General features: G+C 37.6%; 5 protein-coding genes and 1 pseudogene across 12 annotated transcripts in view; 4 read left to right on the plus strand and 2 right to left on the minus strand.

Moving 5' to 3' along the window:
• The window catches only part of LOC100891639 (WD repeat-containing protein 18), an 80,012-nt gene extending 78,616 nt beyond the window's left edge, over window positions 1-1,396 (plus strand). The window contains exon 10 of the mRNA XM_030995791.1: window positions 1,256-1,396. Coding sequence (XP_030851651.1) covers window positions 1,256-1,396 — 141 coding nt within the window. The remainder of the gene's footprint in view (window positions 1-1,255) is intronic.
• Window positions 1,397-13,986: 12,590 nt separating this feature from the next.
• Window positions 13,987-16,189, plus strand: LOC105440140 (serine/threonine-protein kinase BCK1/SLK1/SSP31-like). The gene is made up of 3 exons (XM_030996832.1): window positions 13,987-14,188; window positions 14,697-14,986; window positions 15,183-16,189. Exons 2-3 carry the CDS (start codon window positions 14,931-14,933, stop codon window positions 16,165-16,167), a joined length of 1,041 nt encoding a protein of 346 aa, XP_030852692.1. The 5' UTR covers window positions 13,987-14,188; window positions 14,697-14,930; the 3' UTR covers window positions 16,168-16,189.
• Window positions 16,190-35,651: 19,462 nt separating this feature from the next.
• LOC589235 (sodium/glucose cotransporter 4) lies at window positions 35,652-52,398 on the plus strand. The gene is made up of 13 exons (XM_030995792.1): window positions 35,652-35,755; window positions 36,206-36,265; window positions 37,281-37,385; window positions 38,916-39,102; window positions 44,800-45,017; window positions 45,776-45,911; window positions 47,254-47,361; window positions 48,326-48,476; window positions 49,038-49,206; window positions 50,246-50,461; window positions 50,878-50,992; window positions 51,462-51,658; window positions 52,375-52,398. Exons 1-13 carry the CDS (start codon window positions 35,669-35,671, stop codon window positions 52,396-52,398), a joined length of 1,773 nt encoding a protein of 590 aa, XP_030851652.1. The 5' UTR covers window positions 35,652-35,668.
• Window positions 52,399-55,082: 2,684 nt separating this feature from the next.
• Window positions 55,083-56,739, minus strand: LOC589220 (annotated as a pseudogene).
• An 8,203-nt stretch (window positions 56,740-64,942) lies between these two features.
• Window positions 64,943-120,269, minus strand: LOC589201 (tyrosine-protein kinase SYK). Of its 8 annotated transcripts, XM_030995967.1 has the most exons (22): window positions 120,155-120,269; window positions 104,227-104,521; window positions 96,291-96,844; window positions 92,996-93,159; window positions 91,947-92,085; window positions 88,308-88,410; window positions 87,073-87,123; window positions 86,299-86,328; window positions 85,109-85,138; window positions 83,932-83,961; window positions 82,192-82,218; window positions 76,839-76,859; window positions 76,245-76,312; window positions 75,547-75,739; window positions 73,251-73,406; window positions 71,401-71,510; window positions 70,875-70,941; window positions 69,288-69,369; window positions 68,644-68,833; window positions 67,209-67,349; window positions 66,448-66,560; window positions 64,943-65,854 (listed from the first exon to the last, which is right to left on the minus strand). In XM_030995967.1, exons 3-22 carry the CDS (start codon window positions 96,831-96,833, stop codon window positions 65,752-65,754), a joined length of 2,361 nt encoding a protein of 786 aa, XP_030851827.1. In that variant the 5' UTR covers window positions 96,834-96,844; window positions 104,227-104,521; window positions 120,155-120,269; the 3' UTR covers window positions 64,943-65,751. The 8 variants fall into 8 exon arrangements, with proteins under 8 accessions (XP_030851827.1, XP_030851825.1, XP_030851826.1 ...); XM_030995965.1 differs by lacking the exons at window positions 104,227-104,521; window positions 120,155-120,269 and adding an exon at window positions 102,702-103,039; XM_030995966.1 differs by lacking the exons at window positions 104,227-104,521; window positions 120,155-120,269 and adding an exon at window positions 102,702-103,035 and having other exon boundaries at window positions 75,580-75,739.
• A 3,748-nt stretch (window positions 120,270-124,017) lies between these two features.
• On the plus strand, window positions 124,018-130,254 carry LOC115928861 (COBW domain-containing protein 1-like). The gene is made up of 7 exons (XM_030996865.1): window positions 124,018-124,140; window positions 125,903-126,033; window positions 127,457-127,543; window positions 128,270-128,366; window positions 128,936-129,027; window positions 129,662-129,721; window positions 130,162-130,254. Exons 2-7 carry the CDS (start codon window positions 125,916-125,918, stop codon window positions 130,248-130,250), a joined length of 543 nt encoding a protein of 180 aa, XP_030852725.1. The 5' UTR covers window positions 124,018-124,140; window positions 125,903-125,915; the 3' UTR covers window positions 130,251-130,254.
• The last annotated feature ends 13,925 nt before the right edge of the window (window positions 130,255-144,179 follow it).

Below are 144,179 nucleotides of genomic sequence, written 5' to 3' on the forward strand. Positions count from 1 at the left end.
GTAGGTCAAAGGTCAAGGGTCATAGAGGTCAACTCATGAAATTCCATACATTGAGATTGTTATCATGATATCTCAAGAACCACTGGAGATGTAAAAACTTCAAACTTAAGGATAGTATGTATAACCATAGGAAGACGATCTGATTAGATTTTGGAGCACGTAGGTCAAAGGTCAAGGGTCACAGAGGTCAACTCATGAAATTCCATACATTGAGATTGTTATCATAATATCTCAAGAACCACTGGAGATTTAAACTTCAAACTTAATGATAGTGTGTATCACCATAGGAAGACAATCTGATCAGATTTTGGAGCACGTAGGTCAAAGGTCAAGGGTCACAGAGGTCAACTTATGAAATTCCATACATTGAGATCGTTATCGCGATATCTCAAGAACCACTGGAGAATTTTCACTTCAAACTTAATGATAGTATGTATCACCATATCATAATATCTCAAGAACCACTGGAGATTTAAACTTCAAACTTAATGATAGTGTGTATCACTATAGGAAGACAATCTGATCAGATTTTGGAGCACGTAGGTCAAAGGTCAAGGGTCACAGAGGTCAACTTATGAAATTCCATACATTGAGATCGTTATCGCGATATCTCAAGAACCCCTGGAGAATTTTCACTTCAAACTTAATGATAGTTTGGATCACCATATCATAATATCTCAAGAACCACTGGAGATTTAAACTTCAAACTTAATGATAGTGTGTATCACCATAGGAAGACAATCTGATTAGATTTTGGAGCACGTAGGTCAAAGGTCAAGGGTCACAGAGGTCAACTAATGAAATTCCATACATTGAGATTGTTATCATGATATCTCAAGAACCACTGGAGATTTAAACTCCAAACTTGTTTAAATTGCTCTATGGCGGAGGCATCATTTTTGACTGCGCGCAGTCAAAATTCCATCTAGTTTATAGATAAATTTGAGTTCTGGTCAAGCAATTGCATTGTGATAGAAACTGTGGAATCGATCAGAAAAGTTGATCACGTAGCATATAAGTATTGGTGTGTACTGCAAGGTTTTGGAGTCTCTACAAAGATTTTAAAATCTCCCCAGAACTCAACGTTCTCTTTATAAAGGGAGGATGTGTATTGTGAAGAAGAATTTTACTGCAACTTGTTTGGAGATGTTTCAATATGTTGATTGAGAGATTGGATGATAAAGTATTCTATTGAAAATATTACAGTATGTCTTTTGCATCTTCTTACCGCCTTCTTTTTATTTACCCCTCCTAGATATTTCAATTCCAGAAGCAGCCGAGATCAGATGAGGACGAAGTCACAAGGTTACGACGGGTCAACGCCCAGCTTTATCATTTATGTGCAAACTCCCTTCTAGACCGGACAGAGTCGGCCAGCTCCGGGAATGAATATTAGTACATTCAAATTGGCAATGCCAACAAAAAAGAAGAGCTCATCTCTGTCAGTCCACTAGCTTCTAGGGTATGTAGAAGCAGCCTGCTCTGGCGATGAACATTAGCACAATCAAATTGGCAATGCCAACTCATCGGTGCTCACCTCACTACCATCTATGTGCACATTGCTAGATTGGAACTGGCCAGCCGTGTCAATGAACATCAGCAAATTGGCATTGCCTATGGATTAATAATCGGCTTTACCACCGATGTGAGAACTCTCTTCTAGATCAGTTGTGGTGTCTAAGAAAATGCTGATGTGCTACTTGATAGGAGGGAGTGGATTGAGCATATTGTGAGGTTGTAAACCTGCAAGGAATCTTATTGATAAGGAGAAGGAATTAACCAAGAAGATCAAATCATTTATGAACCATATATGAACAGCTCTGTATTATGCAGAACACATGCTGAAAGTGACATTGAGGAATAAAAAACAAATACATGTAGTTCAATGAGGCAAATCAGCCAAGGTACTGAAATAGATGTATTTCAATTAAAATGTGTCTAAACTACTCAATAATGTATTCTTTGACCAAAAAAATAGTATCGTTATTGTTCAAAGGCCCCCCCCCCCCCTTGATCTTGGCTGTATAACGGCCCATTGCTGCAAAAATTTATGCAAATAAGGTAATAAAATTCACATTTTTACCCATAAATCATATATTCTTCAAATTTAAACATTAGTTTTCACTACATAATCTTTAGAACATTTGGGATAATAATGCAACAACAAAAAACCGGAAGAGCCAGGTTATTCCTTATGTTATCTATTGATTTGATAATTTCTTATGTATTTCTTTGTTTTTTTTTATTTATGTTGTTTTATTTTAATTCCAACTATAATTCAACTATTTTGAACCCATAAATAAACACCTAAACTATAAACAAGACCAAATAACCAATGTTTTATCTCTTTTTTGGAAAAATGAGATTTCCATGTTTTGTACACAAATCATGAAAATGAGCGATTTTTGCGCTGACATGCAAAGACAAAAGGGTCATGTGACTCTGTAACGGTAGGTCCGATTTTCAAAATATTTATTTCTAAAGATGCGCAAGACTCGAAAGAAAAAATTCATAAAATTTCAGTGCAAGATTCTTTGGCGTTAACCCTTACTGTACTGGGGGGGGGGCCTGGGAGGCCCCCCCCCTCGACATTTTCGGAGATCGCGCCGCAACCGCTCGGAATTTTGAATTGTCATTTCATGAATTTTTCCCCTCAAGTCTTACGCACATTTTGATACCATTTTCGTCAAAATCAGATGTACCTGTAAGGTGTTACATGACAATTAGTATGCGCATGTCATCAAAAAAGTGCTATAATTGCATATATTCATGTACAAGCAGAAATGTGAAGATATGAATTGATATCAAATTGCTTTTATATGTTTCTTAAAGTAACTTTATGTATTTCAGAACAAAAGAATACATCAGAAATAAAACAATAGATATAATAAGAAATAAAAAACAATAAAATACATAAGAAAATAAATAGTTGAAAATCGCATCAAATTTGCATAAATTATCATTATTAATTACATCAAATAACTATTTTGTGTTAGAAAAGAAGTTTCATATGAATAATGGGTTTCAATTAACATTAAAAAAGTGGAGTCTGACAATTTTTGTAATGATTCTAGTTCCCTATATATATTTCCAGATTTGATATTCATGAATGCGTATTCATAATTTATGCAAATTAACCTATGCATTTTCAAAAATCATAAAAATAATGAAACCTCATGAATTTGAGGTGAAGGAAACATTTATTCAATACATTTTCAAGATTCTTTACAAGTCTACGGACAAATATGTAGAGTTTTCTGTAATATGCATAAAATTTGCATTTTGCATAATTAATTAGGCTATTATGACAAAAATTTGCATATTAGGAAAAAACTAATTATACCATCTTGTTCCTTACGTAAATATCTACAAACATGCAAATTTTCGCGTTCATCGGACATTCGACGGCCAAGATCATGGGGGGGGGGGCCTCCCAGGCCCCCCCCCCCCCCCAGTCAGAGAGTGCTCGAAATAGCCCAGTACAGTAAGGGTTAAACAATTATCACGAAAAATGTAGAGGGGGGACTTCTAAAGCCCCCCCCCCCCCCCCCCCCCCCCCCCCCGCCAGGGGTAGATAGGGTTTAAACTATTGAGGTGTATTGGTCTCTTGTGTATGCATGTAGCTTAACTCAAAATAACGAAAATATAGTAAAGGAGTAATTCTTAATTAGTGAAATATATATTGGCTGTTTAACATCCTTAGAATTCAGTTAGAATGAGAGCTTCAGGCACCATCAATTATTAAGAATATTGGATTATCCTGCATATTCATTTTTATGTAACATTTGATAGAAGGTTACATAAAATGGCTACCGGTACCTCAAATTAGTCACTTGTAATTCTCAACTGACCATAATCCGTCATTCATTTGAAAGCAGTCAAAATCTTTGTTATAGTGCCTTATCTCTGAACATACATGGATGTTAACATTACCTGACATTCCCCCAAAAAAGACTTTAAATTATTTTGATAGTGAAGCACAGTGCCTTTATAATTTATTACCCATTCCTCCCTATGTATGTGTAGAATTGGATACCTTAAAGATAAACTTGAGTTCTGGTAAAAAAAAGAAAATTAATTCTCACAGAATCAAATGAAACTTACACTGAATGTTCAATATTACAAATAAATGACATGTGCCAAACAATTTTGGAAGAGAATGTATACTGGCTGAGTAATGAGCATAGAAAGACAAGGAAATCAAGGTAGTACTAGCCCCGACACCATGTGTGTTGTCCCATATATAGCTTTCTGTGTACAGTGCTTGTTACTTTACCAAGACTCGGTCCAATTTATTATGATTTTGATGACTCCAGAACTTTGCAGTGCACACCACTACTTATATGCTACATGATCAACTGTTTCTGATCCTTTCCACACCTTTTCTTTCACAATGCAATCGCATTACCAGTACTAAAGTTTATCTTTAAATATGATTCTGCTTGTCTGGCAAAATTTTTTAGAAATCTATGCTGAATAATGAACATTTATGATCAGTGACATCCCCCCCCCCCTTCCCCGTCTATTAAATATGACAAACGTCAACTTTTACTTTACTTTTCGTGTAATAAATAATTAAAAGAATACTTTTGTAATGTGGTGTTATTATTTTAATGGCTGTTTATTGGATATATACATGTGTGTGATAGGTTTTAGAATTATTTTGGAGGAAAAGGCATGGAGAGAAAAGAGATACAGAGACAGAGAGAGGGGGTTGAACTTAATATATAATAATGAGGAGAATCAAGAAATTAATGGAAAGAGGAAAAAGAGGAAATTACCGAGCATGGGAGAGGGAGGACAAGTAGGGAGAAAGAGATAAGGAAGATGAAAAGAGTAAGGGAACTAAGCGAGTCGGAGAGAGAGAGAACAAGAGATGGAGAGGGAAAGAGTGAGACAACTAGAGCGGAAGAGAGATAGAGAACTGGAGATGGGAAGAGTAGAAGAGAGAAAGTTGTGTCTAAAACCGTTGAACGTTGACATGTTGTGCTAAACTGCACATACATGAATATAGTTATCACTAATTAATCCATCATGTTCGCAAATCCCGAATGGTGACAACTGCTTAAGGATGATTTCTTGAAAGTCTGTAGAATTGTGTGTAGGTCTATATGGATATATGTATATAGCGAGAAATGAAAAGGAACAGCGAATAAGATTAATGAGAAGTATGAATAAGAAAACTGGTGTCCGTGTATCTCTTCACTCACATCAGTCTTGTTGGCATAGTCGGCAGCGAGTAAGTCTCATAATCTGTAAATCTGAAGGTCGTTAGTTCGGGCCTGACACAGGGCAGGTTGCTGGAAATATACCTTTTTGCCTTCACTTCGTATTTCATGTTAAAAAGTATATTTTCCATAATTTTAACATTCGGCTAACTTCATGTATGGCCGCTGTCGTGCTGGTTTCAGTTTTGAAATTCAAATCCGTCTCCTTCCTGCCTCTTTCCCTTTCTCCCAGCTCCTCGCAAAGCTTGCCTGTTGCATATTCATGATTTAGGGGGACACATGCGCATAACGCGTCATGCTTTGTACATGCCCAAAGCGCATTAGGCGTAGGGTGAACAAACTTAGATATGAATTAAACCACAAATTCTTTAGCCTGATTGGTCAAAAGTTTGTAAACACAAGGGTCCGTGCGCACGAACGTATTGTGACCATTATGACGTAACTCTGTACGCCCTCATCTTCTGGGAGAGAGGACTTTCCCCAGTAACACACTGTTTGTTATTCTTCACATTGTTATTGTGTTCAAGCTTTACAGCCGCATAATATATCGTGTTTATCAATATCTTTTTTGATGATCAAATTCAGGTAAGAACATTTTTTTGGTCACAATCTCGATTTAAAACATCAACATACTTTGAGTGTTTGAATGCTAGATCACTATGATGTTTAATCAAAACTCAAAACAGATGAAATTACTAATACAATCAAAAGCACAAATGTCTGAAAGTATTGAAGTCATCTCACGTACCTTTGCTTGTTCATGTACTCATCCACTGAAATTGACATTAGATGTATATTCGATACGGTTAGGCCATCAAAATATTATTCTTTTGTTACAGAATGTCTGATATATCACCGAATCGTCGTTTATTCGAATCTTTGCTGAAGAAAGACAACACCCCTATCTTCAGTCCAGATATCATCAAGGATGCAAACATCGGAGCTCGGGTGAGGAATATATCCTTAGAATTCTTCTTGAATAATTATGATGTTGAGTTTGATGATGATGATCATGATGATCATGATGATCATGATGACCATCATCATAACATTATGGCACCAAGAATTCCGCTTAAACTATGATTTCATCTGTTTTTATATCATTTCTCTTGTTTAGTTACATTGCCTCTCTTAATATCGAATAATAAAAAGCGGTAGTAGAAGTATATAGTATTATTATTATTATTAGTAGTAGTAGTAGTAGTAGTAGTAGTAGTAGTAGTAGTACATGTAGTAGTGGTGGTGGTGGTAGTGGTGACGGTGGTGCTGGTGGTGGTAGTAGTAGTAGTAGTAGTAGTAAATAGTAGTAGTATTATTATTAGTAGTAGTAGTGGCAGTAGTGGTATTAGTAGTAATATTAGTAGTAGTAGTAGAAGAAGAAGTAGTAGTAATTTAAGTAGTAGTAGTAGAATTTATTGGTTTGTAACTTTTCAAGGATACGTTTTCATATCCATGAATGTGAAACTGAAACAATTGTTCTCGTACAAAAGAGAGAGAGAGAGAGAGAGAGAGAGAGAGAGAAGGGGAACGGGGGTGGGGGCTTGGAAGAGCCCTGATTTTCCTTAAAACATGCCTATCAATATAAGCTTACCAAAAAAGATGTTTCCTAGTCAATGATTTTCAATATACCGTCACTAAAAAAGACACAATTTCATTACACTTTTTCTGTCGTTTTCTGATCCTTGGTTTAGGAATTGCCTGATTTCATAGTGCGTGCACAATCCACTATCAAGAGGCCAGCCGCGCCCCCTATGATAATCTTTCGTATGAATGGAATGACGTTATGGAACTGCTCTAAGAATGTAAAGGTAAGTAAGCAGTTTGTGATTTGGCGTAATAATGTTTGATTCAGAGCCCTAACTACATGTACTTCAGATGCATGAGTATAGAAAGGGCAACATTTTCTGCACACAATGCATTCATTTTTATCGCATGGGCATATTGAGTTTCATGCAAGGAATTTTAAAAAGGAGAATAAGTTTTAAAAGTTTCCTTGCTCAAAGACGATGGCGCTGTTTGATGCTGACGCCTACAACGATTTGTTCCATAATTTTTATCACGTTTTACTACTTTAGCAGTCTAAATAGTTTCAGAAGTCACATTTCATGTTCTTGATTTTTCAATGGACATAATGACGTAAGTTTTTGCTGAGAACTTTGATTAAACTGACAAGTATTTTTAACTTATCGCTATGAGGTTTGTGTGCCTGTTTGTAACTGCTACTTTGTGCGGTGTGGTGAATAACTTTGTCGGGCTAGCAATGGGGAGTCCAGCCACTGAGTACCCTACCCAAATGCAGCCAGAAATCGATTCGGCAGCAGAAGGGTTAACTGCCGTCAAGAGGATATCTTATTCACGGACAGAGCTATTGTCATTACGCAGCCCACCGTTCAAACTATCTGATGAGACCCATTTAACAATACAAGACTGTGGAATTTCGAAGAAAAGAAGAGGCCGGAGAGCTGGTAGGCACATTAAGAGAAAGATTCCGGTTAGAATTATACCACATCGATCAACAGTTCAATGGACTGAGCGCAATCAAAGAACATGTGCAAATGTAAAAATTGAGCTCAACCACCAGAAAGTCACCTTGCCTTCAGTGTACATGACTAATACACAGTCACTAAACAACAAATTTGATGAGTTTACAACTGTTGTTACAGAAGGTGATTTTGACATCATCTCGGTGAGCGAGACTTGGTTCACTGATGAAATACCTAATCAAGTGTATAACATTCCCGGTTACTCTATGTTTTCTAAGAATCGGACTGGAAGGCGTGGAGGGGGCGTGGCACTGTACGTCAGAGATGAAATGCACCCAACACCAATGAGTCTCATTACGGTACCATCACATCATGAGATTGTATGGGTTCAATTGCGCCCTCACCGACTGCCGCGCTCAGTGTCCTCCATCTTCGTAGCAACGCTATACAGTCCCCCCAACAACCCTGACAGTGACTCGCTGATCCAGCACATATCACAGGCCATTGATGATATTCTTGCTAAATTCCAACAAGCAGGAATCATTATTCTTGGTGATGTAAATCGCCTAAATCTAAGTCAACTAACCAACGGACATGGTTTAAAACAAGTGGTTGACAAAGCCACACGAAAAGACGCAATCCTTGATAAGATACTTACTAACATGCAAAGCCTCTATTCCTCTATTGAATTGATGTCTCCAGTGGGCCGCAGTGATCATAGAGGGGTTAAGTGGCTGCCTAAAGTCTATCTGGTGAAACATGCTAACCGTACCACATCAAGAACCATTCAACCGATGAAGGAATCTGGCATAAGACGGTTCGGGAATTGGATTGTTCTTCACGATTGGTCTAGTGTCACAAATGCAGATGATGTCAGTACCAAGTGTGACAACTTCTACAATGACCTCAATTCTGCCATTGAGTTATTCTTCCCATCAAGAGAAGTAAAGGTCCACTGCAAGGACAAACCTTGGATCACACCAGTGGTAAAAGAACTGATCAAGCGCAGACAGGCTGCTTTCAGTAGCTGCAGTCCCGAGTGGTCCAGTTTGAAGAACAAAGTCATAAGAGAAATCAAGAAAGCAAAAGTAGATTACTACAAGAATCGGATCCAAAGACTGAAAAACCAGAACCCAAGTGCATGGTTTAAATTTGTTAAAATTGCGACTAGTAACTCATCACCACTCAATGTTATCAGGGTTCCTGGAGTGGAAATAACTGATAGCCAAGCCATTGCTAATGCAATCAATCATCACTTTACTGACATCTCAGCAAACGTTCCCCCATTGGACTTACGACAACTACCAGCGTATCAGCCCATAAACCCTTCAAGTGTCATGGAGATTCATCCATGGAAAGTGTACTGCGAGCTGAAAAAGACACCAGTTGGTAAAAGCTGTGGACCAGATGGAGTGTCCGCAAAGCTGATTCGTGAGTTCGCAGCAGAGTTGAGTTCACCCATATGTGACATCATAAACACTTCATATCAGGAAGGTAAAGTCCCGTCACAGTGGAAAAGATCTATTGTCGTTCCGGTCCCAAAGAAATCTCCTCCCACAATAGATCAACTGAGACCAATCTCCCTGACTGACCACTTTGCAAAATTGGCTGAACTCTTCATCTATCACCAACTACTAGCAGATATCGAACCTAACATTGACCCTCAACAGTATGGAAGTCGGAGAGGAAACTCCACTGCTCATTATCTCGTCAATCTTCTACATTTCCTCCACACCAATGCTGATCGGCTCCAAACTGTTTCCACCATTGTTGTAACTGATTTCTCAAAAGCTTTCGACTTAGTCAATCACAATATCGCAATAAATAAACTCTTCACAATGGGTGCTCGACCATCCCTGCTGTCATGGATCAGTAGCTTTCTTCATGGACGAGAACAGATGACAAGATACAACGGAGTACTTTCATCTTCCCTTACTCCAGTTGGAGGTGTACCCCAGGGTACTCGCCTTGGGCCAGCAATTTTCCTAGCGTTGATTAATGACGCATTGACAGACGCAGCAGGTATATCCAGATGGAAATACGTCGATGACATAACCTTCGCAGAAAGCCGCAGACGAGGGTCATGCAACATGATGCCCTCCACCTTAACGCTGTTCCATCAATGGTGTTTGGATAACGGTCTTCGCATCAACTCGTCAAAGTGCAAATCGATGAGAGTGTCCTTCTCACGGACCGAACTTCCACCTTTGCATCTTGAGCTAGATGATACAACTCTGCAGGAAGTGAAAGAGCTCAAGCTTTTGGGTGTCATACTGCAGCATAACCTACGTTGGGACAGCCACGTTCGTGATATCACAGGAAGGGCATCGCGAAAATTCTACATTATTCGGGCCCTAAAGCGTTATCGCGCCCCTGTGGAAGATCTCCTCATAATTTACACGTGCTACATTCGACCTGTGCTTGAGTACTGTGTTCCAGTTTGGAATTCATCCATTACATCTGAACAGGCCAATGATATCGAGAGAGTCCAGAGGAGAGCCCTCCGTATCATTTTTCATGATCGATACCGCAGCTATGAACATGCCCTCCAGATTTCAGGTCTGCAATCCCTCTCTGACAGAAGGGAACATCTGTGCCTAAGGTTCGCAGAATCGCTCTACAAGCACTTTCGCGACTGGCTTCCAGAGATGCAGAGCACGAATCGACGATTGAGACACAGTGATAGATTGAGAGACTTTAAATGCCGAACAGAAAGACTAAGACACAGCACTCTTCCTTACTTGGTAAGGACTCTGAACGAACATTTTTTCTGATGCCAATTATTTTGTATGCCTGATATTCACTTTGTTGTAATATAAAATGTAATACACTCCTTGTGGGGAGTATTTGCCAGTAATTGTGCAATAGGTATTTAATCATTGAATTTTTATATCAATATTTTCAATTATTTCATATCTAATTGTGATTTAAAATGTATATTAATAGCATTGAATTTTAAAGAACGAGTAATACTGGAATATTAATGAATTAACACCGAACACCTAGTACTTAGCCAATAGGTATTTAATCATTGAATTTTTAAATCAATTTTTTCAATTATTTCATATTCAATTGTGATTTAAAATGTATAGTAATAGCATTGAATTTTAAAGAACGAGTAATACTTGAATATTAATGAATTCACACCGAACACCTATTATTTAGCCAGTGCAATATGTTTATTTTAATTTTTTTTATTATCAACAAATTTCAATATTCTTCGCGAATTTGCAATGTAATTCACTTTATTTCTTAATCCATCATGAAATCCAATTTCAAGATTTCCAATATGTTTTACCAATGACAAAAAATCAACCCTTCGGCATGCCATATTCGTAATAGTAATGGTTTTAATGATTAATTTCAATAGTATATTTTTAGGATGTTTCAGTTAAGAATTTCATGCTTATTAATTGAAATTAATGATAGTTGCCATAATAATTGTCATTTGATCACTTTTATTTGTATTTCAATGTTGATTGCCTAGACAGTTTTAATATATTATTGTATAATTGCTTTTATCATGTATATACATTGTAAACTTTTGTAACCATTGCAATTCAGTCTTTGGACTGCGAGAATGGATAATTATCAATAAAAATCCTTCAATCAGTAAGGTGAGAGGTTAGAAAATCGTTGTACATGTATTTCGATGATTAATTTTTCTCTACTTTTCAACTAAGTTCCTGACCATGTATTTGTTTTTCAGAGACGTTTCCATTTCATTACAACAATGTAGCATTACTAGAAAGATATTTGTTGTTGCCAACTCTACGAACAATTTGTTATGAGTAAAATTGCTGTATTTTTTTTTTTAATTGTTAATTCACTTTCATTTAATTTTCTGGACCCCAAGGAAGAACAGTTTTGTAATATTAACAAAGTTGAGTGGGCTATTCAGCCATTTACTATATTCTTGAATTCATATGTACTTTTCTATTTTGTTTGTATTTATTTTTATTTTGTGATTTTGAAAATAAATACCAAACCATACGCAACCACGCCATGTCACATTCTCAAGAAACATAAATCGGGACAAATCGAAATTTCACATACTAAAAATAAAGTACAACAATTGTGAAGTATATGAATAATCTAGTTGTAAACTGTATCGCCAACTTATGTTTTCGTTTATTCTAACAGTTTGAACCAATGAATTCGCACCACGAGGAATTTGTTTCATCTCTGACTCCATTTTGGAGTAGGCCTACATATTTATATTTTTATTGCTGTCTGAATAATTCGCTTTCAACCTCTCATCCTATCATAAGTGCATGTCCCGAACTTAGGAAAAATAACCAATAAAGCTTTAAGAAGGCATTAAATGATTTTGTCACATTTTGGACACGTATTAAGAACAATTTTAGTCCGTTGACCGTACAATTTAAGTTTATTAATTCACCTGTTCATTTATCGTAGGCTAATGTCTAGTTAAATTTCCCTTTCAAAGTTCTGGTAGAAAATAAATGAACAAATCAGTATCTCAAAGAAACCCTTTCATCTTAATATAATCGCCTATTTATATCAGATTTCCGAGGTCGCATCTGATTTGGGATTAAGTGATGCCCTATCTGAAACGGATACCTATGACGTCACTACTGCTGACCTGGATCGCGTCATTTCGATACCGATGCAGATTCCTAGGGTGTGGCACTTTGAGCCTGGTCAACTCACCACCCAAATCACGCAGCACAAACTCGACCTCGTGACTAAGAGAATCCGGGTAAGGCTTTAAAAAAAAAATACTTTGAAAAGTGCTTTAGTGTTGATAGAGGGATGGCAAGTGAAGAAGGGCTCTCTTAAACAGTGGCTTAGATATAATCATGTGGGAAGGGAAAATGACTAAAGGAATGGAGAGAAAGGATAGAAAGGGATATATAATAGTAGACAGATAGATGTATAGATAGAAAGAGAGAGAGAGAGAAAGATAGAGGAAAGATAGGGAGATCGGGATCGATTGCGATCGAGAGAGAGAAAGAGAGAGAGAGAGAGAGAAGAGAGAGAATTAAACGTTGCTTGTAAAGCATTAACCACCCAGCAAAAGTCTAGTCTGTGATCTACATTATCATAAGTTAACTTATACGGGTAGGCTACATCTACATAGGCCTGTATTTAAAAAATGGAAGTTAAGGAGGGGAGGGGGGGGGGGGTCACACCGACCCGTTCCACCTTTTAAGACCATGTAACTAGCACACCTAACAGACACAGATTCAAATATTGCCCGCTAAGACACATGGAAAACTGGAGAAAAAGAGTTATTGTTCTGTTGCTGTGTTTTGCTTGTCAGATATTTTTGTGTAATACATCCATGATCTGCACCTAATCGTGGATAATATTGTTGTTTTTGTGTCAACAAAGTTTTGAAAGAGTTCCCCCCCCCCCCTTCTCCCCACTCTCACAAAAACCTGGATCCGCTCTTGATAATTATATGTACCACTCCTGTGTACTTACCACAGGATTTAAATGACACACTTGGCTTGCAACCCTACGCTTGCGCCTCATCCATCCTGGTTATGATGGTGGACAAGCTCTCCAGGGCACAGCGCAGTGCAGTATGCCTTTACACCATCCTCGAGGCAGAGAGACGACAGGCCGAGGAAACCCAGGATGCATTGCAGGTAATGAATATTCATAACTATAAAACAAAATCGCACATCGATTGATTATGAGTCACAATAGGAATCACTTTCCTTTGGAGTTGGACTCACTCCAGCATTTCGTGAAATCCACCTCAAAGTAGTGTGTCGATAACTCTTTTGAGTGTGGATTTCTCTGTTTTGTTTTCTTCTAAAAGAGCACAGTTATATATTTTAGTTAGATTTTACTACCAATAATTGTGATTATATGATTAGCCCACACACGTTAACATCATTTAACCAAAAGGTGGGGAAAGCGAATTTAATTTAAAGTTTATACTAGAGCTTGAAATGTAGAAAGGGCATAAATTCTCTAACTATCGATGATTATGATTTTGTAGAAGCGAATCGAAGAGCTGGAAACTGGCCTGGAAGAAGAGCGACGGCAGGCTCAGTCTTCCAAGGATGCACAACAGGTAATTGATATTTGTTTAGCAATCGATTCTATATAATTTTAAATGCTTTTGCAATTATCTAGGAACACAAATGTTTTGTTCGTTTGTTTTTAAATTATTTATGTGTGGCTAGAATAAGAAAGTGTTGTTTGTTTGATTGTTTTCAGATTCCTAATCTGTGCCTCGTTATAGATAATAACTGTAAAATGAATAAAATCAGCTGACACAATAATTGTAACATTGATAATAAATACTGGGATAAGAAGATTGATCATCAACATTTAAATGGGGTAATATATTTTGGAATGTTCGGAGTATAATGTTGTTCAACTGCTCATCGTTATCCCACGGTTTCCGCTATGAACTTCTAGAAACACATTGATGAGCTGGAAAGCCGCTTGGAAGATGAGAAGCGTGCAAGCAGGCAAGCACAGGATGAACTTCTGGTAGGTTCTACTCCAATCCCTAAATATTTTACTTTTACGACATGTCAGAGATAGCAATTTTTCAAAGATGATGCATGGATAATCATACTGCTCCATAGGGTTTGAAGCTATAGTTGGTGCATGGAAACAAAAGGGTCCGGAAATACATTAGTTATTCATAACAACATAACAAATATTTAAAAAATGACAACAATAACAACAACATACTCTTTAAAAAACAAGTCAAATATCTTTACCATCTTTCGTATATCAAGTAAATCAGTGGATGACAAATCCTCCTGCTTTTCGATATAATACAGATTTTCAGGTGACAAGTGTTTCCAAAGATCATGTACTTTCTTGATATTTGACAAACTCCACGTATACTTTGTTCATACACACTTTCTGTTAATATTACGCAACCATGTTTTGCTATTGTGCTGCAAAGTCTTCATAATTTTATTACCTAACATAAAGCAGCTTGAGTATTAATTGTTCTTTATCTTGCATTATTTTTTGTTTTTTGTAGAGCCATCTTTCCAAAGACGTGCAGACATCAGGGACTCAAACGGAAAGTGAGATATCGGTCCCATCCTCAGCCAGCTCTGAGGAAATCTTCTATGACGCACTCTCCACCATCGATGACGACCAAGCACCAGATGTCTCTGAGGAGATCTTCTATGATGCCCTTACCACCATTGATGACAACCAATCAGGAGCTAGAACTAAGGAGATCTTCTATGACGCCCTCTCGACAAGCCCGATGAAGATTCCCCCAGTGTTCATTGACGCTGTTGGTGCACTAGAGTTTGATGAAGTGTAAGTACTAATGGTAAACAATTGAAATTTCCTGAATATGTTCAGCAGTGCGTTTTACCTGATCGAACCTCTCAGACCATTAGCCATTCTTTCTGATAGAGTTATAAGCCTACATGTAGATTATTTTGTATTGGAGTGTTTAATATCAAATTTCGGTTTAATGTATGATTTTACTCATAACTTTGTCTTTGTGTAGGAAACGATTTGTGCCCTGGTCATCTTTGAGGCTAGACAGGTTTTTGGACAAGGTTATCGAAATGTCAAACAGTGACCTCGATGCAGCAAAGGCTACTCCAAAGTCCAAAGGCAAGGCTAAAGCTGGCACCATCGTGACACGCATGCGTGACCTTGTTCCATTTCGTGAGCCGAATGGTTCAATCGAACTTGGAAGTGGAACTGCCGGGACCGTCTATCTTTTCCGCCACGCCAAGACCAATGAGCCAGTGGCCCTCAAGGTCATCGCTCTTCCTCCTTGGAGCGATGACGACAGTAAGAAATCTGCAATCGAGAAGCTCCAGAATGAAATGAAAATCCTCCAGAGGTTGGGATGCATGGAGTGGTTCCCGGAGTTCTATGGATGCTGCAAGGTTCGTAAGGACGTGGTCGGCATTGCTATGGAGTTCTGCGGGGATGTAGAAAAAGGCGAGAGCTATTCAATCTTGAATTGCATAGATGGCAAGGGCCCCAAGCTGGACAAAGACGCCTGGATGAATGTCATGTTGGATTTAGCAGATGGACTCACAGTGATGCACAAGAAGGGCTTCTTGTGCAATGATCTCAAGGAGGATAATGTGCTCCTGGTGAAGTCTGGAGAAGAGTGGCGAGCTAAGATCATTGATTTCGGATGGTCCAGCGATATGAACATGCTCTTCCCAGCCTGGATGCCCTTCACAGCCAGGCAAAAGCATGACTACAAGTATAGTCAGGCATACAACTACATTGCTCCTGAGTGTGCTCTCAAAGGAAAGGGTTTCTCCGAAAGCAGTGACATTTATTCCTTGGGAAGACTTGCAGCCTTCGTTGGCCAGGAGATTCCCGGTCTGAAAGAACTTGGGGACTATGGTTTCAACATCTACTCCTGCGCCCGAGGGAAGAGGCCATCACTTCAGGAGTTCAGCCAGGAGATTAGCTATCTGAGATCTCGTTCCAATGAGAGTGATTCAGACGAAGACCTTGTATGAACGACCAGTGGAAAGACGCCCGTGGAGGAAAGGGCTGAGACCTATCTTGAGAGTAACATTATAGCCCACTGTTCGACACCGCTGTACAGAGAGAAAACCAACCCTTTCCCACAGTTTACATCACTTACAGGTGAATGATTTTTACAAAATATTCCTGAACTTCAAGCATTGAAAAGATTTGATGAATAATAGTCCAAAACATTTCGTGTAATGTATTACTTTGATCAATACCGTCATTCTTCTGTCACGTTGCAACAATAAAATATGTTCTAGACTTTGGCAAATTTTGAAAACGTATTGATTGGGAATAATGCGTTTCAAATCGGTGATATTGTCTTTAATCTGATATGTTTCTCTCAGAAGCACCCAGATGAGCTGGAATAGCAGGCGACCGCATTCATTTCCAGCGTGTGGTCTGACAGGGCAGTACTAAGCATTGCATAAAGAGTAAGTCTACTTCTTCAGAAGACTCGCCGAGATTCCTAGCAAGGAGATAGCCGGTCTGAAGGATCTTAGGGATCAAGGCTTCTGTATACTGTATCTATATGAGCCACCCAGTGAAGAGGACATCCCTTCAGAAGTTAAGGGAGGAGATCATTCACCTCAGCTATGGTACAAATGAGAATGATTTTGGCAAACATTTTGTTTGAATGATTCAAATCTTAGGAATCCATTGATGGTATAAACCCTGAAGCAATGCACAACCAAATAGGATTTCGTTCCCTATGTGTATTATTCTAGCATACATTATTTTGCTTAATTGTGTATGGTTTGGTGATGTATGATTTATTTCGATTTGCAATGTGGTAAAGCTTTCAGTTTTCACTAACTTGTTTTGATCTCATCACATTTTATATACCCATTGCTGTTTCGTTTTGAATTTTGAAATTCTTTGTTTGTATAAAAACTTGAATGATCTTTATGTCCCCCTTTCTATGTAATAATTTGAAATTGATATTTCAAAATAATATTTCGTTTAAACTATTCTTTTTTATGTAGTTTATGATTGCTTGAAAGAAGAGGTGGAAAACCTTTGCCCTTTGAACTTCGACATCTACATTGTAGATGAAGCTAGAGGTCATCAAGGAGCACACTGGGTGCCAGCTATGGGCATTGGCAGTACAGCGCGGTACCTGAACCTACCTTAACAGTGGAGTAGCTTGACAGCACTCCACAAACCAAGAGACGGCAAGCTCATTCATCACAATATGCATTCAAGGTGACTAATACTTTTGTAAAAGTATTAAAATGATGCTTTAATATTTATAATGCTTTAAATCGGTTATGAAAAAGTTTAGGTGATATATATTGATGTCCGTCATATTCCCTAGGTCATCTATCACATGAAGCAAAAAAATCATCACCAAGTTGCATTACATAATTAAAGCAAACCTCGGATGTTTACTATTACCTAATGTCACATGTGTTATGCAATAATTATGTCCTTATTCATCATTTACAGAAATGACGTGAAAGGTATTTTTTCGGGGGGGGGGAGGCTTGCAGAAATCAAGAGACTGCGTATCTTCAAAGTGGGCTTGAGAGGTCGGCCCTTCTCCGTAAGTGACTAAAGTCTACTTCTTCAGAAGACTCGCGGCATTTCTTAGCAAGGAGATGGCCCGTCTGGAATATTATAAGGAATCCCAGGGGCTCGATGCCCGCGGATATTGAAGACATAAAGACCGGAAGACAACCAACTCAGCCTAGCACTATGCACTATTTAAAGGTGAATAATAATTTTTGCAGAATATTTATGTTTGACAAGCGCTAAATTGGCGTGAGGCCTGATGCCACTTGACACTTGTTATCTGTGTTGTCCTTTTACATACATGTACATGTACACTACATGTACAGACATATTTCACAGTAATATAATTTATGATGACATTACCTGATTAAATAATGTACATGCATACAAATTGGAAATGAAGTGTTGGGTATAATCACCACCTATCTGTTATCTGTTTTTTTCCTTCTTCATCAGAAACACAATGATGAGCTAGGGATTGCATCTCCATATACCAAACATGAAAGAATCATTTTCAGCAAGGAAACATCACTTATCTGTTACTGATGGCAGTTATTCAGAAGATTATAGATTATGGATTGTAGATGCTTAGAGCTGTCATCAAGGTCCAATGCCTGCTAATGTGACAGACAGGAGTAATCTATAATTAATATTGGCTGCAAACTACCATGACAGCATGTCTGGAAGTATACACCGGAAAGCAGAGATAACAACGCCGCTCTTCTGAGTATAACAGGTGATTTCATAATACAGTAATGCAGTTTCTTGCATAATACTCGAAAAGGCATTGGAGTGTTTTCATATCTTTTTCACTGCTTGAGGTCATGATTTAAAAAAAAGCTTTGGTAATAAAAAAAAATAATACAAGCATTTTCAATGTTCAAATTTTCCTATTACAACAATGGAGCAACGCAAAAGGAAATAGAACAATGAAATTGTCAGAAATTCTGTGAAAAAACAGTCTTGTCTAATTCTTATCAATGTTCTTTATATTCACAGAGGAACATTCTAATGAAGGGTCCAAAAGGCAGTTTGCAAGGTAGAAGACGTGTAGGGAGTAGGCAGGAGAAAGCCACATAAACATCTCTTCAGAGTGTGCATGCTACGAATGAAGATTGATGATTAATTCTTCTGCATCTCCAATGGCAACCAAGGGAAGAGACCATTAATTACTGCAGAAACTCAACTAGAAAATCACTTAAACCAAATATGGTATTGATTAGAGTGATTTCAATGAAGATTCCTTTTGAAGGACCCCGGTATAGGTGTCGAGAAGAATCATCAAGGGCCAGTGTCCGCTGAAGGGACAACCAATTTAAACTAAGACATGAAAAAGAGGCAGCATATATTTGCGCAGTCTTCCACGTATGCACAACAGGTGATTTTTTATGTTTCTCGGAGAGTTTTTGATGGACGCTTTGTAGAATTTATGCCATATTTTTGTCAGAAACCTAATGATATATTTTGGAGAGTTTTGGCTGGTAACAATTATTCTTCACCTATTCCAAATTAATACAAAAACAACGACATTAAAGAAAGGTTGCCAATCGCAGTAATTTGAAAGTTTATCATCAGAAATATTACCGATTATCTTCTTCCTCTTTTGTACTGACTCTAACAAGATGCCGGCCGAAAAAGGAACGCCAATCAACTCTTGAACATACATGTACATTGTAAACTTCTTTGTTTTTAATTCTCGCAGAGAGCGACAAAACACATGCCACAGTATGGCGCAGAGCAATATTAAAATAATTATTGTTTTAAAATGTTTATTGTAACTGCTTTGTTTAATGTACTTTCACTTAAGTTTTAGATAATTTGTTTACCGAGTGTCATGAGCACCATACCTTCCGGATACCGGCGCTACATAAATAGTCATTATTATTATTATTATAAATAATGATATGTTGGCATCAAGGATAACAATCTTGTCTAATTTTTATTCATGTTCTTTGTTTTTCACTTAGAAACACACTGATGTTCAGGTTCAAGTTCAAGTTTAAGTTTAAGTTTTATACTGAAAGAAAGCTGTTTGTAAGATAAATGCAGACGACGAGTGTCCGCCGATGGGACAGACAGGAGTTATCTATATTGGCTGCAAACGACCATAACAGCCTGTCTGGAAGTGGTTTACCCACCGGGAACCAGAGATAATAAAGTCACTCTTCTGAGCATATCAGGTGATTATTTTTCTTGCGAAATTCCCGAAAAGGCTTCATACTTTTGTCACTGTCTGAGATCAGTGATTAAAAAAGCATTTGTACTCTTATAACAAAAACACATTTACACTGTCGTATTGTCACTATTTACCTATCCCTACCCCCCCCCCACCCCCAGATAAAAATAGAAAGAAGATAAAACCAAAAACAACAGCAATCAAACAGTAGAGCAAGGCGTTACGTAATTTAACACTGCAAATGAAGTGATTTTGGTAAATTAATATTCTTTGCTTTTGTTTCCATAATAATTTTTTTATCTATTTTCTCGTAGAAACGAAACGATGCAGAGGTTGTTTGGAAGACAAGAGCGTGTGTAGCGGTATAGAAAAGAGAAATGTGCATCTTCCTGAGGACCAGGGATTAACAGCTACTGCATCTACAACCCAGTGCCTTCACCTCAGAAGTCCAGGAGATTACTTACCTGAGATACGGGACAAACGAGAGAGGCGTCGACGAAAAAGTCCGGGAAATCACTAAATAATATATGGGACTAACGGGAATGGTTGTTTGACAAAGAAATCAAGGAGATCACTGCCTGAGATATGGGACTAACGAGAGTGGTGTCAACAAAGAAGTCTGGGAGATCGCTACCTGAGCTATGGGACCAACGACAGTGTGGTGTCGACAAAGAAGTCTAGGAGATCACTACCTGAGATAGGAGACCAACGAGAGAGGTGTCGACGAATAAGTCCAGAAAATTACTACCTGGAATATGGGACTAACGAGAGTGGTGTCGACGAAGAAGTCCAAGAGATCACTAACTGAGACATGAGACCAACGAGAGTGGTGTCGACAAAGAATTGCAGGAGATCACTTACCAGAGAGGTGGGACAAACGAGAGAGATTTTTTGACAAAGAATTTCAGAAGATCACTAACTGAGATGTAGGTCAAACGAGAGTGGTGTCGACAAAGAAGTCCAGGAGATCGCTAACTGAGATATGGGGCTAACGAGAGTCGAGTCGACGAATAAGTCTAGGAGATCACTTACCATAGATGTGGGACAAACGAAAGTGGTGTCGACAAAGAAGTCCAGGATATCACTTAATTTGGATATCGGACCAACGGGAGTGGTGTCGACGAAGAAGTCCAGAAGATCATAAACTGACATAGGAGACCAACGAGAGTGATGTCGGCAACAAAATCCATGAGATCACAACCTGAGATATGGGACTAACGAGAGTGGTTGTTTGACAAAGAATTCCAGAAGATCACTAACTGAGATGTAGGTCAAACGAGAGTGGTGCCGACGAAGAAATCCAGGTGATCAATTACCTGAGATATGGGACAAACGAGAGTGGGGGTGTCGGTAAAGATGTTGCAACAGTACAGGTTCGACAGATGCCCTCCTTCCAATGGCACTGACAAGTGAGAATCTACTTTGAAAGCAGTAGGCATAATATACTGCTTGAAGGTGGGTCAACGACATAGAGACAACAACAAATGTTCAGCCTTTCCAGTGTGGTGAGCAGGTATTTTCTTTTTTCTATTTTGCGGCTTTCATTAATATTTTCACATTAATTTGTTCACAATGCTTGGAGTATAATTATTTGTATACAAAATATTTGGGCATGAGTTTATGACAACATTATTAAGCGTTTGTATTTACTCTAAACCATCCCCATTTCAGTTCTTTAGACTTACAGTATTAACCAGAACAAATCGTTAGCAAACTGAATGATCTTTTCTAATCTGCCCTGTTCTTCCCTCACTTAGAAACACACGATGAGCTAGGGTGTCAGAATCCAAAAGACGTGTGGAAAGCAGACAGTAGACAATAATTATACACGTTTCTCAGGAATATGCTGGAAGAAGGCAATGTGTTTTAGGAGAGCAGTGACACCAAATCCTAGCTAGGGAAAATAGGTGGTAGCCGATACGAGTTCTGAATTCTTGAAAGGCGTGTTTGAAAGGCGTGTTTAGTAAGCAGACAGCAGATGACTATGTGCAACCATCTCTGTATACACAGTGTGCTTTTAGTAGAGCAGCCCTTCTGGGGTCGGAGGGAGACGGCAGGTCGAAAAGAACACAGGGACGATGGCTTCTAAATCTACAAGTGCCACAAAGGAGAAAGGGGCGCGCTATCATGAAGTTCAGCGACTGAGAGCTGACAGGGAAATTCTGCTATTCCTACTGAAACCAGCTTTAAGATTGGAGCCGCTTGAAAATGCTCAACAGAAAGTGAGACAAACCTTCCAACAGTGGCACTAAAGGTAATTAATTATTTCAATAAAAAACTATCAATCCTTGGAAAAATATGTACAGTCAAGTAATAAAGCAAGAGAGACATAATTATAAGCCGTTTGAAAGGATGCAATAATGTGACATGTTGTGGCAATTTCTCATATTTTTGATAATGCTTTCCAAATTATATATAATCAAGAATAATAATATAAACAGGTATACCCGTAGGTAGTACAGATGATGTAATATCGAAAATAGGATGTTTGGTACCTGACTCGTAATCTTACACGTTTTGTATCATTACATACAGAAGCACAATTGATACGGAAGGATCCATGGAGATGAAAGGCAGAAGCAGACAGAAAATTACTATGTGCAATCATGTACTTAGAGTGTGATTTGGGAGAGCGGCCTTTGCTGGGCAGGAGGGAGATAGCAGGTGTATAAAACAGAACCTATGGAGTCCGGGTTCTAAATCCTAGTACATGTGCCAAACACATGACACATGGGAGAGGCCATCACTTTAGAAGTTCAGCAAAGAGATCACTTATCTGAGACAGGGGAAATCGGTCTACTACACTTACATGTGCTACTGAAACCGACATTAATTAAGAATGGAAGTACCGGAAAACGATCGAAATACCGAGAGAAAAGTCTTCCCAATGGCACTAAAGATGATCGTCATCAGGTCTGTACAATAAATCCTTTGCAGAATAGTATAGCCATTGACAACAACGAGTCGCCACTCTTCCCTCCAAGAACTGAATATAGGCCTAGCACGGGTTACAGGAGGAGGAAACAAGCTAACGTCAACGGAATCGGCCAACAACCTATTTAAGTGGACAAGGGGTCGAATGAAGTCTTGGTTCTTGGTTGAGGAATCCCTTAGGCAGCTCACTCGGGAAGCTATAATGGGATGAGGCGAGGGGATGAGGCGAGTAACTGAGGCGAGTAGGTGAGACGAGTAACTGCAATGAGTGCCATGAAGTACAGAAATGGCGTGTGGACAGTGCAAGTAAAAACCATGCTTGTAAATGTCAGAGCCTACAAGAGGATGCAGCATTCTAATGAAGGGTATTTGAGCAGCCTCCTTGAAGGAGGTTATTCCTTTTGAATTGACTGCTGAGCCTGAGCCTGGTAGATGGTTCCAGATCCTTATCGTTCTTGGATAGTAGGACAACTTGAAGGAGTCAATTAGTTGCATCAGGAATTACATACTTCAGGTTGTGGTCGTGTCTACCGAAGTACATGTATGTAGTAGGGATGACAGTAGTTGGTTTGGGAATGGAAACAAGACGGAGATGAAACTAACATGTATACAAGACGCTTTGGCAATATTATAGCTGCAACATGCATCCCAAGAAACTTAACGCGTTATGATTGGATGTACATGATGGGACCCCTCTACTACCAATCAAGAGTATCCATTTCGGTTACAAAGAAAATCAAGAAGCACATATCCGGTAATCTATTCTAGTTGACAGACTAAATGATTTCGAATACCAACGTCTTAGAGAACAATAAAGAAGAGCCACAAGATCCCTTCCAACTGACTGCTCGAAATTCTTGAGAATAGCAAAGAGCATCTTTGCAAACTTGCAAAGCCAGAAAAATTTAAATAAAACAAGATGATAATACTCTAACTGAGCTGTACGTGTGATGATTATTCCATATATTTTAATTTATATTGCAAAAGGGAAATTGAGAGGGGAGATGGCGAGAGGAAGAGAGAGAGAGAGGGGGAGGGGTTGGAGTTGTGATGATCAAGGCCAAGAATATTAGCCGATGTAGCAGACGGCTTTAGGTCCTCTCCGAGAGACCTGGTAATGTAGGCCTATAACTAGAAATAATCAGTCTTCCCCAGAGAAATTTTAAAAGTTCTGCATTGCACTTCGTATCTTTAATTGTGTAGTGAATAGTAGTGGTCATTTTACCTGACTGCTACGAAAGCATAAATGCTTGTTAGTAGGCAACCAGAGGACCGACGGTTTTAGGTTGGCTTTCTAAAAAAAGATTTTTTTTTTTTTCTTACTGTTTTTTTAAAGAAAAAAAATATTGAAGCATTCAAAATTGAGAAATATTAGCCCAAGAGGGAGAAGAAAAAAAGTTTAAAAAAAAAAAGATTTCCGACTGACCGACTCGTGTTTTGGCACCTAGGGACAAATGGGGGTCTACAACGTCTTTTTTTAGGCCTTACATGGTATGTAGGCCGTATAGGGCATTGAGATCGTCATCTAATTCGGTTAGATATTCCTTTCAAAATTACAATTTCACTACGTTAAAGTTTCAAATCTTATGATCTCGCTCGTATGAAGGGGTGACCAAAGTTCGCGGACATTTTAGAACATATTTCAAAATGAGATATTCGATCTATGATTTCTCATATTCTACACAAATTTGTTTATTTCAAATATTACCAAATGGACGGCAAAGTTTTTTTTACTACAGATTGGTTCAACTAAAAAATTTATCGTCGAAGGATTTCGGAGATATCGCGATCTAAAAATTCGATGTCCGATCGTGCGTGCGCGCTGCATCTAAAAAGGTCATAAAACAACGACACCTAACTTCACGCACAAAGGTTTACAGTTGATTTATCAAAAAATGTGATCCATCAAAAAAAAGGGTAATATCATAATTTGCAAGGCAAGATATCATACAATCAGTTGGTACCACTTTATAGGTAGAATTTTGAGGAAATCTGCTCTCAAATTGAAGATTTTCAGACCCTTAATATCGGTAAGTTGATAATTTTTCGGAACGGACGCAAAAGAATGCAAAATTGCCGACTTTTGTCAATATTTTCACAATTTCGTACCCAATTTCAAAGAAAATTTAATCTCATGGTAATTTTATGTTCCATTGGTGATACAGTATCACATTTTCGAAATCTTACTGATTTTTTGAGATAGCGAATTTAGGTCATGCGCGAACTTAGGTCACACTACCATACAGGAATGGGAATCATCCCGGTATGCTCATAATGAGCCGCTGAAAGAGATTATTATTTCAAGATTCAAAGTTCAACTGCATGTGATTGATTTCAAATACTGTAACGATCCTCCCTCCGCGGCCGTGATCTAATAAGAGGCCTGGCGTGAACATTTGTATCTTAAACTTACTTGATAACTTGGATTCCTAAAGTTGCCCTCTTCTGTAATAGACTTGATTATAATCCTTTATTCCGTAATGCTGGGAGGTATTCTGAACCCTGTGTTATCTCTAATATTGTTGTATCTTTGAAGATAAGATAAAGTTGGTATTCTGAAAATTGCTCGGCGCATACTAACTTTGGGGCGTAATTGAGCGCTTATTACGCGCCATCATAAAATGAGTATAGTGTATGCGCTATGGCATATCGATCACGAAGACAGACAGTCACACGTTCACTTGTAGTGGTTAAGAAACGTTACAGAGAGCATCACAATCGTCATATCCTAGCCTGTCATTTCATATTAAGTTTTCTTCTGTGATGTCTTCAGGGAAACACAATCTTCTTGTAAGTTCTAACTGGTCTATTGGCACGAAGTTGGTGCTGGGCCGCCATTATATCACCACGAAAAATACAACAACGCCCTACCTATTGTAATATTGCTGTAAAAATAAAGGATATAACAATTTTCAGAATACCAACTATCTTGTCATAATTATCTTCCATGCGCATAATTATGCAAATGGGGATTATGCGCCATTTTATTAATAATACGCACAATATAATCACATGCGTACAAAAGTTCTAGCGCAGATGAAGAGATGACAGAAAAGATACAATAAAAGTTGAGACAAAAGTCACAACAATTTTCAGTATACCAACTATCTGAACAGCAAAGATACAACATTGTTGAATACAACAATTTTCATAATACCGTCCCAGGGGAGTGGAGTGTCGATCTTATATGTAGCTAAAGCGCACACGAGCGCTTGACATTTATATTCTTTATTGAGTGCTTGAAAATGTTAAACTTAATTATTTCTGACTATATCTAATGAAATCGAATGGAATTTTGTGTATACAATGTAATTTTTTGATATTTAGTGTGATTGATATCCCGATCTGAGTGTTGTATATACTTAATTGTAAAAGAGGAGATTTACTTTAATGTTTTGCTCGGAACACTATTTGTTTAGCCGGGGATCTCTGCGGATGAGCGCACGGAATGCACACGGATCCAGCGTAAGCTGCTTTTGATCAATGTTAGATTCTGAAATATATGACTCTGCAAAAGACATACTCTTTTTTGAATGTGATGGTTTACTTTGGTAGATAATTAATAAATCTATCACGGACTAGCACAGTCTTATTTTCAGGTCTATTCATTCGGGGCTGAAGGCGGGGGGGGGGCACATTACCGTCACAAAGGGGTAAGCAAAAAGGACCGTCCTAAGTGACAAGAGAAGAAGTATACTGCGAGTATTTTGGAGGACCAACCACCAAGAACCAAGGAGGAAGAGAGAGAGAGAGAGGGGGAGAGAGAATGAGAGAAGGTGGGAGAGAGAGAGAGAGAGAATGAGGAAGAGAGAGAGAGAGAGAGAGTTATTGGTAAATTGAAAAGATTCAGCATATGGCGTTTGGCGTCTTCAGGCAATCACATATAACATAGGCATTTAAAAAAAATCATTCACGGAAAATTTAAAATTCATGAAGTTATCACAATAAACATTACATAATTAGAATTTCCAATTGAACATTCATTACAGATAAACATTATAAAAACATAATACGGTAAAACTTAAAATTTGTAAAAAGAATATTACATCATTATGACCATATGTGTACAGCCGTATTGTGATCGTTCTTATATCAAATTGCCAGTTGACAAGAGAAAAAAAACGAGAACAAAAACAAATAGAGTAGGACTTCCAGCAAAAACTTAAATTTTGTTGGCGACTCGAGAAGCGTTTGGAATGAAGAGAATCTGCGAATCACTTCTCTGGGGTAGTTAATGGGGAATTGTCTTGTCTTTTCTGGTATAGGTTGTTCCATCTTGAAGCTCCAAAGTACAGAAAAGAATTGTTATAAACTATGGTGCGGCATTTTGGGAGTCCCTGGTCTAAGGATCATCTTGTTTGAGCTTCGAGACCATTTAATAATTGCAGAGTCAAGAGGGACTATCCTTTTCGACGGAATAGTTGGAGCAAGATATTGAACGAGATTGAACATTGTACAACTAGCCGTTTTCAAAAAGAGAGTATCCAATGTCTGCCAAGCTAATAGTTCAAGAAACAGCGTCTCATGGAGTTCCCTATGGTGATTTTTTTAAATTAAATGGGGCATGACATATTCCCAGTATACCTGTGTTAATTGCTCTTTAGAAGGCCCCAAAAACTGTTTTCAGTCTCCTTTTATTTGACCTCCTACGCAACATTAAAGATTTTGTGCGTATGACTTCGAACATTAATCTAAATTAAGTGTCATTATAATAACCCCTAAAAATCTATAATCATTCACACATTCTATGAGCTTCCCTATATTGTATTTAATCTTTGTTGTGAACCAAGAAGCATTACCTAAGTTTATTTATGTTTATAATCAATTTATCACGTACCTGTTTTCGAGACACATAATTCACTGTTTAGATCATCAACACAGATTGTTTTATTTATCTGCAACATCAGTTACATTTAAACAACAGTAATCTATGGACCCTGAATTTCATCTGTCTCTTCGTCTCTCTATCTCTCTCTCTCTCTCTCTCTCTCTCTCTCTCTCTCTCTTCCTCTCTTTGCACGTATCAGAGAACTGTCAATAGATATAAACAAGGTTCTGAAAACGGCAAATCTCCTTTCTTATTGTCAGAGAATTTTCTGACCTTTTTTTATTCGACTAGATTTCCGAAATCGTATTACTGTGAAAAGTAACCATCAGGAGAAACTAGTTTCCTCCCTTTCGAATGATTATGGCTCCCCAAAACCCGTCTCCTTTCTTCTCCCCCCCCCCCAAAAAAAAATAAATAAATAAATAAAACATCTTTAAAATAACAAAACCAGCGAGCAATCAAACAAATTAACAAACAAAAATAACATAACACAACTCAAAAAAAGAAAGATTGAAAGAACCTTTTTTTTTTTTTGTAGCAGTAAATGCCACACAGTACTACGCTTGAGACTCCGCCTCTTAAAAATGATCAATTTCTGGATAAACCATTGGCATAGCAACTCTAGGTCAAACATTAACCTTATTATAGTGACAAAAAGGGGGGTTTGCGCCGGGTACGTTAGACCACATTTACACGACCAGGGGGGCGTTTCATGAACTCTTTTTGACAGAGATACAAAGTGGCGTGGCGTGAGAAAACAGTCGTCTTTTTGCCATAGATCATTCTGCTTGCGCGATAACACGAAACTTTCACTGGGGAAATTTGAAAAATGTGAACATAAATTTCCGGCTGCTGAGTAGTTCATGGCAAGTTTCGCGAGGTAACCGTATTAAAAAAAAAACATCACTTGGCTTTTGATCAGACGTGGGATCTAGAGTGGTGAATTATCCTAAAAGATTTTTGAGAATAGTTGTTTAAAAAAGTTCCGACATCTTCGTCTTGGTTGAAAGTAAAAAAAAAAGTATACGGAGCTGCCGAAAAAGATGGGAAATCTCGTTGCAAATGGAAAGATAGAAATCTGGGATATAATCATCATCGTCGTCAACTTTCTTGGCGTATTTGCTTGCGGAATATGGGTGAGACATACTCTATTCCTTAATATATATCTGTACAAACTGTCCTAGGAATGTCATTCATTTGTTTGTGTTTGCTTGCTTTGTTATATAGTTTTGGCAGAACATAACTTCGTGAATTAAAAACTTAGTGTGTGATATGAGAATTTTGCTAGTCGGGCAAAATGACTGTTTAACCAACCGGAGGAGAATCTCGGTGGTATTTTCAAGGTTTACTCAAATTCAATTCAATTTTACTTTACTTTGTAATAAAAATTTAAAAATGACCAAGAATGTCAACTTAAAGCCACACTGTACTACTTGTAGCTACATGTACTTGCTCCCTCTATATAGAAAACAATGGCTAATCGGTGACCATTGGTCCCCCATGATCCTCTTTTTCTTATGTTATTTGAGAGCTGAGTTGATGAGATAACCTCCTGTGCAGTGATCTTGCAGGGTGCTCTAATTCCTTCTATAAACTAGTACAGATAAGCTTTAAAACAAGAGCATATTCACAATACCTTAAGAAATATTACAATTAAAGTACAGAGACAAAATTATGTGGAGGTGTAGTGGTATAGTGGTTCATTACGTTTGACTCTCAATCCAAGGATTGAGGGTTCGAATCCAAGCCCGGCACTCACGTCATTAGGCAAGACATCAATCCACTTTTGCCATTCTCTGCCCAGGTGTTAAATTAGTGCGCGACAGGATTTATTCCTTGAAATGCACTGTGCGCTGGTATTGTAGGATATTGGATTTATACGCATTTTTTCTTATGCAAATGACTTTGTAAAATTTGCATAAAACTGCCGCTAAAAATACGGTGAACGAAGAGTAGTTCCTCGATTTAAAAGTTTGTTTTGTTATTTTGAGGCAGAATTGTTATATTGTGAGTCTATGTAAAAAAAAAGGGACAAGATTGCATATAATGTGTGATAATTTTTACTTTATTCAGAAGGTGTTTGTGGAAGAATAGCAACGAAGAGTAAGGATATTTTGTTTATTATATTGTGATAGGTCCTTTTATGTGGGCGCAGGAATCTGCCTGACATAGCAGTTACGTAGGAGGCATTGCATCTTGTCATGGTTTGAGGATGTTGTGCGTGTGTCGGGCCGTGTGTTTAGCTTGCAACGCCCTTGTTTCATTTTACACCTTTGGAAGAAAAGTTGTCTAACCGAAATATGTGTTGCCTGTTGGGAGCCGGAAGCTGTTCCGGCCTGTAGCTTTAGAGACCTTGGGAAGGAATTATAGGTTTTCTATTACTGCTGATGATCAAAAAATAAATGGGCTCATCACCCACCCTTCACAATCAAGCTGCTTGCATGGTCGAGTTCTGTGTGGCATTAATCCGTATTACGACAGTATAATTATAAAGCCATTGCAGGGTAATAATTTATAGCCAAACTACTTTGGAAGCGCATACATTGATATATCTATAGGTATAGCAAGCATAATGAACAAGGCACCAATAATTGCATATAGTAAGCATTATATACCTCACTTAAGAAATCCAGCCATCTGATTGGTCGAAATTGGAGTCGTGATTTTAGCCATACCCTTAAAGAAACGAAAAATGCCAAAAACCGTTTATATAAAAACAGCCAGGCCTCTCAAAGCAGTCGATATCTCTACACTATTTTTTTTGGTCCAGTTTTTGAGGGGAAAAAAAAAGGGGGGGGGGGGGGAGGGTAAAGCACATATTTTTTAAATAATTATTTTGTTATTACACTTAAACAATTTGAAGGAGGGGGGTTAACGGCACACGGTGGGAAAGAGAACATACACTGTCGCTCATAAAGGTGGAATATTTTAGTTTTACCCTAATTTATGGAATTATTTTTAAAATAATTTAAAAATATTAGATCTAGATAATAGTATACATTCTCAGATTGTATTGAATAATAATTTGCCAATGTGTGTTTTGCGGGACTGCTAAAGCATGTGTATGCTACTATGCTTATCAACTAGGGGACCTATGCCCTTAAGTCATAAATGACAGTAATGAGGATTAATGCTTCACAAAAGGGCACAACTATAGCAAATCGACACGGTTTTGATCCTGGTGCCTCACAGTTACGAGGCCATTGTTTTGTCACTGAACCATGACTGTACGCAGCGGGGGCTAGGGTAGGGGGCAGTTTCGATTAATTAAAAAAAAAACAGAAAATGCAATAAATTTTCAATAATTTATTGCATTTTACCCCGGTCCCCAACATAAAAAAATCCTCTGGACGGCCATGCATTATGGCTCAAGGCATGGGCACACAGGATATTTTTTTATGTACAGTCATATGGTTCAGTGACAAAGCAATGGCCTCGTAACTGTGAGGCCCCAGGATCAAAACCGTATCGATGTGCTATATTAGTGCCCTTTTGTGGGGCATTAATCCTCATTACTGTAAGAGGGGGGTAAGAGGAAATTTTTGTTTTATTTTTTGGTCACGAAATTTTTAAATTTGACATTTCGCTCCGTTGGGGGGGGGGGCGGTAAGGTCACCTTCTTAGGTCAGCTATTGGCTTTTTTTTTAATACAAAAAATTATATTTTTTGGGGGGGCCGGGGGGGGGGGCACGTTTCTGTTTTTCAGTACATTTTGGGCGAATTTAAGGCTGATTTTAACATCTTTTTTTAGGCCGGAGGGACACGTGCCCCCTGTGCCCCACTCCCCTGGATCCGCCACTGACACTTAGCCCCCCCCCCCCCCCTTGCGTACGCGCCTGATGAGTAGTAGTTGTTGTAGTCGTAGTAGTAGTAGTAGTAGTCAGGCGCGGATCCACGGGCCGATTCTACCTGCCCGGCCCCCCCCCCCCTAGCCTCCCAAACCGGTAAAAAAATAGGATAGTAACGTAGATTTTACCTTAAAAAAAACTATAAAAAACGCCCCCCCCCCCCCTGACCTGCCAGTGACACAAATGCGGCATCAAAATATTTGTGCTTCTCTGACCGTAATTAAATGCCTATAACCTCTGATTTTCAGGGGGCTCCGCCCCCTGAACCCTCACACCAATTTACGCTCGCTACCCTCTACCTGATCGTAAATACTTTTGCCCCCCACTTTCATAAACGTTCCGCGGGGCCTGTGTATATAATATATACGTATACAACACTGATCTTTATGATGTCTTTAACGTGACATATCTTCTTCTCCCCTTGCAAACGAGAAAGAAAACAAGGTCATTAAAAGGGATTAAGCGACAAATAATGATTGTGATTCAAATTGATGCGAATATTTGTTTGAATAAGCACTGCTATTCACCAGAACCTTCTTTGCAAAAACAACTTTTACAAATCTCAGCCATGCATACTGAGTTGAGACGTTCCATTGAATTTAAAGTACTCATTAAAGAATACACTTCTCCTAATCTGAAAGTGATCTTACAACACAGTGGCAGAATTGCATTGCTGATATTTGTCAAAAGTCGTTTTTTACAAAGAAGATTCTGGTGAAAAGCATTGCTTATTCAAAAAAAATCCTTGCATCAATTTGAATCATAATGATCATTTTGTCGCATGACCCTTTTATTAAATAACCTCATTTTCTTTTTTGTTTGCAGGGGGAGAAGAAGCTATTGTCACGTTAAGAAATTATAAAGATCAGTTGTATTATGCGTATATACATTATGACAACAGAACAAACAAAATGTTGATTATCAGAATGTCATTTTGGAATACCTCTATACAAATGCCCGATGTTACTGTGCCGACACCACATTGTCTATAGCCCTTATCAGTATTAGTATGAGCCAATATCTAGTTATTTTTTATTCAGTTCAGTATAATGCTTTTCCTCAAAAACAGTTTCGCTATTTTTTTAGTGTCGAGACGCTAAAAAATGGTTTCAAATGTACCTTTCACAAACCCCGAACCATTGCATAATGATGGTGGTTCTCTCTCTCTCTCTCTCTCTCTCTATTTATTTTAATCATGCATTATCAACTACATGTAAAGCAGCAACAAAAAACTTAGGGTTATCTGGGATAGGTGAAAGTGAGAGTTAAAAAGAAAGTAATGCTAAAACGACGCTTCACCTCCCCCCCCCCCCGATTGTTTTTTTTAAATAGTGGTCCTCCTCTCCAGCACCCCCCCCCCGCTTTAATATTCACCGGCCGGTTGAGTCGGCGCAAAAATGTTCCCAAAACACTGGACCCCCCAAAACAAATATATGTGTTCTTATCCACCCCACCCCCCCTCCCCCCGCTCATTCGCCGTTCGCCGGCTGGCTGATTCGCCGCTAAATATTTTCTCAAGATTTGGGCCCCCCTCTTGCCGCGGGCTGGATCCGCCCCTGGTAGTAGTAGTAGTAGTAGTAGAAGTAATATAAATGGTAGTAGCGGTAGCGGTAGTGTTCTTATTTGTATTCTTAATATTTATATTATCATTATTATCATTGTTATTAATACGCAATATACGTTTACAAGATAGAAGATCGATGGTAAAACTTGTTTTGGACAGTCGTGCTTGTGTAAACTAATTGTGAGGACCACTGACGTGACTCCTCTGGAGAGTGAAAATGTAGTAAAAAAAGAGCGAAAGTTCATTCTCTTTCTTAGAAAGCACTCGAAATTCAATCAATATTTAAACATAAACAACTGATGACTGACGTGAAAAAAGAAGAGTGAGAATTCACTTTTTACTCTTTAGAGAGTACTACTACATGAATTAGAATCGATAACTAGGCTTATCAACTCCATGGAGGTCTTTTCAATTTCTCTTTTTTTAAACAATTTTCACTTTTATTATTTGATTGGTTTTAGATTTAATAATATGTCCCCTTTGTTGATCCATTATAATTGCAAGTTTAGTGTAAGAACATGCTGTTTTCCTTGTCATTGGTTGTAGTATGGTTTTTAGGGAAATAACTATTTCGGGTCTTCGGCCACTCTCAGTCTATAAAGCAAATCAAGAAAGATTAAAAGGAAAACTTGCACGATATTGTTCCATAGCAAGGACTAGAATGAAAGGGATTAATTAGAATAACACATGTATATCCAATAAATAGACCACAGCCAAAAAAGAGAGAATGAATATGACTTTATTGTACCAATAAATCGGTGACAGGTGTGAATAAGTGCGTAAGCATACATGTACTTTACTAGATTGATCTTTCTAATTTTGAGGCTCTTGAACTCATCACTGTGCATGTTGGGGTTGGCTTGCAATCGTTCTTCTTTATCTATCTATTTATTTGTTTATTTTATTATCAACTTATTAGATTTTGAATTTTGCGAGCAAGCAAAGCAAAAATATTCCTCTGAATTTACGATGTAATTTTGCCATCAACATAAGAGATACAAAAATATAAGTAGTTCATATCGCTGACCGAATCGGGGGGGGGGGGGGGTGGATGCCTCTGTTATTGGTTATTCAAAACAAATTCGGATACCCCACCGCATCAGTATGTTACTTTCATGTTTATCTTTCTTTTCCCTTTAGGCATCATTCGGACGCGGGAAAGACAGCACAAGCGGCTACTTTCTGGCTGGCCGCCAGATGCCATGGTACCTGGTAAATCGATAAAATTACATAGTATGTTGGTAAAAGAAAGATGTTAAGATAATAATACTTAAATGCCCTTGCACCATACTGCCGGAATATGGGACGACGTCTGCCCGAATATTGGTATTTTCAAGATTCTGGAAAGAGTAGGGGGGGGGGTGCGCTTCAGTTCAGTACCCAGCTTCCCTTTCCCTCCTATTACACTAACAGCAGTGGCGGATCCTGGCCAAAAAAAGGGGGGAAAAGGGGGGAGATTTTTTTTTTTTTTTGCTCATCTGACCATGATTCAATGCCTTAAAACCCCTGAGCTTTCAGGGGGCTCCGCCCCCTGGATTTTACCTAGGGCCCAAAGTCAGGCACCTGGATGCTCATCTGACGGTAATTTAATGCCTATACCCATGAGCTTCCGGGGGCTCTGCCTTCTGGATTTCACCTAGGTCCCAAAGTCAGGCACCTGGATGCTCATCTGACGGTAATTTAATGCCTAAAACCCCTGAGCTCCTGCGGGCTCCGTCCCCTGGACCCCACACTAATTAGTGACCTACCAGTGCCACAAATAATGTATCAAAATATGCTAATCTGACAGTAATTAAATGCCTAAAACCCCTTGACTTTCGGTGGCTCTGCCCCTGGACCCCACCAAGTGCCCTAAGGCGGACGGCTGGATGCTAATATGACGGTAATTTATTGCTTAAAACCCCTGAGCTTCTTGGGTCTCGGCCACCTGGACCTCACGCCAATTAGTGTCCTGCCAGTATCACAAATAAGGTATAAATATATGTTCATCTGACCGTAATTATATGCCTAAAACCCCTAAGTTTCCCGGGCTCCGCCCTCTCGACCCCACCAGGGGCCCTAAGACGGCCCCTGCATGCTTGTCTGACCGTTATAAAAATGCCTAAAACCCCTGAGCTACTGGGGTTCTGCCCCTAGACCCCACGCAAATTAGTGACCTGCCAGTGTCACAAATAAGGTATCAAAATATGCTCATCTGACTGTAATTTAATGTATAAGACCGCTGAGCTTCTGGGGGCTCCGCCCCTTGGACCCCACATCAATTTGTGTCCTGCCAGTGTCACAAATTAATAAGGTATCAAAATATGCTCATCTGACAGTAATTAAATGCCTTTACGCCGAGAAACGTTCAGCGGGGTCTGCATGTAAGAGTGGGGTGATGGGGATTTTCTTTGTCTACCCCCCCCCCCCCCAACGTTTTTGCCACTGCCGGTGTCACCATTACGTACCAATATTTGGCTCGCACAATTTCAAATTTTGGCCCCCTAATGAATCCTGGATCCGCGCCTGGCTACCAGTAAATAATGCATATACAATATTGATCAATGAAGTGTATCTTTCAGTCAACCATTTTGTTTCAACCACACCGCGTTTCTTTCTTGACCAGGTTGGACTTTCGTTATGGATGACGAATATTGGTAGCAGATCTTTTATTGGCCTTGCAGGGTCTGCCTCTGTAGGTGGATATGGCGTTGCAATATATGAATTTCAGGTATTTATGATGTCTTACTAAATTTGATCCCCGCATTAATGCACGTTTTTTCAGTTTTCTATGCCAATTGAAAGTTGATTAAGACATTGTTTTCTTGTGTAGCTTTGAAACTACTGCCTGTATTATGGTATAGATAGTATTGCAGCTGGCAACCATACGATGACTAGGTATGCCTTGGGCTGTGTTAACGGAGATAATGAAGAAAAAAAATGATTATACAGAAAGAAAGAAAGAATATCATAAACGCAATGGACTAAGGGGCAGAGAGAGAGAGAGAGAGAGAAGGAGAGATAGAGAGGGAGAGAGAGAGACAGAGAGAGAGAGATAGAAAGAGAGAGAGAGAGAGAGAGAAAAAAAAAGCTGTAGATATGTAGCTGAGCTAATAAAAAGTACGTCCATGCAGAAAGGCAGAATAATAAACTGTTTTTTTTTTTTTTTTTTGTTCGACAGGCTCTCAACTGCTTACTTCTGTTGGGTTTCTTTTTCATCCCGGTCTACTTTGCCTCCGGAGTAAGTTTGTCATATTCTCTGATAACGTGTATGATAATAATCGTTTGAATAAAGTAATTGTATTGATGTTTTAATATTTTCAGGGCCTATATTTACCTTTATATTCCACATATACGAAGAATCTTGTTCGAAGATTGGTCAAAAGTAAATCACGTGATAAAAGATAGTTTGCCCATAATTGCTGGGAGAAGCAAAATGTTCGTTACACTGTGTAGATAGGCTATTATATACACAGTGCAACTCACTTTCACTGAAGATAGAAGTCCTATCTACACAGTGCAACGCACTTATACGCTGCGTATTGCTCTGGTTTCAGGCGATGGCAAACTATCCCTTCCTCGGCGATCTGAATGTATACGCTACATCTTTCCTCAGCTTCGCTTTGGAAAGATAGCGTCATCCAGATCGCCTCGGAAGTGATAGTTTGTCCCATCACCTTCACAAACGGTAGTTATTTGCTTACTATACTGTATATCACGAGATAGTCACGAGAGAGTATCATACTATCTATCATCTCTACCATGCCGTTATTCAATCGGGAACTACTCGTATTTTAAAACACAACTGAATACACATAAATGAATAAGAAGATATACAAGTCATTTACATTTTTTATAATCTTCACACGTCTTCTTCCCTAATATATAAAGGCGAAGTTTACCCTGAATTAAAGTTGATACTATCAAAAGCAGAAAAATTAGACAAACAAATTAGTGAAAGTTTGGGCAATATCCGATTAAAAATAGGAAAGTTATTACTTTTTAAATAGTTATCAGTTAAACGTCATTTGGCAATGCTGTGACGTATTTTGCAAGCTCCTCTCCAATTTGCTCTATACAGAAAATATCATAAATTCTCATTTTCTTAGTTGATGACGGAATGGATTTACATTTAGGTAAATGTATATGATTGAGAATTTTTTTATGGGAAAATGTAAGTTTTTGACGTTAATTTCGTACAGAGAGCAGTGTTGTTTTTCGTCTAGACGTTAAATAAAGTTGTTCATGTTTTTCAGGTTTCGACGGTCCCTGAATATCTCAAGTTGCGATTCGGCAGCAATCGTCTTCAAATCTCCATCGCAGTCATTAACCTCATAACAGCTGCAGTCATCATGCTGGCGGTAATAATAAATTGTTATAAATGTGCTGACAGATATTATATATTGATATCTCTCTAGATCTAAAGAGGTTCCAAACTTTAGAATCATATTCATATCCTTTTAACGAAATCCAATCTATGTTCATTTGTTTAAACTATACTTTTGCGAATGGTAGTAAAGAACAGTCCAACCCTTATAATGAGTAAAAATAAAGAGAAATAGAATGGCGAAAGTTTGAAATACATTGAATTAATAATAAGGAAGCTATGAGTGTTTGAAACATAATCACTCTTTCCTTGCGGCAATTTTTCAGTGGATTGTGACGTATGCACGGTCAACTCTCCCGTTGGAACAAAATAATGGGAAAGTTGTGCGGCACTACAATTATTACCGATTCAGCCCATCTGAAGTTTCTAAAATTTATAGTGATTACAATTTCCAAAACTATCAAAACTTTCTTATTTTCTGCTTTCTGTTAGCATTGACTAAGGTCCATGCTTTTAATAAGGGTACTTTGGTTTTTAGGTTGGATTTTCCTGTAATTATCTTTTTAAAACATCTGTTATTATAAAAAGCCGTATGTCAAAGCTTTCTCATGCGAGGAATATTTGTTAAGAAAGATAGAGACGGGTGACACATCAACTTGGGGAGGGGGGGGGGGGTAGTGTCGACGATTCATTCGAGGGAGCATAGCTACCGACGGGTCGGGGTGGGAGAGGCGGAAGGCTATTCTCTCTACCTGATTACGTAAGCATGTCCCCCCCCCAGTGGCGGATCCAGGGGGGGGTTGGGGGGGTTGCAACCCCCCCCCCCTTGGGCGGCCCCAAAAAAAAAAAAAAAAAAAAAAAAGGGAAAAAAAAGAAAAAAAGAAAGAAAAAAAGAAAGAAAAAAGAACGCACGCTGGAGAGAAACCCTTTCAAGTGCAAATATTGTGAGAAGATATTCAACTCATCTGGTAACTTAACCAAACACATGATAACTCTGGATATAACTATGTATTAAACTGTTACTTGATTTAAAAAGACGTTATCATGCACTGCTTTTTATGGTCTCCATTGTGTTAATAGATGCCAGGAAAACATCACTTACGGGGTTCAAATAAACACCCCAAAAAAAATCGGCTCGCCGCTTCGCGGCTCGTGGACGATGCTCCGCATCGTCATTATTTTGGTCAACCCCCCCCTTAGCAAAAAGCTAGATCCGCCCCTGCCCCCCCCCCCACTCCGTGAACGGAAAGATACCATGCGTGTTCCCAAACTCTCCGGCTCGTAACAAAGAAAAAGGTCTACCCGTAATCACTTTACACACCGGACTTTTGCTGAAGGGGGGGGGGGGGGTGCTAAAAAAAGGCTCGTATAACAAAAGAAAAAGGTCGACCCGTATTGACTTTACACACCGGACTTTTGCTGAAAGGGGGGGGGGGGTCGCTGGGAACACGCATATGTGTACCCTAAATAACACTGAGTGGGGGGGGGGTGGGAGCATGTCATGGAAGACTGTGAAAGAGTTACAGCACCGTCTCCGTCAATCGTTTTGCTACCCACTCTGCAGAGCGAGATGTACGCCTCCTCCCTGGTCATCCAGCAGTCCTTAGGATGGGACCTCTACACATCGATCATCGTTCTCCTGCTCATGACAGCCGTCTATACGGTAGCAGGAGGACTCAAGGCCGTCATCTACACCGACGCCATCCAGGCCGTCATCATGATGATCGGCGCCTCCGTGCTGATGTTTATTGGTGAGAAGGAGGGAAAGTATAACGTTAAGAAGCACTTCGAAGTGCCAACAACACATCTGGTACAAGTGGGGGATCCAGTATCCAATACGGGGGGAGGGGGGGGGGGAATAAACCATGTCCACTACGATCCCCCGAAATTTAACTCCCCCCCCCCCCCAGAAATATAATTTCGGTGATCCTGCTAGTTTTCAAAAACTCATGAGGGAGGGAGAGGGGGAACTACGTTAATGCCTCTATAACTATAATATTTTCTCCCGTAGACACCGGGAATACCGCTGGTGTTTTAAAACTTTTCGGGAGGGGATAAGGGGGAGAAGGGGGAGCGTCCCCCCCCCCCCTGAAATCTTAACCACAGGAGATTCTTTCCAGGGTATTTCCAGGATAGGATTGGATGGGCCTTTCTACAGAAGGCACATGCATGTGGTCCTGTGCCCGCTGGCATAGATAACTTATAGATGAAATTTATCTTAACATAAGTTCTCCGGCTGTCTTGTCGAATAACACGCAATCGGGCAGTGTCATTCCCAAGTTAAAAAAATAATCGTCATTACTTTTTTGTTTTCATAGGTTTTTATTCGTTTCTCTCAAAGAAAATTGTACATTTATAACATAATACATTGGATACAAAATAACAAAATAATTTAACATAGTTCTTTATAAATTTACCAATGATCTTTTACATTTACATACAAAAGTTACACCTCTTCATTTTCCTTTGGAGACAAAAAAAAAAAAAATTATATATATAAAAAAGGGAAAAAGCTACAAAACACCTACTACCCCCCCACCCCACACAACATTTAAACACATAACATGTACAACAGTATACAAAACACACGCTAACAAAGAACGAGCAAAAAAAAAAAAAAAAAAAAAAAAAAAAAGAGAAGAGAGGGAGGGTCAGGAAGTTGTGTATTGAGAAAAAAAAAAAAAAAAAATGAAAACATTTATTCTAAACTTTCCAAAGCTTCCCATTTCCTTAAATGAACTGAAAGTGTGTCTCTTTCCATTGAAAGTTTTTTCTCTTCATTTCTATTTTCCAACAATCTATATTCTATTTCTTTTGCTTTTGGAGGGTTTCCCTTCTCTCTACTGTGGAAAATCATATATTTAATCAAAATTAAAATGTGGTTCAATAATTGCTCTGTTTTAAATGTAGTGTCATCTATTCCTATATGAATTTCTTTCCAGGATAATTTCTTCAAAATTGGTAAATTAAGTCTATCTCCACATTTCCCCCAGACTTCCTTTATTATATTACATTCAAAGAATATATGTTGATAAGTTTCTTCAAAATTTTTGCAAAATGAGCACAAACCATTTTCATGGAACCTGAATCTATGTAAATGATGATTTGTATATAAAATATTATGCAATAATTTGAACTGAAATTCTCGCAGTTTACTACTTAAGGTACACATCCTTGGTTGAACATATATCTTTTCTACTTCTTTTCTTGGAATATTGTAAAGTGTCATTAAATTGCCGCCTGCCGAGTTTGTTTCTACATTCTTTTTAATTTGACTCTTATATACCATTTTTGCAGTTAAATCTTCAAATGAAAACACTTTCTTTGAAAAAATAAATTCTAAACTAAAGCCAGTGTGAATTGCTTTTCTTAAAGGTTGAACATTCTGTTTCCATTCATAAGGGGCTACTTTATAAATTTGTTTTACTTTATCAATTTCCACTCTGCTCAAACCTAACATTATAAAATGAGCTTCAGGTTTCAATTCTCCATTTTCTTCACAAATGTGATGAATTCGATATATATTTTTCAAAAACAAAGTTTCCTCAAATAAGGTTTGACCTTCTAGTTGAATAAAATTATTATTATACAATATTTCATTCCCTTTGTATCTCTCTTCTGTTTTAACATATTCTTTCATATCTATCCATGCTTTCAGAAGATTCTGATAAAAGGAAGGTAACATAAGTTTCACTGTATCTCTCCAATAATTGCAATAAAATATTAAATTACCTCCTATCGGTCTCATTAAATATTTAAAGTATTGTTTCCATTTGATATCATGAGTTCCTGTTACAAGCCTTTTTATCCACATTATTCTTTGTGCTTTTACAAACAACCTAAAATTCATCATTTTGAGCCCACCCTGCTGATAGTCTAACATCATTGTACTTCTTTTAATTTTATCTTTACCTCTCCACAAAAAATCAAAACATATTACTTCCATTTCTTTGTATACCCACTCTGGAACTGGCATTAGTGATGTTACATATGTCAATTTAGAGTATCCATATACTTTCATCAATTGAATTTTACCCATTAAAGTTAGGTCACGCTGTTTCCACCACGTCAGTAGTTTTTTAATTTTGCTCAATATTTCCTTATAATTCATTTTTTCCTTGATATCTACATGAACTGAAAAATAAACACCTAATATTTTAACAGCATCTACAAGTTTCCCAAACGGAAATGTGTTATTAGACACCTGTGGGCCCAGGGGCAGAATATATGTCTTATCCTTGTTTAACTTTAATCCTGATATTTTATAAAAACCTTCTAAAACGTGTTCTATTTCCTTAACTGAACTCATAGCTTTGATGAAGAGTGTTATATCATCAGCATATAATACTTGCTTTATTTCTGTATTTCCAAAACAAATTCCTTTTACCAATTGATTGTTTCTAATCGTATGAGCTAAAATTTCAAGGCATAAAATGAACAGGTATGGAGATAATGGGTCTCCTTGTCTAATTCCTCTTTCAACTTTAAAATAACCTGTTGATGCGTTTCCATTCATAACACAACTTTCAGTATTAGTATAAAGTATATTCACCCATTTACAAAACAATGGTCCAAAACCAAATGAATTTAAGACTTTGTATAGAAAACAATGAGAAACAGAGTCGAATGCCTTTTCAAAATCTAAGGCCATCAAAAAAGCATTTTCCTTATAAAAAGAAGTATGAAAAATCATGTCATCTATTATTCTTATGGCTTCTCCAATGTTTCTATTCTTAACATATCCAAGTTGATCAGAAGATACAATATCAGGTAAAATTTCTTGCAATCTCTTTGAAAGTATCTTTGTTAAAATTTTATAATCCACATTTAAAAGAGAAATCGGTCTGTAATTCTTAATAAAGTCTGAATCTTTATCTTTTTTATGTATCAAGGTAATAACTGCTTGTCTCTGAGAGGCCGATAGTTCTCCATGATTAAAGGCTTCATTAAAAGATGCAAGGATTAGATCTCCAATTACCGGCCAAAATTTAAGATAAAACTCTACACTTAAGCCATCATTTCCTGGTGATTTATTTAATTTCATATTTTTTAATATTTCTATACATTCCCTTTCTACTATCTTTTCTTCACCTAAACCCCTTAAGGTCTCGTTCAATTTTGGCATGTTACTAGGGAAAAATTCTAAACCTCCATCTAGTACAACTTCTATTTTTTTATACAACTGACTGTAAAACTGTTTTATTCCCTCGACAATTTCTTTTTCCTTAGTAACAATCTTTCCGTTTACGTTTAATTTCTGTATTACACTTTTCTTTCTATTTGCTTCCATGAGCTGTTTAAAAAATGCTGTATTCTTCTCTCCACATTCATACCAAGAGGCCCTTGATCGTATTTTTAAACCTTCATTAATATAGTCATAAAATACTCTTAGTTGTTGTTTCTTAATTTTCAGTTGTTCAAGGATATCTTTATAATGTACATTATTGATTGATAGTAGATTCTCTTCCAAGTCTTCAATTTCTTTTTCTAGCTTTTCTATTTTTTCCTTCCTTTCCCTTGCCCTTTCCTTTGAAAATTTAGTTGTAAACCTGCGTATTTCCATTTTGATATAGTCCCATAATACTCTCTTGTCTTTTATCTCAGATAACATTTTGTTCTTTAAAGTCTGTATTTCTTCCTTCATCTTTAAAACATAGTCTCTATCATTTACCAAGCTATTATTGAACTTCCAATAACCCCTTTTACCCTGAATTTGTCTAGACGTTCTATCATGCAGAACCAAATTAACAGCTGAATGGTCGGGTGCTAAGGAGGGAATAATGTCACATTTGGATGTTATCTGTTCTAAATTCTCTGATATAATGAAATAATCCAAACGGCTTTGCATAAATGGATTCCCTTGTCTATAAGTATATTGTTTTTTATCTTTATTTTTATTTCTCCATACATCTCTTAATTTAAATTCATCCATGAATTCTTCTAATTTGCTACTGAATTTTGATTGCTTCTTTGTAACTTGTCCAAAATAATCTAAGTTCTTGTCTCTAATAACATTAAAATCACCTCCAAGAACTACTGGGTTCCCTTCTGAATTGTTTCTATACAACAACTCCCTTAAATCCATTAAACATTTTATTTGCTCCCCTTCGTTATTTCCAGTAGGAAAATAAACATTTCCTAGCAACATCTTCTGACCTTGTATATTACATCTAATCAATAAATATCTTCCATTTATGTCTGCACAAGTGTCGCTAATTTCAATGTCTAACTTACTATTTATTAATACCAAAACTCCTCTACTGTGGCTTGTACCATGACTAAAGATACAATTCCCGCCCCACTCCAATTGCCATTTCTTTTCGATATCAGGTGTACTGTATGTTTCTTGTAAGTATATTATATCTATAGACTTTGTCCTAAACCAATTAAACATTTTTTCTCGTTTGCTTCTATCTCTAATTCCCCTCACGTTTAGTGTAAGATAGTTACATGAAAACAAGTTCCCTCTATTATCCATCTTTTTTTTGTTGAAATAAACCCTTATCTATATATGAGCTGGGACCCTCTATAAATTCCGACCTTGCAGATAAAGGGATCATCTCTTGGCAAATTAATATTTTTAATGAAACAACTTCACGACCCTCTTCCCTACCAGAAAGGAAACTAAGAAAGAAAAAGAATATGTATAAATACATGAGACTACTACAAATATTCGAGAACCCATATTTGAAAAAAAGAAAAAAAAGAAAAGGAAATAAAAGGAAAAGAACACAAGAAAACATAAGATGACAACATGAAACAGACAAATAACAGAGTTCGCGTGGCGAATCATACATAATGATTAACCAGACTGCCTTTGCAAACGTTGCATGGCAGTCCCCTCCCCCCTCTCCCCTCTCCCCTAATTTAACTTTCCTACTTATTTGTCATACAGCCTGCAATTGAAAATTATGCACTGTCTGACCTTTGTTTCTACATTTCCTTGTAAAAAAAAAAATAAATAAATAAAACTAATATCTTCCTACAAATCTACTCCATCATGGTCTTTTTCCATGTAAAGGTTAATCAAAAAAAAAAAAAAAAAAAAAAAAAAAAAAAAAAAAAGGATAAACCACCCTGTGTTATCTCCATCTCAATTCAAAACTTTTCTATCCTGCCTTCATTGTATAACACTTACAATTCAAAGACTATGCCATATCTCCCCTTCTTTCTACCTTCAACAGTTCTCAAAACAAATACCTTACTACAGATCGACTGCATTGTAACTCATTAACATTTGGATTAAGGTAGTGTTCTGAAACTCCTGCTAGTAAAATTGCATTGAGAAACTACTTCTCTTTTAACATTTGCAGCAACACAGCAACAACAACAAAATAAATAAATAAATAAATAAAAAAATAAAAAAAATAATAAAAAAAAAAAAAAAAACATTACGGTCATACCGATTGTAAAAACAAATATATAATCTTCATCCTTCCATGCGACAGCTCTGTCCAAAATTGATTGGTCGATGGATGTACTTCGAGAGGGCTACATGGCGGCGATCCCCAATACCACCGGATCCATCTTCGCTAATACGAGCTGTGGGGTACCCACGGAAAAGGTCTGGCATATCTTCCGCCCTGCTGACGATCCTGGTCTACCTTGGCCTGGGTCCGTCTTCGGGGCCCTGGTCCTGGGGTGCTACTTCTGGTGTACCAACCAGGTTAGAAATATCCCTTCATTTCTATCGCCTGAAATCATTGATGTTAGCCTCTAGTCTCGGTATATTGATCGGAGTGACCCAACAAGAGTTAATGAGTTTCATTTCAATAGACCACTATCATTTTGGTTATGAGTGTCATCAAATTTAATGCAAAAATCTTTGTTAAGTGCCTCGTTACAGATAATTCATTCATCTGTTACGAATAATTATATTTCAATAATCAGAATGTGAATTCCAAACCTTAATTGTTGGTAGGTCAGACAAACATTATGGCTTGTCCTACCTAACAAAATAATGTATTTAATTGCATTCTGACTATTAATTGAATACAATAAATATTATTCGTAAGATGTGAATGAAATAATTTGTAACGAGGCACTTAACAAAGACTTCCACGTTAAATTTGATTACATTTACATGGCCTGGGGGGTGTTTCACGAAGAACCTAAGTCGAACTAAATTCTAAGTTGGACTTAAACATTATGGAGAGCCATTTGTAGCCTTAAAATAGAATATATTCAAAAGCGAAAATTGAAGTATTTTAGACTTTTTACAAATTCCACATGAAGAACATGAAATCTCCATGATAATAGAAAATATGAACGATTTGAATCATCATGTAATGCCTTATATATTTTTTATTTTTTTTAAATAAAAAAATTATAGATGCTAACGGCTTTCCATAAATGTTAAGTCCAACTTAGAGATAAGTTCAACTTTGGATCTTTGTGAAACACCCCTCTGTTGTTTTTACAAAGGTGATCGTTCAGCGTACCCTAGCTGCGAGGAACGTCACCCACAGCAAGGGTGCTTGTATCATGACAGGCTACTTCAAGATCCTACCCATGTTCCTCATGATCATCCCGGGTATGATCAGTAGAACATTGTGGCCTGGTAAGTCTATTCCAAGATCTTGAAGATCACAGTTTCTACCTTTCTCAACTAGTCATCCATCCATTCATTCATTCGTCTATTCATTCGTTTATTAATTGATTGATTGAGTTCATGATTGATTGATTAATTGAGTGAGTAAGTGAGTGAGTGAGTAATTGAGTGAGTGAGTGATGATTGATTGATGGGTTGATTGATTGATTGATTGAGTAATTGATTGATTGATTGATTGGTTGATTGGTTGATTGAGCGATGATTGATTGATTGATTTATTGGTTGATTGGTTGATTAGTTGATTGGTTGATTGAGCGACGATTGATTGATTGAGTAATTGATTGATTGATTGGTTGATTGAGCGACGATTGATTGATTGAGTAATTGATTGATTGATTGGTTGATTGGTTGATTGATTGATTGATTCGTTGATTGATTCATTTATTTATTTATGAAATTATTTATTTGTTCATTCATTCATTCATTCATTCATTCATTCATTCATTCGTTCTTTATGGAATACATTACTCGTGGGTAAGTTGTTGTCCGTAATACTGAATATAAATCCTTTTTCATTAAGACCCCTAACCTCTACATAACAACATCAGCAACAACAACTATGAAGGGGTGACCAAAGTTCGCGGAGATTTTGAAAATATTATGACATGTGATATTCGATCTATGATTTCTCATATTCTACATAATTGTTTAAATTTTAATTATTACCAAATGGACGGCAAAGTTTTTTTTACCACAAATTTGTTCAACTAGAAAATTTATCGTCAAAGGATCCCGGAGATATCGCGATCTAAAAATTCAATTTCGGATCTGCGTGCGCGCTGCAACAACAAAAAAGTCATAAAAACAACGAGACCTTACTTCGTGCACGGGGGTTTACAGCTGATTTATCAAAAAAATGCGATCCATTAAAAATAAGGTAATATCATAATTTGCAAGGCAGTAATATCATACAATCAGTTGGTATCACTTTTTACTTACAATTTTGAGGATATCTTCTCTCAAAATGAAGATTTCCAGACCCTTATCGGTAAGTTGATGATTTTTCGAAACAGACGCAAATAACTGCAAAATTTGCCGATCTTTTGTCAATATTTTCACAATTTCGCACCCAATTCTAAAGAAAATTTCGTTTGTGGGTAGTTTTATGATCCTCTTTCCATTGGTGATATCAGATTTTCGAAATCTTACCCATTTTTTGAGAAAGCGAGCTTTGGTCACACCACCATACATCAAAGGTGATCCTAATAAACACAAACATAAAAGAACCCAAACCAGATTACTACAGTATTGTGTTTGGTGTTTTTTTTCTTGGCGCTCTTATTTTTTTCAGACGAAATAGCTTGTGTAGATCCAGAAATCTGCCAAGAAGTGTGTGGTAACCCGGCAGGATGCTCCGATATCGCCTATCCGAGACTCGTCGTCGAACTCATGCCAACCGGTAAATCCTAAACGTCGACGTGTACCATAAACAGTGACGTATCCGGAAAAGTGATAACCGGGTGGGAGGGGGCTGCGAAAATGTTTCGAGATTGGAGAGGGGATGGTTAGAAAAGGAATTCAACATGACATAAACCTATTGCACTATGTATTGAACATTTTACTGGGCCTTCAAGATAATAAGGGAGGGGTATATATAGACAATATATTATATGCCAGCTCCGTCTGAGAATGAATAAGACATTGATAATAGAAGACGATTAGCGCCCGGGGATAAATTTAAGCATAAACACTAATTCGATCCCGGGGGTCTCAGTCAAATATAAATACTGTAAGCATGCGTGACCAAGAAAACGCGTCTAAAGGGGTGGGTTTTTTTTTTGGGGGGGGGAGGAGAGATTGGAAGCGGTCCGCGCGGTGCCGCATTAAAGATTGGAAGCGGTCCGCGCGGTGCCGCATTAAGGGGTTAAAAATGTCCATTTTGGGGCATTATCAGGAAAAAGGGTACTTTTTTAAAATGGTTCAAACTTTTTTAGGTGTACACTTTTTTGAAATACCCGTTTAGCGTGTGAATTCGGGAAAACACCACACGAAATCCTCATTTATGGTGTATTTTCGCTTCAGAAGAAATCCTCGTTTAGAGGGTGTCTGGAAACCCTGTGGTCACGCATGCTTACAGTATTTCTACATGACTGAGACCCCCAGGAATTAGATATTCTACTGTTGGGCTCTATACTATGACAATGGTCGTGTCAGGTTATTTTAGCAGGGGACGACGGACACTACAATTATACGTAAGGAACAAAAATGATACGATATCGATGGGTGAGCTTCAAATTGTTATGGTACAATAATTTGTGACAGAGACCTACATGAAAAACAATGATTTAGCAGAATATTTCAATGTCACAGCGTTCGAACGAAGTCCTGTGGCTTTCGCCTAACATCTCATTTCTATCGTTCAGGTCTAAGAGGGTTGATGCTGGCGACCATGTTGGCTGCCATGATAAGTTCACTGACCTCGATCTTCAATGCGTCCAGTTCCATGTTCGTCCTTGATATCTGGTCCAAGTTCAGACCGGCTTCGACGGAGCTTGAACTCGTCATCGTAGGAAAGTAAGTTGATACATTTTAAAACGCAGGTTTTATGATCCTTCTCTCAGAATCCGGTCTTTTTCTCTCCCTTCTTTTCTCTGTCAGTTCATCTATTCACCATCTTTCTGTGTAGGATTTGCCTATTTCGTCCTCATCTCCCTCTCTCTCTCTCTGTCCCTCCCTCCCTTTCTCTTTATTTCTCTCTCTCTCTCTTTCTCTCTCTCCCTCTTTATTTTTTTTCTCTCTCTCTCTCTCTCTCTTTTTTTTTTTTTTAATTTTTTTATCTCTCTCTCTCTCTTTCGCTCTCTTTCTCTTGTCTTCCACCAGCGGTTGAAGGTTATGTTTCGTGTAACTGAAAATTAAATCAATGAATTCTCATTTTACTGATCAATTAGACCAATGGCAACTCGTTTTGGGTTTAATAGTTCAAGGGCGTCGGACCTTCTGACTAAAGTTGACAACCTACTATATATTTTAACAGATTTCCAACTTGACCGACCTCTCTCTTAGATAATATAGGTCACTCTAAATCCCGACTCACGAATACTAATAACCAGATGCAGTTATTATCTTCACCATAAGGCTGGCAACAGTTGTGATGGTGATCGTAGGTGTCTTGTGGATACCTATCCTTCAGGCCTATGGTACCGGCGAGCTCTTCACCTACATACAGGCCGTCAACGCCTACCTTGCACCAGCCGTCCTCGCGGTCTTCACTGCAGCTGTCTTGTGGAAACGGGTCAATGAAACGGTATGAAATTTGATCAGGGTATCGCTTGGGATGTTCTAAATATCTACGGGGAAATCTCAAAGTGAAGATTGTATATATTTACCTTTTCCCACCTGTTTGATGGCAAAAAATAAGAAAAACCTTTCAATTCTTTGAATTTCGATGCGGCACCATGCGTTAACAACAATAGCCTGGCCATTTATGTAGATGAATAACGTCAAGGAATAGATAAAAAAATGTCAATGATTACATTGAAAACTACAAATGAAAATGAATGGGTTAACGATAGTGAATGCGGACAATAGATTGGCAGAGGAATGAAGTTCACAAGTCCATTTTGGAATACGGGCAGAATTGACTGCAGTTCTGGCACCTGATATATATTTGGAAATGCTTTCTTCGCCGATTGTGCTCTATACGTCATGTACACTTTCCCAAGAGTCAGCTGGTATCCGTTCTGATTATGCCCTAGTGTCCACTGCACACAATTCAATTGCGTTATTACCTGCGATAATCAAACCTACGAAGGGGAGGAAATCATGCACCAGTACAGTCAAACCTGCTTTAGTGACCACCTGTCTACAAAGACCACCTGTCTACAAAGACCACCTGTCTACAAAGGCCACATTTGTTGTTTCCCTTGAAAATGGTTTCTCATTGAAACATGTACTAAAGGCACCTGTCTACAAAGACCACCTGTTTACAAAGGCCACTTTTTGTGTTTCCCTTGGGCGGTCGCTATAGACATGTTCGACTGTAATTTTAAAAGATCTTTGCATTGTATATTGTGCGATATGACCCTGGTCAGATTCGCACCATCCGCTGACACATGTTGTTGTTGAGTTCAGCGTTATGGCAATCAGTCAAATTTAACTATTATCACCAACAATTAAACAAATAATGAAAAAGAGTTGCGATCGATCAAAATCAATCGCAGGTTTGCAGTCCCCTATCTCTTATGTACATATATGTGATTGATATCAATCGCAAATAAGTTGAGATTAATATCAAATTTACTGTTTAATTTTTCTGTCCTCCATTGGTAATTATGATGTGGCAGGGAGCATTTTGGGGTCTGCTGTGCGGCTTCACTATCGGTTTCACCAGAGCCGTTCTCGACTTTGTCTTTGGCGTCCCATCGTGTGGACAGGAAGATAAGAGACCTAGCTTCCTGAGCAACTTCCACTTCCTTCACTTCGCAGCCTTCCTCTACGTCTTCACTCTCCTTCTCATCGTCGGGATCAGTCTCCTGACAGAACCGGTCTCGCCGCAGAAGGCAAGTCTAAACCTGCCTGATATTGATAATGGTATTTTTTCTTCTAAAAAGCGCGCTCGTCATCAATTGCGATATCGTCAAAGTTTCGCTACCACTACCGTCATAATCGTATCACCGTCGTAATGCCTTATTAAAACTACGATCTCTACTATCACTACTATCACTTCTACTACTACTACTACTACGACGACGACGACGACGAAGACGATGACTTAAACGCCGGCTCGGATGACAGAATAATGACGATGACGCCATTGCAACGTCGAAAAACGTTTTTAATTTGCAGAATAATTGGCCCTACTTTTCGTCTCTTGTTCTCTTTCTTCCATTCCTCGTACCCCAAGTCTCGCTCTACTATGCGTTCTTGTAATTTATCTTCTTGCATTTTCCTTATTTTTAAAAAAATATTTCAACAGCTGGTACGCTTGACATGGTGGACACGATTCTCGAATCTTCCTCGCGAACCTATGACTGAAGGAGACGAAGAGAGAGCACAGATCAGAGAGGAAGCAAGGAAACAGGCCACAATACGTACGTAATGTTGTCTCTTTTTATATTTCATTTCTTTTCATTTTTATTTTTTCATTTCCAACAAAATACAATACATAATAACGAATACAATGTACAACGTATACAAAACATAGTAACATTTGTAATAAACAAATCTTAATAGTAATTTATACATTTGAGGAAGACAAAAATTGAATTTTTAAATTTAACCGCAATTATATTAAATGGATCTTCAATAAAATACGCTCTAGGATCAGTAGGTCTAACTGAACAAATAAAACAAATATAAAAGACTGAAAGCAACAACAACAAAAAACTAACAAACGAATGAACGGAAACACAACTAAATGAACGAACGAAAAAAAAAACATGGTCTCATCTAAATTACTAGGTAATATATGCAGGCAGGAATTACCCTGAATTGACGACTTTCCAAGTCAAGTCTTTTAATTCATGTTAATTTTTTTCCCCTGCTCTTTCATTTGAACAGGGGCCCGCTCGCGCACAGGTTTGTCGTGGAAAGTCATGAACGTCATTTGCTGTATCCATGGTAACGGGGAATCACTGAAGAGAAACGACCACGGCGACGTGGAAGGCGACGTCCATGAGGAGAAGGTGATGGACGAGCCCGAAGAAGAAATTATGTCCGCTGCGTACGAGAATCCAAAATGGGCGCGATTCGCCTTGGTAAACGGAATTTTGTTAGGCATCGCGTGCATAACAGTTCTCGCTTATTATGGCTGATTGTATCTTTTTAATAAGGAGCGCAAATTTCAGCTGCATAATTATGCTCGTCTTTTTTCATGTATGTGGTGAATATAATCGTGTTTTTAATTCACATGGATGTAGGATAGATGCCGTTTTACATGTAGAAATTGATTTTGATAATGGTGTCTTTTAAATTGAGAGTCATCAGTTACAACTATTTCAATGCATGCAAAGGCCTAATAATGCATACTAATAAATGAATTTATAGAAGAGAATATCAGTATGATATCTGAGTTAGATATTAAAGAGGTGAATAAAAAAGGATAAGTGGTATAATAGAGTGCCGGATCATCAATGAAACAAAGAGAGAGAGAATGAGAAAGAGAAGAGAGAGAGAGAGAGAGAAGAGAGAGAGAGAGAGAGAGAGAGAGAACTAATTTCAAGACTTTATATTCCTTGGATGATATATAATTAATTCCACCATTATTTACATCGCATGTTGTATTCATCGCTCTTCATATCGTTCTGCTTCAGGGTATTATCACAAGGTAATCAAAGCAGAAATCTATTGTACAAATTGATCTTGATTTCATAAATTAGTTAATATGTTATGTGTTTTACTTAACAGGGTATCATTTCTCTTTTGTGTGTATTCCTCACAACTTATTCCTACGTTGTGCATGTTATCAAAAGAGACTGATTTGGGCAACATCACCTAACGATACTATCTAGGTCAGATAGACCCATCCTTAAAAAGAATAAAAAACACCTCTTAGTTAAGAATAAAATTCTGTTGTATATTACGTGTAGGTTGATCTGAAAAGCTTGATAGTACTGAATTAATTCATACTGCATTGAGATCTAAATGTTTAGTGATAAAATTAGTCGCCCCAAATAAATTCAATGTGGAGGTGCAATTCAAGCATGGTCTTCGTGAAATGAACTCGGAATACTTATGTACTGAAAACGATGATTTGATCGATAGAATGCTATTCGAGGCGAAATGCAATTTATAGTTTAGCTTCGAAATCGAGTTGCGTCATGTGTCTTTATTTTGTATTGATCGTTCTTCTATTCAGCATGCATCGGACCGTATACGCCCTCGCTATTCGGTCAAGTTTTCTACAGTTTCTTCAGTTCTTTTCGTATGAATTTAGGATATAACGATTTCTTTTAAAATCTGATAAAGGCCTGTTGTGCAACCCCCCCCCCCCAAAAAAAAAATAAAAAATAAATAAATAATAATAATAATACAAAATAAAAAATAAAAAAATAATAATAATAATAAATAAATATGAATAAATAAATAGAATAAAAAAATAAATCCGTCACTGCCTTACTGCTGATATAGATTTAATTCAATTACTTATTTTGATTCATTTCTAATTTAAAAATATAAAGAAGCACCACACTATTAAAGCCACACTGTCCTACTGGTAGTAACTTGCTCCCTCTATATAGAAAACAATGCCTAATCGGTGACCATTGGTCCCCCATGATCCTCTTTTCTTATGTTAATTGAGAGCTGAGTTGATGAGATACACTGACTAATTACACTCAAAATTCAACTTAAGACATGGTCCTTGTTTTATTGAATCACTAGTTGATCAATTAGCGTCCTATTATGTTGATGATTATCAACATAAAATTATACACAAACCACAATTTTCAGTGGCATTACGTATCAACGATTATACAACATTTAACAGGAAAATAAGACATTGAAATTTAAGGCGATTATGGAACCACATCAGTTTTAAATTAAATATCAAGAAATATAAACATGCATTCTCAAGTTAACTGCGTGAGAAAATAGCCTCTCAAATCAGGAATCACACAGCAATCGATATGTAGATAAAATTTAAAATTTTCAAGTTGAAAAGATGGGTGCTAAGGGTGTGCCGTGCATGCTGTGGTCGCTGACTCAAACTCAAATCGTCACGTATGACGTGGGAGAAAAATGTTCTCATGTCTACTTAGTTTACCACAGAGAATAACGTGTCGTGTGCATCCGTCACACTTTACAGTACATGCAACTAATGATAACAAAAGATATATACAGTGCATCCCAGAAGAAAAAAAACGAAACCGAGAATTATCGATGTTTTATCATAACTTAATCACAATTATAATTAATAAACGAAATAATTCATGCATTCATGCGACGAAACGGAGTTAAGTCTGTTATCAATTGTTGCTACGGCAGGCAGCCAGTGAAAACGAATTCGTTTGATAAAATTATGGAAATGTAAGCACTACTTTAAACGAACAGAACTTCGTCATTCCCTGCTTATTTTTCCTGATTGAGGTGTTATGTGAAAGGCCGGGTAGAAACCCAACTTTTTAGAAATATGATTTTCTTTTTGAAATTCAGATACCATCCGCCACCATGAATTTTTGGTTTCCTCTCTTCAAATTGATTTTAATCACTCATACGTGAAATATGCATCATATGAGTTGCATCATATGAAAGAGGCGGATCCAAGCTTTCCAAATATGTGTCATTTATTAATTATAAATGTGACTAAGTTATGATAAAACATCGATAATTCTCTATTTCGTTTTTTCTGGGACGCACTGTACAAAAGATCCAAAGTCTAATCGTCAAGAATGCATTTCCCCAGGTCAGGTAAGCAATATAAAAACAAAATTTGCTTCGCATATCGAGCATTCGAAACATTTGAATAGTTTATCAATATCCATATTCACTAAATTTCAAAGAGTAATTTCCCTTATAACTGCACATCTTAGTTTGCTACCTGCTCGTCATAATGTGATGGTTTACAGTCTGAAAACTCTATTACAAACAAAATATTTAATCAAGTTCTACATTAAAATTTTCGGACTAAAATAGTTGATATATATCCGCCTAACTAAATATATAATACAGTTAAGTGTTGATGGTCGGCCTCAAAAAATATTCAAACCATACCAATGAATATCCTTATCTTAAAAAACGTAATCTAGTCTTAATAACTACAGCTTTACTGTAAATATGAACTCACTTCCGGTCATACGACATCTCTGATTTCCAGGTTTCCGGGTGTCCAATTTTCTTAGATGTTTAATTTTGTTCTTGATGTCAAACGCTACAGGAAACCGTTTTGGAAAACATTTAACATGTAACTCTTTGGTTGAACCCTATATTGACTCGACTGCAAGCACAACATGAGAGATAAGTACCGGTTGAACCCCTCTGTGATCTATATACATGCAATGATCTTTCGAAAGGAAAAGGTAATGCAACAAAGTAAACTAACGTATCATGACTTAGCTAACCTGCATGTTGCAATCCTTCGGGCGTCTATACCAAGCCCATATACCAAATTAAGGCTCACTTTCTGACCATTTGGACAACGAAAGGTTGATGTGCACCAAATATGATCCAACACATTTCCTGCGATCAAGACCCATTGGAACCACAAGGTTCCTCATAGCCTCGTCGTAATCTAAACATGGTGATCTGTCTCGAAAATACATGATACAAAAACGCCGTATGACTGAATACCTCATGATCTCGGGACAAGCTCCACGTTAAATTCCAGAGGGCGTCTAATGAGCGCGAAAGCCGAGTCCAGACTCACTTTCTGACCTTGTGGACAACTAAAATTAAGTTGATGCAGGAGTGTGGTGAAGTAGATGAAAAGATTGATTCGAGCCAAATCTGAGCCGATGCACTTTCTGCGACCAAGACCGAATGCAACCACAAGCTTCTCCTTGTCCTTGTCCAGTGTTCCGTCCTGCGCGAGGAAACGACGAGCGTTGAAGACTTCTGGTTGGTCCCAAACCTCTGGATCAAAGTGAGCTGAGTAGAGGTTGACGAAGACTACCATGTCCTTCGGAACGAAATATTCGTCAAGAACTGTATCCTTGGTTGTGCTGTGCGGAATGGCGAAAGGAATAACAGATGCGTGGCGCTGTATTTCAAGAAGGCATGACTGCGTTAACGGTAGATTGTCAAAGTCGTTCAAGGTTGGCAAACGATGACGACCAATCACTTTATCGATCTCACCTTGAACATCAGACTGAACTTGTGGGTAGGAAGCCATGTAGAGGAGCATCCACTCTAAGGTTGCAGATGTAGTCTCATAACCTGCCCCGAAAAAGTCATGTACAGTTTGAAGGAGTGTATTTCCAGCCAACCCCAACCGTTTAAGTTCTTCCTCCCCGATCTCAGTGCTGGTAGTAATGATATGATCGACTATATCCCTCTCGGATCCAGGCTCATAGACTGCATGATGTTCTTCAATGATTCCCTGTAACATTTGCCCGAGTTGTTTTTGAAATTCCTTTAATTTCATTGTATGTTTTGTCATGATAAATCTCAGCCATGGTAGGAAGTCTATGGGGTTTCCACTTCCTGTTGCCTTGGAGAATTTGTCTGCAAAACCTAGGAGTTCGATGAGTTTTTTGTCTTCATATGAGGAGCGCTTGCTTAACAAATACCAAAGCAATATATTGCTCACTGACAAACTTAGCATGCCTTTAAGGTTGGTGTTTTTTTCCTCGTAAGAGGCTTTCAGATACCGGACAAGTTCTTGTGCCTCGCTTTCGACAACTTTCTCTAGGACCTGGACCTGTCCTCCTGCAGTAAAATGGCGGAGCGACGCTTCGGCAAGCTTTCGATGGAGCTTCCATTGCTCGCTGTAAGTGCTAAAACCAATTGACGGGCCGTAGACGTTCGTCTCGTTGATTACGTTGAAGGTAAACAGATCTGGGCGACCCGCAAAGACGGCTGGTTGTTTGGTCAAGGCTTTCTTGATAGCCTCAAGTCCGTTCAAAACAAGTACAGGTCGACTGCCCATCTGAATCTTGAAGACATTTCCATAGACCTTTGCCAGCTTCATCAAGGATAGATGTGGGCCGCTCTGATCCAAGGACAGCATGTTACCAAAGACGGGAATTCCCCAGGGACCAGGCAGCGGTCGCCCTCCACTTTTGGCCACCTTCTCACTCTTTCGTTTTGTATTAATCCAATATCGTGTGATGAGAATCGATGAGGCAATTACTACTACATAAGTGACGACTGACATCGAATTCAAGAACTGGAAATCAGCCATAGTATCGAGCAAATCCCTCTCTTTTTGGACCGATCGGGAACAACGAGTCAGACAATGTAAACTATCACAACACAGTAGTGACTAGTTGTTCAAATGCATTCTGTATGAATGAATGCAACGAGGTGCGGTGATTTTAGAAACCTAAACATCACACAAAAAAAGGAGTAAATATAGTATATACATCTAGGTCAAGTACGCGATAGTCAAAACCTTTCCTTTGTCGCTCACCATTTTTGAGTAAGTAGAGGATCCAGGATTTTTTTTTAGAGGGGGAGAGGCCCCCCGAGAGGCCCACATTTGTAATCATTTTGAAATTTTGTATGGTGAAATGGGGGGGGGGGGGGGGGGGGGGTAGTGAGCACTATTTTTTTCTTGCCCGTCTTTGTTTGTTTGTTTGGGGGTGGTCATGGGGGGGGGGGGTACAAGGCCCGCTCGGCCCCTGGATCCGCGCTTTAGTAGAGAATAAGCTGTCATGGATCAATGGCTACTATAAACATGAACAAAAGATAAATATTTTGACCATGAAACTAAATTCATATAGGTTATTTTTGAAACAGCACTAAACCGCATAGAAGTATATTCCTCCAAGGATCGGTGTCATGATCAGCACCAGATAAGTGGTGACTGATACTGAATTGAAGAGTTAATGATAACCCATAATTTCCAGCAAACTTGTCTTCATGATGGTATCTTGTGTGTTGTGCTAAGGGATCAAAACATTATTGTTTCTCACTGGAAAAGTTTTTCTTCTTCAAACTGATACACGTTGCTCGCAACAAAAATATATGATTTGTCAAGGAGTTTTAAGAGCTGGAGTCTCAAACTGGCAAAAAATTATTTCAAGCAGCTGCCGTTTTATAAGGTTGCACAATATAATCTACAGGTGTGCTGTTACCTTTGATGTCCGAGGTTCGAAGCCGCCACCATCATTGGGAAGCTTGAACAGTGATTTTTCTCACAAAGAAATATCGTTAATATTCACTTTTTATTACATTACATTGTATTATGGCAGTTTTTATTTGTGAAAAATAGGAATATTTTACAATACCTAAAACCTACAATATTTGATACTTTTCCGATATTCCGGCTCACGAAAATAAAAAGTGAATTTGTTCAAGTACAGTTCTTAATGACGTTATATCTCAGATTAGTGCCCAAACATGCCCAGTCGAGTAATTTTGACATTTCAGGATTTAACATTTATTTAACATTTCAGGAAATTTTGCTCCATTTCTTTTCGCTTGCCTTCTCTAAAGGTAAGCACTGTGTACTGCTCGTATTATCAGACGAGTGGTAGCGAAAAGTAATTATCCTTACCAAAGCATATTTTCCCTCTGAAAGTGGCCCGTTAGCTTGCTGCTAGGCAGGAATCTTTTGTCTACGTATCTGCATAAAGATCCATTTAAAGAAAAGGACAAGTCCACTCGAAAAATAACTTACTTTCAATAAAAGCAGAAAAATCAGACAAACCAATCAAAAAAAGTTTGAGCAAAATCGGAAAACTAATAAGAAAGTTATACATTTTTTATGTATCATTCTTAACAAAACTGGATACATTGTACATTAATATTTTGGATTAAACATACATTGCAATAGTAAACTGTTTAGAAAACATTTTCATATATATGATCAAGAACATTAATTAACCTTGAGAGATTATTTTTGTCTATTCTCCCATTCACTACCCCGTTAAACATACTCTCAACACCCTCATCCACACACCACTACTCCCACCATGCGACACACACACACACACATACACACACCACCGACCACACTTATACCACACACTGGACATAAAACACACGCCTCCTCAGAATACCCCAAATTGGAGCGATAGACTAATAGAAATAATCTAACAACAAATGAATAAATTATTAAAAAACGAGGCTACAATAACCCAGTGTTAAAAGTTCATGAAAATTCACTTGTTCCCACTTCTGTAAATGTAAGGCTAATTTACCTGCCCTCCCTGCATTATTTTTTTCTTCTTCCCTAAATTCCAATAGTTCTTTTTGAAGAAAGAAAAACAAACACACACACACGAAACAAACAAGAATACAATTGAAAATCATATTTTACAGTGAAATCTTTCATAGTTGGTTTATTCAAGACCTTGCCTTTCCTTAATCATGATTTTTTTTGGTTGCATTATCAAGCTTAACCCTCTTTTTCTCACTGGAAATGATTAAAAAAAAACTGTATTTGCAAAATCAAATGAACTTTCAAAATGAACACTTAATGTTCTGCAAAAGATCACACATTGCAAGGGTTGCATAATGATAGTAATTCATTCAACATTGGTTATTTCTTCAAAGTACACTTTTCACACATTAATACAAGTGGTGTTTGTAACATATTCCAAATCGGTTGAAGGCAGTAACTTCTTTAAAAAAAAACGTATATAGGATTTCATTCTTAATGCACAAGCAGACATTTTCTCTAATGTGCCCTCTATAGTTGGCATTGCAAATCACTAACAAACATAAGTGTTTTCAAAAGAGGGTAGTCGTCTAGATAGATATAAATCATAAAGGATCAATTAAAGCTTACAAAATGTAATATGTATACACCCAACTCATAAGAGACCAAAAGAACAGAACACTAACAAATACAACACAGATTGTTAAAGGATTACCTGACAAATTGAATCTCCATAATTCTTTAAGTAAACGTTACATTATTTTGAATGACAGTGCTGTGAATTTATTTTCTGATGGTTCAGTTGATATCTAAGTATCTAAAGTACACACATGTGCATTTTTACATATTACTGAACATTGATTTATTTGTAATTCTTTAAAACAATACACTATACTTGTAGGAATTAATCTGCGGCTTACGTATGAATGCTGCTTAATTGAACTTTAAAACTGGGGATAACGAATTTTAACATTCAAAGTCATACCCACATCGTAATTCCTTTTATATATATTTCTTTAAATTTGTATTTTCTTATTATTACAGAAACAACTTCATCAAAACAGTGGAACACTGCACATCTAAACAGACAACTTTTAGACAGTTTCAGCTATATAAAAGTATCATTACTCTAATGTAATCTTACACAAATTCTCTCTCAGTACAGAGGACATAACATGAATGTCATTGAACCTCATTTCCCCAAACCATTGCTTACAAAAACTGTGTTTAACTCCTGACAATAGGACTCCTACACAACAATTCTGTATTCTTTGATATCATAACACCACAAGCCAGACATACTGATACTTTATTTTCAATATCAATTTCAATCTTATCAATCATAGGCTTTATTTATTGTTTGATTTAATATTTCATTCGTTGGAGCCAGGCGGACATTAACTCTATTTCAAATGATATAAGTTAAGTGCCCTTCTGGCCCTGAACAGACGATTTCCATCATTACTCTGTTCCTTTCATAGAGATTACTGTAACAAAATGTATCGCTTACACCTATTTATACTAATATACAGCTATATTATGATATATATATAATTTATCTGCTATTTCATTTTAATATTCATCAAATGAATTTTGTAGAACATAAGTACTTCTGCTGTTATGAAAGAGTGGAAAACATACTTGTCTTCGATTTTTAAAAAAAAGAGAAAAAAAGAAGCAATTTCCTAAACTTGCGTGGGGGGATAAAGTCTGAAATTGCACTCATTTAATATCGTTTCTTAAGAACACTGCACAAAATGTAATACCCCTTGCATTAAAAATGTTCTTCAAAAACATGTACATTTATTTTATTAAAAGGATTGGACATTTCATGAAACGTCTTCCTCCAAATCCCTACCCTAATGATGTGGTAAAGCAACGCATGTATACATGTTAAATCTGCATCTACGTAAATTTGGACAATTCAATCTATAATTTTCATATAAAGTGGAAATACTTTTACATTTTTTTTATCCTCAATTCAAAATATGTGAACAAATCTGGGTTATTGATGATTCACACATCAATAGTTGAGTTACAAAGTACAATCACATCATATGCAATGAATAATGCCAAAATCAACCTCTATTTTTGTCATTAGATCCTACAGAGATCGTAATAAACCTGTTTTCAATAAAATACTGCTATACCAACAATTAATTTTGTATCACCCCCTTTTCCACAAACTAATAAAAACAAAACAAAACATAATCCAATATTTGCTATGGTATACATCAGTGATGGCCCCAAACCCTGTATAATACTGACAAGTGTTATTGTGTGTGGTTTTCATTGGAAGAAACTACAGGGTATGACAAAAAAATGCCCTGCTTGTATTGACTCTCTTGTGTACAAAATACTGTACTGTACTTCAAATAGGTAGGGTTTAAGTTGGACAAAATCATCGTGTTCACCTATAAAGATCAAGACAAGTGAACAGTTCCAGTGTTGTCTAACAAACAGCAGCGGGCATTTACAATGCAGAGGTGCAAAAGTATATCTTAAACAAACCAAAGAAGAAAAAAACAAGAAGAAGAAAACGAGAAAGTATATATCAAGTATTCACAATTTAATGTATACTAAAGCATACAGCTAAATATTTTCCATTCTGGGTAAATAAAACACCGCTTTCATAAATTCTCGTACAATTTCTTTTATTTACTTTACAAACAATGTTCCTTTTGTAGTACCATAGATTATATATATATATATAGTGTGCAGCAGCTTCATTAACATACATAAATATGTACAAAGTAAGAGACCCATACATTAACTGCTAGCCTTCGTTTTCTCATCTACAATCTTAACACATCATGTAATGGACTGGTCATGTTATAACCCTATATAAAGCTTTCACTTTTAAAAGGTAGACAAAAGTTGTGTTGAACACAACTTTAAGGGGGTCTGGCTATTGCTATGAATGAACTTTGACCCTATAGTTCCCACATAGCCATAATGCAACAGACTCCCAGCCAGTTTAGGCTGCAGGGAATTTAAATGAAACTCGTATAAGAAACAACATATAAAGAAACGTTTTATAAAGAATCCTTGTAAAACGAAAGGAGCCTACAGGATAGAGACATTGTATAAAGAACCTAATTTTGACCAGGTCAGTTGACATGTAAGCTGGCCAATCATTAGTGCCCACTCACGATAAGCCCCTCCCAGTTATACGATTTGCATATGATACAACGTTCAGACTAGAGCTGGGGGGCGTTTCACAAAGCCTTTTTTACAATGACAAATGACAAAAATCTGTGACAAATCTGCTGATAACCAATCAGAAGCAAGGATTTCAGTAGCTTATAACAAAAACTGTCATTTGTCACTGATGACAAGTTTTGTGAAACGCCCCCCTGGACCCTGATTTTTTCTTGAGTTTTTGTTTGAAACGATGCTCAAACAGATGTTTCAATATACGTTTCTTTATACGATGTTTAGATGAGCAAGAAATTTAATTACCTATCGTATAGCTATACAACGAAGGTTGGTATATGTAGTCCGAGCGCAGGGTTCATTCATCGATCAGTTAGCTATGAAAATCAAAGGGTTAATGCTATGAGTACTATAACATCACTACTGCACAGGCATATTAATATGACAGGACAGGATATGACATGGTTGCAGGCAGTTTGGAAGTATTAAAAAGCAACTTACTGAATGTGCTTTTCGGTGGAAAAATTTGAGGCATCCGTCTTACAATCTTGTGCAACATGAAAAACACATACGCTTGTTGGGTACGGTATCTCTGCCATTATCACCGTCACCATATTTTCAGTATATTATGGGAACACCATGTAGAGTGTACTTGCTGGACTTTTATTAAGCCTGCTGACTCTTAAAACCATTTCTCTAAGGCATACCTCAACAAGATTATCAACAACAAATCATTTACTCTTCCTGGGCAACGTTTCACACAGCCACTTTTCAATGACAAATGACAAAAATCATTGACATATCTGCTGATAACCAATCAAAAGCAAGGATTTCACTAGCTTATATCAAAAACTGTCATTTGTCACTGATGACAAGTTTTGTAGAATGGGACCCTGATTTAGCACTTTCTTTGATTTTACTCAATCTCATAATAAACTTGCCCAAACAATCATTCCGCTTGTTCTCATTTGAAATGACTTTGAGGAATGGCATGCTTTGGCTGCTAAAAAAAAATGCTAGCAAAATCTCTGTTGACTTTGATGAAATCCCTGTAAGCTGAGCATCAGTGCAAAAAGTAAATTTAGCAACCTGTAGATTTTCAATCTTCATGATTTCATGACATAGCATCGCATTCTAAATCTTATTCTCTTAACTGCACTCTTACCATACAAGTCATTGATCTTATTATAATTGATCTCACCACTTACCAGCCTTGAAAGACAATTCACCTATTATTAATCAGAACTCTACATGATGTATAAAATATAACTATATAAAAACAAGAATATAACAGACATAAATCATTATTATTGATTCAACTAATGTGTATGTTCATGACCGACTGAAGATGCAAGCAAGTCATTATTTGGTGACGACTTTGAGTGATATTGTAAAGTTCTTCATAACTGACATTTACTCTAATGGAATGTACCATTTCTTAGGCAATCAAATAATGTTTATATGACTTATGTCATAATTTACCACAGATACAATAAAGGAAAGTATGCTAGTTTTGCAAAGAACGGGGGATAAACCATTACTTTAGCGATAAAGGAATTTTAGTTCGTTTGGAGTTATTGAAACGTAAAACAAAGACACAAAGTTCTCCTTAGCAAGCTTGTGGGGATTCTACAGCTAAAGTCCTTTCAAAGAGACAACACGTACAGATACATATAGGTACATGTATCAGAGAATTAAGGCCTTGCCTGACATAACAGTTCTAAAACAATCCCGTCTAACCGTGGAGTAACTCTCTAATGTTTTTGAAATCTCAATATTGCAAGTTCCAATGAACTAAAAGTAATAGGAGGAACATGGTGAAATAACAAGGGGGGGGGGGGGCTTTGTGAATAGGATACTTTTGGCAATTTTGTATTGTGTGCTAGAGATAATATTTAACTGGGGGGTGTTTCACAAAGATCCTAAGTTGAAATTAACTCTAAGTTGGACTTAAATATTATGGAGAGCCATTTGTAGCCTTAACATAAAATATATTCAAAAGGAAAAGATCAAGTATTCCAGACTTTTTATCAATTCCACATTAAGAACATGAAATCTCCTTGATAGAAAATTATGAATGATTTGAATCTACATTTTATGCCTCTTAAAAATAAAAAAAAAGCAAAATATTTTTAAAGATGCTAATGGCTTTCCATAACTTTTAAGTCCAACTTAGAGATAAGTTCAACTTAGGATCTTTGTGAAACACCCCCTAGGACACAGACAGAAAAGTAGAGGCACTGAAACAAAGGCATAATAACACCACCACATCTTTAGGCATTGAAATCATACAAACAGTTTCCTTGTACCTTCACACTTCTTCCTCGACCCCAGGGGGGTATTTCACAAAGATCCTAAGTCAAACTTAAATCTAAGTTGGACTTAATTATAATGGAAAGCTGTTAGCATCTATGAACAAATTTTGTAAAAGATATTTTAAAATGCATACAATTTTGATATGAATTATTCATATTTTCTATTATCGGGGAGATTTCATGTTCAATACGTGGAATTTATAAAAAGTCTAAAAAACTTTCGATATTCGCTTTGGAATGTATTTTATTTTAAAGCTACAAATGGCTCTCCATAATTTTTAAGTCCAACTTAGAGTTAAGTTTGACTTCAGATCTTTGTGAAACACCCCCCTGGCTGCACAATTTTCACAAGAATGAAAACACCCAACTCAAATCTACAGTATGACGTTGTATACACTTGCTAGATCGCCTAGGCTTCAACCCCCCCCCCCCCCCCCCCCCCCCCTCATTCCATCACACCAATCTGCATTCTGGCCCTAATAACAAAGCTGCTGAAAAAATATCCTGTCAGGTCCTGATTCTAAAATTCTATAGAATCCTAGGCAGTACTACTATATGATATAACCTCTTACTAAAAAACATAGCCGTTTCTCCCTGTACATATTTCTATACAGATACGATCTAAAAAAATAGCTATACTACGTTTAAATGTGTCTGAAATACCGTGTCTAACATGATGTATCACTTTCCCAAAGCTGATCTGATATATATAAATATTTTTATACATATATTCTGGTGGCTAAGTTGGTTACATTTCATCTTCCTTTCTTTACTATACAAGTACAATAGCTTTTCACAAGTGCTTCACCTTTTTTTTGCTCTTTCTTGATAAAATTACATCTTTTCTTACAAATGTTATTGCAAACACTCATAAAATACATATTTTGCAATGCTATTCAACCCTATCGCTGGATGCCTGATTTTGAAGTTCGGATGAAGTATTTGGTGGTGATATCCCAAGTTAATTTGATGAAGTGATCCTACTCTGGCGAGAGCTAGGAGATCATCCAGGTTTTCAAATGTTGTAGCCTCGTGTTACACACTAAGAAAAATAAAGTCCTTGACAGAGTCCAAAGACCTTGACCCGGAATCATTCAAGAACAACTGATGCTAGGACCTTCAGTCCCGACGGAATGGCTTCATTCACCTCAAAAGTCTTCCTGCGATGACACGGAGCGCCCAAGATTGACCCATGTGCATCACAGCATTGTTAAGGGATTTTCCACTGATGAACCACCAAAGGAACATCTAGCCCAAGGTCCCTCAGTCTTGCAGGAATTCTGCGTCATCCGTTTCAAAACTCCACGGTGGTAACTTCAATCATCCAAGATACACCCAAGTGCTTCAAGAGGGCGGTATTAAAGAGATCTCGCACAAATGATTTCCGATGTAAGCCGTACTAAGAGATGTCACGACTTTCCTAGGGCCATAATGCTTTCGATTTTGGAGGATACTGTCATTTTTATCACCGTGCATTTGAAAATCTCTGAGTCGTCCCAAAACCAGCCATCCTACAGGATCTTCTCATGAATGGTCCAAAGAGGTTTTACAAGTATTGCCCACATAGGTCCTTCTGCCTGCCCTTTTGGGCTTAGAGTTGTTTGAGTCCTTTTGCTTCTCATTGCCTGTCCGTTCTCATTCTCAGGGTCCCTGCCTGCAGGCGCTTTAGAATATCCGACAAGACGCTTTCGATGTCTCCGAAGCCTGGTCGATCCTTGGCTCTGCAAGATAAGGAAGATAACAGCGTGAGGATTCATAGACAGCAAGTAGAATACAGACAACAGGTCTGTCATTTTTTGTTCTTCAGGCATTACATCCCTGTTTGCATTCATTCGATAGGTTTACCATAAAAGGCTCTATGGACAATTCACAGTCTTGGAGCTTCACCCAATGTTTAATAATATTACATTCCTACATTCTGAAATGACCGCTAAACAATCAAGAAAAATAAAAAAAATATCTCCTATCACGCCTAAAGAGAAACTGGCCTTGAAAATAAATCACACAAAAATCCTAAAAATTCCTACAAAGGCAATAATAGGGTAAGTGTTCTTACTTATACTTATGACGATTGATAGATCGATGATTGTTTTACCAGACTGCTAAGAAAGCATGTACATGTTTATGCCTGTAAGTAGACGACCTACGGCTTTAAGTCCTCTCTGAGGGACTTGGTAATGAGGATTAATGCCTTACCAAAGGAAACAAGCGCATTGACTTGGAATCAAACCCGAGACATCTTGGTTACAAGACCACTGCTCTACCACTGAGCCATCGCGCCAAACTTCAAAATATGAGCGACCTTTGAACTTACTCTGATAGCCAGCATCTCCTCATGAGACTGTAGACATCGTCTGGACATCTGTCGGGCTGAGATAATCGGTCTCCATTCTCTATAAACTGCATCAGCTCCTGCCCTCTCATACTCTGTAAAAGTTGAAGTTTATCCCAAGAGAAATGTTAGAAGTCTGATTGTGAAACAGTGGTAATACGGTAGTTGGTTAGGATGGACTTAGAAAAAATCTATTTCTACAATAAATTATTAAAAGACTTGGATATTAAGTGTAATAAAAGCCTTCTTAATCTTTTTTTATTAATCGTTGTAATTTTCCATTTTTTTGTATTGAAATTTTTCTGAAACTTGACAATCCAGTCTTTAATACAATAAATTTTCTCTACTAAATAACAGAAGTAACATAATATACTTAAAGTAAGGAGAAACCCTTCTTTTCCTACATTTCCTCTGTATGGTTTAAAGCTGGACTGCACTACTTGTAGCTACTTGCGCCCTCTATATAGCCAACAACGCCTAAGCAGTACCCGTTGATCCCCCATGGTCCCATTTTTCTGATGTTAATTGAGACTGCTGATTTGATGAGATAACCACCTGCCAGTGACCACGCAGGGAGGTCTAATCCCCCTGGCCCAACTAGTGCAAATAGGCTTTAAGATTTGCGCATTTTATGTTGGATCACGAATGAAATTGTTCTCATGCACGAGTAAAATAGTAAACCTCTGTATGGCCAGAGACTAGAATGCACCTGAAGATATAAAGTTAAGAATGATTTGACTTACTGCATACGGTCTCTTTCCATAGGACAAAGCCTCCCAGAGAGTCACCCCGTAGCTCCACACATCACTCTTACTGCTGAATTTGAATTTGTAGATGCATTCCGGTGCATACCATTTCAGTGGCCATTTGCCAGCAGTTTCTGCCTGAAATCAGAGGAAATGAAAGAAAGAAATGAGTTGGATGTAGGTTTCAATAAGCCATTTCATAGTTTCAGTTTGAGCATGAGCATGAGCAGATAAAGCTCATTGCAGACCACATTGTGAAATACACCGAGACAAAATACTAGATAACTGCTCATGAAAGTTATGTTATCATTATTCATTTAAGCACAAGCAGTGCACTCCATGATACACAGGTGGAAGTATTCTTTGAAAAGGGGGAAAAAAGGCTATTTATGTAGCACCTCCATCGCTATAGGTGCGATTATTTCAAAATGTACAAAGTGGGACCTCTCCGTGTTTTTAAGATCTGTGGATATTTGGGGTCATTTTGGACTTGTGCTAACCGTGAACTGGTCTATTGACAATTCAATATATTATAAAGCGGAATGAAGAGCCCCGTAGAAGCTGGGCAAATGATCGAGTCCTGATTCATAAAACTTGTTATCAATAACGAGTTTTTATAAAAATGGGTTCAAGAATGTAGCCTATGAAAAGCGTCAAAATGGATCATGTGTGCGTGCATTAATTTTTACTATATGTACTGGAGTGGATTTGGTGATAACAACAGTCACTTTTTTGAGTTTATACTATATATATTATTGTAGACCCATCATATAAAACAAATAATACATGTTTTTAGCTTGTGCACTAGTGATATGCACTGCACTTGGTTAAGTCACAATGAGACGGACAATGAATTCGATAAGTCTTGTTCATTATCCTACTGTGGCTTAACCTGCATGCAGTGCATATTCACTAATGCACTCGCAAACATGTATTATTTGTATAATATAACAATAACTGTTGTAAGCTACTAAAATTGTGGCATTTGGTTGGCTGAGAGCAAACTTGTCATAGAAATTTAGCATTTTAAAAATTAATAACAAGTTTGACCAAACAGGGCCTAGATACTGAAGGAGACAAATATAGATGAATAGAGACAAAGAAAAAAGCAAAGAGAGAAACAGTGAGATGGAGGTTGGGAGCTATAAGGAAAGGCATAGTGCCCTGATGAATAGATAGTAATGGGAAGTGCATTTATATTAAGAAACAATAAAAAAGAGAAACAGAAGAAGACAAATACACAAGTATATCATACAGAAAGATTAATAAGTGGTCATTATGAAAATTCAGTGTGCATAACTTGATAAAATATGAAGACTTCAAACCTTATACCATCAATAAGCTTCTGTAAACAGTAAAGATAAGATTATGCATGATAATTTTCTTTTGATTCACAAATAAATTTGGGAATTATCTCGGAGCGAATGCTTACCACATAGTACTGGCTGTCAAGTCCTAGAGCTTTGGACATGCCAAAATCACTGATCTTGGCGAAGGTCTCGTCAACGAGAAGAACGTTTCGCGCCGCGAGGTCGCGATGGACGAACTGCCTGCTCTCGAGGTAGCACATACCCTGTGCCACCTGGTACATCAACTCCAACACGTTCCTGGTGCTCATCTCCCTGGAGGGTGAGAGAGAGAAATCAGAGCTTGAAATTAGCGCTTGCCTGCAGGCCTTAAGGGCATCGGTTAGCAATGTTAAACCTGAGATGCATGTATCAGTGTCTGTGATAGAATGTAATATCGAAGCCCTAAAAAACTTGCGCTCCAAAATGATCATAAAGTGCCTCAAAAAAGTAAAAATCTTTGGGTGACCGGTTTTACCATACTCATTTTCCCCAATAGACTGTAGTGTTATAAAAACCGCTGGTGAAACAGACAATTTGATTTCGATTTCCAATCATAAATATCTTGATAATCAGACAGGCGATTGGGTTGTAAAAGTCATGGGGTTCCTGACTGACCTAAATGTTAATGATTATCATTGCAGCATGAGCTAAATCCAGGATTTTGTTTCAGAATCTGAGACAAAGTTACAGGATCCCTTTAAGGAAACTTGATTCCGACCAAACTTACTGATGTTTTTTGAGGTATTTGTGGAGAGGTCCGAGTTCTGCTAGCTCCAGAACGAGCATCATCTCTGCTGCATGACATATACCTGAAATGAGCAACGGAGATGAAGTTACTATAGATGAAGCAAATATGTACGGTAATCAGTTAAAGCCCCACTGCACTACTTGGAAAAGTGGCCCGCCTCAAGATGGTTTACTTTGGACACATTCTGCTTAGCAGTGGGAGCCCCTTAGCAGCACAAATAAAAGAAAGCCAAGTAGAAGGAAAAAGAAAAAGAGGCAGACAGAGAAAGCAGTGGTTTGATAACATCAAAGAATGGACAGGTCTCCCATATTCAGAAACCAAAAGATTAGCACAGGATAGACACAAATGGAGAAAGACAACAAGAAGATGTGCAGATGTGGTCGCCAATCGCCAGCAACTGATGGTGGCAGCCAGGTAACCGGTAGCACTACATGTACTTATAGCTACTTACGCCCTCTATATATCAAACAATGCCTAAGCGGTGACCGTTGGTCCCCCCATGGTCCTTTTTTTCTTATGTTAATTGAGAGCTGATTTGATGAGATAACCCCCTGTCAGTTACACTGTACGTCTAATCCCTCCTGGCCAAACTATTACAGTGGGGCTTTAACTTATATAAAAGTGGGTGTTTTTCCAGATTGGGTCAACTTATCTTAATCGTGGTACAAAAACATGTTTTAAAAAAAGTTATGGGAGTACATGCATTTCATTTACTATATTCAAAGGTAAATCAACTTTTAAAGATATTTGTAAAAAGCACCAGTCCAAAAGATCCTGGACAACAAGAATTGTAGAGGACAAGGATTTTTCAGCGATATTGGATTCTACTAATGATTTGGGGGGTCTATTTCTAATGCCTTACGAATGGAATTGTATCCCTTGATTTGAAAATGATCATGATTGTTTGTTTTCCTTCAATAAACACTGTTCATGTTTATCAAAATATACAGGGATGTTTTCTTTTACATCCTGAGAACAATTCATCAATGATTAATTGACTTTCACAACCAAATCCAGATGGCAATTAGTAACTCTAAAGGGGAAGACCACCCAGAAAATTTCACAAACTTTCATTTTCGTGGTTATTGATTCCGAAATAGATGTGTTTCATACAGATGCTGTATAAAATGGCAACTAGTACCAAAGGGGAAGACCACCCAGAAAATGTCACAAACTTTCATTCTTAGTTATTGATGACGGAATATATTTGTTTCATACCGGGGTTGTTTAAAAACATAAATGTAACAATTACATTTAGGGTGCATGTATGACTGGAGATTTTCTTAAGTCCAAAAATGGAAAGTTTTAAATTTCTAGTACAAAGTGGATGGGAGGAGAGCTCGTAAGATACATTGTATGTCACTGAGTTGCCAATTTGTGTTTGATTGATTGCAACTTTAAAAAATTCAAACTCTCTTATTTTCATTCGGATTTTGCTCAAACTTTCACAGCCCTTTCCCTCTCATTTTTTGTTGTTGCATCTATTGAAAACCAACTTTTAATATCAGACTGGACTTCCCCTTGAATCCTACATCGATATAAACATCTTTCATTTTTCTCACTTACCTATCATTCTGACTATGTGTGGATGATCCAAGCCTGCCATAAGTTCTGCTTCTCTCACGATCTCAGGCTGATTCAACCAAGGGAGGAGAATAACATAATTTGAGATTTGGCGAATAAAAGGTAGTAATTCTAAGATTATATTTGTACCAATAACTAAGAAAAGTCTGGCATATATTGTATTCTACACCTTTTCAACTGCGTCTAAAAAGCGTTATTTTAATGTTGATAATTATAGCTTTACTGTAAATAAACGTAGTTTGGAGACTGGCGCCCATTTTGGACGCCATCTTGAATTCCCAGGATTCATGGTGGCCTTAACCCATTGTAAGTGGTATGAATTGATTATTCAACCCCCTACAGTCTAGGTATAGACACCAAAATCACATTTCCAAGATGAATATTTCATGATTTATGGCTTTTTAAGGTATTGGTGGCCATCTTGGTCACCATTTTGAAATTAACCATCCGGGAGTCTTATTTCTTAGATTTTTTTGAGATTTAAAAAGTATTTTTTTTTACTACTTACCTCTGAGTTTGGAATGCCAAAGTCTGCTTTGAGCGTCTTGACCGCTACTGGAATGAGCTGACCATTGGCCATACAGGTGCCTTTTAATACTGACCCAAAGTTACCCTTGCCTGCAATGAGTAGAACAACAAACGTTAAATGATACATTCACATTCTTCAAATACCTGTACGAGAATGATCTTAGAATGACTTCCACATACCGGCGAGCAGAACAATATTTGATAGTTCAACATTAAAGTGAAGGCTAGTGCTACTGTAGCAGGAAAAGATTGTTGACAAGCTTACCCTAAGAGTTAGTTTCTATATGAAAGAAATATTTTAAAAGTGCATTATGTCTTGTTGGCCTGGAGAAAATACATATTTTGTATAACAAGAAATTATACCTTTTTCAACTTGCTTTTGTTTGATTTTCACCACATATTACAAAAAAATAAATTTACAATTTGAAATGTTTAAATTCTAGCTTTAAACAAATTAACTTAGGATTTTTCCCTCTCCTCTGGATATTTTTTGATCATATAAAAAAACAAATTCTATTTGTGCCCTTTTAATTCTGACTGTAATTTTTATTTGCACCCTGTTGATAAGGGGACTATAGAAAGAAACATATCAAGACGTCAATAAATAAGCAGTTTGCAAGTTTACTCCATAAAACATATGTTTATGTAAATATACAAAAAGCCCCACTATCATGACCAGATAATAACAAAGTCGTTAATGAACATTAGATTTGAAATGATTAGACTCGTGTCTTTATACACCTAAAATGCTTGAATATACATGTACATGTACTGTACACATACAGTACCTCACTCATCTGACTGAGAAAAGCAAATTGAATTAGGAAATTTCCTGTAATGGCTTCAATATTTCTGTTTTACTCATGTGTATTTTCATTCACACCTGTCATAAGGAGTGCCATAGAAATAAACATTGTCCTTGACCATGGGGTATGTTTAACTGATAATTTGAACAGAGTCCAACTGAATTCTAATTGAGTGGTAACCTTTGGCAGATCATCAAGATCTTTAGATGATCTTTCCTACCCCTAACTGTGATTACCAGGGGCTGTTGAAAATTTGAGGTTTGAAAGAGCATACAGCCAAACGAGGAGAAATCTAAATAAATACATTTCTACAGAAGAAGAAGAAAAATTTCCTCCCCCCTTGCAAACTTTCTTTCCCAACTTGTGAACTAAGAGATTTATGAAGTAAACACAGGAGGACCTGTGGTTACAGATCATCAGACAAATTCATCAGTGACCCAATGGTTGTGTCATTGCCTTGATACATTCACATTTGGGTGGATTGAAGACCTGTCGGTGACATGAATATTTCAAATCTTTTAACTTATAGACTCTTTTCCGCAGACAGGTTTCAGCTTTTAAGGCATCTTTCACAGATTGCTTTAGACTGCATTCGAAATCAATAATTTTCTAAAACTTTGCTTTGACTTAGCTTTCTCACATTGGCAGGTTTAACATATCAAATTTTGTTGTAGAGACATTTTTGACTTGCATCGAGTAGAAAAAGATCGCATACTTGATCTTGTGATTTAAAAATCTTGGAACCAACAGGATTTGAACCTGCCATCTACTGCTTGCCAAGCAGCGACTCTACCACCAGGCCATCACCGGTCCATGGCACAGTCACGATGAACTTACAATTACAAGATTGAGTATGCGATCTTTATTTACTGGGTGCAAGCCGAAAATTTCTTTATCTAGTTGAGTTGAATATGATCCATTATGTTAATAGGCCTTAAGCTCCTGACCCCTGAATCGTCTCATTTAGTACAGGAACACACTGGTTCTGCAGGCAATGGGTTGAACGATTAAGCCCCCTTCTTACCTATCTGATCTCCCAGGTTGAGACAAGTAGCGTCCAGCTTTTTGGTGGTCTTGGTCTTGGCCAGGTAGTCGTACAGTTTCTCCTGCTCGTTGGCTACTCCATAAATCTTGTCATCGTCGTCGTGGTATTCTCTAGGCCTCTGAGATGGAAGCTCTTCTGTTATTGCGTACAAATGGAATAGAATCAGTCACTGAAGGCATGAGACACAAGCAGTATTATGCAATGTGATGCAAGACAAGCCCCATTATTACCCCCCCCCCCCCACTCCGGGGTCGGAGGGACCGCATTCGTGTTCCCAAAATCTCTGGAAAAGGGGTGCTTTTCATGCAACAAAATCCAGCCCATATTGACTTATACACACTGGAGATAGGGGGGTGCTTTCAAAAATCTGGCCCGTTTTGACTTTAACACCCCAAAGGGAGGGAACATGCGGTACTCTAAATAACAGTGAGTGGGGGGGGGGGGGGTGGATTATTATATTGGACTAGTTTTGGAAGATAGAAGCATGTGTCTTCTCAAATAAGCTAGTGGACAAAGGCCTGAAAGCTGAAGAACTTACATGAACAAATTTGTACCATAATTGCTCACTCACTCCACAAATCATGTATATTTTAAACCATATAAGAAGGATGGATTACGTGGTATACATGTACATGTAGGTATTAAGTTAAGTTAAGTTTTAAATCCTACGACTATAAAGTTCAAACATAAAATTATTCCATGCTTTCATTTCAGTACAAAGAAAACAATTCCAAAATGCAAATCACATATATTCCTATAACATGACCAATATTTTGTTCATGCAAAAAAAAAAAAAAAAATACAAAATTCTAGAAATCCTCATGAATTCCCCAATCCTGTGCCACTGTGATACATATATGTTGCACTAAAATATGCTCCATTTAAATACTTCTTTGAAAAATTCAAATGAAAAGTTTAATCTAACCACTATAAAATGGTTCTGCCAAATACAGACATTTACATACATTTACATGTAAGTATCTTTATGCTCTATGTACTACCTATGACACTAAAATCTTAAATAACTTCAATTGTCTACAATCATATATTAAGAAAAGCATGAAGCATCTATTCTATTTAGATCGCTACAGCGAGGCGCACTGGAATTAAATGTGTAAACTGAGCCTCAAATATTTTTGAGATATAAAAATAACCAGAATTTCTGCTTAATATGTTTCATATAAATTGGGCCATTAGCCTAAATGTAAACTACCCTTATATCTAATTTGCTACCTCACTGTAATACATTATTTTATAACTAGTGCTAAATCTTGCCTCAAATTGTTCTTAAGATATTGCAGCTACCAAAAATGCACCATGGATAATCTAAATTTTAAAAGAGGGTCCCCTGCAATAATATCTCTTAAGAGCAGAGGAATTTAAAAAAACACCATCTCAGATATTATCCATAATTTCTCTACGATCGGAGCAAGCAAAGTCAATAATTTCTTTTGAGATGTTGAGATGTTAAAGAAAGTGGAATGTCCCTCATGCTGTAATACCCCATAACCGGAGTGTTGGCTCGGTCAGTAGAGCGTCCACCTCACAACCGGGAGGTCATGGCTTCGATCCCCGGCCGCGTCATACCAAAAGACGTTGAAAGATGGGAGTTGCTGCTACCTTGTTTGGCGTTCAACAATAAGGGGATAGAGCAACGTCGATCTGGCGCTGCTCAGTGGCTGCCGGGCTCACAACCAATTGGGCAAAAATAATTTTCATTTTGGTTTAAAAAAATCTTGAGTGGACTAAAAAGATTATTATTATTATTATTATTATTATTACATAATGTCGAGAGTGCATGCACCTCCTAAAACCAAGTGCCTGTGTGATCCATGCATTCCACACAATGTATGAATGTCTTGTTTATAATGGCCTTGTTTAATGGCTGGGAAATCCACTTCCATTGACCACACCCAGCCATGTCAAGGCTCAAACACTCTTCAAACACACTGCATTCCTCAAGTTAGTGTACATACATGTAGCATGCACCTCGTAACTCTGAGCATTCCTGGGACCGGTTTCACGAAGCCTTTTTTCAATGAGAAATGACAAAAATCAGTGACAAATCTGTTGATAACCAATCAGAAGCAAGGATTTCAGTAGCTTATAACAAAAACTTCCATTTGTCACTGATGACAAGTTTTGTGAAACAGGGCCATGCTCCATGCAGTGCTCATCATGCCTGCATGCCAAGATTCCAGAGGCCTTGTCGATATCAGGGGGGAAATCCCCTTCCTCCGAACAGGCCGGGCCCCACATGGCAAGGCACACTCACCCACAAGTACAAACTCCTCGATCGACGTCTCACCTTCGTGTTCGGGCTCGTCCCAGCCGTGACCGCCCATCTGGGTCAGGTGGAGGTCATTGACGTTGTTGCTGGAGTTGGTCCTGTTGGGCGTGGGGGGCGAAGGGTTGTACTCCAGGGGTGCCCTTATCCCAGGGGGACTGGACACCGATACAGAGAGGGCCTGGATGCATGCAAGGAAACAACAGGAGGGGGGTTTAGCACAGTCTGTATTTAAATAGCAATCTCAAATGTAAAATTGTCTTTTATCCCAGCATATACTTTAAAGCCCCTCTGCACTACTTATAGCTACTTTTGCCCTCTATATAGCAAACAATGCCTAATCGTTGCCTGTTGGTCCCCCACGATCCCCTTTTTCTTATGTTATTTGAGAGCTGATTCGATAAGATAACCACCTGTCAGTGACCTTGCAGGGAGGTCTAATCCCCCTGGCCAAACTAGTGCAGACAGGCTTTTAAAAAAATTATTCCTCTTGATATTACACAAAACTTTCATATTTCTGCAGACATATTACATGTTTCTGTAAGTGCTGGAGCCACATTTCCCAACAATACAGAGTCTGAAAGTCTTGAAAAGCCTCTTACTGACAAATGTCAGGGCCTGAAATCAGACAACAGACAGAAAATTGGCATTACTAAGAAAAACAGAGCCATCACAGATCTACTTACTGTTCTCAAAGGGGTCGGGGGAACACCTCCTCCATCTTCAGATGCAATTCGTCTTTGATTTCTATCTGCTTGAAGAAAGGAAACACAAAGACAAGTAACAGAAAGATGATGATACAATGATGAACAAAATTCACTTCAAAATCTTGGAATCAGTAGACATCTGCTAGCGCAATAGAACATGTATTATTTACAAAATGCCTGGCTATCATAATTTATGTCAAGTACAAATGTCATGGATGCTTGGGAACTCTGTTCAGTAATCATTAGTACATGGATCCTTTTCCAAGCTGTTTTTGAGTTCTGTATAAAATGAGACGACAACCTCTTTAAAAAGCTTGATTACTATAAACTTGCCTAAAGGCTTTTTGATATTGTAAAAAGGAGAGGATATGACTGGAATTCTTATTTATGAATGAAATTCAATGCCTTTTCTATTAAAGTATGAAAGGTATTAAAACTGGCTGTGAATACAACTAGTCCAATGATGAGCTGGAAAAAGCAAATTAAATAATAAAGGCATTAAAACAAGGAAAATATGGGAATGGTTTAAAGATAAAGCAAACCAACAAGAGTAAACAAACAAACAAAACTTACCAGCTCTCTGCGGTGGAATGTCTGTGCGCATGATGTACGTTAGCATTCAGAATAAATAGAAAGCGAGAGAGAGATAGTGAGAGGGAGGGTAGAGATCACAGAAAGAGAGAGAGAGAGATAGATAGAAAGGAGAGAGAGAGAGGCGGAGAGAGAGTGAGGGAAGAGGGAAGCAGAGAGAGAGAGAGAGAGAGAGGGAGGGTAGAGATCACAGAAAGAGAAAGAGAGAGATAGATAGAAAGGAGAGAGAGAGAGAGAGACAGAGAGAGAAATGAGGGAAGAGGGAGGCAGAGAGAGAGAGAGAGAGAGAGGGAGGGTAGAGATCACAGAAAGAGAAAGAGAGAGATAGATAGAAAGGAGAGAGAGAGAGAGACAGAGAGAGAAATGAGGGAAGAGGGAGGCAGAGAGAGAGAGAGAGAGAGAGAGGGTAGAGATCACAGAAAGAGAAAGAGAGAGATAAATAGAAAGGAGAGAGAGAGAGACAGAGAGAGAGAGATGAGGGAGGGAGAGAGAGAGAGAGAGAGAGAGAGAGAGAGAGAGAGAGAGAGAGAGGGAGGGAAAGGGGACGGGAGGAGGGGAGGCAAAGAGGGTTAAAAAAAAAGCCATAAATGCAAGCATTAGTATTGTTGGATATCTTAGCAGTACATTTAGTTCAGTGATGGTCACAGGGTATGCATCATGGAATACGAGGCATGGTCAAATGCATGATAACTCATGGTAATTATTGAGCATATTACATGAATGGAAGAAGCATGTACATGTAGTCTTTTCCTCGTGCCTTGAAAAAATAATCAACAGATGATGGCTTGTTTCTAAAAAACCTGTTGGCCCTTGAGTACTATCAAGGACTTGAATAGAAAGAAAATAAACGAGGAAATTGAAACAGATAGGTAAAATGTACTCAAAAGAGCGAAAAGAGATAGCAAGACGTTTCCTGTAATTTAATGGGTTTTAAATTTTAAAAATCAAAACAAAAAATCTGATGTCAGATATAGTAGTAAGGCCTATTATGTACTTCATATGACATAAACAAAATTATGTAAGTCTTGAACAGAGAATGTATCTTTAATGTCCATGAACATTTGTAAAGATTATAGTGTGAGAACAGAGAACTAATCATGCATATATATTTACCCTTTTTCACCACATAAATGTAACAACAAAATAAATTCATGAATGTACATATATTGTATAAAAAGTTAGACAGTTGACAGGAGATAAAGAAAATCAAGAGTCGATAATAGAGATGTGTAAGAGCCTAGAAGACAAATAAGCAAAACATTTTAGAATATAATTTTGTAAGATCAAAATGTGCAAATAATCACTGAGTGGCTTTTATTTCTCTAAAACTATAATACATGCATAATATATTCCTTTGGTCATATTTAAAACTAGCAATTAAACTTTTCAAAGTGAAGATGACAATTTTGATTTGTGCATGTTTCTAGCCCACGTTTGTACATAAGTGTAAAAAAGATAACAAATATTTTTGAAAATTTTGTGCAAAGTGATCATTGTTAGTGGATAAACAGATTTGCTGCTTTCGCTTCTTTGTTTTATTTAGTTTCAGAGTGTACCGCAATCATGTGAATATTTACAAATTCCATTTACTTGGGAGGACAAAAATAAAGACTGTTTTGATTTCTTCCTTGTCCAGCAATTTTTAATGATTGAATCATGGCTCTTCAGTTAAATACCACCTTTGCTCATGAGTGGGTCATTAAAATCACTAGACAGAGAAGATATCATATTATTCTAATCAATTATGCCAATCGCGTTTCAATTTCCTTGTAAAACTCTGTAAATTTGATTTGCATGCACGCCCTTCCCTTCTCACGCAATGCAATGCTGTCGAGAACTTAATTGTTTTGACACATTGGACATCATAAATGAAAACATAGTTACGCTTTACTAAAGCTCTTATTTTCAAATTACGTAGGTGTATCGTCGGTTCAGAGCAGGAAGGGTGTTACCTCTGTATTAAAGAATGAACTATTCGTCTTCCTGACTCCAACATACGACATACCGGTACTCATTATTTCATGCCCCAATCAGTGATCATTGTTTACGAAAACATTTTTTTTGGAAGAGCAAAGTGAAACTGATTATTATTTTTCTCCTTGATTTCCTCTAGCTTAATAGATTTACCTTTACAAGTGGAAGATACACTGGTTGTCACATGATTATTTGTAGAGGTTTTGCACATTCAGAAATGAGTAACGATTCTTAAAGAAAATTTACAGGACAGGAGTAGTGAGTTACATAAAGGATAAAAGTGGAAGGGGTTTTATTGTTAGAGTTACTCAAAACAAAGAAGAAATATCACCCATCACAGATAGAGACATTATTGGAAGTGAACAAAGGTACAGAGGATATAAGTGGATAGTGTTTTCTTTAGTAGAGTCAATCAAAACAAAAAAGAAATATTACCCATCACATATAGAGACATTATTTTAAGTGAATAAAGGTATAAAGGATAAAAGTGGATAGTGTCTTCTTTAGTAGAGTCAATCAAAACAAAAAAGAAATATTACCCATCACATATAGAGACATTATTTTAAGTGAATAAAGGTATAAAGGATAAAAGTGGATAGTGTTTTCTTTAGTAGAGTCAATCAAAACAAAAAAGAAATATCACCCATCACATATAGAGACATTATTTTAAGTGAATAAAGGTATAAAGGATAAAAGTGGATAGTGTTTTCTTTGTGAGAGTGAATCAAAACAAAAGAGAAATATCACTCCTCACAGATAGAGACATTATTTTAAGTGAACAAAGGTATAAAGGATAAGGCCATTAAATTTTTTTTACATGTTTAGCGTCCCCGCCCGCTTCCTTTTTGGGGGCCGCCTCCTATTTTCTTTTTCTTTTTTTTTTTTTTTAATTGAAATTTTTTTTTTTGAAAGAAAAAAACCATGAAAAACACTGCTAAAATGGCTCTATTTCTGATTAAAAAAAAAAAAAAAATTGTCGGCGGCCATCTTGAAAAAAAATAGTCTCGACTGTCAGGGAAAATGTACCAAGCGGCCATTTTGAGCAGCCATTTTGAAAGAAAAAATGAAAAATAAAAAGGGCCTCCTCCTTCCTATTTTTCGAAAAAACAGGACGCTAAACATGTTTTTTTTTAAATTTGGCCTAACAGTGGATAGTGTTTTCTTTGTTAGAGTTAATCAAAACAAAAGAGAAATATCACTCCTCACAGATAAAAACATTATTTTAAGTGAACAAAGGTATATATAACAAAGGATAAAAGTGGATAGTGTTTTCTTTGTTAGAGTTAATCAAAACAAAAGAGAAATATCACTCATCACAGATCGAGACATTTCTTTGAGTGAACAATGATACATATGTCCATTGTCCAAGAATAAATACAAGATGGACATGTACATGGTAATTGACAAACCACATTAATGTAATCCACTCACAAACAGCAGTGAAGAGAGGATTTTAGGGAAAGAATAAACGTGGTATTACTAGCCCCCTTTCACCAAAGTTGGATCATGAAAGACAGCAAACTATTAGTCTTCTATAGGCCTATATTGACTTATCTCTTTAATACTTTTTCCCCCTTCAAATATACATAAGTCTACTTTTCCAGCAACAATCAGAAACTAAACATCAAGCCAAAGAGAAACACTTGTCATATTTTTGTATTAAAAAAACCTAAAAAATAACTTTTACAAAAACCCTGAATGCTTTCCGAGGTGAGATCTTTAATGATAGATGCAATAAATTTCTTCTTTCTTTTTATTTCTTAAAACTATATTTTTACAGAAAAAAGAGTGGAGAAACTTGAGGGGGCATCCTGTTCACCTTGGATAAAAATACAACAGTGTAAAAAGGTGTACATGCTTGAGTTGACAGACATCAAATTAGCTGGTATCCAGTACACACGTTTGCCATTCATATATGTGTAAATGTACTTGATGCAGTGAGCTAAGTACTACAGTGAAACCTATGAAACCTCAAGGGAGCCAGGAAAAGTGGTATTAATAGGCAGGTGATCTTTATGAACTGGTTCTTTGAATACAAGTTTGAATGGGAAAGGTTTCAAGGGAAATGATAAATAAGGCCTTTATAGACAGGTGATCTTTCTATACAGGTGGTCACTAAAGCAGGTTTGACTGTAATACCCTACCATGCACTAAAGTTCTAAACATAAATGTAGAGGTCTGAAGACAATATCCATACAAACTATACACTATTCCCAATATACATGTACATGTACATGTATGTGAATATGTTAATTATTTTTAGGTGTGCCACACAGGTGAGGAAAGGGACGTTTAGGAAATACATGGATATTTGAACAAGGAATAGTATACCTGAACGTTTAGAGTATAAGAGGAAATATATATTGGGTAAATAATATTTATTCATTTGAATATATAAAAATGTTTAGAGCTATTAAACATACCGTCACTTTCATTGTCATTGTCTGTTTCATATGTGTAGATAATGAACGGATAAAACAAAACGAAATGAAAAGAAAATGAAGAAGAAATTATAATAAAAGCAAAGTAAAGATTTGACACAACCTAATGAAGTGTTTCATCACAGTTAAATGGGTTGTTAACAGTTTTAGAAAGATTGGGACATTAGAAGAGATAACCAATTCTTCTTTGTTTTAGCACTAAGAGGATCTCATATTTTTTAAATATGCTTGAGAGTTAAGATAATAATGCTTGTAAGTTGTAACTCATAATTCAGCAGGGTCTACTGGTAAATATATTTATGGAAAGAAAACTGTCATTAAGGAAGAAAAAGAAAAAAAAAACATTGTGCATCCCCATCCACTCAGAGAGAGAGAAAAACAAATCTGTACTCCCAAAACAGAAAATTTATAATAATAATAATGGGGGGGGGAGCATCCAGAAAATAAATATTACTGTACACACATGACCACCCCCTAAACAAGTTTTATCCATTGTCAAAATCACACCCTTTTCTATTTTTTTTTCATGCTTTTTCCTTTATTTTTGTTAACTCCATATAAAAGTTTAAGCCCCTCAAAAAACTTACCTCAATTACAATTCTAGCCTGAAAAGGCTACTATACATACATTTTAACAATTCAACAAGCATTGTAAAATTTACCCTTTTTCCTGATTTTAGGTCATTAATGTCAGCTATTCTTTTCACGCTTTTTTAAATGTCATGCATGTGTATAGCAATATATTTGACCCCAAATTTTGTATAAATGGATAGAAACTAAGCACGAATCAGTGATGAAAAGCAGTGAAATTTCTGTGCAAAAATCATAGAAAATTGTTCAAAAATGAAAGACATTTTAGGTTTATATGTCCTTTTACACATGTACATATGTGTATCTCCCTGTCATTGACTAATAACATACCAGAATAGGCATCAAGTTCATCAATACCTTCAAAAGGAAATACATAAAAGCAACAAGAAAATGTGGTAATATATCGCTACCACTAAATATTGCCTGTGTTTGAAATACATGTAGATATATACATGTACATTGCTTTTATTTCAGGCTTTAAATGAATTTAAAATTGGGGGCAATTAACAATCATGCAAACAAATTAGAAAGAAGAAATCAAATCTATCCCTTTCCAGATCTCATGAAAGTACTTGCAATCGAATTTGAAGCTGAAGGAAGTCACAAACTAGAATTTGTTTTAATTTTCTCACAGAGTACAGTCAAACCTGGCTATAGCGACCGCCCAAGGAAACACAAACAGTGGCCTTTGCAGACAGGTGGTCTTTGTAGACAGGTGCCTTTAGTACAATGTACATGTTTCAATGAGAAACCATTTTCAAGGAAAACAAAAAATGTTGTCTTTGTAGACAGGTGGTCACTAAAGCAGGTTTGACTGTAGTATCAAAATGAAGTCTCGAAATCTAAAGAGTACACTATATAGGTCACTTTAAACAGCTTATAAATACATAAGTTAAATTATCAAGATTATTTAAAGTAGCTGTGTAAAAATGAACAAAATTAGGTTGGTATATGCACAATCAGAGGACATCCCATAAAGAATGAACATAACTGCAATGCTATTATTTCACACCATTCAAAAAGGGATATGAAACCGATTCTGATACTAAAGTTTTTTGTTTGTAAATACACAGGATAGGGATTAATGAGCAGTAAAAGAAACCACTTTCAAATTGAAAAACCCCCGGAATGATAGCATAAACAGCATTTGTTCCCTCTTGAAACGCCGAACATATCACGGTGTATGCAGCTGAAAATAAAATTGTGTCTTATTTTGTTTACAAGCGACGGATTTCTTTATTTTTTCATCGCTGCATTTTTCATCAAAATAATACCATCCGCTGGATTTAGAGTGAGGCAGTAGATTATACATTTAGCCTGACGGTAGTGAAGTAAGAGAAAGAACTCAAGAGAACATGAAAACACAGGCACTGAAAATGGGACATTGTCTACTTGTGCAAATCATGCCCAACGAAAATCGTATTTTATTAAGGAAAATCGTACTGTCGTATTTGCTTCTAAAAATCGTACTAAATACGACTAAATCGTACTGGTTGGCAGGTCTGCTTCAGGTGCTATGCCGGGCTATATTTAAGTATTTTTTAAATTAATAATAATAATCATTACTTTGAATGTTTCCAAGCATTGAATTTTGATAAAATTACCTAATCAAAATTTCATCTTTGCAATAATGAAAATAAAGTTAGTTTTTAAAATCTTCACACAACTACATGTACTTTAAACAAAAAATATTGTTCTTACTATCTTTCTTAATCTGGAATAATTAAAAAACTCTGGAATGATAAATTCTAGTAAGTTATTCAAAATATTCTCACAAATATACGTAGAAAAGGAAAATAAAGTAAAACCCCCTTGCTCATCTCCTCCAAGAACTTGCAATTGAATTTGAGACTCATTGACAACTTTAAAAATGCCTATAAAATGTCTAAAACTTTTGATTTGTGACCAATCCAATATTATTCAAGTGCATTAAATGCAATTAAATAGACCACGCATGGGTCAGCGATAAACATATTTAAAAAATTGACGAGTAAGAAAGCAGTTATGTGTGCACAATTCATTTCAAAAATGTATAAATGTGCAATTCCCTGAAAGTTACTAATAACATACCGGCATAGGCAACAACTTCATCATCAATACCTTCAAAAGGAAATACATAAAAACAACAAGAAACTGTGGTCATTTATCAGTACCAATATTGCCTGTGTTTAAACTACATATAGATCTATGCATGTACATGTACATTGTTTTATTTCATGCTTTGAATGAATGTAAAATTGGGGGCAATTAACTATCATGCGAACAAAATAGAAAGAAGAACATATATCCCTTTCCACATCTCATGAAAGTACTTGCAATCAAATTTGTAGCTTAAGTATTTGAAGGCACAAACTAGAATTTTCATTTTCTCTCAGAGTAGTATCAAAATGAAGTCTCAAAATCTAAAAAGTACACTGTATACGTCACTTTAAACAGCTTAAGAATACAAATGTTAAATTATCAAGATTATTTTAACATAGATATTGGTCTTATTCTCTTTCTTAAAGATGAAGTTGAGTTCTGGTCATGCGATTGCATTGTGAAAGAAACAGTGTGGAATCGACCATAAAAGGTTGATCATCTAGCATATAAGAATTTGTGTGTATTGCAAGGTTCTGGAATCATCAAAATGATAAGAAATTTGGCCAAGTCTTGGTAAAGTTACAAACACTGTACACAGAAAGATGTATATGGGACTACGCGAACACGTGGCGTAAAAATCCTACCCCAGAGTTTTACGATGTTACATGACATATTTAGAATATGAAGGCATTTGAAGAGCCATGCTTTTTAGGGAACATGTCTTATCTGATGTTCTTCCACACTTGCATAATAGGAATGATAAGCACTCACAAATTATTTTTCACCTCTTCCCAGAACTCAACCTTCTCTTTAATTTGGAATGAATGCCAAACTCTGGGATGATTGATTCTCATATGTAATTCTAAATATTCCCACAAATGCAGGTAGAAAAAAAATTGAACTCCCTCCTCTATCTCCTGCAGGAACTCGCAATTAAATTTGAGGCTCATTGACAACTTTACAAATATCTCTTGATTAGTCATAAACTTTTTGATTGCGACCAATCCAATCTTATTTAAGTGCATCAAATGCAATTTAAGAGACCACGCATTGGTCAGCGATAAAAATTAAAGAAAATTTGACGAGTAAAAAAGCAGTTATGTGTGCACAGTTCATATTAAACATTTAAAAATGTGCAATTCCCTAAAAGTTATTTTTAACATACCAGCATAGTCAACAGCTTTATCATCAATACCTTCAAAAGGAAAGCAACAAGAAAATGTGGTAATTTTTCTGTACCAATATTGCCTGTGTTTAAACTGCATGTAGATCTACAGTATATATATATATATATATATATATATACATGTATATATACTGTACATGTACGTTGTTTTATTTCATGCTTTGAATGAATGTAAAATCTGGGGCAATTAACTATCATGCGAACAAATTAGAAAGAAGAACATACAGTATATCTCTTTCCACATCTCATGAAAGTACTAGCAATCAAATTTGTAGCTTAAGTAAGGCACAAACTAGAAATCATTTTCATTTTCTCTCAGAGTAGTATCAAAATGAACTCTCAAAATCTATAAAGTACACTGTCTACATGTACGTGTACCGGTACGTAAGTTTAAAAAGCTTACAAATTTAATTATCAGAATTATCAAGATTTTTTGAACAAAAAATGTGGTTCTTACTCTCTTTCTTAAAGATAAACTTTAGTACTGGTAATGCGATTGCATTGTGAAAAAAAGGTGTGGAAAGGATCAGAAACAGTTGATCATGTAGCATGTAAGTATTGGTGTGCACTGCAAGGTTCTAGAGTCATCAAAATCATAATAAATTTGACCGAGTCTTGGTAAAGTAACACGCACTGTACACAGAAAGCTATATATAGGACAACACGCATGGTGTCCGGGCTAGTACTACCTTGATTTCCTTGTCTTTCTATGCTCATTACTCCGCCAGTATACATTTTCTTCCAAAATTGTTGGCACATGACATTTATTTGTAAACTTGAACATTCGGTGTAAGTTTCGTTTGATTCTGTGAGAATTCATTTTCTTTTTTTTACCAGAACTCAAGTAAATGCCGAATTTGAGCAAGTACATGTGTAATTTGAAATATTCCCACTAATAAAGGTAGATTTTTTTTAAACCCCCTCCTCTATCTCCTGCCGGAACTTGCAATTAAATTTGAGGCTCATTGACAACTTTACAAACGTCTCTTGACCGGTCTAAAACTTTTTAATTGTGACCAATCCAATCTTATTTAAGTGCATTAAATGTAATTTAAGAGTCAGCGATAAAAATAAAATAAAATTTGAAGAGTAAAAAAGTAGTTATGTGTGCACAGTTCGTATTAAAATTTTTAAAATGTGCAATTCCCTAAAAGTTACTTTTAACATACCAGCATAGTCAACAGCTTTATCATCAATACCTTCAAAAGGAAATACATAAAAGCAACAAGAAAATTTGGTAATATATTCTTTAACCAAATTGCCTGTGTTCAAACTACAAGTAGATAAATGTGTATCAAGCACATTGTGTTTATTTCTGACTTTGAATGAGTTTAAAATTGGGGGCAGTTAACAATCATGCAACAAAATTAGAAAGAAAAAAATCCATCTCTTTCTACATCTCATGAAAATACTAGTAATCAAATTTGAAACTAGAAGTTGTTTTAATTTTTTCACAGTGTAGTTTCAAAATGAAGTCTTGAATTCTTAAAAGTACACTAAATACGTCATTTTAAACAGCTTATACAATGAAAATACTTATATTAAATTATCAAGATTATTTTAACATAATATATTAGTCTTATTCTCTTTCTTAATTTGGAATGAATGCAAAACTCTGGGATGATTGATTCTAATATGTAATTCTAAATATTCCCACAAATGTAGGTAGAAAAAAAAAGTGAACTCCCTCCTCTATCTCCTGCAGGAACTTGCAATCAAATTTGAAGCTCATTGACAACTTTAAAAATGTCTCTTGAACGGTCCTACACTCTTTAATTGTGACCAATCCAATCTTATTTAAGTGCATTAAATTAAATTTAAGAGACCGTGCAAGGGCCAGTGATAAAAATCAAAGAAAATTTGACAAGTCAAAAAGCAGTAATGGTGCACGATTTCATATTTTAAGAAAAATGTGCATTTTCCAAAAGTTGCTAATAACATACCAGCATAGGCATCATATTCATGTACATCATCTACATGAATAGACTGACCACCTTCAAAGAAAAAACACAGGAAAGTAACAAGAAAATATAATGATAATACCTGTGTCTTACCACCCCCTGTGTTACTAATGATCTACCGGATCGTGTTACAAAGTTAATTTGTACCCATTTGATTGTATTTTAGTTAAGTAATCTTCGAGAGCTGTATGTAAAGTGCATTGAGTAGTTTTAATTGACTATGCGCTATATAAAGTGAGTTTATTATTCTGCCAGTGTCTACTGACTATCTGTATCCTATAAATCCATGGCTTCTCATTCGAATAATACCCTACTTACTGTATAACAAAAGTAAACTGAAGTTTTTAATTGTTTACGACTATCACAGAGATTGGATTTATTGTAAGGGCACTTGAAGAGGATGGAAAGCAGAATTAATAAATGTTGGTAAAGCGCTTCTTACAAGTACTGAAGTGGTCTCTATCTTTATACATGCGGAATACACGAAGATGAGCATATGGTGTATAAACTGAACGCGTGTTACACTAGTTATGAAACATAATGAAACAAGTCTGCGGTGTGGAGATGAATGATAAGCAAATGAGAACTCTGCATGGCTGCGTTGATGTCTGCTTCCCTCAAATAAAATATAGCAGGATTTCCAAGGTCTGTTTCATGGCAGTTACAAGTTCACTTCAATTCAGTTCAATTTTATTTCATTCAGTTGAAAAAATCAATCAGATATACATGTATGACATAAAATACACATGAAAAACATATTGGACAAGAACATAAAAATAAACTGAATAGGCTGCAAGCTGAAAGGAAACATAATCCAAGTTATATGAAGGTTGACCCTTTTTTATGTTGCATGTTTTATTTACAAGAAACATGAAACTTTGATGGCAATTCACCCATGTATTCTCTAATTTTGTGATCTACAATGTAGGTCTAAACAAAAAACCACACACACCAATATTGGAATCTATAACATCTCTTTTGGACAACCATTTTCCTTGCAACTATTAAATCATTAAAATGTGGATTCTAAATGACTTTAAAAGCAAAAATAAAAAGGAGTTGTCTATACAATAATGTCATAATGAAGATGTGAATCCTGAATGCTGATTTTTACATGAACAAAAGCAGTTGTATAATTAAGATGTTTGAGTTTTGAGGGATGAACATGATTGTAGTTATAGCAAATCCTGAGGATAAATAGTGTTTGTCATGGTTACCTGAGTGCCGCCTCCTAGTGGGCGTGTCTCGGTTGTTGTCGTGACAGGGGACGAGAAGGCAGCAGAGTAAACCGTCTTTCTTCAGCTGGTAGTGATCCACCATCTACAGAATGAGGGGGTTGGAGAAAGACATGGGTGATGAGATTGGGTTATTAGCTTTAAAAGTAAAGTAGTGAAGGCCTAAAGAATCTTGCTTTGACAGGGAACACTGTGGGAAGGAGGAGTAGGGGAATAAGGCAGATACTTTGGATCAACAGTCTGCAGAAATTGTTAGAAGAGAGAGGAGTGACAGAACTGGGAGTGGTGCTAATAGAGAAGGCTAGGAGCCGAGGGTTGTGGAACAGCATGATCACCAAAGTCAATCGATATGACACTTAAAGAGAGAGAGAGAGAGAGAGAGAGAGAGTAGCGGGCATACACGTGATGTCTCATGTATCTAAATAATAAAAGCACTTCTGATGATTTTGTATTCATAATTGATACCGTAGCAATAACTTGTCTAGCGGCAGGTTTTTCTCTTCTCTATCATCCTTCCCCCCCCCCCTCCACTGTGATGCGGGACATCATGAAGAAAAAAAACATTAGTGAATTTTAAATAATCATTGTGCGATGCAGGAAACTTTCGCTATTTAAGTTAGAACATTTGTGTTGTGCTTCATTTTATTACTGCATAAATCTGTTGCATGAAACTCCCATACATGCCAACATTTGAAAATCAGAAATCTGTACAAATTATGCTATTTTCAAAAAAAAGAGGAACAATCCTAACTCTCCTATTCAATACTACAGACAAATTTGTACAGGAAGAGGAACACCTGCATTAAAATGATAATTATCTTCTCCCAAAAAGAGGAATGTTCCTCTTTAATCTGAACAGTTGGCATGTATGAACTCCTCACAAATAATGCCACCGGTTCTTGGAAAAGACAGTTTCAGGTGTTAATAAAAAAAGGAAGAAAAAAAGAAGTACAAAGACGACTTCAAGTGAAAACCACAAACACAAAAAAAGATAGAGAAAAGAAAAGAGAAGTACGAATGGGGAGACACAAAAATTAACTTAACACAGAAAGGTCAGGCATAAATGGAGCAGGACAAGATTAATTACTTGAGAAGGAAAAGGAAAAGAGGCATTAAGAGAGATGTCAGACTAGTAGAAAGAGAAGACTTCTAAGAAAAATGACAGTGACTTGATGTCTTCATTAGAAGACATAAACAAACATTGAGATATCTTTTTCAGGGTTTCGTCAAAATGAAAGAGAAGATGAAACGAGACAAGAGACAAAAGAAACACTCAAATGTCAAGTACAACTGCTCCAGGACAAGATCAATTACTAAAAAAAAATTGGAAAGGAAAAGAGATGTCCAGAAACAAGACAACAACAAATGGGAGGGGATCCTTCAAAATGCAACGGAACAACGACTTGATGTCTTCGTCTGCAAGATGGAATTTGGAAAGTGACACTGCGCTATCTCTTACGCTAGCTCGTCGGCATTCTAAATGTGTCTATTAAAACCCCTTCCCCTCCAGTGCTGCAGGGAGAGATATCTAGGAAACCCTGCACCCAACATCTTCCTAACCAGAGCCGCAAATTTCCGAGTCCAGGTCCCCCTGGTAATATCAACAGGAAATATTAATTTGGGGCAGCCAGGCTAGACAGAGGGCGGATGTACAAACGAGTGCGGCCCACTAGACTCTCACCCGGGACTCGGCCTCCCCGGTTGCTCCCTCCCTCGGTTGTCCAAAGTCATATGTGTATAAATATGCAAAGTAAACAGCGCAGCACTGAATGAGGGTGGATAGGGGGAACGGAAGAGTGACATAGCACAGTGGAAGAGAGTTTGGAATGTATGCTCTTCCTGATACAGTGAAACCTGTCTATAAAGACCACCCAAGGGAGAAAAGAAAAATGGTCTTTATAGGGAGGTGGTCTTTATTTACAGGTTCCTTCAGTACATGTTTCAATGAGAAACCATTTTCAAGGGAAACAAAAAATGTGGTCTTTGTAGACAGGTGGTCTTTCTATACAGTTGGTCAATATTTAGTAGCAGGTTTGACTGTATTTATTCCTTAACATTTAGTTTTGTAGCTATTTTAGACTAATACTAATTAACTAGTACTAGAAACAGAGGATATCAATTTTGGATAAGAAAGAAGGACCCAGTACTAGTCCCAAGTCCTATCCATGAGACTCAGTATTACATTGTAGGTCAATGCCATAACTACGGTATCGAACCACAGATCTTCACATTTCAACATCCAATCCCAACCACTGAGCTACAGTATATATACTGTATGTAGGCCTATGCACCTTCATGTGAATAAGATTAATAGCTATAAACATTGAAGTTGAAGTACAGTTTCCGCAAAACCCAGGTCAGCCCAGTATGATTGGTTATCACCTTCCTCATCTCCCTGTACAGGTTTTCAAATTTGGCTTCTAAAATATTCCCAAGGTGACCCTCTAAATTGGGCCAACCATTTACCACTCGCCTATAAAATAATAGTACATGTACACTGTGGGTGTTTTTGTTTCAATATCACTGCGGAGAGGGTCTTAAGAGTATGTAAGAATATATTTTTTCAATTGCTCTACTATTTGAGGACATTCTACATTATAATAAATCAAAGCAATTATATTCTAGTCACTTATCACATTTTTCCAACTTTTTCCAGCATGAACCTTATCTTTCATTTAAGTGTTTATCATACAATACTTGATGGAGGTAATTTGTGAAGTGTAGAAATGTAACCACTTTAAAACTTCTTTCTTTCAAACCAAAGACAGCGTCGTAAGAGGATGTAGGATTATTTGTTATCTTCAATTGCTCTACTACTTGAAGACAATCTACATCATGATGAATTAAAGCAATTATATTCTAGCCATTTATCATATTTTTTCCACTTTTTCCCTGCATGAATCTCATCTTTCATCAGTGTTTATCATGCCATACTGGTAATTCAGAGAAGTAAACAATTTTAAACTTTTAAACATATTTGTGGCTTACACCCAGTAAATAAGATCGATTGAACGATCTGTAATTTACTTGGTGTAAGCCACAAATATGTTTAAATAATTGAAATTTCTCCCAAGCATTACATTTATAAAACTTTTAGACTTTACATTTCCGATGGGTCTAGCACAAGGCTAGTCTCAGGCTCAGACATCATCAATACAGGTACAAGAACTTGGTGAATTCTTAACATGTAGTAGCTCACTGAAAATCATATCATTTTCACACAGACTGTAGCCGACATGCTTGGATGCAAATTTTCTTGGGCTTTTGAGCTTCGTTAGGCCTGTCGTTATCAGCTCGAATTTGCCTAATAACCCGCTGTTTTCAGTCTCGGGATATTATCCCGAAGCTTGAAGTTGCGTCCTCACCAGACCGATACGCTCATCACAAACTAGCTCGGACGGGCGCAAATTAGCCTGCTATTTCCCAAATTTTGGAAACAAGGCCAAGATTTCTTGGGATATTGTATTGACTAAATATCCGGTAATTGCAACTGCGGGCTGATGAGGTTGCAAATAAGCTGGATAATTTGGCGACCGGGACAGTTAAAATAGCTGGTTATTTGGCAAACTCGAGCTGATGATGACAGGCCTAACAGGATGACTTCACAGACCAGCTGCTTACCTGAATAAGGCTATCAAACTTTGGCCCTTCCTTGATAGAAAGTTGGCCGGTGCAATCCTTGTCTATCTTGTAATGGTAGACAAAGTTATTGTAGCACAGCGACAGAGCAAAACTTCCTTCTTCTGTCCTTTCTCGAACTCTGGTTTAATAGAGAAAAGGGTGAAAATTAAGTTACAATGTACCACTTCTTAGTCTTCTAATTCTTCTTCTTCTTCTTCTTCAGTTGCAGTACAGGCCACCGTCAGGTGTATTGTCGGACTGTTGAGGTGCAGTGCAGATGTACATGTACAATGTCTGATTCTCCTCAAAATAAATAAAAAGGCCCATGGACTAGATTTTGAAAGGGAGGTCTTTATAAACTTACATTCACAACTATATGACTAATGCGTAGACTTATGTGGGAATTCTATTTAAATGTCTAGAGCATTTTGACTCTTCAAAATTTACCTCATAGATAAGTGAATTGATCATCTAAAGACAAAACAGTTGCGTGTGGAAATAATTGATGATTCGAATTATAACTGTAAAACCAAAGAATTTCACGGGCATACAACTTTCACTAATTCTGCATTAAGAGTCATGCAGTATTAAAGGAGACACGGTGGCTCAGTGGTAGAGGAGTGGTCTCCTAACCAGGAGGTCCTAGGTCCAAAACCCAAGTCGAAGCGATAGTGCCCTTTGGTAAGGCATTGATCCTCATTACCAAGTTCCTCAGAGAGATGTTTAAAGACATCAGTCCCCTGGTTGCTAACTTACTGTAAAAGCATACAAATGCTTTCTCAGCAGTCGGGTAGAACAAACTAAATAGCACACTCCAAACGGCTACAGCCAAATAATTGTAATTCATGAAAGCTTCTTACCACATAAATACAGTTGTTTTTATTCTCATCAGGTTTTATCAAACTACATGTACATAGCGCTTAGAGACTTCGGTGGTAAGCGTTTAATAAGCACCGTTTTTTTTTATCATTCTTATTCAACTACATTTCAATAAAGGTTTTTGATTTTAAAGTACACAAACATGCGTTCACATAATGGTTCAAACTCACAAGAATTTTCCTTCCTGTAGACCGGCAGAGACGATCCTCTGCTCTGCCTCCTCCCTCGAGAGCTTGTGATGGAACCAGGGTTTGTCTTGATGCATGATCTTCTTCAGGGCTCGTTCCAGCTGCGGACGCTGAGTGGAGTGGAGTGCCTTGGTGATCACCTCAGGCTGAATGGGGGGGGGGGGGGGAAGAAAAAAGGAGACAAATTAAATTCAATGTCCATCTAGATTCGCACAGGTTATGATCACCTACTTGTAGGAGAGGGAGGGAGGGGGGGGGGGGTTTGAAAGAGGCCTTGTTAAAATAGCAATTTTGGGGGCTAGTTAGTAGTTTCGGGGAGACCTTTGCTCTCGCCCCCCCCCCCCCCCAAAAAAAAAAAAAAAAAAAAAAAAAATTGTATTAATAATAATAAATAAATACATTGAATAATTAATAAAAATTAAAATCAATAATAACATTACCAAAAAAATCTAATCTAAAGATTCTTTTTCTTTTTTCTTTATCAGCGATAAACTGACAGTTCAAGAGATTTAGGTGTAATTATAGGTGAATTGGTTTACTTTCCCAAGAATATTTTTTTGTCATTTGCGTATCTACTTTGTTATTTATTATGTTGTTTATATTTTCAAATTTGTCATGATTGTAAAGCGCATAGAGAAATTTTCAATTTATTATGCGCTTCTCTATATTCTCTATTATTATTTATTGTTTCATTAATAATGCAAATAGGCTTTCAATTTGTATGCCTGATGAAAAATGAAATTAACTTCTTAACTGTTAAAAGTTTGTTTCCATGTGATGTGGCCTTAATGGAACACATGCAATTATTAAACTGTACAAGAGCATGTTTAGGTAATGTACAGTGTATGTGTGTAGATAGGGATTCAATCCATTTGTTTTCATTTTGATATGGCTTTAATGTATACACCAGTAATGTATTTTGAAAATGCATCAGTACTGACTCAGAGAGAGACATAGTGACAGAAGGAGAGATAGAGCGAGAAATACAGAGAGATGGAGAGTGACAGAGAGAGAGATAGAGCGAGAAATACATAGAGATGGAGAAGGAGAGAGAGAGAGAATTAGAGAGTAGGAGAGTGACAGAGAGAAAGATAGAAGGAGAGATAAAGAGAGAAATACAGAGTGTGGGAGAGAGAGAGAGAGAGAGAGAAAGAGAGAGACAGAGAAAGAGAGAGACAGAGAAAGAGAGAGAGAGAGAGACAGAGACAGACAGAGAGGAGAGAGGTACATGTATGCAACATACCTTTTTTATCATAACTTTCTATTTCATTGTGCAGAAACATTCCATTAATAACACTCAATACAACATATCCAATGTCTACATGTATCTGCAGCATAAACCACACTGACCATGCAAGATCATTAATTATAACAACACCTTTTTGTTATCAGGGAAGAACATGCCCGTCTTCCTCAAAACAGACTAGATAGAAATTAATGACCTCCTCAGCCACTTCCTGGCCGTTCCACAACGCTCCTAACGAACTAATTGTCCTGATTATGGAGCGATTAAAGCGCCAAGCTATTTACAGAATAAGTGAGACGTGATTAACGCCTTTTCTAACTGTCCACTTGGTACAGAATAAATCATGTGCAGGCATCAGTCGGAACATGCAGCGTGGGAAAGAACGAAATCATGTTTTGGAAATAAACTGATGTTAAGGTATCACAAATTGTGTTTAAATGAGCCTCGGTGATACAGATAATTTTACTTGTTTATGTTCTCTTTGTACTTTTACAATTTATAATAATAATAATAATAGCGGGTTTCTTATAGCGCTCATGTCTGTCAAACTTGACTCTCAAAACCCACCAAAATCATTACGCGGCTTCAGCATGGCTGCCAATTATGGCACTCTAGAATTTCAAGGAATCAATTCTTGCCAGGTACCCATTTTCCTCACCTGGGTTGAGTGTGGCAAATGTAGATAAATGTCTTGCCAAAGGACATTAGTGTCGGGGCAGGACTTAAACTGCGAACCATGTGATCCACAGTCTGGCAACGTATTCACTAAACCCAACACTTCTCTATTGATTTGGCAAATACAATTTTATTTCTAAATATCTGGTCTTCAATTAAACATTTAAATACAGTAAAGAAAAAAAATATCCATGTACTGTATGTCCAGTGTATGTACATTTTTTTTTTTTGTCTTTACACTCACATATATGTACAATGCACAAATTTACTCTTCTACTTTTAACATATATTGGTACAGGCAGAGTAAATTTAGTTTAGGCACATGTACAATTTGCTCATGCATTAAATGTTTCGGTTTTGTTTGTTTCTTCAGTGTTAAAAAACGAGCAGACTTAGAATTACAGTGTGTACATATTAAATGTAAATTAAAAGTAACACTGTATTGTTTAAAAAGGAAATCTAGTCAAGATTTTTTTAAAAACACTGATCGCCTGGTTTCACAATCAAATGGAGATGCCAAGCTCCCCACCCATTTTGGGTGTTGACACAAAATGTTGACTCTGCTCTTGATCAAAAGTCAAAAGCATTCCACAATATATAGTTTACAAAAAAATGCATTAAAGCATTGGAAAATTCCTTTAGATTCTTAGTGGTAAAGTAAATAAAACTATGTACTTGCCCTTCTCCATTTAAATCAACTTCAATATTGTAAGTATGAAAATATTCTATGTGTCAGAATTTATATGATGCAGATTCTTATTTGCTCTAATTATTTTCCACAGATAAAGGAAAACAATACATGAAACAATGAATAATGGCTTATCCACCTTTTCTTTGTCAGAAAAGGCCATTTTCGTAATGTAAACAATTTTTATTGGGGTAAAGCACCTCGATACAAATTATTTCATTTTCATTCACCTGCTACAAACAAATGTATCTCAAATTGCATACATTAGTTGTTGCTAGGTAGGACAAACATTATGGCTTGTCCTACCTAGCAACATATGCATTCTGACGATTGAGATACAATTATCTGTATCACGTGAATGAAATAATTGTATAGAGGCATTTGTGTATAAGTTTGATTACATTTCGAAAATAACCGATTAAAATCTAATAAATATATTAAAGACGTCACCACTGATGCCCACAGTCCTTTACAACTCCAGAGCCCTGTGGCAGAAAAATGTGTACGAATAAACTAAGCGTGTGCATGGGGTAAAAAAAAAAATCACATGCCGACCATTTGTAAGTTGAGAGCAAGAAATGCATCGACTTGCATCAACACAAAGTTAACCCATTTCTGGCTCACACCAAAAGATTTGATCAGATTTTAAGGCCAGAAGCCATACTTACAGCCATTCCTTGGCTCTTGGCGAGATCTATCAGAGCTCCTTCCATCTGCTGATGATCCATGTCGCTGAAGGCCCTTGCGGCGATACCCTGCTGAAGGTTGCATGGTCTTAGAAGTCTGCACAACAGCCCGTCCTCTCGGTTCATATGATTCGACACAAGTTCGATAGGGCCTGCAAAGTTCTTGCCATCCTTGATGGCCACTGTGCCATCGTACTGCCGCTCGATGGCGTAGTGGTAGACGTCGTCCTCGTAGCACAAGGAGAGGGCGTAATTGCCCTCCCGACCTAGGGACTCTCGCAGTAGGAACATACCCTGGTGGCAGCCGGCATTCCGTAGCCGTGCCTCGGCCTCTTCCCTCGTGATCCGGCCGTGGTAGAAGCGGCGTGAGAGCGGGTCCACTGGCATGATGCGGCCGGGTTGTACGAGTTGCTGGTGGTAGTGGTGGTTGATTTTAGGGGTTGGTGACACTTGATGTTGCTGCTGGTGGTGGTTGTTGTGGTGGTGGTGATGGTTGGTAGAGTTTAAGATGGAGGTGCGTTCCATGATGCACGGACCTGCAACAGAGGCAACAATTACACAATTATTACAACTCCACAATCATTACGTACATGTAGATATAAATGTACAAATTTAAATACAAACAGCAAGATATGGGTACATACATGTACATCAATTAAGGTCCTAGTAAAAAGAAATGCGACTTAATCCACACAATCACTCGTTGGAAATATCTCATTTTCTCCCTAATCAGTAACATTTGTCTTTCTCTGTGCCAACTCAATAAGCCTACTGGACTTGTAGTCATTTCTAATTGAGGAAGTCATGAATAAATAGGGACTGTTTGTTTGTTACATGACACCTGGTAGAACATACTTCACAATGCTTCCTGGTCGCCAGTCAATCAACAAACTCCTTACATACAAGTGCATACTAGATAATTATTCCATCTTGAACAAAATAAACATGTACTTGGTCCATGATTAGATTATTTGTTTTTCTTTCATTTTTATTTCTCAACATACATATAATGTACAATGTTAAACTTCCATGCAGTTTCCATTGAATGATGAATAAGAATGTTGAAAATGAAAATAAATAATAATTAATGCCTTAAATTGGCAATGCATAGTAGCAGGATAAGCATATTTCATTCTCTCTTTGCAAACAAATTGGCAATTTTGTTAATTGTTATTAAAGAGAACTATTCATCTAAAGTTTGAAATGAAAGGAACATAGAACATAAATTTATAACTGGTGAGAATTTCAGGAATCAGTGCTGATAGATTCACAACAAACCTTCATCAAATTCTGTTCTTCCATAAACTGTTACATTGTAACTTCAACCATGGAGTGGACAACCGACTAATCCAGATTCTGTTCATTTTTAACTACTTTTTCCCCAATTATTTTTACCTTCAGTTCTCTTACATCCCATGCAGAGTGCAAAGTGTCCACTAATCATGCGATCCCCCAAATACACCCTTGCAAGTGTAAGAATGAAAGGACCGTCTCCATTTTAGCATTGAGGGCGTGTTATTTTCTTCGCTGATTGGGTGCGCGACACGGAAACAGTCCTGGGGGGTGTTTTACAAAGATCCCAAGTAGAACTTAACACTAAATTGGACATTAAAATTATGGAGAGCCAATTGTAGCCTTAAAATGAAATATATTTAAAAGCAGAAATTCAAGTATTTTAGACTGTTTATAAATTCCACATCAAAAACATGAAATCTCCTTGATGATAGAAAATATGAATGATTTGCATCAACATTTTATGCCTTTCAAAATAACTTTAACAAAATATTTTCAAAGATGCTAACGGCTTTCCATAATTTTTAAGTCCAACTTAGAGACAAGTTCAACTTACTTGTAGGAGTAGGATCTTTGTGAAACACCCCACAGGCAATGGACAAACATCTGAACCACAGTGGACTAACATCTGAACAACATGTACCAAATGTCAGCTTCTCCATACATGTATAAAGCCATCAAACTCCCCACGCAACGGATGTCAATTCCAATTGCCTTAATTGAAACTACTTTAATAGATCATTGGAGGAGACATCCTCTAATGTCCGGTTCTTCCCCAGAGGTCACGGACAAAATGGCTTGACCCTCTTTAGACAGTTTTCTTTCTTCTGTTCCCCTTCTTTGACAAATTTCATTAGGTAGTCTATGATATACTGGTAATACATGTACATTTGTAGGTCATAAGACTTTAAAACCAGCAACTTTGACAAGTCTTATGCCATATATGATGAAATTGCATCATTAAAATTTCTTAATTTTCCCACATTTTTTGCCAAAACAGGGACTGTATACATTAACTAAATGTTGTTTCAGTTCTTTTTTCATTTAAATATTTCATTTACTTTTTTTATATGTAAATAATTTAATGCCAATGACATTTATAGAACCAGACATGCATTTGACTGGCTCCTTTTCCCCTTCCATTTTTGAGGTATCAGTAATTGATTGTTCCATGTACTGTAGCAGGGTGACATTTTCAATTCACATGAATTAGTCATCCAATTCTCGCTACCCTAAATAGGTACGAAAATCTCGAAATTCGCGAGACGAGGTAATTTTCACTCTCTCGGGTCGTCACTACAACTTCCGGTATAGAGTCCCATCCCGCTGGCGCTAGCGCCTGTGTTCGCTGTGCAGAGTTTTCACGCACGCTAAAATCGATGCCAATCAGTGTAATTTGTACAGATTATAATATGCAATGGAAAGCTTCGGGCAGAATTAGTGACTTTAGCACAAAAGGCCGTTAAACTCTATCGTGAAAGAGAGGGTTGTGATCACGAACGCCTGCACAGGAAGCTGTAATGTCGAAAAGCTATCCCATAATGCAATGCGCGTTTTCAGGATTTTCCCCGGATCTCGGCAGAATCGCTATTTGGGGTAGCGAGAATTCAATACACACAATGTATTAACAAAAGCAGCAAATTTTCCATAATTTCCCCTGGAATAATGTGGTTTGTCACCAATCCAGTTTGCATAGCCAGATTTAGTTATGTTCAGGGGCCCCCAAAACCACAACATTATTCAGGGATACATCTGAAACACAGAACACAGTCTATATTCTATAATATATGTTTAACCATAGGGGGGGGGGGGGAGAAGCTCAGCACATGTGATGCTTAACCCACATTCACATACCGGTACATGTATGCTGTGCTATACCGCAATGTTTTACCACAGGTTTATTTTTATAAGCATTCTTCACATTTAAAAATCTTATAACACACATATAAGGGAATAGTGTCAGACCTCAGCTACGTTGAAATTCTTTTTCATCTCCACTTGCCATTCTATGAGTTACAAATTAAATAAATATAAAATAACAAAATACAAAACCTGTGGAGGTTTCCTAAGCCATAGAGTATGTGAACAAGTACTTATTCTGTAATTGTTGGCACATGAATCCAAGCATTGAAAATGAAAAAATGTCATACTATTGTGTTTACATGTATACGTACATGTAATTACACACAAATGAACATGCCTAGTTTTTGGCTAATAGTTACACTCGAGTGCCGGAAGTGAACTGTCCCCATTCATGCTACTAACTACATGCATTGTTCACTGCCTGCTTTCAGGAAGTTTCTGATATAATTAGCTCTCCTCACTTGACACGTCTACTACAAGTACAACTGCTAAAAACTTTCAGTCCTTCCCTTTGCTTGGTTACTTTGGTCTATTTTGTTTTCCTCTGTACCATACATGTACATGTATATACAATCATGTTCATACTTCATTTATATTATACATGGAAAGATATGAGCCCAAGATAATAAAACAAACGCAACATGTACACATAGGCCTACTAGTATTTTGATTGACACTATATATGTAAATGTTGACATTCATACTGTACACATGTTTATGTAGAAAAGCAAAAGAGTAAAGAACCTTTATCTACAATGTACATGTATAATAGATCAAAATATGAGAAGTGTACAGTGAAAAGCAAATTCAAAATCCATGTTGCGAACCCAAAATTGACGATAACCTTTAACTCAATATTTATTTTGGTTTCCTACAGCTTGCAAGGTTGTCATGTACATGTATTTGTAAATCTGCCCTATAATGTTACTTTTGGCAGGACTGAACTGCACTCCAATGTGCTACACTGTGCCTATCCAAGCCATTTTGTGTAATACACTAATGTTCACTTTCTTGACTTGAGAGAGAGAGAGGGGGGCAAAGAGGAAAATTCAAAACAAGTGCTGTGTTCAGATAGCAAATGATACTTCCTTCCTCCTGCGTGAGCGACATACAAGAACATGTGCCACATCATGAACAGCCTGCCAAGTGTTGGAATGTTTACATGACGATGTCACTTTACATTGTTAATCAAGGAATCAACACTGTTTTAAAGGAGACGTCAACCGCAACATCCACGAGTTGGTTTTTAATAAAAGCAGAGAACAGGTAGTTAGAACATTGAGGATATATCTGAAAAGGTTAAGGAAGTTGTAGAACTTTAATGTTGTGACTGATTAAAAGACCAATGGAGAAAATAGAAAATTCATTTTTTTATGTACAGAGCATACAGCGGTGATGCTTACATGTAAATGACAGAGAGCCAATTTGTATTTAATCAAGTTCAGTTCTGTTCAATTAAGTCTCTACTTTTCTCTCATATCCTTCACCAGAATTTCTTTTCACAGATCAATTTCTCTAAATTTTGCTCATTTTCAACTGTTTCAACTGAAAATTATAGCCAACACAGGGCGCGACAAACCCGCTTGCCCGACGTCCCGGGGCAACCAAATTGAGCCGTCGTGATACTTTTACAGTAATTTCCTAGTGTCCAAGAACTCTACCATTCACCCGTCAACTTCTTACCCGTCGTCAAAATCCAGAAGCAAAAAAGCGATCGTTCCGATTTCGAAAAAACTTCACAGACAGCTAGCCAGCTCAGCTAGCTCAGCGCGCATGCAACAGTGACACTTCAAGCCATGAATGCCGCTCCGCCTCCACGCACGGCCGGCCGTGAGCTAGCTAGAGACAGCTAGCGCGATCGTACCAGCTGCGAGCTTATTCGCGCTCTCTCTCTCTAGCTCTGCAGGCCGCACCGACAGGCCTTTGCTATTCTCTGATTGCCGATTGGTTGAATCACGCCAAATATGACGTCATTATTCTAGGGAAATGAACACGTGCGAATCGGAATGGAATAAACAACAGGGATTTTCTAGTAAGTACAAAAAGTCAAATGTTTGATATTTATTCATAATGACTGTTAATGATTGTGAACATATTATTTAAAACTCGCTGCTCATATAAATCAGATGAATGTTTTTGTCTCGTTTTCAATTTATTACTGCGGTCTCAAGATCCGACCGAGCGAGTCATTTTGATAATAGTATCGAGACCCCCAGAATATAAGCCGTTGTTGTTTTGTTTTCATGGTTTTAGCGACGTTGTTTAGTCTAGTTTTCGCATACTTATCCGAGATTTATCGTAAAATATCTTCAATATTATTATTTAGTAAGAATTTACAAATTTTGGCATGATATTTATAGCAGTGAATGATGAAATAAAAATGTCCGTACTTTATTTAAAATAGTTGATTACCCATTATTTACATGACGTTTCTTGATGGAAGAGTTGACCCAAATTATTAACAGCTGAAAATTAGCCTACGTTTCCAAATGACAGCGGCTTGCACAGACACACACGTGCGTTGATCAGCTGTTTTTTCTCGATTGTGCTAGTAAACATGGAGGCACCGCCAGCCAAGAAAGCGATAATAAATGCTTTAACCTCGAGTCCTTTTTCGCTTTAAAGTTTTGGGCAAGTGGAAATATTGTTTGGGCAAGTAAATTGAAAACCCACTTGCCCGACAGGGCAAGTGGTGAAAAAAATTCTTGTAGCACCCTGCAACATGATTCGAGACTTTAACTTTAACTCAGGGAGAGCAGTCACAGCAGAAGAAGTGAATGAAGAAAAAGGGGGAAAATAAGAAGAAAGGAAGAAGAAATAAAAGAAGAAGAACAAGAAGAAAAAGAGGAAGAAGAAAAGAGAAAGAAGAGGAGGAAGAGGAAGGAAGAGAAGAAGAATGAGAAGGAAAATATGGTGGAGGAGGAGGAGGAGGAAAAGAAGTAAACACATTGAATTCTAAGAAGAGGTTTCTCCTGAACTAAAACTTAGTGTGATGATTTTAAATATGATTCCTGGAAAACAATATGTGATGGTTATATCAATTGAGTTATAAAACACTGGTATCAACTTGAAATCTATTGACAACTATGCTATCCTTTTAAGGTCAATTGGTTTTACTTTCTAATTCAAAGATCTGACACTCCCCCTGGCATTTTCCTTGTAGAGTAAATATGTGAATAAAAAAAAACAATTACAAAACAAACATAACAAAATGGGGGAAACCCCTGTGAATCTCACCCAACTGCAGGCTACACAACTTGTTATGGATCTCCATTACGACGGTCTCAAAACAGAACAACCACAAGACAAGTTCCACTCCTAGAGTCGGGCAAAATCCTCAAGAGAATGTACACAATGTCGTGGAATGCAGAGTGCGGACCCCTCCAGCTAGCAAGCGCACATCAGCAGCTAGATGTCAACCCCCGAATGGCTTCATGAACTGATTGACCAACGAACAGCCGGCAGATAGAGACTAGAGAGAGTCGTCAACATGCAACCGCACACACAAACTAAGACAGGAACCCGATGCCCCCTTATTCCGCTGCTCGCTGCATCCCAGAAATAGGTGTGCGTATTTAAATATAGAACTACGGTAGTGAGATTGAGCGAGAGTGGGGGAGAGAAAGAGAGAGAGCAAGCATGGGTGAAAGAAAAAAAAGTTGGCAAGCGAGGGCAGCATTCAGTAGGCTCTCCGCAGGGACAAACAAACAGGAAATTAAACCCATCCTCTGCTGTTGCAGAAAAAAAGGACAATAACCGTTTCCCCTGGAAAGCAACAAATGTGGCATGCCACTGCCCCGGACGACCTACAATCTGGGTTTATTTTTAGAGTGTGGGAGTTGGGGAGGGGGGGGGGGGAGCGGATTTTATTTCTACTTCGGTGGAAGGATAGAGGGACAGCTCTGTGTATAAATTATAAATTTTGATCACCTCTACTTCTACTTTCAAAACTTTTATATCATTTATGTCTTCTCTAAATTGGTATTTCTTTCTCTCTCTGACTCCCATTATACCACCCCTCCCCTTCCCCTTCTCTATCTATCTATCTATCTATCTATCTATCTCTCTTTCTCTCTCTCTCTCTCTCTCTCTCTCTCTCTCTCTCTCTGTCAGTCTCTCAAATTCAGGCCAATGATACAAAAACAGTCAAGTAATGCATACAGTGTACTTGCACAAACAGTACATGAATGATCATTAAACAGGCAGACAATACACAACCAAGTTTACATACCACTTAACTGCTGATGTTTGCCCTAATTCTTTTAACTTACTTTGATCAGTAGAGCAGAACTGGTTGCTTCCTGTTTAGCCCTAAATAAAGTATCATGAATGTGCACTACTGTAACATGAATAAACTCAACTTCCTTTTCCTACATGCCTGTCGTTACAATTTCCAGGATATCTTAAAGTTTGTACAACCCTGTATGGTACATGGTTTCAGACGTAGTCCCAATATTTATAAACTATTAATTGATTAACAATAACCTGAAAAGGGATGGGAAAGAAATACTTCTGAGTTTTTATTGAAGGTACTGTACTTGTACAGTTACAATGTACATTGTGCAGTGACAACAAATAGATGCTGCATAAAACTGCTCTTACATGTACGTGAATCTCAAACTTTCATTGATCTATTTCCGTCACTACTCTGCTTCTAAAACCAAACAGATATCAGGATGACCCCCCCCCCCCCCCCCCCTACCATTACTGCACAACATGGAATGAAAAGCTTGGGTTTGACAAATACCCTGGTCATACTAACCGTCACATTACAAGCAAGTGTGCTTGGCACAGCAGTGTCCTCCGACGGCATAATGAAGCTGATAAGAACTACGCTTTGCGGTATTAAGGTCATTTTCTCTGACACACCTCTAAGACGCCATCCTCAAGCCACCTCAGTCCCATACACTGGTTTCCAACGGTGCAGTTTCAGACGCACTCCTGGAACTCTCTTCCACCGCTTGCCTGAGGATTCCTGAAGTGGCACTACTCGATCGAAGTGCTTTTTCCTGTCTGCTTGGACTTTCCTTGAATGACCTTGACAATGAAGATGGATTCTGAGTAAAGATACAAAGGAATAACAAAATTGGTTCAGTTCAAATGCATAAATAATGCAATTGCACATGTATATTAATCTTGGAATAGCTGCTGCAGACAGTGCACATGTACATGATATACTTTCAACTTTGATCCGAAGGAATTTGACAACAAGTGCTGGAAGCTTTTTATGTGCAACATAAACACACTGGTTATGTAGGCTTAATTATACACCATGCTTTCTTTGTTTGTCTCTCTTTACCTCTCTTTCGTGATGATGTTCGTGATGATGTTCGAGGATTGCTTTTATACCTGACCAATAAGAAAGTATGAATGTGCTTGTAAGCATTAAAGCGACCAGGGGACTGATGGCTTTAAGTCCTCTTTGAGGGACTTGGTAATGAGTATTGAAGCCTTGCCAAAAGGAACGAGCACATTGACTTGGCTTCAAACCCGGGACCTCCCGTTGCGAGACCGCTGCTCTACCACTGAGCCATCGAGCCTCTTCATTCATTTCTTCCATCTCCAATGCTTTCCAATTTCCCTTGGGCAAATAAATACCAATTCATCTTTCAATCAAATTTCACTTACTATCTTTCAGTGTCCAATCCCTTATCCTCTTTTCCCTGTCTATCTCTCTGTCTCTCTCTCCTAAAATGGCACAGCCAGCAGTCAATCACAAACCTCAAATTTGCACACTTTTCTGGCGTTCTGCCATAGTTTGTACAGCAGCCTCTCCGTATATATCCAACCCTATAAAAACGGACCAGCTTGGATTTAATTAATGCTCGACAATTGCATTCTGACTTCCTTGTTCTGTCTCCTCTCTATTTCCTGTTATTCCCAAGCACTGAATGAAAGTGCACTTTTTCTCGCGCCGGGCCGGGCCAACGTGCAAGGCACGGCAAGGCGTATACATTTCGGTAACATCCTATTCAGAGTATGATCTATTCATAATATGCTTTACATGTACTTTATTTAATACCTGCTGTGAGGTGCTTGAAATATATATATGGAGGTGGTGAAAATATAACCCCCGGTGCGACTGAAATGCTGTAACCTATTCATTTCCTATGAATTTTGTTGTTGGCTTAACATTAATAGAGGTTCAGTATATATGCATGTAAAGGGTCCGGAAAATGTTACTCTAGAACCCCCCCCCCCCCCCCCCCCCATGAGGCTGAGGAATGTAACCCTCAGAGCTACTGAAAGACATTTTTTTCCTTCATTTTCAACCATGCCTTAAAGGGATTGTTTAACAATGTTAAATCTGAGATACACGGCCCTACGTGTTATCAGTGTCTGTGATATGGTGTAATATTGAAGCCCTAAAAAAATTGCGCTTCAAAATGATCAAGAAGTGCCTCAAAAAAGTAAAAATCTTTTGAGTGACCGGTTTTACCATACTCGTTTACCCCAATAGACTGTAGTGTTATGAAAACCGTCTGGAGAACGGTTTTCAAATTTTTTAATTCCAATCATAAATATCTTGATAATCAGACAGGCGATCGGCTTGTAAAAGTCATGGGGTTCCTGACTGACCTAAAGGTTTATAATTATCATTGTATCATGAGCTAAATCCAGAATTTTGTTTCAGAATCTGAGACAAAGTTACAGGATCCCTTTAAGGTTACTTTCTGATGTGCCTGCCAGTAGTCAATCTACATGGTAAAGCATCAGAGATCCCCAAACATCAATTCATTCACCCCCCCCCCCCCCCCCCCCCCGCCCCCAATAAATATTGGAACAGTGGCCAATTCATACACTCAATTGGCTACAATTCTCAATCTGGACACCTATAAAGAGTTACTATGAAAAAGCGCTGATCGGCTTTGCTTGACTCTGCAATGTAAAATAAAATTTGGGAAAACACTGTTTTTGCCCCGACAAAATTTTTTCTTTTATATGCACTTTGATACCGCTGATAAAGGCAAACAGAAAAATCCTTACAAAGTGTTGAAAGAGGAAACGTAGCGTGACTAAGCACATAGCATGATTTACACAAGTACAATGTAGTTTGTATCAAGACAGAGAAACTTTGCCAAACCTCTGCATTTCCTTTGTGATGGAAATAAGAACACCTTCTATGTTAACTTTTATAAATCTACTTTTGTACATGTATGCAACTGTACAAAAATAGGGGAACTCCCCAGACAAAACCCTTGTCATTTTCGACTGAATACATCTATAGATCCGAAGCTACGTGTATATAGTAGTAAACATACATGTACGTGCACTGAATGTTTAAACACGTGCCTACTGCCCACTGTACATATACACTGACTGCACCCCCATATAACTCAATAAGTAATGGGATTGAATTTGTAGCCTGAGAAATTGGATTAGCGGGCCCCTTGTGCAGGGAGCATCTATATTATTAATACGCAAAATCGCCGCGGGGGGTCCAAAACGGGGCAAAACGGTTCCTCAAAAACGCCTTTCCCCGACCCCGCTCGCCTCCGCCGTGGCGCGGGAACGGTGGCACAATTCCACGAGGCCTGTCTCCCGTAACCCGCGTGCCACCTCGACCCCGCGATCGACGTCCATGCCGTTAAACGCGGTTTCGGGGTGCCGGGGAGGACGGGCGGACGAGAGCACGGCGGGCGTCGTGGATTGCGAGGAGGCGACGAACCCGCGAGAGCGAGTTGACAAGGCGTGCACCCGCCCTCTGTCTAACTATCAAAGAGAGACGAAGAGACACACGATGGACGAGAATCCACTCGCGTCAACGGGTGTAGCAAGTCTCATTGTAAAGGCTGCGGCGTATCTTGAGTAAGGCCTCTTGCTATAGGATACGCTTTGTAGCGTGTAAGAGAAATACACATTAACAGATGACTCACGCGGGTGAGGGGGTGTAAGAAATGCACGCTCTCACGGGTTGGGCTTACCCGTGTTATGCGTCTTTCTATAGGATATGCTTTGTAGTACGTGTATTACACGCTCTCAGGTCACACACATGCACACACCACAGTCGATTCGAGTCGAGGCGATTGCGACAACTGGCGCAAACCATGGACCTATTTTCACGTAAAATCTTTACTCTGAAAATAATTATACAAATTCTGTGATCTATGCCAACATAATCATAGTCCAAGCTTCTGTTTTATTGGTCTTTTCATGAAAACTACATCGAAATCACTACAAGAATAGCGCAAATAGATCTGTGATAGTACGCCTTCACGTGACAGTTCAGTTGCAAACTGCCTTGAGTCCACAGTGTATTGCCACGGCAGCTGAGCGCCGCTGTCGGCGGTGCTGTCGGAGCTGAGTGTGTGAGCATGGAGTAGCGGTGACCGGAGTACGTAGCCAGGTCTGTCCGTGGGTGTGAGGAGAGTCTAAACAACACTTTGAAATTGCTATTATTGCCCCGATTTCAATATAGTTTCGTGAATAGATGTATGAAACCTGGGCTTGGATTGTGATTATTCTGGCCATGTATAGTTGTATACTGAATTTCGATAATCATTTTTCACAAGAAAATCAGACGGTCGTCATGGTCATTTAAAAACATGATAATACTTTTAGTATGATACAGTTCTTGCATCAAATCAATTTTTAAAGTATGGGGGGGGGGTCAGGGAACTCAAAGCGATTTGAGTGCAGGCGTGGTGTCCACGGGTACAAAGGGCTGAACCCCCGAAAGCTCAGGGGTTTTAGGCATTTAATTACGGTCAGATGAGCATATTTTTAATGCCTTATTTGTGACACTGGCAGGTCGATCACTAATTGGCGTGGGGTCCATAGTAGAGTTGCGTACCAACTACGCTGAGCTGAGAGTACGCTGGCCTACGTTACTATACCCTGAGGGACGCAAAAAAGTACGCAAGATAGACGCTAACAATTTAATATGTTTAACACAATTCACGTACTTTCAGCGTAGAAACTTGACGCAGAAAGTACGCCTTTTTTTACGTAACACTACGCTACTAAACTTAACAAACTGCATCTTTAAATGAATTAATGATAAATTAGCCCAAGAAAAATGAGCCCCCGAAAGATAAAAAAAGTAGCCCCTAAAAATTTTCCCCAAATTTGATATAGATCGAGTCCCCGAAAAAAAAAATCTTTCACTGGATTCTACGCTCACAGTCCCACACACAGTCGAGTCAATTTGTGCACGAACCGTCCGATTTTTCGCGTAAAATCTTTACTTTGAAAATAATTATACACATTTTGTGAACAATGCCAACATAATCATAATCCAAGCCTCTGCATATGTAGTCTTTTCATGAAACTACATTGAAATCACAACAATAATAATGCAAATAAATAGTAATTATCGAGATTCTATCTGACATAGTTTGTTTTACGATGCACCATTCATGGTCAAACAGCATATATTATAAAAATTCTCTATATAAAGATAATCTTAATTTTTTTTGGTTAGCACAATAGGCCTCTATCTATCTATCTATTTGGCCCCCTCCCCTAGAATCCCGTGGATTTTCCACGGGTCCTGCTAGTGTATCACTTAATGTAGACATGACTGCATTCTCAATCAGTTCTCTTCTTCTCCTCCCTAATACTGACTTTACATGTACATGTACATGTACCGGTATCTTGTTCATCCTTGCATTAAATACCCAGAAGCAGCACATCTAATACTCCAGAAGCATACAGCTGCATACTACATATCGTTTTTTCAATGTAAATTATTAAAATATGAAACATGATATGAAAATACTACATTGTACATGTTTAAACCGACTCCCAACTGAACTACTGTACATCACCAATACATTTAATGGATTAATTAAAATAATTAGCAATCACATAATCAAAATTATCTAAAAATGTCACAACTAAAATTCAAAGGAATTGGAAATCTGGAGAGAAAAAAATGTCATGACACGCTGACTACTGAATTCTTTTATTCCCATAGGTTGAATACAGGGACCATCCGGTTTCCATATTCAATTCAAATTCAAATTCAAATTTATTCATGTTTAGCAATGTATGGGTTATTTAAACATTCCATTTAAATAAGGAGAAAAGGGAAAAGCAAAAGACTGAACGGCACAGAGGAAAATGGAAATTGATAAAAACAAATATTGTGAAGAAATTTTACAGGATACAAAGGGGGAAAAATTTGAATTTGAATTTGAATTGAATTTGAATAGAAATACTACATGCAATTGATAAAATAAGAAAAGAAAGAAAAAAAAGCAGAGAGGACAGTATGCACAAGACAGTGCGACTGAAAGAGAGAGAGAGAGAGAGAGAGAGAGAGAGAGAGAGAGAGATGGAGAGAGGGAGAGATGGATAGAGAGAGAGGGGAGAGAGAAAGAAAGGAGAGAACAAGAGCAGGTGAATGATATTTAGATAGCAAGAGCAAGAGGAAGACAGTATTAAAAAAAGAAGAGGAAGACTCATCAGAAGGAAGACAAGAAACGGAAGTGATCGAGTACGAAAGAGAAACAAGGGGTGTACGGCAAGTGACCTCTTATCCACATCATTCTAACCATTTTCAAGAAAATTAGAATTAATTTTCTCCATAGTTTCATATAAACACTTCAAAACATTCTTAAGATAGATCTCTACCTTTCCAGGTAAGGTTTTCCTTTCCCGTACTGTGACTCTTTTGTAAAGTGCCTTCTATTTAGATGCCTGCATCAGCGATCAATATCTCTACATCCATCTTTCACCGCCGGCTCAAAATTTCATTTTTAAACATCATTTTATGATCCCAATGTAAAAACAGATTCACAAATTCATTCTTTCCTCCCAACCCTCACCTTTTGCACAGGGCAAAGACCTGGGCAGTTTATATTTGTTTAGAAAACCTAATTACAGTATGTGAAAGAAAATCAGGATTCCATATTTCGTTTTTCCGTCCCTATCTATCTTGGGCTAATGCTACTCTGTAGGTATGTCTTCATCAGCTCGAGATCGCCAAATAGCCTGCTATTTCTGATTTGGGGAATAATCCTGAAGATACAAACCGCGTCTTCGTCAGCTCGAGACTCGACCTTGAAAGTTGAAACTCACGCTCGCATAGTGCGAGTCTTCGGGCTGGTGAAGATGCACCGGGCAAATAGCGGGATATTTAGCAAACTAGCCCAAGATATCTTGGGATGATAATCTCGACCAAACATCCCGCTAATTGAAACTGCGGGCTGATGCGATCGGGATAGTTAAACTAGCGGGTTATTTGGCACTCTCGAGCCGATGAGGACAGGCCTTCTGTTTTTTTTCCTGTGATATTTTGTGAGACATGTTTTTCCTGTTTGAAGTCCTTGGCTTGCATCCTTGTAACTGGAACTCTTCCTACCTGCCGCATGTCGTTTCTGGTTTAGATCCTTATCCCCGGCAGGTCTACAAACGCGAACGAGGGGCTCCGTTAGGAGATGCAGAAGGGCGCATGTCCGTTTTTGAAGCATACTTGAATGCCCTGACATTTCATGCTAATGATGAAGACCTCAAAAGAGAAAGCCTTCGTGCCTTAGGCCCAGTTCATTTTATTTAACTACAGGTATGCACTTATATCACCAGCAATAATCTTACAGCACTTCATTGCACATTAAATGTGATGTACCATGAAATATGGTGATGGAATATGAGACAGGTGAATAACTTTTGTCGTGAGGGGCCACAGCTTATAAATGTACAGTGTATCAAATCAACTTTGCCTTTTCATTTCTTGTTTTTGAGTTCTTTCAACTTGAAGTTTAAGACACCCTTGTACAGGTAGATCGAACAAAATATACAAACCCCCAAAACAATGCAAAGTTGCTGTACAATATCATAATTTCAAATTATTATTACAAAAAATAAATAAATTGAGGCCATCATATTTTGGAGGGGGGGGGGGTGCCTAGTCACTTCAATATTCCCTGCACCCAAACCAGAACATCAAACCCATCAAAACGCAATGTTAGAATAAAGTAAAATAAAAAACGAAAGAGATGTTTTAATAGTATGTAGCCCTGCTTTGTTGAATCATCCAGGGGTTTTTTGTTTTTATTTTTTTTTATACCACAAGCGATATGCTGAAAAAACAGTACTGATAATGTTCATTGTTAAATTATAATCCTTTTCTCTTGCACTTTCTGGTATGTTTATCTCACAAACTAAAAAAGTTTCAACTTTAATACACACTATAAAAAGTCCACAAGTTCAAAAATAAAAAATCTGCAATAGTACCTAATTAAATCATGCTCTATTCAAATTTCCAGAGCATAGCAAAATTTCATCTGGTCATAAATGCTCTTAACTCCATTTGCCTCTGTGAAATAGTCAAATTTGAAGAGTAACGTGGAGAAATTCTCCCAAGGAAATCAGGCTAGCGCAAGGAAATATTTGATTTCCCAGTCAAAACGATCAGATTTCAAAACGCTCCTCAGCAAATTTTGAAGGGGGGTATAGAAGGACATGTTCAAGCTAGCCCAAAGTCGTATTTGCAAGGTGCCTGCTCAAAATCGTTAAGGTCAAAATGAGTTTAAATGTATAATTATAATTTTGCAAATGCATTATCTTTTTGTTAATGTGAACACTTGCATCTTAATGGGGGTACATGTAGTTAATCTTTTGCAGTTGTAATCAAGAGGTTAATGACATTTAAAACTAGATGGAATTTTGACTGCGCGCAGTCGAAAATGATGCCTCCGCCATAGAGCAATTTAAACAAGTTTGGAGTTTAAATCTCCAGTGGTTCTTGAGATATCATGATAACAATCTCAATGTATGGAATTTCATAAGTTGACCTCTGTGACCCTTTACCTTTGACCTACGTGCTCCAAAATCTAATCAGATTGTCTTCCTATGGTGATACACACTATCATTAAGTTTGAAGTTTAAATCTCCAGTGGTTCTTGAGATATTATGATATGGTGATACATACTATCATTAAGTTTGAAGTGAAAATTCTCCAGTGGTTTTTGAGATATCGCGATAACGATCTCAATGTATGGAATTTCATAAGTTGACCTCTGTGACCCTTGACCTTTGACCTACGTGCTCCAAAATCTAATCAGATTGTCTTCCTATGGTGATACACACTATCCTTAAGTTTGAAGTTTTTACATCTCCAGTGGTTCTTGAGATATCATGATAACAATCTCAATGTATGGAATTTCATAAGTTGACCTCTATGACCCTTGACCTTTGACCTACGTGCTCCAAAATGTAATCAGACTGTTTTCCTATAGTGATACATACTATCCTTAAGTTTGAAGTTTAAATCTCAAATGGTTCTTGAGATATCGCGCTAACAATCTCAATGTATGGAATTTCATAAGTTGACCTCTATGACCCTTGACCTTTGACCTACGTGCTCCAAAATGTAATCAGATTGTTTTCCTATAGTGATACACACTATCCCTAAGTTTGAAGTTTAAATCTCCAGTGGTTCTTGAGATATCATGATAACAATCTCAATGTATGGAATTTCACAAGTTGACCTCTGTGACCCTTGACCTTTGACATACGTGCTCCAAAATCTAATCAGATCTTCTTCCTATGGTGATACATACTATCCTTAAGTTTGAAGTTTAAATCTCAAATGGTTCTTGAGATATCGCGCTAACAAACTCAATACAAGGAATTTCATAAGTTGACCTCTGTGACCTGTGACCTTTGACCTACGTACTCCAAAATCTAATCAGATCGTCTTCCTATGGTGATAAATACTATTCCCGAGTCTTAAGTTTAAATCTTTAATGGTTCTTGAGATATTGTGATAACGGTCAAACGGGACGGACGTACGGACGTACGGACGGACGTACGGACGTACGGACGTACGGACGGACAACCCGAAAACATGATGCCTCCGGCACCACCTTCGGTGGCGGAGGCATAAAAAAGACTTTACAAAGATCATTTATTTATATACATTTAAAATTTAGATGTTGTGTTAAAAAAATCTACAATTCTGATGAATTTTAACAAAAGTTTCAGAAAGGAATGCAAATTCAAGGGTGCCAATCATTTCTCTTTGCAAAGGTACATCATGTACATGGCAGACTTAATCTATGTGTACCATATAATTTGATATTTTGGCTCACAAATAGTTTCACAAAGACAGTGATATGAATGTACAATGTCACTGCAGTGTACATGAATGGGTTGTTATGTTAGGGTCTTTACGATAATAAAGGCTACATGTACATGTACTCCAAGGACAGGTTTTGGCAAGCCTGCATTGCCTGCTTATTTTTGTGTGTTGCACATACGGAACCTTACAAAATATTGCAAAAATATAACCCTCAAGAAGATAATGGCTCATACAGAACCCTTTCAGGGAGAGAATCAGCTAACGATAGTGAGAGAAATGTACATAAGAGTGGAGAAAGAGGAAGGAAAAGCAAGGAAAGGAAATAATAAATTTCTGGACCCGAGGCTTCCGGGTGCTTGAACTCTCTCTTCTATTTCAAGTATTCCATGAATAAACATGCTAAGCTGTTCGTTCACAGGATGCCACCAAAACAAATCTCGATTTTATTTCCTTTCACTCGTTTATTTGTGTCCTTCTTTTAACTGAATACAAACCCTGGGTGTATTCTTTCTATCCTTATCTTCCTCATTGAACAGATAATGATCCAAGAATAACTCTCTCTCTCTCTTCTCTGTCTCTCTAAAGTTCTCTCTCTCTCCTCTATCTCCTCTATCTATCTCTCCTCTTTCTCTCTCTCCCTCCCTCATCTTTCTCTCTCTCTCTCTCCTCTATCTATCATCCTCTCCTCTATATCTCTCCATCTCCCTCTTCTCTTCTTCCCTTTCCCCCATCTTCCTCTTCCCCCTCTCAGTATCTCTCTCTCTCTCTCTTTGATCAGATAGTGATTCTTCCCGGTCTCTGAACTCTGTCTCACCTTCCTGGACATGTTCACAAAATGGACAGAGTTGAAGGAACTTTCAATTTTAAAAAGACATCTACGAAAAATACTAGGGCCGGCACAGTAAAAGTAATTTTCAACAGTATTTTTAGACCAAATCAAGAAGCTATTTTCAGGAAATCTTGTGCACAGCAACAGCTCGACAGAAATTTAAAGGTGGTATCTTTTCTTTTCTTCATGGTGGCTTTTTGACAAGAGTGTCTTGCTGCCCTTCAGCTACCCTGGCTTACGTGTATCTCTCGGGGTGGCATTTATGTAGGCATCTTCACACATTTGCCAGAAGTATCAATTCTGCAAATATTCTTCAAGTTTTGCAAAGTTCACCAATCATTTACTGACTGTCCAATAGACAAGTTCGAACAGGACTTTTATTGTTCTGCGTAGGATCCCCCTGGCTTTAAGTATTTGTAACAAAAATTGAAGGAGATCTACATGTACATGTACATACATGTACATGTATATGCATAACTCTTTAGATCGAGATAATGTTGAGAATGTTGCTCGAAACCAGGTCAAATTTCAGTTTCTGGTACAATACATTTAGATAATTCGGGTTGTAAAGAAAATCGCATTAGCCAAACCACAATATCACATTAGCCAGGATAGACCTTATCAAAGCTGACGGCAAACTACATGTTTAGATTCTCATCTGAAAGATAATAGAATTATATACATCAAAGCCAGTATCTGGGTCAGCAAAAAGAGCTTACTTTAATGAAAATACATCGACATCAACAATGTATGAAACCAGATTAGAATGCTAATCAATGCAATCATAATGATTAGGGGACTGAGGAAAGGAGTCAGCAGATATTTATGAAGTGTATTGGTTTTGAAGCCACGGAAACAACCTAATAATATATGGTTTCCTCAAATTGGCTTGCAATGTGGGGCATTCAGGCCATCTGGAAGGGGGTGAAAAACAGGTCTGTTCACATCTGTTCATAGATTGCCATTATTAATGCTATTTTGAAATTAAATTTAATTGGTGTAATTTCCACTATGGAAATCAGCTTTTGGCAAGCCTTTTATTAACCGGGCGCCGGGCGATTTTTACCCCCCGGTCCCTGACTTTTGGCGCCCGGTAAGACGGGGAAAATGAGTACCGGGCGCCGGTCCATCTTTATTTCTGGCGCCCGGTCTGGGAGAATTAACATTTTCTGTTTCATAAACTTCCACATGTCTAGTACTAAATGTTCACAAATGTGACAAAAACTTACTTGATACGAGTTAAACGTGGACTGAATGAACCCTAACAAATCATTATATAATGAGAATCCTAATTAAAATCGCCCAGAAACAATTGCACCACTAATACGAGCGGCCGCAATCTCCTACTCCTAGGCTAGCGGAGTACGGAGCACACAATACAGGTGATGTACACCACTCAAAGACGAGCGCATTTCCCCAGGCCATGCATACACACACAAATGACATCAGTGCTGTACTGCACTACACACACAGTGTCAGTACAAGAAAGTCTCGATGTAACTTCCAAAAATCCATCCCAAAAGCCAAATTTTGCTGACTAAAATGCGGAATCGGAGCCATATTTCCAAAGCTCACGGGGGTTTAGCCCAGTTTTAAGAAACAGTTTCATCAAAATAGCGCTAAAAATCAAGAAATCAGCGATTTTGTTGCCAGTTTTGTTGCCTATCGCATGCCCTTCGGATGTAATGGTATCTTCAAAAAGCCAAATGAAAAACAGAACACCGGACCTGCTGATGCATTGACTTTATGTACAAAGTTGATTGCAACTCCAGACTTGCCTTGACTCAGCGGCCCTCGTACTCATTGTCTAAAATTCTGTGATGTTTTAAATAATGGATTTTTCTGATAAAATAGGTAAATATATTTAACAATTTAAAAAAAAAAAATTTAAAATTATTATTATTATTTTTTTATTTTTGTATTCTTTTATTTTTTTAAGTGACGGGTCTAAATAACAAACACGTTAAACAGGCAAAATGTGTTTTTTCAAGCTGAATAATATGTTTTTTGAAAGTGACAGGTTGGCAGCTCTGCATTGTCATTATAGATGGTTTTTCTTAAGTATTTTTTTTATAAAAATAATTTAATTCCCCCCTTCCTAACATTTTTCAATTTTTGACATTTAACGGCATGAAAATAGTATTAAACATGAACTACAACAACTACATATGACAGATTTATCCAAGGTATGAGTGATTTAATATTAGAGTGCTCAAAATGTAAACTAGAAATTAAACTACCGTATGTATAAATAAAAGGTAACGTTTAACAAATAATTTCAAAGAATACATATTTTCATCAATTTTGGAAATGGCTCCTGGTCCTGGAAAACGGCTCCCGGTTCTCTAAAAAAATTAAGGACCGGGAGCCGCTTTTTCAGATATTTGGCTCCCGGTCTGCTTTGACTTAATAAAAGGCTTGGCTTTTGGTGTTTAATAGGGTGTTTTCCTACAAGAGAGCAAAGACGAACGAATGAATGAGAATTAACTCAATAACAGACTTACAGAATTAATAAAACTTCAAATATTGATTAATTAATGAGAGAATCAATGAGCGAATGAATGCACAGATACTTGATTGACTGAGTGAGTGAACGGTCAAGAAATGCCCCGGCAACACTATGACAGATCTAAGGTTTACTACACTGGCTTACTTAATGTTTGAAGGGTCCTTTTAGGTGAAATAGAAACAATTTACAAATAAGTTTTTTTTTAAATCACATAAATGATGTAACAAAGAGAAGTGAATAATTAATCACTTAATAAAGTCCCCCCCCCCCCAGATTCTATAGAGATGTATTGAATTTGAGAAATGCTTCAAATTTGTTCATTGGTAAGGGGGGGGGGGGGGGGGGGTCCACATCTGTATGAACATAGTTTACATGTAGGTACTGTACCTTGTAAAATACAATTTCTAGTTGAATTCCTCATCCTCTTTCCCACAAATGAGAAAATATATTCCACTGGAAAACTTATTTTTACTTGGCCTATCCAATGGATTTAATTATGCCTACAGGTAACACTAACAGAGTTAATAATCTGTTTCAAGTGGATCTTAATGGTAGAAAACTGAAGCACTTGAAGCCACTTGAGTCGCACTTCATTATAAATGGTATGTTCATGTCATTTTAGCTAATACTTTGAAGAAGTTTATGTGTTTTTAGTGGATACTTTAAGGAAGTAAACTGAACTACAGAGGGCAGTCTATACATTTGATTATTACTTTGTAAATGAGCAAAATCAGCCATTTGTGATTGGTAGTACTTGTACATGTACTCAACAGGAGAACTACTCGTACAGTGTACATGTACCTCTGCACTCAATACCAACTTATTTTTTTGTCTGAATAGCAGTTTCTATAGTCTATTTGTACGGGTCATTCCATCGGGTTGGGTCAAAAATGGTGACATAGAGTTGCGAAATTCAGAGTTGGTAAATAATTCTTTTATTGTAATATCCTGTTTCTGACACCAATCGTACAATAGATTCCATTGCAATGGTGTATATTTCTTTGCACACTTTCATTCAAAATGAAAAACAGACACACAAAAATACCTGCCATTGAAAAATTCTGCAATGAAAGCTGGTTTCATATTTTCTGGGGCACACTCTTCGTAAATTTCTATCATTGAACCCAGAGTATTGAAACCTTTATTGGAAAAAGTAAAATACCCAAACTTTAAATTAATTTCAATCTGTTCAAAAGGGAGGTCAAGATTATTCAACAAAATTTTTGGCAAGGCTAATGACACAAATAACTTGACATCGCTTGCAACATGTACTGAGGTACATACATGTAGGTACAAGTGATTGCAAATTTGCAATTCCTCTGATTGCTTCTCCCATCCAATGTACAAAGTTATAATTTCATCCCACTGTACCTCTAACCAATATTTGTAATGTGAAAACTTAATAATTTGCTGTCCTCTACTGCTCTACTTCTGCTTTGAAACAGAAATAGCCACAACATAAGTTCATGCCTTGCTAAACTTTTTGTTGAACAAAAAATGTATAGTTTCAACAACAGATAGGTAAGGTACATGTAAGCAAATCGCTATCACTCAGGCATCAAATTATCATAGCTTTGGTTAAATTCTTGAACTTTGAAGAAAGAAAGATCATCTAGCAAACTCCACAGCTCGGAAGGTACATGTAGTAAGCAAGAGTTCGGGAGTGGGTGATTATGAACGCATTTAAGTTTTGTTGTCCTCACTCTGCACAAAGGAGTACGGGTACAAATTAAATCTATTAATGGAGGGGATGATATCAATATCATAATTTATTATCGCCTAGCTCTAGACTAGTTTGCCCTTAATTAAGGCTAATAATAATAAGGCTACATCATGTAACTGTAGAACTTAGAATAGAAGGGAGCTTAGCTGCGCTGTAGCACTCCAGCAAAGCATAGAGTCGATGCTAATTAATGCGTATTGACCTCTAGCGCTGTACTACGTGCAGAGAGGTAGTAATTACATACAATACACACACTGCCCACAATTGCACACGATGAGTACGTTGTCACTGATCAGTAGTAACAGCAAGTTTGACGGTAGTTTAGACTCATGATTTGAATTTTCAAAATATTTTTTCCAACATCAGAAAGTTGAAAGATTGTGTTTTACTTTTACTGATATTTAGATCTAGATCTAGACTGAATTTTCTGTCTCTTTCGTTCGTTAGCCTCTCTAAAGAGAGAGCCGACCCTACCCCAATAAGAGGCTTACGAACGAAAGAGATGGAAAATTCGGTCTAGATCTAGCTAGGTGTCATCAATTGTCACTAAAGATCTATTTTTATTGAACCTATTGGAGTTTTGTAAAGACGAGTGGTGTTTGAAATGTTGAGAATCAATAGAACAGTTTTTAATACACAGCCAGGATAGCTATAGAATTCATGGTAATGCAGCCATGTGTGGTAGATTTATAATAATAATATCCTCACTTTGACTTCAGTAAGCAGGTAAGTGACGCGAGCGTTGCTGTAGTCCATCGTAATCGCAAAGATTTACCAGCTGGCGCATTTTATTTTGAAGTGTAGTGTGTTTTCATTACTCATTATTTAGACAGTACAAATAGCCTACAATTATAGTTAAGAATTAGATGTTGAACTTCAGACATTGAATACCGATATGATAGTAGAGGGGTAACGCCTTTGTTTTACCAGTAGGGGCGCTGGTCCGAGAATGAGGATCGTCCTCATAAACAAGGATATCCTCATAAACGAAGACAAAATGTGTCATCAAAAATAAGGGTTGTCTGCATTTTCGAGGACGTTTTTTTTCATCGGCGCTCTGGGGGTTTCATGTTACAGAACGGCCCGCTGGCGATGCCAAAAATGGATTCCCCGGGGGAAAATAACCCTAGTTGTCCGTCTACTTTTATGGGTTGTCCGTCTTCCCAAGGATTTATTGCTCATAATGTGAAGGTCTCTGTACAAAGTCAATGTAAATTGCATCAAGAAAATCATTGCAGAATCCGTTTTTTGCATCGCCAATGCGCCAATCAAAAATATGAAACGTCTGCAAAAATGCAGACGGTCCTTATTTTTGAGGACGCATCGGTCAGTGTTAAAGAAGACGATCCTCGTTTATGAAGACGATCCTTATTCTCGGACCAGCGCCCCTACTGTTTACCGCCATGCCACGGAGAGCGAGAGCCACGCCAGAGTTCAGCGCACGGTGAACGCCTGGCTGCGGCCTAGCACGCGCCGCCACAACAATGACATGTCATTGTCAACTTCAACATCTGTCTACACGCAACTTAGTCTTAGATTATACATTTCACATCTTATACAATAATGTACTACTTGAAGAGGTATTAAATATTATACTCACTTCGTCTACGTAGGAACTGAAGAGGAAAACTAGCACAATTGGTGCAACAAATGAGACAAAGTGAGGCGTTCACTTGCAATGCGGAAGCAATATCGCAAATAATACGGTTTTGTTTTCAGTTAAAGCGCCACCTACGTTGAATGACACTATAGTTCACAAAAACAGTCAAATCCACTGAACTGGAATTTTAGTCCTATCTGGGTACTCTAAATGAAATTATGAAAGTATATGTACATTATATATTCTCTTGGTTGAAACTTAAAACCTACAAAGAAATAGACCAATATAGGAAGGTGGCCTTCATTTACCGCTGGCCAAAACAAATCTTGATTCAAATGATTTTATTTCTCATTGCAAAACATAATGCAATGAATAATTATATTACAAAAATATGCAACGAAACGACAAATATAATAGGGTAAAAAAGCACGAGAAAAGATCGAGCAAGTGTTGTTAAAGTGTTAGTTCCTCAGATGCTGTTTTTACAATATAACATGAACAAAGTATGCTTAGAAAGTCAATAAATAGAAAAAATATGTAGCTAAGAAATTATAGATTTTTTGGGAAAAATAAAAGAGGAAACTTAATTAATGGAGGGAAATAGTAATAGGCAAAAAGAAAGAAAGACACAAAAAAGGGAAAGTGAATGATTGCAAAAGCTTTAGAAAAAGGAGGTTGGATCAGTAAAAAGAGGGAGTAAGAGATTGATTCGAGAGTCAGACAAACCGAGATTCATATACCTTTTATGTTTATAAAAGTTTAATCTTTAGCTTTTTTTAAATGTGTATATAAACTGGTACTTTGTTTTAGAGATGGATCTATGTTATTCCAAAATAGTGGACCGGTGTAAATAATTGTTTTTTGCTTTTCTTTTACCACTGCTGTTTATAAATTACAAAAAAAGTTGACATGTCATGCGGCGAACTACAAGATTTACAGTTTTTACACAGATTTGAGCACTAAATTCATATTTTGTAGTAGGAAATGATATTTTTTACAACAACTAAAACTGGGGAAGTTAATGGATTATAATGAAAGATAATTACAATCAGATGTACATGTATATAAATTCAGTGTGTCTATCAACATGAACATCAACCACAACAATAACAATCAAAAGAAAATAGTGCTAAATTTTGGAGACAGAGCTACAAACTTGTTTTCGTATGGATATCCAAACATAATTGCCTCGATTTTTTTTCCAAGCTAAACCATTTCCTCCTCAGTCCCTCTGGGTCCGTTCAATAATATTTCACACCAAATATTTTATAGATAAATAATCATAATGTTGATTAGTCCATGAATTTGTTTAATGATTAGCAGGGAATTTTACTCTTTGTAAACTACAGTGTGAGTCAAAAAAAAGTTTACACCTAGAAAATTGCTAATTATTTAAAAAATCATCTATGAACAGTAAATTATTATATATCATATGAAAGAGTGTTTTATCCCGAATCATTTAGTATCATTTTTGGTGGTATGTGTTCACGCTTGGATGAACAGGAGGCTTTGTTTGCGAGAGTGCAAAAATTGACCTGCGCCAAAGCTGTTTATGTGAGGTTTGAAGAAAACAAAAATAGGATTTGGGTAATAATTCGGTCTTTGCAGCTCCAAAAAACATTCCTAACAAAATTAATCATGTCACACATATCAAATATCGAATATCAAATATCAACGAACATTTTGTGCGCGTGTGTGACTTTGCTTCTGCAAAAATCATATGCAATGCATTTCATTTGATACATTCAATTCATTCTCTCACACCGCTGATCCCAATAATACATACTGTATAGGCCTCACTTTGGCGCAAGTCGATTTTTGAACTCTCGCAAACAATGCCTCCTGTTCATCCAAGCGTGAACACATACCACACAAAAATGATACCAAATGATTTAGGATAAAACACTCTTTCATAAGATGTATTATAATTTACTGTTCATAGAAGATTTTTGAAATAAATAGCAATTTTCTAGGTGTAAACTTCTTTTGACTATATCATTATGGACATTAAAACTTGAATCTTGAACACAATTTCTACACTTTTATTTCATTATCGTTACTTATCACAAAATAAAACTCAAAACAATTTAATCGACCTTCATAGTCCATCCTTCAGTAAACGGTTTAACTGTTAAAAACAACACTAATTATATACGAACTAGTACACGAATTATGAGACATGATTCGAAAGTTAAACAGCTAAAGTAACTTTAAGGTGTCATTTCATTACAAGTCACTTGTGTCCAGGACTACGGTGATTCGAGATTACTGCATTGTAAGATGAGTATAATTCAAGCCATATTTTGCAATAATGTACATTTCAGTTTCTGTCAAAGGAGTAAAACTCTCACAGTCTCACTGACTTGTAACTCGAAATATAAAGCTTTGAAAATCGGCATTTTTCAACCTAAAAACTATTAATGACATCATCATGTGCATGGAGTACGCATATTTCAAGCACGACTCATCGCCTCGCATGAGCTATGTACTGTCTGCTTCAGTTTTCCATTGATATAAAGTTGTATTGTCATTGGGGATAGGGTCTTTAAACTACATAGAGCTCGCAATCCCCGGGGGGGGGGGGGGGGGGGGAAGAGGACACTTTTTCTTTTTTTTTGGTCTCGAAATTTGAAAATTTGACATTTTGCTCCGTTGGGGGGAGGGTAAGGTCAGCTTTTTTTTTAGGTCAGCCATGGGAATATTTTTTTTTTTTTTTTTTTTTTTTTTTAAATAAATAATAATAAAAAAATAATAAAAAACAAAATCCAAAGGGGGGGGGGGGGGGGTTTACACACAAAAGAGTACCAAAGGGGAGGTTTAACCCCCAACCCCCCCCCCTGTGTACGCGCCTGCCCCCTTCTCTTACTCCCACCCCTCTTCTCTCAGGCTCTCTCCTCTCTTTCATCCCCGTTTCGTTCGTTTCCTTTTTTCTCTTCTTTTTTTTTCCTTTTCTCCCTTTTTCTTCTTTTTTGTTTGCTTTTTTCTTTTCTTTCCTCTCCTTCCTCTTTTCTTTTTTCTCTTTCTTTCTTCTCTTCTCTTTCCTTTTTCCCCTTTCTTTTCCTTTTCTGTTTTCTTTCCCTTTCCCTCTCATTTCCCCCTCCCCCTTTTCTCATTTTTCCCGCCAGCAGCACAATTTTACCGACAATATCCTGACAGATGGGGGGGGGGGGGGTGTCACACCCCAGACCCCTTTAGCGACGCCCTTGGTGTTATCCCATTATTCTTTTTAAATAAATGCAATTCCTCATGCTCTCGCACCTCTCTTCTATCGTTGTTTAATTCTCTTTAATTTTGTTTTCCTTTCTCCTATTATACACACTGCAAAATTGCATGCCCCCTACCAGCCTCTTTTCCGGTAAAAAAAAAACACACCTTCTTATGCCCCCTTTTTGTCTTTTCCCTTATCATTATTCTCCTTTCCCCCCCATTTCTCTCCTCCGTCTTTTCCCCTTTCTTCTCTCTCCGCCTTATGTCTCCTCTTTCTTCCCCTTTCTTCCATTCTATCACCCAAGTTTCCCTCTCCCCCTTTCTCTCCTTTTTCTTTTCTTCTTCTTTCTCTTTTCCCTTTTCTTTCTTTCCCCCCCCCCTCCTTTTTCTTACCCCCTCAGCCTTTTCTCATTTTCTCCCTTTTCCTTTTCCCCCTTCCCCCTTCCCCCCATTTTTACCGATGGGGAGGGGGACGACGGGGGCACGTGCCCCCTGTGCCCCCTGAATCCGCCACTGAGACCATCAGAAACTACTTGTTAGCCGTAGTTACTTCTATACCATGGGGAGGTTGGCAGTTTAAAAAAAAAATAAGATTAATAAAATACACTTTTCGAAGACACCGTACTTACCATCGCACCTAAGGGAATCCTCTTTCCTGACCTCTAACTTCAATCATTATCGCCTAGATAAAAAGTGCTCGATCTACCGCAGAAAATTCGAGTTATTTACAAATTCATTCCATAAAAACATACCCTTGAGAGCTGTATCATTAAACTAAGGTATGCTGATATTCAAAATTATTTTATTCATATTGAAATTGTGTGATTTTAAATAGTTTTGTGCGTGACTATTTTACTGGCGTCCCACGTATTGATTTATGTGTTACCCTTTTTCATATTAACATTGACGCGTGTTTGGAAAGTGAGATTGGGTCCTCAATCTTGACAGTGGAAGGTTTGAATCACGGACTTTTCTAGCAGCTATCGCGGTGAATGCTCCTTCCATCCAAGCACTTCGATGTATACTGCAGAGATATGATCTTCCTGATCTTGAGAGTCTGATGCTCAATCCATTTTCATATCTCGAATGGAAGCGGTTGATAAAGGTCAAGATTAAAGACGCTGTACATGCCAAGACTGCTGTTGGTGTACTCTCCAAGTCGTCCCTTCAGTATTGGTCAGGCAAGATACCTCTGGATCCGCATCTGCTCTATCCACAACATTCTCCGTCTTACATCATTCGGCAAGCTCTTTCGCTGAGGGCTCAACTTCTCTCCAACACGTATTTGGTTCAGACAAGATTGTGCAAAATCCAGAAAGCAGCTGATCCGCTATGCCTCCTGTGCAAAGGTGTTGATGAGACAGTTGAACACTTTATAGCATCCTGTCCGACTCATCTTCAGATACGCCATGACTTTGTCTCCAAAGTAAATAAATGTCTCCAGGATTATCCATTGTGTGCGTCACAATATGATGACCGTGATCCGTGTTTATTCACCATTGCTACTCTTCTCCCATTTGATCCTGTACTGCCACTTACTACATATAGAAGTTTACTGGCTATTACTTTATTCTTTGTCCATAAAATGCACCTATCGCGATCGACTGCTATCAGTCCATTACCTTGATGTTTACCTTGTGCTCCTGTTTAGTTATATGTCTTGCGGCCCATGGGATCGCTGATCTCCGAAAAAGCGGAGGAAGAACAAGAAGAAGAAGATACAAGTATGAATAAATCACACCAGTCGAAACTATTGGCCGGTAGATCTAAATTGCATATCAACCACTAGGAGCCCAAAATACATTAGGAAAAGGTTTAGGCCTAGATCTATGATTGAATAAAATATATTAAATCATTGGTAGAGAGAGAGAGAGGTCAATACGCATTAGCGTTGACTCTATGCTTTGCTGGAGTGGTTTTTCCCAGTGATTATCTGACTCTTGCCTTGGTTACTCTTCCAGGTAATCAACTTGGCCAATGAAATTAAGCCACACAAAAAATTGGTCCAAATCATTGTGCAGCCGAAAGAGCAGACTTTTTTTTCTTGTTTACGATATGAACCCATATTTTGGTGGCCCATTTCTTGTTGTTGGTCGAGTTGCAATTTTTGTCTCAGAGATTCAAGCGCTGTGACCAAGAAATGTACACAATGAATATGAAGCGGCTCTTCACCAAGATTGATGGTAGATTTCCAATTTAAATTTTCTATGTACTTTTTCCAACATAGGTGAGTTGAATTGATTGTATTAATGCATTTATTGCTATTTATTAATATTTAGTACGTGTCATCAATTGGATTATAGTGCCAGTTTTTAGTGAATTCTGGTGAGTTTTGAAAAATGGAGTTTTGAGAATCAATAGCGGATGTCTTAAATTTGTATTGTACACAAAGTATAGTTATGCTGCTCAATTAAACTGAAACATACACATGTCTAAAGAATACCCTTTTAATATTATAAGTCCACCCTTACATAATATTATACCGAGACCCAACTTATTATTTGAATCGCTTTTGGTTTTGTACTAAACTCTTCTTTGCAGATAATCAGTGACCATGTCTGACGTCAGCTCCGATGATGAATGTCCAGACCTGATCCCGGTACCGGTAAGACCAGAGGTCAATGATGAACCAGCGTGCAAGATCCCGGTCACCATCATCACTGGGTTCCTTGGTAGGTAGGGCCTTTAAGCACAGGGCTACGTTCACATTACCTCAACAAGCCAACAAAGTTATTCCTTACTTTATTGAGACTAGGGCCCGTATTCAATTCAATACTTAAGTACAAAATTTAAGCTTTTTACTTAGTATTTGGCTTACCGCAGATAAAATACTTAGCCAATTTTGGGATTCAATTCAAATTTTTGGCTCAGTATTTTACCCTAAATTTAAGACAGCTCCCCACTGGACTTAAGTCAATTATCAGGAGGCCTTGATTGGCAGGCATATGGTTTTCTTACGCAGTATTATAACCTGCGCACAATTATATCAGCGCGCATTTATTGCAAGGCATTAATTGCGCATTACTTTCGATTGACCGTGTGATGCCACAATGCTTATCAGTAAGTATTTGACTTAGATTTTGTCTTACGTAAGTATAAGTCTAAAATGCGATTTGAATACGAGATAAGTAAATTTCTTAGCTTATCCATTTACTTAGTAAATTTCTTATTTATGCTTAGTTTTGAATTAAATACCGGCCCTGGGCCCCATCTTATAATGGGGCCCAGGGCCGGTATTTAATTCGCAACTTATTTGTGATTGATATCATTGCAACCATGACGTACATCAGAGATAGGAGACTGCAAACTTTTGATTGATACGGATCAATCACAACTCTTGTTAGACAAGGCCCAGGAGTGCCAAACGATTAGTGTACAGAGCCCCCCTTTAAGTGGCATTTTTGCCCCTAGATCTTTTAATCTACATTGCTGTTGATGAATGAGGCAGTGTATCATAAAAAGACCTCCATACAATTATAACAACTGTTTGGATTTATCTGTTGCTGTTCACAATTCAGTTGGATATCGCAAGTAAACTTGCATCGTGTGACTATGTCTGGCACAATCTACCTAAGACTAATAACCCAAAATTTGTAGAGCATTTTCTTATTCCATGAATATCTGATCCCCAGAATATTAGAATGCTAATCCACTCGAGATACCCAAAATGATTTGGATATGAACAAAAAGAAAATCGTGTGGGTAGTAAGGTATATGAAACAAATGTGAAATACATATCCCCTCAGTAAACATTTCTCTTAACTCATACCACAATATATCAGCTTCACCCACTCATATAAATCATTCAATATCTACTTTCTGTAAATAGTGCCATTGATGTCTACATTCTCAATATCATGTTGTGTGGTGATGGTGTTCTTTATAATTTTTTTTTTTTTATAAAATTCTTTAAAATTTTGGTTTAAATTGAAATTGAAATGTATAACAGTTTAAGCACTTCCAAATGATGTGAAATGAGCACTGTTAATAATAACTTGTTGATCATTTAAAAAAAAAAAAAATCAAAAATGTATAACAGTTTAAGCACTTACAAATAATATGTATTGAACACTACATATTTTCCTTCTTGCACAGGTGCTGGGAAGACAACTCTCTTGAATTACATTCTGACTGAGCAGCACGAGAAGAAGATTGCAGTCATACTGAATGAGTTTGGAGCAGGTAGACTTTGTCATTCATGATTTTAATGCCTTGTTTAGCTTCTTCTGTTCTCCAATCTGATATCCAGGGATGCCAGTTTTTAGGCAATAGCCTGAATTCAGGCCCTGGCGCATTATTTTCAGACCATAGTTAAGGCTTTTTTGTGTACAAAATAGCTCATTCTAGGTGATTGTCAGGACCTCTCATAAATTCTAACTGGCATTCCTGGATATTGCTCCTTTTTGGAGTTACATGTATCATGCGGATAATTTCAATTTAAAATATAAGTTAGCAAAGGGAGAGACAGAATTAAAGAGTCACTAACTTTTGTCTTCAAACTCGTTTTATATGGGGCGCAGCCAGTGTAATGAAAGATATTAATAATAATAATAATACATAAGATTTGTATGGCGCCAAATCCACTTGACAATCAAATGCTCAAGGCACAGAACTGAAAAATATTGAATTGTTTGTCCAGTTCAATGTTTTTTCTCCAGAAGAATGCATTGCACTTAGATAAGTGAAAGTAAAAGAGAATGATAAATTTTGGCACTTGTGAAAGAAGGATGAAAGGGTCGGGCCAACGTATGGAATAACATGAAAAGGGCACACAAGTTACATACCAGTATTTTCAAAATGCTAAACAAATACTGAACTAAACGTTATGTATTTTATTATGTATATTTGTGATGGATGTTTAATGCTTAAATGCATATACATGTTTGATGTTCCCCCCCCCCTGTTTAGGTAGTGCAGTGGAGCAGTCTATGTCAATCGGCCAATCAGGAGAGCTGTATGAAGAGTGGCTTGAGTTACGTAATGGTTGCCTATGCTGTTCAGTCAAGTAAGTCAACTGGCTTGCAAATCTATGCTATACAAGTTAAACTTCAAGCCAGCGGAAAAAAATAAAACAACACGAAACTTTTTTTTTAAATGTATTTCGAAACATTAAAACTAGGTTTGTGTATCTTTCATACATACATTTTCTGTCTTCTTGGTAAAACAAATCTTCAACAATAGATATCATAGGGTATTTGACGAGCAGGCAAAAATCAATACATTCTTAATTTTTATATTTTATACAGTCTCTTTCAATTTTTAATGTAGAAATCATGCTTTTTGGCAGTATTGTTGACAGTCATGATTAAACCCCCTCCCCCCAGGATCAAGGATATATTAATGAATTAAACATATCATTCATTAAAACAATGTAGTATGACAGTTAATGATATTTGTAATTAGAGAAACTCTATTATGTGGAACAAGTTCTGATAGTGACTTGAGTTAAATTTTACTTATTTGTGCTTGCTTTTAATGCTCTTGTTTTAATATATTAATTGATATATAGTTTGTTAACCCCACTTTGATTCACTTATTGTTTACTAATCATGATTAATCAATTTATATTTTCAGAGACAATGGAGTACAGGCCATTGAGAATCTGATGAAGAAAAGAGGGAAGTTTGACTACATTCTTCTTGAAACCACAGGCTTAGCTGATCCAGGTAAGAAGTCACGCATTCATACTAGATAGTCAAAGGCCTGTTCCACTGGTAGCCTTGCAGTTGAAGCCATAGATCCTCAGGACACTTTACTCCTAAAGATCTAAAAAAGGGTTTAGTATCGAGGCTAGATTCTGTTTCCAAATTGACCCTACCATAAATAGTATGTTCGACAGTAGATGGCGACCTTCCTCCTACACTGTACAGGTCAGCACATGCTCAAATTCAATACTGGGGAAGACATTAAGACAAGGTTTTTTTCCGGCTTCCATAGAGAATGTACAGCAGTGTCAACTAATTTGTTATTTTACTAAACCGAAGTTCAGGTTTCATGCACTTCCCTGATGATTTGATGAAATCTATGTAGGCACCATCATAAACTGTAACTTAAAAATTATTGGTTCCAAAACTATAATTATTATCAGACTTTCCAGTTCTCAACCCATCGTATTTGTATGGGAACTGGAAGTGCCTTGCCAAATATACCCATGGCCGGTGCTACCCTCTATGGCCAAATACTGTTATTGTGGTAGCGAGAATTTGATGGGTGTCGTGTAGTGATCCGAGAAGAAGAGAGAAGACTGGCAACTGGGAAACTTGACTGTGATCATCCATTATTTTCCTTTTCTTTTACCAGGTCCCATTGCCTCTATATTCTGGCTAGACGATGAGCTTGGAAGTGAGATATATCTCGATGGTAAGCACTACATCTTCATCCAGGTTATATTATAAGGAGATGGAAGACTATAAAACCTCATCAATATGAAAGACAGTCATCTATGAATAAGAAATTTGTTTAAAACTGCGTTTGTGATAGTTCCATGAAGTTAAAGTCAGGTCATTTGTAGCAAACTCAAGTGTCACAGCAGTGGTACAGAGCGGTGGACTAAAGTTCATATTTTGGATAAATACATGTATTACAGCTATCTACTTAAAATTTCACTTGTCTAAAGATTGGACAGAGAATTTGCAACATCACAGATAATTAAAATTTTAAGTTCGCTGTTGTGGTAACTAGACGAGCCTTTATTCTGTAGGGACTTTTATCTCTCAACTTTGACTATTATGCACTCATGCAAAATACATGTACTCTTAGCAAAATTCAATGCTTTATTACTATTTTTTCTCATTCTGCAGGTATTATCACAGTAATAGATGCCAAGTTTGGGCTGCAACATATAAAAGAAGAAAAGCCAGAAGGAATCCTCAATGAGGCTGTCAGGTGAGAAAGAAAAAAAAAAAACCCATTATGATATGAAGAGTGGTTCAAAATACCAGTATTTTCTTCTGCAATTATGTGCATTTTATAGTGAGGGTAGTGGACTTTATACACATGTGATGAAAAGACATATAGCAATTAGATGTTACAATATTATGCATTGGCTGTTATGATTTTACATTCCTTCTATCAGTCATTCATTTATTGATAATTTGTCTTTGTAAAACAGTCCACAGACTGATACATACATTTATTATATACACTTATTATTACAAAAAATGCATAACAAAATACAATATGATCACAAAAGTTGACCAGGAACACAAATTATAATAAAAACTGAAGATGAACCATTTAAGATATTGCCTGTTAAAGTGGTATCGAATAATTAAGGACAGACAAAAGAAAAAGGCTGCTACATCTCTACATTTGAATGTCCAATGTCCGAATTTCCTTCAGGCGAAACAGGCCCCTGATCTTTTTTGAAATCCTCCCGATCTAAACTTGGTTATGGTTTAGACCATCTGGGAAAAGACACTGGGCAGCGTCTCGTGAAACCTTCATAAGACAAGTTCACCAACAACCCATTATGCTTGTTAAACTTAATACACATATTTTATTGGGATGTTGGTGAACTTGTACTTATGACGGTTTCGTGAAACGCTGCCCTGGTTGCTTGTCAAAAGAATATGGCAGAGTAGAGCACAAAGAGGGAATTTCCTTATTTTGTGGTGTTTGAATGATCTTGCATTTGGCTGTAGCCTCCGCCTTTCACCTCCTCTTCTAATCATCAGAGTTTTGAGCCTAGCTAGAAAACTTGTATTCGGATATGGTTAACTATCCTCTGCTATATTCTCTTGGGCAGTTACTGTGGCTGATGAGATGTCTAAATCATATTCTTGTTTTAGCATGGACTCTGCGTTGCTCATATACTGTTCCATGTTTCCTTTTTATGCCTCCGCCACCGAAGGTGGTGCCGGAGGCATCATGTTTTCGGGTTGTCTGTCCGTACGTCCATACGTCCGTCCGTACGTCCGTCCGTACGTCCGTCCCGTTTGACCGTTATCACAATATCTCAAAAACCATTTAAGATTTAAACTTAAGACTCGGGAATAGTATTTATCACCATAGGAAGACGATCTGATTAGATTTTGGAGTACGTAGGTCAAAGGTCACAGGTCACAGAGGTCAACTTATGAAATTCCTTGTATTGAGTTTGTAAGCGCGATATCTCAAGAACCATTTGAGATTTAAACTTCAAACTTAAGGATAGTATGTATCACCATAGGAAGACGATCTGATTAGATTTTGGAGCACGTATGTCAAAGGTCAAGGATCACAGAGGTCAACTTATGAAATTCCATACATTGAGATTGTTATCATGATATCTCAAGAACCACTGGAGATTTAAACTTCAAACTTAGTGATAGTGTGTATCAATATAGGAAAACAATCTGATTACATTTTGGAGCACGTAGGTCAAAGTTCAAGGGTCATAGAGGTCAACTTATGAAATTCCATACATTGAGATTGTTATCATGATATCTCAAGAACCACTGGAGATGTAAAAACTTCAAACTTAAGGATAGTATGTATCACCATAGGAAGACGATCTGAATAGATTTTGGAGCACGTAGGTCAAAGGTCAAGGGTCACAGAGGTCAACTTATGAAATTCCATACATTGAGATTGTTATCATAATATCTCAAGAACCACTGGAGATTTAAACTTCAAACTTAATGATAGTGTGTATCACCATAGGAAGACAATCTGATTAGATTTTGGAGCACGTAGGTCAAAGGTCAAGGGTCACAGAGGTCAACTTATGAAATTCCATACATTGAGATCGTTATCGCGATATCTCAAGAACCACTGGAGAATTTTCACTTCAAACTTAATGATAGTATGTATCACCATATCATAATATCTCAAGAACCACTGGAGATTTAAACTTCAAACTTAATGATAGTGTGTATCACCATAGGAAGACAATCTGATTAGATTTTGGAGCACGTAGGTCAAAGGTCAAGGGTCACAGAGGTCAACTTATGAAATTCCATACATTGAGATTGTTATCATGATATCTCAAGAACCACTGGAGATTTAAACTCCAAACTTGTTTAAATTGCTCTATGGCGGAGGCATCATTTTCGATTGCGCGCAGTCAAAATTCGATCTAGTTTTTAATAGGCTAGTTTCTCCACAATGAATGTACCTACATGCCATTAGATGGATCTTGACCCCCATATCCCTTTGAAAGGGGCGTAGGGGCAAATATTGTGATAATTTGAATAAACACCAATTTCAGGCCGAAATGGTAAGGGCCGGGGTGGTTCAGGATTTTGGAGGAAAATATGTATTTTTTTTAATAGGCTAGTTTCTCCACAATGAATGTACCTACATGCCATTAGATGGATCTTGACCCCCATATCCCTTTGAAAGGGGCATAGGGGCAAATATTGTGATAATTTGAATAAACACCAATTTCAGGCCAAAATGGTAAGGGCCGGGGTGGTTCAGCATTTTCGAGGAAAATATTATATTTTTTGAATAGGCTAGTTTCCCCACAATCAATGTACATACATGCCATTAGATGGATCCGGACCCCCATATCCCTTTAAAGGGGCATAGGGGCAAATATTGTGATAATTTGAATAAACACCAATTTCAGGCCAAAATGGTAAGGGCCGGGGTGGTTCAGCATTTTGAAGGAAAAAATTATATTTTTTGATTAGGCTAGTTTCCCCACAATGAATGTACATACATGCCATTAGATGGATCCTGACCCCCATATCCCTTTGAAAGGGGCGAAGGGGCAAATATTGTAAAATTTTGAATTATCACAACTTTCGTGCTGAAATTGTAAGGGCCGGGGTGGTTCAGCATTTTGGAGGAAAATATATATTTTTTTTAATAGGCTAGTTTCCCCACAATAAATGTACATACATGCCATTACATGGATCCTGACCCCCATATCCCTTTGAAAGGGGCGTAGGGGCAAATATTGTAAAAATTTGAATTATCACAACTTTCGGGCCGAAATTAGAAGGTCCGGGGTGGCTCAGCATTTTGGAGGAAAATATATATTTTTTTTAATTGGTTAATTTTTCCACAATGAATGTCCATACATGCCATTAGATGGATCTTGACCCCGATATCCCTTTGAAAGGGGCGTAGGGGCAAATATTGTGATAATTTGAATAAACACCAATTTCAGGCCAAAATGGTAAGGGCCGGGGTGGTTCAGCATTTTCGAGGAAAATATTATATTTTTTGAATAGGCTAGTTTCCCCACAATCAATGTACGTACATGCCATTAGATGGATCCTGACCCCCATATCCCTTTGGAAGGGGCGTAGGGGCAAATGTTGTAAAAATTTGAATTATCACAACTTTTGGGCCGAAATTAGAAGGTCCGGGGTGGCTCAGCATTTTGGAGGAAAATATATATTTTTTTTAATTGGTTAGTTTTCCCACAATGAATGTCCATACATGCCATTAGATGGATCCTGACCCCCATATCCCTTTGAAAGGGGCGTAGTGGCAAATATTGTAAAAATTTTAATTATCACAACTTTCGGGCCGAAATTGTAAGGGCCGGGGTGGTTCAGCATTTTGAAGGAAAAAATTATATTTTTTGATTAAGCTAGTTTCCCCACAATGAATGTACATACATGCCATTAGATGGATCCTGACCCCCATATCCCTTTGAAAGGGGCGTAGGGGCAAATATTGTAAAAATTTGAATTATCACAACTTTCGGGCCGAAATTGTAAGGGCCGGGGTGGTTCAGCATTTTGGAGGAAAATTTATATTTTTTGAATAGGCTAGTTTCCCCACAATGAATGTACATACATGCCATTAGATGGATCCTGACCCCCATATCCCTTTGGAAGGGGCGTAGGGGCAAATATTGTAAAAATTTGAATTATCACAACTTTCGGGCCGAAATTAGAAGGTCCGGGGTGGTTCAGCATTTTGGAGGAAAATATATTTTTTTTTTAATAGGTTAGTTTCCCCACAATGAATGTCCATACATGCCATTAGATGGATCCTGACCCCCATATCCCTTTGAAAGGGGCTTAGGGGCAATTATTGTAAAAATTTGAATTATCACAACTTTCGTGCCGAAATTGTAAGGGCCGGGGTGGTTCAGCATTTTGGAGGAAAATATATATTTTTTTAATAGGCTAGTTTCCCCACAATGAATGTACATACATTCCATTAGGTTGATCCTGACCCCATATCCCTTTGAAAGGGGCGTAGGGGCAAATATTGTAAAAATTTGAATTATCACAACTTTCGGGCCGAAATTAGAAGGTCCGGGGTGGCTCAGCATTTTGGAGGAAAATATATATTTTTTTTAATAGGTTAGTTTCCCCACAATGAATGTCCATACATGCCATTAGATGGATCCTGACCCCCATATCCCTTTGAAAGGGGCGTAGTGGCAAATATTGTAAAAATTTTAATTATCACAACTTTCGGGCCGAAATTAGAAGGGCCGGGGTGGTTCAGCATTTTGAAGGAAAAAATTATATTTTTTGATTAGGCTAGTTTCCCCACAATGAATGTCCATACATGCCATTAGATGGATCTTGACCCCCATATCCCTTTGAAAGGGGCGTAGGGGCAAATATTGTGATAATTTGAATAAACACCAATTTCAGGCCGAAATGGTAAGGGCCGGGGTGGTTCAGCATTTTGGAGGAAAATATTATATTTTTTGAATAGGCTAGTTTCCCCACAATGAATGTACATACATGCCATTAGATGGATCCTGACCCCCATATCCCTTTGGAAGGGGCGTAGGGGCAAATATTGTAAAAATTTGAATTATCACAACTTTCGGGCCGAAATTAGAAGGTCCGGGGTGGTTCAGCATTTTGGAGGAAAATATATATTTTTTTTAATTGGTTAGTTTTTCCACAATGAATGTCCATACATGCCATTAGATGGATCTTGACCCCGATATCCCTTTGAAAGGGGCGTAGGGGCAAATATTGTGATAATTTGAATAAACACCAATTTCAGGCCAAAATGGTAAGGGCCGGGGTGGTTCAGCATTTTCGAGGAAAATATTATATTTTTTGAATAGGCTAGTTTCCCCACAATGAATGTACATACATGCCATTAGATGGATCCTGACCCCCATATCCCTTTGAAAGGGGCGTAGGGGCAAATATTGTAAAAATTTGAATTATCACAACTTTCGGGCCGAAATTGTAAGGGCCGGGGTGGTTCAGCATTTTGGAGGAAAATTTTATATTTTTTGAATAGGCTAGTTTCCCCACAATGAATGTACATACATGCCATTAGATGGATCCTGACCCCCATATCCCTTTGGAAGGGGCGTAGGGGCAAATATTGTAAAAATTTGAATTATCACAACTTTCGGGCCGAAATTAGAAGGTCCGGGGTGGTTCAGCATTTTGGAGGAAAATATATATTTTTTTTAATAGGTTAGTTTCCCCACAATGAATGTCCATACATGCCATTAGATGGATCCTGACCCCCATATCCCTTTGAAAGGGGCTTAGGGGCAAATATTGTAAAAATTTGAATTATCACAACTTTCGTGCCGAAATTGTAAGGGCCGGGGTGGTTCAGCATTTTGGAGGAAAATATATATTTTTTTAATAGGCTAGTTTCCCCACAATGAATGTACATACATTCCATTAGATTGATCCTGACCCCCATATCCCTTTGAAAGGGGCGTAGGGGCAAATATTGTAAAAATTTGAATTATCACAACTTTCGGGCCGAAATTAGAAGGTCCGGGGTGGTTCAGCATTTTGGAGGAAAATATATATTTTTTTTAATAGGTTAGTTTCCCCACAATGAATGTCCATACATGCCATTAGATGGATCCTGACCCCCATATCCCTTTGAAAGGGGCGTAGTGGCAAATATTGTAAAAATTTTAATTATCACAACTTTCGGGCCGAAATTGTAAGGGCCGGGGTGGTTCAGCATTTTGGAGGAAAATATTATATTTTTTGAATAGGCTAGTTTCCCCACAATGAATGTACATACATGCCATTAGATGGATCCTGACCCCCATATCCCTTTGAAAGGGGCGTAGGGGCAAATATTGTAAAAATTTGAATTATCACAACTTTCGTGCCGAAATTGTAAGGGCCGGGGTGGTTCAGCATTTTGGAGGAAAATATATATTTTTTTTAATAGGCTAGTTTCCCCACAATGAATGTACATACATTCCATTAGATGGATCCTGACCCCATATCCCTTTGAAAGGGGCGTAGGGGCAAATATTGTAAAAATTTGAATTATCACAACTTTCGGGCCGAAATTGTAAGGGCCGGGGTGGTTCAGCATTTTGAAGGAAAAAATTATATTTTTTGATTAGGCTAGTTTCCCCACAATGAATGTCCATACATGCCATTAGATGGATCTTGACCCCCATATCCCTTTGAAAGGGGCGTAGGGGCAAATATTGTGATAATTTGAATAAACACCAATTTCAGGCCGAAATTGTAAGGGCCGGGGTGGTTCAGCATTTTGGAGGAAAATATATATTTTTTTTAATAGGCTAGTTTCCCCACAATGAATGTACATACATGCCATTAGATTGATCCTGACTCCCATATCCCTTTGAAAGGGGCGTAGGGGCAAATATTGTAAAAATTTGAATTATCACAACTTTCGGGCCGAAATTAGAAGGTCCGGGGTGGTTCAGCATTTTGGAGGAAAATATATATTTTTTTTAATTGGTTAGTTTTCCCACAATGAATGTCCATACATGCCATTAGATGGATCTTGACCCCATATCCCTTTGAAAGGGGCGTAGGGGCAAATATTGTGATAATTTGAATAAACACCAATTTCAGGCCAAAATGGTAAGGGCCGGGGTGGTTCAGCATTTTGGAGGAAAATATATATTTTTTTTAATAGGTTAGTTTCCCCACAATGAATGTCCATACATGCCATTAGATGGATCCTGACCCCCATATCCCTTTGAAAGGGGCGTAGTGGCAAATATTGTAAAAATTTGAATTATCACAACTTTCGGGCCGAAATTGTAAGGGCCGGGGTGGTTCAGCATTTTGGAGGAAAATATATATTTTTTTTAATTGGTTAGTTTCCCCACAATGAATGTCCATACATGCCATTAGATGGATCTTGACCCCGATATCCCTTTGAAAGGGGCGTAGGGGCAAATATTGTGATAATTTGAATAAACACCAATTTCAGGCCAAAATGGTAAGGGCCGGGGTGGTTCAGCATTTTGGAGGAAAATATATATTTTTTTTAATAGGTTAGTTTCCCCACAATGAATGTCCATACATGCCATTAGATGGATCCTGACCCCCATATCCCTTTGAAAGGGGCGTAGTGGCAAATATTGTAAAAATTTGAATTATCACAACTTTCGGGCCGAAATTGTAAGGGCCGGGGTGGTTCAGCATTTTGAAGGAAAAAAATATATTTTTTGATTAGGCTAGTTTCCCCACAATGAATGTGCATACATGCCATTAGATGGATCTTGACCCCCATATCCCTTTGAAAGGGGCGTAGGGGCAAATATTGTGATAATTTGAATAAACACCAATTTGAGGCCGAAATGGTAAGGGCCGGGGTGGTTCAGCATTTTGGAGGAAAATATTATATTTTTTGAATAGGCTAGTTTCCCCACAATGAATGTACATACATGCCATTAGATGGATCCTGACCCCCATATCCCTTTGAAAGGGGCGTAGGGGCAAATATTGTAAAATTTGAATTATCACAACTTTCGTGCCGAAATTAGAAGGTCCGGGGTGGTTCAGCATTTTGGAGGAAAATATATATTTTTTTTAATTGGTTAGTTTCCCCACAATGAATGTCCATACATGCCATTAGATGGATCCTGACCCCCATATCCCTTTGAAAGGGGCGTAGGGGCAAATATTGTAAAAATTTGAATTATCACAACTTTCATGCCGAAATGGTAAGGGCCGGGGTGGTTCAGCATTTTGGAGGAAAATATATATTTTTTTTAATAGGCTAGTTTCCCCACAATGAATGTACATACATGCCATTAGATGGATCCTGACCCCCATATCCCTTTGAAAGGGGCGTAGGGCAAATATTGTGATAATTTGAATAAACACCAATTTCAGGCCGAAATGGTAAGGGCCGGGGTGGTTCAGCATTTTGGAGGAAAATATATATTTTTTTTAATAGTCTAGTTTCCCCACAATGAATGTCCATACATGCCATTAGATGGATCCTGACCCCCATATCCCTTTGAAAGGGGCGTAGGGGCAAATATTGTGATAATTTGAATAAACACCAATTTCAGGCCGAAATGGTAAGGGCCGGGGTGGTTCAGCATTTTCGAGGAAAATATTATATTTTTTTAATAGGTTAGTTTCCCCACAATGAATGTACATACATGCCATTAGATGGATCCTGACCCCCATATCCCTTTGAAAGGGGCGTAGGGGCAAATATTGTAAAAATTTGAATTATCACAACTTTCGTGCCGAAATGGTAAGGGCCGGGGTGGTTCAGCATTTTGGAGGAAAATATATATTTTTTTTAATAGGCTAGTTTCCCCACAATGAATGTACATACATTCCATTAGGTTGATCCTGACCCCATATCCCTTTGAAAGGGGCGTAGGGCAAATATTGTGATAATTTGAATAAACACCAATTTCAGGCCGAAATGGTAAGGGCCGGGGTGGTTCAGCATTTTGGAGGAAAATATATATTTTTTTAATAGTCTAGTTTCCCCACAATGAATGTCCATACATGCCATTAGATGGATCCTGACCCCCATATCCCTTTGAAAGGGGCGTAGGGGCAAATATTGTGATAATTTGAATAAACACCAATTTCAGGCCGAAATGGTAAGGGCCGGGGTGGTTCAGCATTTTGGAGGAAAATATTATATTTTTTTAATAGGTTAGTTTCCCCACAATGAATGTACATACATGCCATTAGATGGATCCTGACCCCCATATCCCTTTGAAAGGGGCGTAGGGGCAAATATTGTAAAAATTTGAATTATCACAACTTTCGTGCCGAAAATGTAAGGGCCGGGGTGGTTCAGCATTTTGGAGGAAAATATATTTTTTTTTAATAGGCTAGTTTCCCCACAATGAATGTCCATACATGCCATTAGATGGATCTTGACCCCCATATCCCTTTGAAAGGGGCGTAGGGGCAAATATTGTGATAATTTGAATAAACACCAATTTCAGGCCGAAATGGTAAGGGCCGGGGTGGTTCAGCATTTTGGAGGAAAATATTATATTTTTTGAATAGGCTAGTTTCCCCACAATGAATGTACATACATGCCATTAGATGGATCCTGACCCCCATATCCCTTTGGAAGGGGCGTAGGGGCAAATATTGTAAAAATTTGAATTATCACAACTTTCGGGCCGAAATTAGAAGGTCCGGGGTGGTTCAGCATTTTGGAGGAAAATATATATTTTTTTTAATAGGTTAGTTTCCCCACAATGAATGACCATACATGCCATTAGATGGATCCTGACCCCCATATCCCTTTGAAAGGGGCGTAGGGGCAAATATTGTAAAAATTTGAATTATCACAACTTTCGTGCCGAAATGGTAAGGGCCGGGGTGGTTCAGCATTTTGGAGGAAAATATTATATTTTTTGAATAGGCTAGTTTCCCCACAATGAATGTACATACATGCCATTAGATGGATCCTGACCCCCATATCCCTTTGAAAGGGGCGAAGGGGCAAATATTGTAAAAATTTGAATTATCACAACTTTCGTGCCGAAATTGTAAGGGCCGGGGTGGTTCAGCATTTTGGAGGAAAATATATATTTTTTTTAATAGGCTAGTTTCCCCACAATGAATGTACATACATGCCATTAGATGGATCCTGACCCCCATATCCCTTTGAAAGGGGCGTAGGGGCAAATATTGTAAAAATTTGAATTATCACAACTTTCGGGCCGAAATTGTAAGGGCCGGGGTGGTTCAGCATTTTGAAGGAAAAAATTATATTTTTTGATTAGGCTAGTTTCCCCACAATGAATGTCCATACATGCCATTAGATGGATCTTGACCCCCATATCCCTTTGAAAGGGGCGTAGGGGCAAATATTGTGATAATTTGAATAAACACCAATTTCAGGCCGAAATTGTAAGGGCCGGGGTGGTTCAGCATTTTGGAGGAAAATATATATTTTTTTTAATAGGCTAGTTTCCCCACAATGAATGTACATACATGCCATTAGATGATCCTGACCCCCATATCCCTTTGAAAGGGGCGTAGGGGCAAATATTGTAAAAATTTGAATTATCACAACTTTCGGGCCGAAATTAGAAGGTCCGGGTGGTTCAGCATTTTGGAGGAAAATATATATTTTTTTTAATAGGTTAGTTTCCCCACAATGAATGTACCATACATGCCATTAGATGGATCTTGACCCCCATATCCCTTTGAAAGGGGCGTAGGGGCAAATATTGTAAAAATTTGAATTATCACAACTTTCGTGCCGAAATGGTAAGGGCCGGGGTGGTTCAGCATTTTGGAGGAAAATATTATATTTTTTGAATAGGCTAGTTTCCCCACAATGAATGTACATACATGCCATTAGATGGATCCTGACCCCCATATCCCTTTGAAAGGGGCGTAGGGGCAAATATTGTAAAAATTTGAATTATCACAACTTTCGTGCCGAAATTGTAAGGGCCGGGGTGGTTCAGCATTTTGGAGGAAAATATATATTTTTTTAATAGGCTAGTTTCCCCACAATGAATGTACATACATGCCATTAGATGGATCCTGACCCCCATATCCCTTTGAAAGGGGCGTAGGGGCAAATATTGTAAAAATTTGAATTATCACAACTTTCGGGCCGAAATTGTAAGGGCCGGGGTGGTTCAGCATTTTGGAGGAAAATATATATTTTTTTTAATTGGTTAGTTTTCCCACAATGAATGTCCATACATGCCATTAGATGGATCTTGACCCCCATATCCCTTTGAAAGGGGCGTAGGGGCAAATATTGTGATAATTTGAATAAACACCAATTTCAGGCCAAAATGGTAAGGGCCGGGGTGGTTCAGCATTTTGGAGGAAAATATATATTTTTTTTAATAGGTTAGTTTCCCCACAATGAATGTCCATACATGCCATTAGATGGATCCTGACCCCCATATCCCTTTGAAAGGGGCGTAGGGGCAAATATTGTAAAAATTTGAATTATCACAACTTTCGGGCCGAAATTGTAAGGGCCGGGGTGGTTCAGCATTTTGGAGGAAAAATTATATTTTTTGATTAGGCTAGTTTCCCCACAATGAATGTACATACATGCCATTAGATGGATCTTGACCCCCATATCCCTTTGAAAGGGGCGTAGGGGCAAATATTGTGATAATTTGAATAAACACCAATTTCAGGCCGAAATGGTAAGGGCCGGGGTGGTTCAGCATTTTGGAGGAAAATATTATATTTTTTTAATAGGTTAGTTTCCCCACAATGAATGTACATACATGCCATTAGATGGATCCTGACCCCCATATCCCTTTGAAAGGGGCGTAGGGGCAAATATTGTAAAAATTTGAATTATCACAACTTTCGTGCCGAAAATGTAAGGGCCGGGGTGGTTCAGCATTTTGGAGGAAAATATATATTTTTTTTAATAGGCTAGTTTCCCCACAATGAATGTCCATACATGCCATTAGATGGATCTTGACCCCCATATCCCTTTGAAAGGGGCGTAGGGGCAAATATTGTGATAATTTGAATAAACACCAATTTCAGGCCGAAATGGTAAGGGCCGGGGTGGTTCAGCATTTTGGAGGAAAATATTATATTTTTTGAATAGGCTAGTTTCCCCACAATGAATGTACATACATGCCATTAGATGGATCCTGACCCCCATATCCCTTTGAAAGGGGCGTAGGGGCAAATATTGTAAAAATTTGAATTATCACAACTTTCGGGCCGAAATTAGAAGGTCCGGGGTGGTTCAGCATTTTGGAGGAAAATATATATTTTTTTTAATAGGTTAGTTTCCCCACAATGAATGACCATACATGCCATTAGATGGATCCTGACCCCCATATCCCTTTGAAAGGGGCGTAGGGGCAAATATTGTAAAATTTGAATTATCACAACTTTCGTGCCGAAATGGTAAGGGCCGGGGTGGTTCAGCATTTTGGAGGAAAATATTATATTTTTTGAATAGGCTAGTTTCCCCACAATGAATGTACATACATGCCATTAGATGGATCCTGACCCCCATATCCCTTTGAAAGGGGCGTAGGGGCAAATATTGTAAAAATTTGAATTATCACAACTTTCGTGCCGAAATTGTAAGGGCCGGGGTGGTTCAGCATTTTGGAGGAAAATATATATTTTTTTTAATAGGCTAGTTTCCCCACAATGAATGTACATACATGCCATTAGATGGATCCTGACCCCCATATCCCTTTGAAAGGGGCGTAGGGCAAATATTGTGATAATTTGAATAAACACCAATTTCAGGCCGAAATGGTAAGGGCCGGGGTGGTTCAGCATTTTGGAGGAAAATATATATTTTTTTTAATAGGCTAGTTTCCCCACAATGAATGTCCATACATGCCATTAGATGGATCCTGACCCCATATCCCTTTGAAAGGGGCGTAGGGGCAAATATTGTGATAATTTGAATAAACACCAATTTCAGGCCGAAATGGTAAGGGCCGGGGTGGTTCAGCATTTTGGAGGAAAATATTATATTTTTTTAATAGGTTAGTTTCCCCACAATGAATGTACATACATGCCATTAGATGGATCCTGACCCCCATATCCCTTTGAAAGGGGCGTAGGGGCAAATATTGTAAAAATTTGAATTATCACAACTTTCGTGCCGAAATGGTAAGGGCCGGGGTGGTTCAGCATTTTGGAGGAAAAATATATTTTTTTTAATAGGCTAGTTTCCCCACAATGAATGTACATACATGCCATTAGATGGATCCTGACCCCCATATCCCTTTGAAAGGGGCGTAGGGCAAATATTGTGATAATTTGAATAAACACCAATTTCAGGCCGAAATGGTAAGGGCCGGGGTGGTTCAGCATTTTGGAGGAAAATATTATATTTTTTTAATAGGTTAGTTTCCCCACAATGAATGTACATACATGCCATTAGATGGATCCTGACCCCCATATCCCTTTGAAAGGGGCGTAGGGGCAAATATTGTAAAAATTTGAATTATCACAACTTTCGTGCCGAAAATGTAAGGGCCGGGGTGGTTCAGCATTTTGGAGGAAAATATATATTTTTTTTAATAGGCTAGTTTCCCCACAATGAATGTCCATACATGCCATTAGATGGATCCTGACCCCCATATCCCTTTGAAAGGGGCGTAGGGGCAAATATTGTGATAATTTGAATAAACACCAATTTCAGGCCGAAATGGTAAGGGCCGGGGTGGTTCAGCATTTTGGAGGAAAATATTATATTTTTTGAATAGGCTAGTTTCCCCACAATGAATGTACATACATGCCATTAGATGGATCCTGACCCCCATATCCCTTTGAAGGGGCGTAGGGGCAAATATTGTAAAAATTTGAATTATCACAACTTTCGGGCCGAAATTAGAAGGTCCGGGGTGGTTCAGCATTTTGGAGGAAAATATATATTTTTTTTAATAGGTTAGTTTCCCCACAATGAATGACCATACATGCCATTAGATGGATCCTGACCCCCATATCCCTTTGAAAGGGGCGTAGGGGCAAATATTGTAAAAATTTGAATTATCACAACTTTCGTGCCGAAATGGTAAGGGCCGGGGTGGTTCAGCATTTTGGAGGAAAATATTATATTTTTTGAATAGGCTAGTTTCCCCACAATGAATGTACATACATGCCATTAGATGGATCCTGACCCCCATATCCCTTTGAAAGGGGCGTAGGGGCAAATATTGTAAAAATTTGAATTATCACAACTTTCGTGC

This window comes from Strongylocentrotus purpuratus, unplaced genomic scaffold, assembly GCF_000002235.5.
Source record: "Strongylocentrotus purpuratus isolate Spur 01 unplaced genomic scaffold, Spur_5.0 spur5_scaffold_3, whole genome shotgun sequence".
In the NCBI taxonomy this organism is placed as follows: Eukaryota; Metazoa; Echinodermata; class Echinoidea; order Camarodonta; family Strongylocentrotidae; genus Strongylocentrotus; species Strongylocentrotus purpuratus.

Coding starts and splice junctions, on each gene's coding strand:
- LOC589201 (XM_030995965.1), bottom strand. CDS start 102,738: ATGGAGATCCATAACAAGTTGTGTAGCCTGCAGTTGG. Junction 96,845..102,701: donor GTTGTGTAGCCTGCAGTTGG/GTGAGATTCACA, acceptor CCTCTGTTGCAG/GTCCGTGCATCATGGAACGC. Junction 86,329..87,072: donor TGAATATGATGCCTATGCTG/GTATGTTATTAG, acceptor TTCCTTTTGAAG/GTATTGATGATAAAGCTGTT.
- LOC115928861 (XM_030996865.1), top strand. CDS start 125,916: ATGTCTGACGTCAGCTCCGATGATGAATGTCCAGACCTGATCCCGGTA. Junction 127,544..128,269: donor ACTGAATGAGTTTGGAGCAG/GTAGACTTTGTC, acceptor CCCCCTGTTTAG/GTAGTGCAGTGGAGCAGTCT. Junction 129,028..129,661: donor CACAGGCTTAGCTGATCCAG/GTAAGAAGTCAC, acceptor TTCTTTTACCAG/GTCCCATTGCCTCTATATTC.
- LOC105440140 (XM_030996832.1), top strand. CDS start 14,931: ATGAAGATTCCCCCAGTGTTCATTGACGCTGTTGGTGCACTAGAGTTT. Junction 14,987..15,182: donor GCACTAGAGTTTGATGAAGT/GTAAGTACTAAT, acceptor GTCTTTGTGTAG/GAAACGATTTGTGCCCTGGT.
- LOC589235 (XM_030995792.1), top strand. CDS start 35,669: ATGACGAATATTGGTAGCAGATCTTTTATTGGCCTTGCAGGGTCTGCC. Junction 35,756..36,205: donor TTGCAATATATGAATTTCAG/GTATTTATGATG, acceptor TTTGTTCGACAG/GCTCTCAACTGCTTACTTCT. Junction 39,103..44,799: donor CTCCGTGCTGATGTTTATTG/GTGAGAAGGAGG, acceptor TCCATGCGACAG/CTCTGTCCAAAATTGATTGG.